Source organism: Nerophis ophidion, linkage group LG09 (assembly GCF_033978795.1).
Source record: "Nerophis ophidion isolate RoL-2023_Sa linkage group LG09, RoL_Noph_v1.0, whole genome shotgun sequence".
Lineage (NCBI taxonomy): Eukaryota > Metazoa > Chordata > Actinopteri > Syngnathiformes > Syngnathidae > Nerophis > Nerophis ophidion.
This window is the reverse complement of record NC_084619.1, coordinates 1471856-1616034: the sequence shown is the minus strand read 5'-3', so window position 1 is coordinate 1616034 and position 144179 is coordinate 1471856. Positions and strand designations below refer to the sequence as shown.

Genomic DNA, 144179 nt, shown 5'->3' with positions numbered 1-144179 from the left:
GCTAATTGTGTGACTGTTAATATGCAGGCCAGCCAAGGAAGATAAACTGCTAACTAAACAGCAGACATTTATCCATGAAAATATGGAGAAGCAGCTGAAAATAGATACCGCAGAAGTCCACTCTCCAAAGTAAGTACTTTACATTATTCCCAGCAGGCATAAGACATTAATACATACATGTTTTTATAGAAATGACTTTGAAACAACGTTGCAAATTAGTTGTATTTGTAACGTGGTTGAGAAATGACCAAATTTCAAAAGTCAAATCAACCTGACAGAGAATAAACGTTGCCGAAAAGTATGTTGTTTCAATGTTGTATTTTTGTTGTAGAATATTGGTCGGGAAATGACCAGGTTTCAATGTTCAAATCAACGCCAGAACCCAACATTGATTAAAGGTTCCAACTTTATGTTTGAGCTGCTAAACGTCAGGACTTCATTCAACAAGTTCTCAACGTTGTTTTCATGTCTGATGCCTGCTGGGACACCTTCGCTGTTTCACCTGTCTTCACTACCTGTACTCACTCTGTAAGACCAACAAATAAGTAAATAAATACTAAGTCATTTTAATCATTTGCTAAATGTGTTGTAGAGATGAAGTAGTCTTGGGATCTTTCCCACACATACTTATTGTGCTCTACCACGGTATCCACCACTATTCTCTGGATAATCCAATCAAGATGTATATATATATATATATATATATATATATATAAATGGAGAGTTTTGAAGTCTTTTTAGTTGTTTCATCCATCACAATAATATTCAATATTATGTTTCGAGCAAAGACAGTTTGAAAGAAAAAAAAACAGTTTTGTTTTATTAGTGAACGTTGCAACTTTTTCTAAATTACATTTAACTTTCAAGCTTTTTTTATTTCATTTTTCTTATGTTTTTGTTTATTTTAATAGTATTTTCAGAATGTGCGGTGGGCCTTCAAAAAAATGAGTTGTGGGCCACAAATGGCCTCCGGGCCACACTTTGAACACGCCTGCTATGGATCATAAAAGTTAAATCTGATGAGCGTGGCGACACGTGCACGTTTATCATAACTCTCTCGCTCTCTCCCTCACAAATGTTGCTGCGTGCACAATTTGTTTTGTTTTGAAGCCCTTCTTAACGTACATTGAAAATACACACAACTCTACCTTAAAGGGGAACATTATCACAATTTCAGAAGGGTTAAAACCAATAAAAATCAGTTCCCAGTGGCTTTTTTTTTTTCAAAGTTTTTTCCAAATTTTACCCATCATGGAATATCCCGAAAAAAGGCTTTAAAGTGGCTGATTTTCGTTATCTGTAAATCCAGCCGTCCATTTCCTGTGAGGTCACATAGTGACGCCAATACAAACAAACATGGTGTTTTGCAATCTGCTGCTCAGATCTTCACGTTTGTTTTGTCATTCTCAGTCTGACCCGTTTATTTCCTGTTTTTGTCCATCACTATGGTTACACATCAGCCCACCTGTTGGTCCCGCCCCGCACACCTGCTACTAATGTTCACCCTCTTATTTAAGCTCACCTTTTCTGTTTACTCATTCCCGGATCCTAATTTGCCGACGCGCATCAGTGACGACTCTCATCCTTCGTATGTATTTTCTCGCTAGCTCTTATGCTAAGCCACTTTATAATCCAGCTTTCATGCTGAATGTTTTTGTTTACTCTTTTGTGTCCTCGTACCAAGTTTTGGTTTTCCTTGTGTTTTATCCTAGCTTTCACGCTAGCGTCTTTTGTTTACTTTTCTCTTTACACCAGTGTTTTTGTTCATAGCCTTTTGTTATTAAATAAATACTTTATATCTTACCTTTGCTGTGTTCTGCTTCGACGCATCCACGGGAAAACTACACCGGCATTACCATGCCGAAGAAGAGTCTTCACATGGTGGATAGAACAGCAAGATATAGCGACATTAGCTCGGATTCAGACTCGGATTTCAGCGACCTAAGCAATTCAACAGATTACGCATGTATTGAAACAGACGGTTGGAGTATGGATGAAAGATAGCGAAAACAAAATTGAAGAAGAAACGGAAGCTATTCAGCCATATCACGATGGCCAAAGCCAACGAGGACGAATTCGGCGATCGCCTTCTAACCAACGATTGCATCTTTTGACCACTGGAGCAACTGAAATCCGTCGATTGGTAAGTGTTTGTTTGGCATCAAATGTGGGTGGAGGGAAAGGCTGGATGCAAATATAGCTACAAATGTACATACAGCTAGCCTAAATAGCATGTTAGCATCAATTAGCTGGCAGTCATGCCGTGACCAAATATGTCTGATTAGCACATAGGTCAATAACATCAACAAAACTCACCTTTGTGATTTATTGACATTATCATTGGAAATGCATCTGCTTTGAGTGTCGCAGGGTATCCACACATCTCTGTCGTAGCATCGCTATCGTCGGTAAAATGTGCAGAACAAACGAGGGACTTTCGCATCTTTTGACCCCTGGTGCAACTTGAATCCGTCGATTGGTATGTGTTTGTTTGGCATTACATGTGGGCAGTGGGAAAGGCTGGATGCAAATATAGCTACAAATGAGGCATAATGATGCAATATGTACATACAGCTACCCAAAATAGCATGTTAGCATCGATTAGCATGCCGTGCTAATCGATGCACACTCCACGTAAGTCAACTTGAATCCGTCCCTGATGGTGTTGTTACACCTCCGACAACACACCGACGAGGCATGATGTCTCCAAGGTACGGAAAACAGTGGAAAAAACGGAAAACACCAGAGCTGGTTTGACTTTGTGTGTGTAATGTGTTTGAGAAAATGGCGGATTACTTCCTGTTGTAACGTCACGGGTGAAAGGTCATCGCTCCGACAGCGAACAATTGAAAGGCGTTTAAATCACCAAATTCACCCATTTAGAGTTCGGAAATCGGTTAAAAAAACATATAGTCTTTTGTTCTGCATCATCAAGGTATTTATTGACGCTTACATAGGTCTGCTGATAATGTTCCCCTTTAAAATGTCGGACATTTGAGGCATTTAATAAACTCCACCCGGACAGCCCCGCGAAAGAGGACATGGATCAGGGGTCGGGAACCTTTTTGGCTGAGAGAGCCATGAAAGCCAAATGTTTCAAAATGTATTTCCGTAAGAGACATATAACATTTCTCAACATTGAATACAACTAAATTTGTGCATTTATAGAGTACAATAAGTCTCTTATTCTCTTTAACAACATTGTCATTCTAAAAGTTAACCAATTATAAATATAATACTTCTTACCATTAATGCGACATCTTGAACAGGTGTGGTAGAAAACGGATGGTTGGATTAAAATGCATGAGAATGTTTTATAATTTGAACATTATTTTTGAAACTGTGATTACCAGCGGAATTATTCATTACTTATCATGTTAAGCAATGTCAGCTAAGATTGATCTGAGAGCCAGATGCAGTCATCTGGCTCTAGAGCCATAGGTTCCCTACCCCTGGTTTAAGCATTAGACACCTTTTTACCTGCACTCTGCCTCCCGCTGTTTCCCACATCTACAAAGCAATTAGCTACCGACTGCCACCTACTGATATGGAATAGTATTACACGGTTACTCGGCATAACTCGGTTAGGAGAGTGGCCGTGCTAGCAACCTGAGGGTTCCAGGTTGGATTCCTGCTTCCGCCATCCTAGTCACTGCCGTTGTGTCCTTGGGCAAGACACTTTACCCACCTGCCCCCAGTGCCACCCACACTGCTTTAAATGTAACTTAGATATTGGGTGTCACTTTGTAAAGCGCTTTGAGTCACTAGAGAAAAGCGCTATATGAATATAATTCACAATTCACAAAGGCGTTTGAATCACCAAATTCACCCTTTTAGAGTTCGGAAATCGCTTAAAAAAACATATGGTCTTTTTTTCTGCACCATCAAGGTATATATTGACGCTTACATAGGTCTGCTGATAATGTTCCCCTTTTGAGGCATTTACGAAACTCCACCCGGACAGCCCCGCGAAAGAGGACATAGATGGTGAAAAGGAGGTCAATCAATCAATGTTTATTTTTGCCGTGTGTTGTGCCTCAGTGTGCATTGTTTACACAACGGGCGGTACGCTACTTAATAGGTCCGTGTGGAAACTCTTTTGGTACACCACCGAACCGAACCGAACCGAAACCCCCGTACTGAAACAGTTCAACACGCAAACTTCACTGGTTTTGCTGTTTTTTATTTTGCACGGCAGTTCGCTATATAAGTGAACAAAAACAAGCCAGCATTTTTGCAGGAAATTACTTAACCAGCCCCCCCCTCCCCCCTTTTTTTTTGTTACATTTAAAGTGCTCGGCCTCTCTACTTTTACCCTCTGCTCTGCTGCCTGTTGCCACCGTGTGAACAATAATATAACTAATATGTCTCAAGTGTGGCCTTTTGCTGAGATATTGCACCTCTCTCTCACACAAGAGGCCCGCCTCACTAATGATGACCACCCACTAAAGCGCTGGCTGCCCCCTTCGCCTCTTATACCTCTTAACACATTCACACACACACACACACACACACACACACACACCCTCCGTAAGGTCAAGTGTATACACAAGAGGGGTAGAGATGACAAAGGCCACAATGGCTGCATGGAACCCAACATGTGTTGCATGTGCAGACACAAAAGGTGTGTATATGTAACACACACAAAGGTGTGTATATGTAACACACACAAAGGTGTGTATATGTAACACACACAAAGGTGTGTATATGTAACACACACAAAGGTGTGTATATGTAACACACACAAAGGTGTGTATATGTAACACACACAAAGGTGTGTACATGTAACACACACAAAGGTGTGTATATGTAACACACACAAAGGTGTGTATATGTAACACACACAAAGGTGTGTATATGTAACACACACAAAGGTGTGTATATGTAACACACACAAAGGTGTGTATATGTAACACACACAAAGGTGTGTATATGTAACATACACAAAGGTGTGTACATGTAACACACACAAAGGTGTGTATATGTAACACACACAAAGGTGTGTATATGTAACACACACAAAGGTGTGTACATGTAACACACACAAAGGTGTGTATATGTAACACACACAAAGGTGTGTATATGTAACACACACAAAGGTGTGTATATGTAACACACACAAAGGTGTGTACATGTAACACACACAAAGGTGTGTATATGTAACACACACAAAGGTGTGTATATGTAACACACACAAAGGTGTGTATATGTAACACACACAAAGGTGTGTATATGTAACACACACAAAGGTGTGTATATGTAACACACACAAAGGTGTGTATATGTAACACACACAAAGGTGTGTACATGTAACACACACAAAGGTGTGTATATGTAACACACACAAAGGTGTGTATATGTAACACACACAAAGGTGTGTATATGTAACACACACAAAGGTGTGTACATGTAACACACACAAAGGTGTGTATATGTAACACACACAAAGGTGTGTATATGTAACACACACAAAGGTGTGTATATGTAACACACACAAAGGTGTGTATATGTAACACACACAAAGGTGTGTACATGTAACACACACAAAGGTGTGTATATGTAACACACACAAAGGTGTGTATATGTAACACACACAAAGGTGTGTATATGTAACACACACAAAGGTGTGTACATGTAACACACACAAAGGTGTGTATATGTAACACACACAAAGGTGTGTATATGTAACACACACAAAGGTGTGTATATGTAACACACACAAAAGGTGTTTTCTCTGCTGGGATAGATGGGAGGGGGGGGGGGGGGGGGGGGGGATCAAAAGAAAGTTGGCTTACCTTGGGTCCGGTCATCAAGAAATTATTCACTGACCTGGAAAAGGAGACAGATTATTCAGTGAAGGAAGCTCAGTGTCCATAACAAATTCCTGCGGCTAACGTCTCTCATTAGCAGCAACATGTGAGACGGTGACACTCGCACTGCAATAATGCCGCTTTTTTGGGGGTCAAAGTAAGGATTGTTGGGGTTTTTTCTGTGAAGTACAAATAGTAGGAATGATAAAAAGAAAAGTGTTCCAAAGTTGCTTTTTTTTCATACAGTCAAAATAAAAGCTTGTTCCCATAGGCAGCATAAACTGTTAATAATGTTTAGACTAAAGTGTGTATTATATATATAGTATTCATATAGGTGTGTGTGTGTGTATATGATGGACATATGTGTATTTTGGGTATATGCATTTGTGTATGTATGTATATGTATATATATATATATATGTATAAATTGTATGTATGTGTGTGTATGTAAGTGTGTGTGAATTTAAATGTATTATATATAGATAATAAATAGCATCTACGCAGCAACCACTGAACTGAATTCTATTGAATGAATGAATGGTTTATTTTGAGCCATGCAAACAAAACAAGAGAATGACATAAAATACAAAAGAAATATATAAATACATTATTTTTACACCTACATTGAAAACATTACATGTGACTAATCTTTTGTAGATGTCAAGATTGGCTCAAAAGGGAGTGGGAAGAAGTCAACTTATTAGGTCCCGCCCCTATACATATACTATATATATATATACAATATATAATACAATAATATATATAATATAATTCAGTTCAGTGGTTGCTGCGTGGATGCTATTTATTATCTATATATAATACATTTAAATTCACACACACTTACATATATACATATGTACACACACATATATACACACACATACATACAATTTATATATATATATATATATATATGTGTATATGTATATGTATATATACATATACATATATATATATATATATATACATACATAATCACATACATACACAAATGCATATACCCAAAATACACATATGTCCATCATACACACACACACACACTTATATAAATACTATATATATAATATACACTTTTGTCTAAACATTATTAACAGTTTATGCTGCCTATGGGAAGAAGCTTTCATGTTGACTGTGATATTAGTGGTTAAAAGTGGATCTGTGGCTGTGGAGCTACTGTCCCTGATCAACAGGACCTGAGGACCACTCTTGCTATGTGTCCTATGTGTCCTATGTGTCATATGTGTCCTATGTCCTATGTGTCCTATGTGTCCTATGTGCCCTATGTGCCCTATGTGTCCTATGTGTCCTATGTGTCCTATGTGTGCTATGTGTCCTATGTGTTGCTATGTGCCCTATGTGTCCTATGTGCCCTATGTGTCCTATGTGTCCTATGTGTCCTATGTGTCCTATGTGTCCTATGTGTCCTATGTGTCCTATGTGTGCTATGTGTCCTATGTGTTGCTATGTGCCCTATGTGTCCTATGTGCCCTATGTGTTGCTATGTGCCCTATGTGTCCTATGTGCCCTATGTGTCCTATGTGTCCTATGTGTCCTATGTGTCCTATGTGTTGCTATGTGCCCTATGTGTCCTATGTGCCCTATGTCCTATGTGTCCTATGTGTCCTATGTGTCCTATGTGTCCTATGTGTCCTATGTGCCCTATGTGCCCTATGTGTCCTATGTCCTATGTGTCCTATGTGTCCTATGTGTCCTATGTGTCCTATGTGTCCTATGTGTCCTATGTGCCCTATGTGCCCTATGTGCCCTACGTGCCCTATGTGTCCTATGTGTCCTATGTGTCCTATGTGTCCTATGTGTCCTATGTGTGCTATGTGTCCTATGTGTTGCTATGTGCCCTATGTGTCCTATGTGCCCTATGTGTCCTATGTGTCCTATGTGTCCTATGTGTCCTATGTGTCCTATGTGTCCTATGTGTCCTATGTGTCCTATGTGTGCTATGTGTCCTATGTGTTGCTATGTGCCCTATGTGTCCTATGTGCCCTATGTGTTGCTATGTGCCCTATGTGTCCTATGTGCCCTATGTGTCCTATGTGTCCTATGTGTCCTATGTGTCCTATGTGTTGCTATGTGCCCTATGTGTCCTATGTGCCCTATGTCCTATGTGTCCTATGTGTCCTATGTGTCCTATGTGTCCTATGTGTCCTATGTGCCCTATGTGCCCTATGTGTCCTATGTCCTATGTGTCCTATGTGTCCTATGTGTCCTATGTGTCCTATGTGTCCTATGTGTCCTATGTGCCCTATGTGCCCTATGTGCCCTACGTGCCCTATGTGCCCTATGTGCCCTATGTGTCCTATGTGTCCTATGTGCCCTATGTGTCCTATGTGTCCTATGTGCCCTATGTGCCCTATGTGCCCTATGTGCCCTATGTGCCCTATGTGCCCTATGTGCCCTATGTGTCCTATGTGTCCTATGTGTCCTATGTGTCCTATGTGTCCTATGTGCCCTATGTGCCCTATGTGCCCTATGTGTCCTATGTGTCCTATGTGTCCTATGTGCCCTATGTGCCCTATGTGCCCTATGTGCCCTATGTGCCCTATGTGCCCTATGTGCCCTATGTGCCCTATGTGCCCTATGTGTCCTATGTGTCCTATGTGCCCTATGTGCCCTATGTGTCCTATGTGTCCTATGTGTCCTATGTGTCCTATGTGTCCTATGTGTCCTATGTGTCCTATGTGTCCTATGTGCCCTATGTGCCCTATGTGTCCTATGTGTCCTATGTGTCCTATGTGTCCTGTGTGTCCTATGTGTCCTGTGTGTCCTATGTGTCCTATGTGTCCTATGTGTCCTATGTGTCCTATGTGCCCTATGTGCCCTATGTGCCCTATGTGTCCTATGTGTCCTATGTGTCCTATGTGCCCTATGTGCCCTATGTGCCCTATGTGCCCTATGTGCCCTATGTGCCCTATGTGCCCTATGTGCCCTATGTGCCCTATGTGCCCTATGTGTCCTATGTGTCCTATGTGCCCTATGTGCCCTATGTGTCCTATGTGTCCTATGTGTCCTATGTGTCCTATGTGTCCTATGTGTCCTATGTGTCCTATGTGTCCTATGTGCCCTATGTGCCCTATGTGTCCTATGTGTCCTATGTGTCCTATGCTGTGCATTAAAAGAGAGGAGGGGAGCCCCCTGCCAGAGGAGTTATCCACCAACATAAGACCCCCCACTGGCCTGCCCTGTACTCCAGATAGTCTACTTATTATGTGTCCTATGCTGGTCATATTATATATATTATTGTATTATATATTGTATATATATATATAGTATATGTATAGGGGCGGGACCTAATAAGTTGACTTCTTCCCACTCCCTTTTGAGCCAATCTTGACATCTACAAAAGATGTAATGTTTTCAATGTAGGTGTAAAAATAATGTATTTATATATTTCTTTTGTATTTTATGTCATTCTCTTGTTTTGTTTGCATGGCTCAAAATAAACCATTCATTCATTCATTATTTTGTATGCATGTGAAAACATCTTATATCAGGGGTCAGCAACCTTTTGGAAAGCAAGACCTACTTCTTGGGTGCTGATTCATGCCAAGGGCTACCAGTTTGATACACACTTCAATAAATTGCCAGAAATAGCCAATTTGCTCAATTTACCTTTAATATATATATATATATATATATATATATATATATATATATATATATATATATATATATATATATTTAAAAAATGGGTATTTCTGTCTGTCATTCAGCCATACATTTTTTTTTTCTTTGTACGGAAGGTTTTTTGTAGAGAATAAATGATGAAAATGCACTTATTTGAACAGTTTAAAGAAAACAGGAAAAAAATGACAATTGAAATTTGAAACATAGTTTATCTTCAATTTCGACTCTTTAAAATTCAAAATTCAACCGGAAAATATGACGCGAAAAACAACCTAATTTGAATCTTTTTGAAAAAATGTAAAATAGACTTTATGGAACATCATTAGTCATTTTTCCTGATTAAGATTATTTTTACAATTTTGATGACATGTTTGAAATAGGTTAAAATCCAATCTGCACTTTGTTAGAATATATAACAAATTGGACCAAGCTATATTTCTAACAAAGACAAATCATTATTTCTTCTAGATTTTCCAGAACAAACATTTTAAAAGAAATTCAAAAGACTTTGAAATAAGATTTTAATTTTATTCTACAGATTTTCTAGATTTGCCAGAATATTTTTTTTAATTTTAATCACAATAAATTTGAAGAAATGTATCACAAATATTCTTTGTCCCAAAAACAGAAGCTAAAATTAAGAATTTAATTAAAATGTATTTATTATTCTGTACAATAAAAAAAGATAAATTTACTTGAACATTGATTTAAATTGTCAGGAAAGAAGAGGAAGGAATTTAAAAGGTAAAAAGTTATGTGTTTAAAAATCCTAAAATCATTTTGAAGGTTGTATTTTTTTCTCAAAAAAGTGTCTTTCTAAAAGTTATAAGAAGCAAAGTAAAAAAGAAAAAAAATGAATTTATTTAAACAAGTGAAGACCAAGTCTTTAAAATATTTTCTTGGATTTTCAAATTCTATTTGAGTTTTGTCTCTCTTAGAATTAAAAATGTCCAGCAAAGCGAGACCAGCTTGCTAGTAAATAAATACAATTTAAAAAATAGAGGCAGCTCACTGGTAAGTGCTGCTATTTGAGCTATTTTTAGAACAGGCCAGCGGGCGACTCATCTGGTCCTTACGGGCGACCTGGTGTTGGTGACCCCTGCCTTACAGACATAAATGTGACAATAAAGTCAAAATATACATTTGTAATCAATTGGAAATAGATTATATAAAGTAAATGGTTTATACTTGTAGAGAACAAATAAAAGCAACCAAAAATGTCTCACAATAACAAGCAATAGTATATCATCCATCATTTGAAGCACATTTTGTATCGTAAAATGATATGATAATGCAAAAGAAAAGGTTTTAAAGGAGGGGAAAAAAGGGTATTCTTCATTGTTGGGGATTTATATTTTGTCCAATTTTTGATATGAACAAAAAAACAACAACCAAAACTAACCAAAAATGATCAAGCAATAGTATATAATCCATCATTTTGAGCACATTTTCTATTATAAAATGATAAATGTAAAATACATGTTAAAAGGAAGGAAAATAACTGGGTTAATCATTGTTGGGGATTTATATTTTGTCCAATTATTCATATGGACAAAAAAAAACAACTAAAACTAACAAAAAATGATCAAGCAATAGTATATACGGTAATCAATCATTTTAAGCACGTTTACTATTTTAAATTAATAAATGTAAAATATATGTTTTAAGAAAGAAAAAAAAACTGGGTTACTCACTGTTTGGGATTTATATTTTGTCCAATTTTCGATATGGACAAAAATCAACTAAAACCAAGCAAAACTGATCAAGCAAGAGTATATAATCCATCGTTTTAAGCAGGTGTTCAATTAGAAAATGATAGGATGAATGTCAAATAAAAGTTTTAAGGAAGAAACCAACTGTGTTTCTCAGTGTTGGGGATTTATATTATAAAGGACATCAAGTAAATGTTTTATACTTGTGTTGCACTTTTCTACCTTCAAAGTACTCGAAAAACTTTGAGACTATTTCCACTATTCACCCAATCACAGCATGCGAGGACCTAAGCGGCACCCATCAGGAGCAAGGGTGACATGTCTTGCTCAAGGACATAACGGACGTGACCAGCTTGGTAGAAGGCGGGGATCGAACCAGGAACCCTTAAGTTGCAAGCACGGCCACTCTCGCCACGCCGTCCAATTAAGTCATTAATTGGATTGTAAACAGAAGAAATATAACAGTTGTCCTTATTGTCCTGTTTTCTAATTTTATGTACAGACTTCAATGCTTATAAATGCAATAAATATTAATTAATATATCAGTTTGCCTTAGGAATATATCATAAAATAAGTGTAAAAGTTTACAAATATATCTGAAATATGCTGTCACGATTTGGTACTGTAAAGTTGAAATTTGAATGACAATAAAATCTATAGCTGACCCATTAAAAATTATTTTAAAAAATATCTATTTTGATTTCACACTATTATTTAGTTTGTAGTCAAACTACTTTGATGAACATTTTTAGAAAAATGTCATTTAAAATACTCAAAATTAAACATTTTTTCCAAAAATGTTATTCTTAAGTATATTCAATATATATTATTCACTTTTTTGTATGAATTTAAATGTAATTAATGCAGTATATGGACGTTATAGGTACAACAAACGTTCATATATTTTTGAATATATTTGTCAATATGTATTGCATTTGTAAGTATTTGATCTCATAACTTTATTTTGGATTAAATTAGGCACATTTTTAAAGACAAAATCATGAAAATTCTCATATCCGAGATATATTTGTAAACTTGACACTTGGATTATAATATTATATATAATTATAATTATAATATCCCAAAGGCGAACTCAAGACAGCAACATTTGAAATATTCGTTAATATTTATTGCATTTTTAAGCATTCAATTGAAAATTCATTGAATTTGATGTTAGACCTTTTGAAAATGTCCTTCAGAATCATTTAAAATATTCATCAGATTGGCATACTGTACCTTGAAAATACTTCCCATAATTTATTATTAATTACAATATTTTTTGGGGTTAAAAACATTAATTTAATAATCCAATTATTTCGTATTAAGAAAGCATGTGCATATTTCCAGTTTGAAATATTATTTAGATTTTTAGAATATATATGAATGTATATCAAAAATATTTTTTATTTGTATTTATTTATTTATTTATTTATTTTCTCATTTTAAAAAGTTCTATTTTATGTATATAAAAATTCTATATAAAATAAAAATTGTAAGTGAATTTGTTCATATTTATTGTATTTTTAATAATTTCTTGTATATTTCGTTCATTTTAATTTTAATTGAACTGTGAAACCTTTTTCACATTTCCTCAACATTAAGAAAGTAGACATGCATTTTTTTTTTCAATTTGAAATATCTATTAGATTTTTAGAATACTGCATAACAAAAATGTGTGTTTTATTAGTATTTATTATTTGTTTCTCAAAATATTATATTAATTTTTAAAAATTATAATAATATTAACTATAACATTATTGAAATAAAAAACTCTAGATGTGGTTTTATGGATATAAAAGTCTATGTTAAATCAAAAATCGTAAGTGAATCCACAAAAGTTAATATATATTTGTTTATATAACATTTTTGATAATTTAATTTATATTTCGTTGAATTTTTTTATTTGAATTTAACCATTGAACCTTATAAACATTTAAATAAAAGTAAATGTGCATGTTTCCAGTTTCAAATATTTAATAGATTTTTAGAATATTGCATTACAAACATATTAATTTTTTATGTGCATTTATTATTTGTTTCTCAAAATATTATAATATAAGCTGAAATAAAATAATAAATAAGTATTAAAACTTTATGGAAATAAAAAAACACTAATCTATTTATTTTAAGTTGTGGTTTAATATACAGGAAATTCCATATTAAAGAAAAATGTGTCATTTGTTTATATTTATTGTATTTTTTTTTCATTTTATTTATATTTCGTTTAAACTTTTTGATTTAATTGAACTGTTCAACCTTTTTAACAAAAATATTCTCGATATATACTCCAAATAAACAATCACTAAAACAATATTGAAATAAAAAACACAAATCTACTTTTTTTAAGTTGTGCTTTTATGTATAGGAAGTTTTAAGTTAAATTTAAAAAATAAGTGAATTCACAAAAGTTAATATATTCTTTTTATATGTATTGCATTTTTGATCATTTTATTTGTATTTTGTTTAAATGTTTTAATTTCAATTTATTTGTTCAACCTTTTTAAAATGAAATAAAAAGAGAACGTTCATTTTTCCATTTTGAAAAATTTATAACATTTTTAGAATACTGCATAACAAAATTATTTATTTTTCATTTGCATTCATTATTCCATCCATCCACTTTTTTGTACCACTTGTCCCTTTTCATTCGTTTCTCAAAATAATAATATATGAATTATAATAAAATAATGAAGAATAAAGAATAACTAAAAATTACTGAAATAAAAAACACACATTTATTTTTTTTAAGTTGTGGTTTTATGTAACCTGAGTGATAAATTACGCATTTTTTTTATTTAAAATAGAATTTCCTATACATAAACCTGATCTGGTTAGGTTTTATGTATAGGAAATTCTATATTAAATGTCCATCTATCCATGCATTTTCTACCGCTTGTCCCTTTCTGTGTCGCGGAGGTGTGCTGAAGCCAATCTCAGCTTCATTTGGGCGGAAGGCAGTGTACACCCTAGACAAGTTGCCACCTCATCGCAGGGCCAACACAGATAGACAGACAACAGTCATTAAATATATATATATAATAAATAAAAAATATTTATTTATATTTATTGCATTTTTTATCATTTGGTGTTCATTTCGTTCATTTGTTTTAATTTGAATTTCACTGTTTAACATATTCAAAATTTAAATAAAATTAAACGTGCATTATTACCAGTTTTAAATATTTATAATTTTTTATGCATTTTTATATCATTTTAAAAATCGCTAAATAATTCGATAATTAAATGATTCAGATATTTTCAGTTTATAATATTAATTGGCTTCTAAGCCATACTGTATATTACAATTATTGCATTTTTTAAAAATAATTTATTCGTTTCTATTTTGAGAAACGAATAAATTATTTAAAAAAATAAGAGATATAAATAAGAAGAAATAAAACATGGTAATTTATTTATATGCATTGCATTTTTTTTATCATTTGGTGTTTATTTCGTTAATTTGTTTTAATTTGAATTCAACTGTTCAAAATGTTTCAAATTTAAATAAAAGTTAACGTGCATTATTACCAGTTTTAAATATTTATACATTTTTATGTATTTTTATATTATATATAAAACATGTTTCGCTAAATAATTTGCTAATTAAATTATTTGGATATTTTCCGTTTATAATATATATTGGCTTTTACGTTAACAGTATATTGAAATTCTTGTATTTTTTAGATAATTTATTCGTTTCTCATAATAGAAACGAATAAATGAGACGTATAAATAAGAAGAAATAAAAAATTGTCATTTATTTATATTTATTGCATTTTTTATAATTTGGTGTTTATTTCGTTCATTTGTTTTAATTTTAATTGAACTGTTCAAAATGTTAAATAAAATTTAACGTGCATTATTACCAGTTTTAAATATTTATACTTTTGTATGTATTTTTATATTTATATAAAACATGTTTCGCTAAATAATTTGCTAATTAAATTATTCGGATATTTCCAGTTTAAATTGGCTTCTAAGGCACACAGTATATTAAAATTGTTGTATTTTTTCAATAATTTTTTCGTTTCTCATAATAGAAACGAATAAATAAGACGTATAAATAAGAAGAAATTAAAAATTGTCATTTATTTATATTTATTGCATTTTTTATAATTTGGTGTTTATTTCGTTCATTTGTTTTAATTTGAATTGAACTGTTCAAAATGTTAAATAAAAGTTAACATGCATTTTTACCAGTTTTAAATATTTATACATTTGTATGTATTTTTATATTATTTAAAAAAAATAGCTAAATAATTTGATAACTAAATTATTCGGATATTTTCGGTTTATAATATTAATTGGCTCCTAAGGCATACAGTACATTAGAATTATTGCATTTCTTTCATTTATTCGTTTCTCAAAATAGCAACAATTAATTTAAAAATAATTTCAATTAAATAACAGCAACATAATATTAGAAATAAAAAGTTGCTTTAACAACGAATTGAAGGAATTCATCCGGATCAAAAATGTCAATTTACAAATGAATTTACAGTGCTAAAAACATTCCAAAATATTCCACGTCACCGTAGTTTGCAGGGTCCTGATATCTCTGCAAAAGCGAGGAGAAGAAAAAAAGTGTGTGGGTGTGTGTGGGGGGGGGGGACTCACCAGCAGCAGTAGGACCTCATGTGCGCCAGGAGGATGAAGATATAGAAGCCCACCTCCCAATGCATGAACATCCTGACAGACAGGTGACAGACAGACAGGTGACAGACAGACAGGTGACGGACAGGTGAGCCGGCAGACACCGACGCGGAGGAGGCGAGTGGACACTGAGCGTGGAGAAGAACACGCATGCAAACTCCACCATGGAGGATTTGGGGGGGGGGGGGGGGGGCTTCTCTGAAATGGAGCTCCTCTCGTCCCCAACAAGAGATTATCTGCTTAATTAAAGACCCCCCCCCCCCCCCACCCCCTCCACCCCTTTTCTCTGCTGCCGACCAATCAGGATCCTCCCAGCGCCAGAGGATGAAAAAGGGGGGGGGGGGGGGGGCCTCCATGCTGACTCCCCATTCAGCATCCAGGGAAGATCCACTTAATCCTGGCAAGGAAGTTAGCACCGATCCTCCCGGGAGTTTATTCCAGTTATCAAATTGATTTGGGGGGATTAAAGTCCTACTAGCGACCACACAGTCTGATAGTTTATATATCAATGATGAAATATTAACATTGCAACACATGACAATACGGCCGCTTTAGTTTACTAAATTGCAATTTTACATTTCCCGCAAAGTATCCTGTTGAAAACTTGACGTGTGTGCGTGACGTCACCGGTGGTAGCGGACATGTTCTTCCAGCCCGATCCCAGCTATAAGTCGTCTCTTTTCATCGCATAACTACACAGTATTGTGGACATCTGTGTTGCTGAATCTTTTGCAATTTGTTCAATGAATAATGGAGACGTCAAAGAAGAAAGCTGTAGGTGGGAAGCGGTGTATTGCAGCTGACTTTAGCAACACAAACACTGCTGGTGTTTCCTTTTTTACATTCCCGAAGGTGAAACTTTACTATGGAACAGAGCGGTCAAGCGAACATGGTTCTCTACCAAATGTCAACCGGCAGGTTTTGGTGAGAAAATTGTGGTAATAAATCGGCTCTTACCGTAGACATGAGCGGAGCTTGCGTCCTCCTGCAGCTGCGGACTATTACCTCCTCCCACCGGGGGACACTGGCGGTCACCACACCCATGGCCACACCCCTCCAACTTTCAGGTACCATATAATCCCACTAAAACACTAATAGCACAATAAGCAGATAAGGAATTTCCCAGAATTATCCTAGTAAATGTGTCTAATAACATCTGAATCGCTCCCACTGCCCTCGGCTTTTTTCTTTATTTTTTCTAGTCCTTCACTCTCACTTTCCTCATCCACAAATCTTTCATTCTCGCTCAAATTAATGAGGAAATCATCGCTGCTGGTGGCCATGATTGTAAACAATGTTCAGATGTGAGGAGCTCCACAACCCGTGATGTCACGCACACATCATCTGCTACTTCCGGTACAGGCAAGGCTTTTTTATTAGCGACCAAAAGTTGCCAACTTTATCGTGGATGTTCTCTACTAAATCCTTTCAGCAAAAAAATGTCAATATTGTGAAATGATGAAGTATGACACATAGAATGGAGCTGCTATCCCCGCTTAAATAACAACATCTCATTTCAGTAGGCCTTTAAAGACAAAATCTTTGATATCAATCAGACAAGAAAAAGTCACACTTTCATTGCAAAGGACAAAAAAAAAGTGCACATGCAGAACTTGAACCCATCCATCCATTTTTTTCTACCGCTTGTCCCTTTTGAACCATGTTTGGATGTACATGATGATGTTTGCATCCTTAATCCAGGCGGGTCACTATACTATTATTATTATTATTATTATTATTATTATTATTATTATTATTCCCTCATCCACAGGTGTCCAACTCAAGGCCCCCGGGGCCAAATGTGGCCTGTGACATCATTTTATTTGGCCCGCAAACACCTGGAAATATCCATCCCTTCATCCATTCATACATTTTCTACCGCTTGTCCCTTTAGGAGTGGCGGCAGGGGGGTGTTAGAGCCTATCTCAGCTGCATTCGGGCGGTACACCCTGATAGATAGACAGATAGATAGATAGATAGATAGATAGATAGACAGACAGACAGACAGATAGATAGATAGATAGATAGATAGATAGATAGATAGATAGATAGATAGATAGATAGATAGATAGATAGATAGATAGATAGATAGATAGATAGATAGATAGACAGACAGACAGACAGACAGACAGACAGACAGACAGACAGACAGACAGACAGACAGACAGACAGACAGACAGACAGACAGACAGACAGACAGACAGACATGGATGGATGGATGGATGGATGGATGGATGGATGGATGGATGGATGGATGGATGGATGGATGGATGGACGGACGGACGGACGGACGGACGGACGGACGGACGGACGGACGGACGGACGGTCGGTCGGATGGATGGATAGATAGATAGATAGATAGATAGATAGATAGATAGATAGATAGATAGATAGATAGATAGATAGATAGATAGATAGATAGATAGACAGACAGACAGACAGACAGACAGACAGACAGATAGATAGATAGATAGATAGATAGATAGATAGACAGACAGACAGACAGACAGACAGACAGACAGACAGTTAGTTGGATGGATGGATGGATAGATAGATAGATAGATAGATAGATAGTTAGACAGATAGATAGATAGATAGATAGATAGATAGATAGATAGATAGACAGACAGACAGACAGACAGACAGTTAGATGGATGGATGGATAGATAGATAGATAGATAGATAGATAGATAGATAGATAGATAGATAGACGGACGGACGGACGGACGGACGGACGGACGGACGGACGGACGGACGGACGGTTGGATAGATAGATAGATAGATAGATAGATAGATAGATAGATAGATAGATAGACAGGCAGACAGACAGACAGACAGACGGTTGGTTGGATGGATGGATGGATGGATGGATGGATGGATGGATGGATGGATGGATGGATGGATGGATGGATGGATGGATAGATAGATAGATAGATAGATAGATAGATAGATAGATAGATAGATAGATAGATGGATAGACAGACAGACAGACAGACAGACAGACAGACAGATAGATAGATAGATAGATAGATAGATAGATAGATAGATAGATAGACAGACAGACAGACAGACAGACAGATAGATAGATAGATAGATAGAACTTTATTGATTCCTTCAGGAGTTTCCTCAGGAAAATCAAAATTATTTTTCCTGTAAATGGAAAGACGGTACATTTTTTTTTAGGGTGGAAAAATTGTCAGCTGAACTGCCAGAATAAAAAAAAAAAGAATTTGTACTATTTTTCCATGAACAATATAATGTTGTAAAAAAACAATTTAACACAACATTTTCCGCCCCTCAAAACAGTGGAACTGTGTTTTCATTTACTGTCAAATGTTGCAAAAAAGGGGGAAAAAACAGTATTTTACAGTAAAATGTTGTTAATGTAAACATTTGTACTGTAAAATCTACAGTGTACTACTATAAGTAATAATAAAATCCATGGATTATTCACAGTTCCAATTGGCCCTCTGGGGGCCCCCATAACTGCCATGTGGCCCTAGTATGACGTCACATGCAGGTCCCTCTCCTCTCCTGCTTGTGTGCTAATCGGGATTAAAGGGGGGGGGGGGATTAGGGAACATCTTTCAACTTTCCAGGGGATGTTTTTGGATGAAACCTTCAAAGGCGGGAAGGCAAGGAAGGAAAAAAAAAGGTGTTTTGTTTTTTTCCCCAATTGACGCATCGATGGCCACTCCATTAGGTACACCTGCACCATTCTAAGTGACAAACATGCCTAAAACTCTACTTAACTTACTTTTGGAGGCTACATTGTCTTGCTAATTCTAATCAATACAAATACCTTCCTTGTTGTGGTTTTACTTCTTGTTATATTTTGTCCAATTTTTGAAAAAAAATTAAACCAGCCACAAATTAATGACAAAATAAAGCAATAGTAAATAATCCATCATTTTAAGCACATTGTCTGTGATCAATTGTACCATAAATGTCAAATAAATGTTGTGAGGGGAAAAAACAATTACTTTCCTTGTTGGGGATTTATACAATAGAAAAGCACGATATAAATCTAATCCATTATTATTATTATCATTATTTATAGTTTGTCCTATTTTTGATATGAACAAAAGAACAACCAAAACCGACCGAAAATTAATGACAATAACAAGCAATAGTATATCATCCATATTTTAAACACATTTTCTATTGGGTTACATTCATTGTTGGGGATTAATATTTTGTCCAATTATTGATACGGACAAAAAACAACTAAAACCAACCAAAAAGGATCAAGTTATAGTATATAATCCATACTTTTAAGCAGATCTTCGATTATACAATGATAGGATAAATGTAAAATAAATGTTTGAAGGAAGACAAATAACTGGGTTACTCATTGTTGGGGATTTATATTTTGTCCAATTTTTGATATGGACAACAAAACAACTAAAACCAACAAAAAATTAACAAACAACAGTATAAAATCCATAATTTTAAGCACATTTTCTACTATAAAATGATAGGATAAATGTAAAAGAAATGTTTGCAGGAAGAAAAAAAAATGGGTTTCCTTAATTGTTGGGGATTTATCTTTTGTCCAATTTTTGAGAGGAACAAAAAAGAACTAAAATCAACCAAAAATTAACAAGCAATAGCATAAAATCCATTATTTTAAGCATGTTTTCAATTATAAAATTATATGATAAATGTAAAATAAATGTCTTAAGGAAGAAAAAAAAACTGTCTTATACCTTCATTATTGGGGATTTATATTTTGTCCAATTTTTGATACGGACAAAAAAACAACTAAAACCAACCAAAAATGATCAAGCAATAGTACATAATCCATCATTTTAAGCACATTTTCTATTATGAAATGATGAATGTAAAATAAATGTTTTAAAGAAGAAAAATTACTGGGTTACTCATTGTTGGGGATTTATATTTTGTCCAATTTTTGATATGAACAAAAATCAACTATAACCAACCAAAAATTATCAAGCAATAATATATAATCCATCATTTTAAGCGTATTTTCTATTAGAAAATTATAAATATAAAATAAATGCTTTAAGGAAGACAAATAACTGGGTTACTCATTGTTGGGGATTTATATTTTGTCCAATTATTGATATGAACAAAAATCAACTAAAACCAACCAGAAATGATCAAGCAATAGTATATAATTCATACTTTTAAGCACATTTTCTATTATAAAATTTGATAAATGCAAAATGAATGCTTTAAGGAAGAAAAATAACTGGGTTACTCATTGTTGGGGATTTATATTTTGTCCAAATATGAACAAAAAACCACTAAAACCAACCAAAAAAAATGATCAAGCAATAGTATATAATCCATCATTTTAAGCACATTTTCTATTATAAATGATGAATGTAAAATAAATATTTTGAAGGAAGAAAAAAAACTGACTTACCTTTTTTGTTGTGGATTTATATGTTGTCCATTTTGTGATAGGAAACAAGTAAAACGGACATAAAAACAACTGACAATAAACAACAGACAACAACAGTACTTGAACCTCTGCAGTAGTTGCAATAAAACCCCAGTTGTCCAGCAGAGGGCGCCAGTGCACGTCCTCCTAAGTTAGAACACATCCTTGTCTTTACCGCCATCATTAAAACATCACAACAACAACAACAAAAAACCAAAGTAGGGCAAAGTTGCTTCTTGTGTGCCAGGCAGTAAAGAAATACTCAGCAATGTGCAAACAAAATGTGCTCATGCTATCTGAAAAATGTGCAGAGTGAGAATGTTGTTCTGACACAACATTTGACATCACAATCAGACGTTTGTGGAGGAGAAATTAACAAGTTGGACAAAACACCAATAAATGTCTTGAGCTATTGTTGTTAGCATGTTAGCTAAATAATATTTGTGACTTACTCTAGTTTTAAATGTACTTCATTGGCTAAAATGCTAACAGTTAACATGATTGGAAGCTAACGCCAAGTAACAACATCCTCCATTTTTAAAGATTTAACATTACTAAATTTGCTACAATTCTTACTTGCTAAAAGTTAGCATGCTATCAGGACAGCTCCAAAGAAAAATTTCATGACGTAGTGTAGTTTTAAATGTACTGAATTGGCTGAAATGCTAACAGTTAACATGATTAAAAAAAAGCTAACGCCAAGTAACAATTTACACGACTTAGTTTAAAACCGACTAAATTGGCTGAAATTCTTACTTGCTAAAAGTTAGCATGCTATCAGGACAGCTCCAAAGAACAATATTCATGACTTAGTGTACTTTTAAATGTACTAAATTGGCTGAAATGCTAACAGTTAACATGATAGCAAGCTAACACCAAGTAACAATATCCATAGTCTTAATTTTAAAATGACTAAATTCGCTGAAATTCTTTCATGCTAACAGCTAGCATGCTGACAGGATAGCACCAGGTAACAATACACTAACCTTTATGTTAAACCTACAAAATGAGCTAACAGCTAACATGATTGGAAGCTAATGCCAAGTAACAATATCCACAACTTATAGTTTTAAACTTACTAGATTGGCTGAAATTGTTACTTGCTAAAAGTTAGCAGGCTATCCATGAATTGCTTACCAACAATATATGTGACTAATTGTAGTTTTAAATGTACTAAATTGGCTAAAATGCTAACAGTTAACATGATAGAAAGCTAACGCAAACCAACAATATCCTTGATTTTTATAGTTTTAAACTTACTAAATTGGCTACAATTCCTAATTGCTAAATGTTAGCATGCTATCAGGACAGCTCAAAAGTACAATATCTGACTTACTGTAGTTTTGAATGTACTAAATTGGCTGAAATGCTAACATCTAAGATGATAGGAAGCTAAAGACAATTAACAATATCCTTGACTTTTATAATTTTAAACTTACTAAATTGGCTACAATTCTTACTTGCTAAAAGTTAGCATGCTATCAGGACAGCTTCAAAGAACAATATTCATGACTTAGTGTACTTTTAAATGTACTAAATTGGCTGAAATGCTAACAGTTAGCATGATAGGAAGCTAACGCCAAGTAACAATATCCATGAGTCTTAATTTTAAAACGACTAAATTGACTGGTACAAGCGGCCCAAATGAGTTTCCTCCGCCGGGTGGCGGGTCTCTCCCTTAGAGATAGGGTGAGAAGCTCTGCCATCCGGGAGGAACTCAAAGTAAAGCCGCTGCTCCTCCACATGGAGAGGAGCCAGATGAGGTGGTTCGGGCATCTGGTCAGGATGCCACCTGAACGCCTCCCTAGGGAGGTGTTTAGGGCACGTCCAACCGGTAGGAGGCCACGGGGAAGACCCAGGACACGTTGGAAAGACTATGTCTCCCGGCTGGCCTGGGAACGCCTCGGGATCCCCCGGGAAGAGCTAGACGAAGTGGCTGGGGAGAGGGAAGTCTGGGTTTCCCTGCTTAGGCTGTTGCCCCCGCGACCCGACCTCGGATAAGCGGAAGATGATGGATGGATGGATGGATGGATAAATTGACTGAAATTCTTAAGATGTGACTTTAAGGTTTTACTACTTACGTATAAAATACTACACGGTCTAGCTCCATCCTATCTTGCCGATTGTATTGTACCATATGTCCCGGCAAGAAATCTGCCTTCAAAGGACTCCGGCTTATTAGTGATTCCTAAAGCCCAAAAAAGTCTGTGGGCTATAGAGCGTTTTCATTTCGGGCTCCAGTACTCTGGAATGCCCTCCCGGTAACAGTTGGAGATGCCACCTCAGTAGAAGCATTTAAGTCTCCCCTTAAAACTCATTTGTATACTCTAGCCTTTAAATAGACTCCCTTTTCAGACCAGTTGATCTGCCGCTTCTTTTCTTTCTGCTCTGCCCCCCTCTCCATTGTGGAGGGGGTGGGGGGGGGCCACAGGTCTGGTGGCCATGAATTAAGTGCTGGCTTTCCAGAGTCGGGACCCAGGGTGGACCACTCATCTTTGCATCGGTTGGGGACGTCTCTGTGCTGCTGACCCGTCTCCACTCAGGATGGTCTCCTGCTGGCTTCACTATAGACTGGACTCTCACTATTATGTTAGATCCACTATGGACTGGACTCTCACTATTATGTTAGATCCACTATGGACTGGACTCTCACTATTATGTTAGATCCACTATGGACTGGACTCTCACTATTATGTTAGATCCACTATGGACTGGACTCTCACTATTATGTTAGATCCACTATGGACTGGACTCTCACTATTATGTTAGATCCACTATGGACTGGACTCTCACTATTATGTTAGATCCACTATGGACTGGACTCTCACTATTATGTTGGATCTAATATGGACTGGACTCTCACTATTATGTTAGATCCACTATGGACTGGACTCTCACACTATTATGTTAGATCCACTATGGACTGGACTCTCACTATTATGTTAGATCCACTATGGACTGGACTCTCACTATTATGTTAGATCCACTATGGACTGGACTCTCACACTATTATGTTAGATCCACTATGGACTCACTATTATGTTAGATCCACTATGGACTTGACTCTCACTATTATGTTAGATCCACTATGGACTGGACTCTCACACTATTATGTTAGATCCACTATGGACTGGACTCTCACACTATTATGTTAGATCCACTATGGACTGGACTCTCACTATTATGTTAGATCCACTATGGACTGGACTCTCACACTATTATGTTAGATCCACTATGGACTGGACTCTCACACTATTATGTTAGATCCACTATGGACTGGACTCTCACTATTATGTTAGATCCACTATGGACTGGACTCTCACTATTATGTTAGATCCACTATGGACTGGACTCTCACTATTATGTTAGATCCACTATGGACTGGACTCTCACTATTATGTTAGATCCACTATGGACTGGACTCTCACTATTATGTTAGATCCACTATGGACTGGACTCTCACTATTATGTTAGATCCACTATGGACTGGACTCTCACTATTATGTTGGATCTAATATGGACTGGACTCTCACTATTATGTTAGATCCACTATGGACTGGACTCTCACACTATTATGTTAGATCCACTATGGACTGGACTCTCACTATTATGTTAGATCCACTATGGACTGGACTCTCACTATTATGTTAGATCCACTATGGACTGGACTCTCACTATTATGTTGGATCTAATATGGACTGGACTCTCACTATTATGTTAGATCCACTATGGACTGGACTCTCACACTATTATGTTAGATCCACTATGGACTGGACTCTCACTATTATGTTAGATCCACTATGGACTGGACTCTCACTATTATGTTAGATCCACTATGGACTGGACTCTCACACTATTATGTTAGATCCACTATGGACTGGACTCTCACACTATTATGTTAGATCCACTATGGACTGGACTCTCACTATTATGTTAGATCCACTATGGACTGGACTTACACAATATCAGGCTAGATCAACGCAACGTCCACTGCACCGGTCGTCCTAGAGGTGGTGGGGTGGGGGGGACTGATCACCCACATCTGCTTTCACATTGTAATCCCACTGGGTTGAGTTTTTCCTTGCCCTGATGTGGGTTCTGAACCGAGGATGTCGTCGTGGCTTGTGCAGCCCTTTGAGACACTTGTGATTTAGGGTTGATCCGTCATGTCATGCTGGGATGTACTTTGTGGACGCAGTCTTTGCTCCAGTCTTTGCTGTCGTCCAGCATTCTGTTTTTGTTTACTTTGTAGGCAGTTAAGTTTGTTTTTGTTCTGGATAGTCTTCCCTAAGCTTCAATGCCTTCTCTTAGGGGCGCTCACCTTTTCTTTTTGGTTGAAGCATTAGACACCTTTTACCTGCACGCTGCCTCCCGCTGTTTGACAACTACAGCTGCCACCTACTGATATGGAAGAGTATTACACGGTTAGTCTGCCCAGCTCTAGACAACACCGACACTCAGCAACACATCATTTGCAGACTAGAATTACTGCTTTGCAAAAAATATTTTTAACCCAAATAGGTGAAATCAAATCATCTCCCCGGGCACCGCAGCACAGTGGTTGAAAAACACCGCCTTACAAAACAGGCTTGATCTGCTTCCAACTTTCTGTGCCACTTAAGTACATACTTGCCAACACGCCGGGATTTTCCGCGAGACTCCCGAAATTCAGTGCCTCTCCCGAAAACCTCCCGGGACAAATTTTCTCCCGAAAATCTCGAAATTCAGGCGGAGTTGGAGGGGGCGTGGACCTGAGTGACGTGTCGACAACCTGTTTTAACGACCGCTTTCCAACAATATAAACAGCGAGCCTGCCCAATGACGTTATAACTGTAGAATGATCGAGGGCCAGTTCTTGGTTTCTTATGTGGGTTTATTGTCAGGCAGTTTCATTCACGTCCTCCCAGCGCGGTAACAACACACAACAACAGCAGTCACGTTTTTGTCTACAGTAAAGCAGTTCGTCTGCCGTAAACAGCAATGTTGTGACACTCTTAAACAGGACAATACTGCCATCTACTGTACATATGTGACAATAACATCTACGACTTTTAGAGAGTGCAGAACATCGAGGAAGATACAGCCATGGCGACGCCGACGATGAGTAAGATGAAGAAATACTCTTGTAAGTTCCAAGCCGCACCTGCAAATTGGACCTGGATAGCCTCCGGGAAGAAGTAGTGGACTAGCAGTTGCTTGGCAGTGAAGATCTTCCTCAGGAAGCAAAGATTGACCGGTTTTGGGCCATGCTAGGGAGAGATGGAGGATTCCAGACTCGTGCATTTGATGAAAGCACTTTTGTGTGTGACAGACAGCAATGCATCATCAGAGAGGATGTTCAGCATGGTTAGAAAAATAGTGACAGAGAATAGAACAAGGATGGACAATTCAACCCTTAATGAGTAGATGAGTATTTTGTGTGTGTGTGTATGTAAGTAAATGAACACTGAAATTCATGTATTTCTCATTATATATATATATATATGTATATATATATATATATATATATATATATATGTATATATATATATTTTATATATATATATATATCATCAACGTTGGACACGCGTTGGACTGAGGATGAACTCTTCACGTTCCACACGACCATCAGAACAAAATGCGGCCTTACTACTTGGGCCTGACAGCCTATATTCATCCTTTACCCCTTGGCAAGTCCTCTTACTCCCGCCTGTACTGAACCGGGTCCAATGTTTGTTTGCCAATATTCCTGGCCCTATTCCGAGTGGGTCCTAAGCTCCAGCCTGCGACGGAGATCAGTTACCACTTTGGACAGGATTCAAGTCCGTGCTTCAGGTTCAGCAGATGAACACAGGTTCAACCTTGGAGAATTGCAGATTGATCCTTCATGGCCCGACTCTCCTAAGTTGTGTTCCCTTAAGGTCCGACTCTCAGGAGTGAGCCGGCACCAAAGTGAGAAAGTAAGCCCACCACAGTTCAGTTGCTGGAGACCCTCCAGGTTAAGCCACTACCAATTTGTAGTGTGAATTGCTTAAAAATAATAAAAGATTCTTTTCACAGAGGTCAAGGACATGGTCAAGAACTCCCTCTGTCTGGCTTCCCCTTTTTTTAGAAGCCAGGCAGTACTTCAGACTTATAGCCAGGGTTTCACCTGTCCGTCACTCCCAACAGGTGCAGCCTGAGTCCACTTGTCAGCAGCCAGGTTCACACTGGTCAGGGTCCCGGGACAGGAATCCAGCAGCCAGGTTCACACTGGTCAGGGTCCTGTGACAGGAATCCAGCAGCCAGGTTCACACTGGTCAGGGTCCCGGGACAGGAATCCAGCAGCCAGGTTCACACTGGTCAGGGTCCTGTGACAGGAATCCAGCAGTCAGGTTCACACTGGTCAGGGTCCTGTGACAGGAATCCAGCAGTCAGGTTCACACTGGTCAGGGTCCCATGACAGGAATCCAGCAGCCAGGTTCACACTGATCAGGGTCCTGTGACAGGAATCCAGCAGCCAGGTTCACACTGGTCAGGGTCCCGTGACAGGAATCCAGCAGCCAGGTTCACACTGGTCAGGGTCCTGTGACAGGAATCCAGCAGCCAGGTTCACACTGGTCAGGGTCCTGTGACAGGAATCCAGCAGCCAGGTTCACACTGGTCAGGGTCCTGTGACAGGAATCCAGCAGCCAGGTTCACACTGGTCAGGGTCCCGGGACAGGAATCCAGCAGCCAGGTTCACACTGGTCAGGGTCCTGTGACAGGAATCCAGCAGCCAGGTTCACACTGGTCAGGGTCCCGGGACAGGAATCCAGCAGCCAGGTTCACACTGGTCAGGGTCCTGTGACAGGAATCCAGCAGCCAGGTTCACACTGGTCAGGGTCCCGGGACAGGAATCCAGCAGCCAGGTTCACACTGGTCAGGGTCCTGTGACAGGAATCCAGCAGTCAGGTTCACACTGGTCAGGGTCCTGTGACAGGAATCCAGCAGTCAGGTTCACACTGGTCAGGGTCCCATGACAGGAATCCAGCAGCCAGGTTCACACTGATCAGGGTCCTGTGACAGGAATCCAGCAGCCAGGTTCACACTGGTCAGGGTCCCGTGACAGGAATCCAGCAGCCAGGTTCACACTGGTCAGGGTCCTGTGACAGGAATCCAGCAGCCAGGTTCACACTGGTCAGGGTCCTGTGACAGGAATCCAGCAGCCAGGTTCACACTGGTCAGGGTCCTGTGACAGGAATCCAGCAGCCAGGTTCACACTGGTCAGGGTCCCGGGACAGGAATCCAGCAGCCAGGTTCACACTGGTCAGGGTCCTGTGACAGGAATCCAGCAGCCAGGTTCACACTGGTCAGGGTCCCGGGACAGGAATCCAGCAGCCAGGTTCACACTGGTCAGGGTCCTGTGACAGGAATCCAGCAGCCAGGTTCACACTGGTCAGGGTCCCGGGACAGGAATCCAGCAGCCAGGTTCACACTGGTCAGGGTCCTGTGACAGGAATCCAGCAGCCAGGTTCACACTGGTCAGGGTCCTGTGACAGGAATCCAGCAGTCAGGTTCACACTGGTCAGGGTCCTGTGACAGGAATCCAGCAGTCAGGTTCACACTGGTCAGGGTCCCATGACAGGAATCCAGCAGTCAGGTTCACACTGGTCAGGGTCCCATGACAGGAATCCAGCAGCCAGGTTCACACTGGTCAGGGTCCTGTGACAGGAATCCAGCAGCCAGGTTCACACTGGTCAGGGTCCTGTGACAGGAATCCAGCAGCCAGGTTCACACTGGTCAGGGTCCTGTGACAGGAATCCAGCAGCCAGGTTCACACTGGTCAGGGTCCCGGGACAGGAATCCAGCAGCCAGGTTCACACTGGTCAGGGTCCTGTGACAGGAATCCAGCAGCCAGGTTCACACTGGTCAGGGTCCCATGACAGGAATCCAGCAGCCAGGTTCACACTGGTCAGGGTCCTGTGACAGGAATCCAGCAGCCAGGTTCACACTGGTCAGGGTCCCGTGACAGGAATCCAGCAGCCAGGTTCACACTGGTCAGGGTCCTGTGACAGGAATCCAGCAGCCAGGTTCACACTGGTCAGGGTCCTGTGACAGGAATCCAGCAGCCAGGTTCACACTGGTCAGGGTCCCGGGACAGGAATCCAGCAGCCAGGTTCACACTGGTCAGGGTCCTGTGACAGGAATCCAGCAGCCAGGTTCACACTGGTCAGGGTCCTGTGACAGGAATCCAGCAGTCAGGTTCACACTGGTCAGGGTCCCATGACAGGAATCCAGCAGTCAGGTTCACACTGGTCAGGGTCCTGTGACAGGAATCCAGCAGCCAGGTTCACACTGGTCAGGGTCCTGTGACAGGAATCCAGCAGCCAGGTTCACACTGGTCAGGGTCCCGGGACAGGAATCCAGCAGCCAGGTTCACACTGGTCAGGGTCCTGTGACAGGAATCCAGCAGCCAGGTTCACACTGGTCAGGGTCCCATGACAGGAATCCAGCAGCCAGGTTCACACTGGTCAGGGTCCCGGGACAGGAATCCAGCAGCCAGGTTCACACTGGTCAGGGTCCCGGGACAGGAATCCAGCAGCCAGGTTCACACTGGTCAGGGTCCTGTGACAGGAATCCAGCAGCCAGGTTCACACTGGTCAGGGTCCCATGACAGGAATCCAGCAGCCAGGTTCACACTGGTCAGGGTCCTGTGACAGGAATCCAGCAGCCAGGTTCACACTGGTCAGGGTCCCGGGACAGGAATCCAGCAGCCAGGTTGACACTGGTCAGGGTCCCATGACAGGAATCCAGCAGCCAGGTTGACACTGGTCATGGTCCCATGACAGGAATCCAGCAGCCAGGTTCACACTGGTCATGGTCCCATGACAGGAATCCAGCAGCCAGGTTGACACTGGTCATGGTCCCATGACAGGAATCCCCTACCTATGTTGCTGTGTGCGTGTCTCCAGTCCGCCTCCCAGCGTATGCGTAACGCGGGTCTGTTGATTGCAGTCACGCCCGCTCCTACTAAGGACTCATAAGCAGACCCCCTCTTTGCGGTGGGCACACGCCGGTTTTGCCTGGCCGTCACCCTCTCACGTTTAACACGGGTCTGCCTGTTGGCAGTCGTGCCCGCACATGTTCGGGTCCGTAATGGGCATCACCACGTTCGCTGTGAACACTTTGTAAGTGGGGCTTACCTGCCCGACATCCACCGTATGCGTAACGCAGATCCACTAGGATAGTTGCACCCGCACCTACTAAGGACTGGTACCAGGGGTCACCCCACATGCGGTGGGCTCTGCCCGCCTCCCAACACGCGCACACTGTGCCCAACATGCACCCACCAGGGCTGGTAACAGAACAGGGTTTCCCAGGTTCCTTGGATATCTTTGTATCGTGCGTTAAATTGCCTGCTCATTAAGGGCAGTGTTGTTTCACTTGTGACGCCCTGGGGCCGGGGCCCCGCACGGGGCCTCCCACTTATTCTGCACCCTTCATGTCTCTTCACAGTTGCAGACTAGAGTCAAACTCAACAGGGTCTTCTTTCCCCGCTGATTCTGCCGAGCCTGTTCCCTTGGCTGTGGTTTCACTAGATAGTGGGTAAGGACAGTGGGGATCTCATTCATCCATTCATGCACGTCACTAATTACATGCACGTCACTAATTACATGCACGTCACTAATCACATGCACGTCACTAATTACATGCACGTCACTAATTACATGCACGTCACTAATTACATGCACGTCACTAATTACATGCACGTCACTAATTACATGCACGTCACTAATTACATGCACGTCACTAATTACATGCACGTCACTAATTACATGCACGTCACTAATTACATGCACGTCACTAATTACATGCACGTCACTAATTACATGCACGTCACTAATTACATGCACGTCACTAATTACATGCACGTCACTAATTACATGCACGTCACTAATTACATGCACGTCACTAATTACATGCACGTCACTAATTACATGCACGTCACTAATTACATGACCAGGCATTTGGCTACCTTAAGAGACTCTTAGTTACTCCCGACGTTTACCTGCGCTTCAATGAATTTCTTCACTTTGGCCATATATATATATATATATATATATATATATACATATATATATATACATACATATATATATATACATATATACATACATATATATATATATATATATATATATATATATATATATATATATATATATGTATATATATATATATATATCAGTGGTTCTTAACCTTGGGGTGAAAACACACCCGACTCATCGTGTAAATACAAACTTCTCCCTATCGACATATTACGGACACGGCAACAGCTGACTGACTTGCAGGTGTGTCATTTGTTGTAAGTTTATGCACTGTGTTGGTTTTGTTGTTAGAACAAGGTGATGTTCATGCACGGTTACTTTTGTGCCCCAGTAAAAAAACATGGTAACACTTTAGTATGGGGAGCATATTCACCATTAATTAGTTGCTTATTAAAATGCAAATCAGTAACATATTGGCTCTTAACAAGTCATTATTAAGTACTTATTAATGCCTTATTCGCCATGGCCTCATTATAACCCAAACCCTGACCCTAACCCAAAAACTCTAAATGAAGTCTTTATTACTTAGAATATGTTCCCCTGGTGTCCAAATAGCTCTAAATTAAGTATTTGTTACTTAGAATATGTTCCCAATACTAAAGTGTTACCAAAAACACATAACTTTGTCTTGAAATTGACATTTTTTTTTTTTAAATTCACTAAAGTTGGGTTCGGGGAATGCGTAAACGAAACTGGTGGGCTTCGGTACCTCCAACAAGGTTAAGAACCACTGATATGTATTTTTATATGAAATATTTGATTTGGTGAATTCTAGCTATAAAATCCTCCCCTCTTAACCCCGCCCCCCAAAATCAGAGGAGTCAAGGTTGGCAGTTAAGTAGGATTCTAAGAGTTTATTGTTGGCTGCAAACATGTAAAGCATTGAAAGGAATGAATGAGGTGGTGTTTATTATGATGCACACTGAAAGTTAGGCCATGTTAGCACAGTAAAATACACAACGAGGGGAAGTAGACACTTACTTACTTCCCCCAATAAACCCATGATGTACTAATATTACGCTTCACTAAGTGACCTTTTTGAGGCTATTTGGGTGGAGACTGACATTTGCAGGCTGCACCACAGCTCTCATGCTACACCACAGCTCTCATGCTGCTCTTATCTCAAAAGGTTGATTATTATCACCAAGAATTGCAAGCTTGTTTGTGCACAGCAAGACCGTTGTTAGCAGGAATGTTGCTCGTACTCGATTCCAAATAAAAGCTACAATCCTCTTCTTTTTTTCTTCCGCCGCGTGCAAAAAATGACACATTTCGATTCAATTCATTCGACGGATCGGAATTCCCAATAAGCTGGCTCCACCTCAAAGGAGAGTGGAACTGAAACGGGGAGTTGCAGGAAGTGGAATTAAAACATGCAATTCAGAGAGTACGAACCCCGTTTCCATATGAGTTGGGAAATGGTGTTAGATGTAAATATAAACAGAATACAATGATTTGCAAATCCTTTTCAAGCCATATTCAGTTGAATATGCTACAAAGACAACATATTTGATCTTCAAACTCATAAAACTTTTTTTTTTTGCAAATAATCATTAACTTTAGAATTTGATGCCAGCAACACATGACAAAAGAGTTGGGAAAGGTGGCAATGAATACTGATAAAGTTGAGGAATGCTCATCAAACATCTCCTATTTGTTTTTATAGGAGATGTTATTTTTAATTGTTGATAAAAATATTTTCTGTAATTAAACTGTGATATGTGTGGAATATACCCGCGGGCACCAGGTCGCCCGTAAGGACCAGATGAGTCGCCCGCTGGCCTGTTCTAAAAATAGCTCAAATAGCAGCACTTACCAGTGAGCTGCCTCTATTGTTTAAATTGTATTTATTTACTAGCAAGCTGGTCTCGCTTTGCTGGACATTTTTAATTCTAAGAGAGACAAAACTCAAATAGAATTTGAAAATCCAAGAAAATATTTGAAAGACTTGGTCTTCACTTGTTTAAATAAATTCATTCTTTTTTTTACTTTGCTTCTTATAACTTTCATTCATTCATTTTCTACCGCTTATTCCCTTTTTTGGGGTCACGGAGGCGCTGGCGCCTATCTCAGCTACAATCGGGCGGAAGGCGGTATACACCCTGGACAAGTTGCAGTCTTGTATTTTTCAGGAAGACAATTTTAGAGAAAAAAGACAACCTTAAAAATGATTTTAGGATTTTTAAACACATATACCTTTTTACCTTTTAAATGCATTCCTCTTCTTTCCTGACAATTTAAATCAATGTTCAAGTATTTTTTTTTTTATTGTAAAGAATAACAAATAAATTGTAATTTAATTCTTCATTTTAGCTTCTGTTTTTTCTACGAAGAATATTTGTAAAATATTTCTTCAAACTTCTTATGATTAAAATTCCCCCAAAATATTCTGGCATATCTAGAAAATCTTTAGAATCAAATTTAAATCTTATTTCAAATTATTTTGAATTTCCTTAAAAAAAATTAGTTCTGGAAAATCTAGAAGAAATAATGATTTGTCTTTGTTAGAAATATAGCTTGGTCCAATTTGTTATATATTTTAACAAAATGCAGATTGGATTTTAACCTATTTAAAACATGTCCAAAATTTTAAAATTAATTTTATTCAGGAAAAATGACTAATGATGTTCCATAATTTTTTTTGTTTTTTTTTTCAAAAAGACTCGAATTAGTTAGTTTTTCTCTTCTTTTTTTCGGTTGAATTTTAAAGAGTCGAAATTGACGATAAACTATGATTCAAAATTAAATTTTCTTTTTTTTCCTGTTTAAGTGTTTTTTTTTAATCATTTATTCTCTACAAAAAACCTTCCGTAAAAGGAAAGAAAATGTACGACGGAATGACAGACAGAAATACCCTTTTTTTTTTAATATATATATATATATATATATATATATAGATTTATTTATTAAAGGTAAATTGAGCAAATTGGCTATTTCTGGCAATTTCTTTAAGTGTGTATCAAACTGGTAGCCCTTGGCATTAATCAGTACCCATAAAGTAGCTCTTGGTTTTAAAAAGGTTGCTGACCCCTGGAATATTACAGTACTAGAAAGAAGGATTCCGAAATATGGCAAAATAAAAAAATTGGAATTTGAATTCAACTTGTACTCAATTCTAAAATGAGACTTGCTGTTCTGTTTGCAACTCAAATTCAAAGTTGTGGAATGGAAATCGGAATTTAGGACAGCGTCAGTTCGGGATGTTGGAAAACATGAAAAAAACCAGTCACCCTGAATGCACCAGTCAGATGTTATCAATGGAGAAGTGAAAAAAGGCTAACTGTATCTAATAGGAGACTGTGGGAGCACAGTGGTTCTAGCTGTTGGAAACGCGATTAAAGGCGAGCAGGACATAAATCAAGCCTGAATCCCACTTTCATCCTCCAATGTGTTTAATATTAAGGTGACAAGGCTACAGTGGCTGTGTCGTCTCATAACAATCAGAGGTGTGAGCGCCTCACCCTCCATCATCATCATCATCATCATCATCATCACACCTGGCCACGGTGCGCCTCAGCCACTCTTCACGCTGCCGTCGCCCGTCCGCTGCACCCTGGCGGCCACGAGCTCCTTGGACGCCACCCTGCGCTCGGAGGCCAGGCCCAGCAGGCACATGAGGTCCACGAAGGCGGTGGTGAGGTTGAACTTGACGCCGAACTCGCTGGTGGCGTAGTCGAAGGGGAAGGTGTGGTGGAAGTTGTGGAAGCCTTCGCCTGGAGGTGGCAGATCAAGGGCGATCAGTCATACAGCATTTGTGCAGAGAGCTCCAGTCAGGTTCAAACACTGATCACATCAATTAAACAAGACAGGAAGCAAAGAATTAAACACAGACAGAATTGAATTTGGCTCAATTGAGGAGAAACGTGTCGCCCTGTAACCTCTTACAGTGTCAGCCACGCTCCGTCCAAAGATTGGATGCCTCCCCCTTTTTTGGGACTTTTTCCGACCACATGTCAACAGCTGCTTCCAAAGGGACGGCGGGCTCGGAAACAGTTCACAGAAAAGGTCGTAAAAGAGTTCAAAAAGAGGTTCGTAAAAGAGTTCAAAGAGAGGTTGGCTAGAGTGGAGTCTGGTCCTGTTTCCTTTTTGCTTTTGTAGTTCTTTGGTCAGACAACATCTTTCTGTTGATTATAATACATGAAAGAAACGGGAAGAGCTTCATGTTGCTTCCCCCCCTACACCGTGGACTTTTACCAGCCTTACTCTTGCTAGCTTCAAAGACAGCTTTTGGTCTTCTTGCTGGGAACTCATTTCAACACAACCTTTTTGGGATAACTAACAAACAATTCTTCTATTAGCTCCCTCTGCAGGTATTAGGTGTAACTACACATTTCCAGTGCAATGTGCACAGATGCCCCTTCCCATCCATTTTCTACCGCTTATTCCCTTTCGGGGTCGCGGGGTGTGCACAGATGCATTTGTTGTTAATATTAAACAAAAAAACACACCAACTTAGGGGAAAAAAATGAAAAAGCTATCACACCATTTTAAAATAATTATGAGAATATTAGTCGATAGGTGAATTCTTGTTTGTCATGTGGTTCTTTTCTTTTTGCTGGTAATTACAAATTGAACCAAAAATATATAATTGGGCTTTGAAGTAAGCAGGTTCTGCTCATTTCCCAGCAAATTCCTTGGTATCTTTTTTATCATTAAAAAAATGTTCTATTATTTTTTATTTGATATAGACCGTTTTTATTGCTGCTATTTATCTTGACTTTAAGAAAAATAAAAGACATTTTGAAAAAAATACTTATAAACTGTTTTAGTAGTGCTATGTATCTTGAAGACTTTACAAAAATAGTTGTTTCCAAAAAATATAAGTACAATTTTGTTTATCAGGTGCTTATGTGTTTTATTTTTGCAGGTAATTACAAATTATAATTGGGCTTTGAAGTAAGCAGGAGACCCAAAATATTTTTCGCTGCTCATTTTCCAGCAAACTCCTTGGTATCTGTTTAATTATATAAAAAAAAAATGTTGTATTTATTTTATATAGACAGTTTTTAGTAGTGCTATTTATCTTAAGGAAGACTTAAAAATATATTATTGTTTCCAAATAATATAGGGGAATTCTTGTTTCAGGTGTTTATGTATTTTATTTTTTAAGGCAAATAAAAATATATAAAATTGGACTTTGAAGAAAGCAGGAAACCCAAAATATTTTCTGCTGATTTCCCAGCAAATTCCTTGGTATCTGTTTCATTATTTGATGTAAACTGTTATTAGTAGTCCTATTTGTCTTGACTTTGAGAAAAAGTATTGTTGTTTCCAAATAAAATGAAAAACTTTCGAAAAAAAATACCTATTGTCTCTTTTTAGTAGTGCTATTTATCTTGAGGAAGACTTTAAAAAATATTATTGTTGTTTCCAAATAATATTGGTGAATTCTTGTCTATCAGGCGCTTATGTATTTTATTTTTACAGGTAATTACAAAATATAATTGGGCTTTGAAGTAAGTAGGACACCCAAAATACTTTTTTGCTGCTCATTTTCCAGCAAATTCTTTGCTATCTATTTCAATATAAAAACTTTTTTTTGTATTATTATTTATTTCATACAGACCGTTTTTGGGCGCGGTTGTGCTTACCGGCGGCGCTGAGGGCGACGAACAAGTTCTCCCTGGGGTTGATGGTGTTGTCGTAAGGCCTGTTGCCCCACATGTGGGCGGCGCTGTTGACCAGCCAGGTGGCGTTGAGCACCACGGTGTACCTGAACAGTCCGGGCAGGAAGTATCCCACCAGGAGGGACTCGCCCCAGAAGTACCAGGGCACCAGCGTGGGCACCAGGAAGCAGAAGACCACCACCGAGAGCTGGTAGTGCCTTTTGTGGATGCATAGGATACATCATCAATTGTACATTAAACACACAGGAGGGAATACATTCATATGGCCCGGGGTGGCTTAATCATTTTGCAGTGCTGCTGAAAACGATGGAAAGCGCCACTCTACATGGGGTCAAAGTTGCACTTGCCACATAATACATTTTAAAGGCCTACTGAAAGCAGTCTGATAGTTTATATATCAATGATGAAATATTAACATTGCAACACATGCCAATACGCCCGCTTTACTTTACTAAATTGCAATTTTAAATTTCCCGCGAAGTATCCTGTTGAAAACGTCGCGGAATGATGACGCTTATAATACGCGTGCGTGGCGTCACCGGTTGTAGCAGACATGTTATTCCAGCAGCGCTCACGGCTAAAAGTCATCTCTTTTCATCGCATTACTACACAGTATTCTAGACATCTGTGTTGCTGAATCTTTTGCAATTTGTTCAATGAATAATGGAGACGTCAAAGAAGAAAGATGTAGGTGGGAAGCGGTGTATTGCAGCTGCCTTTAGCAACACAAACACAGCCGGTGTTTCCTTGTTTACGTTCCCGAAGGTGAAGCTTTACTATGGAACATGGTTCTCTACCACATGTCCACCGGCCGGCAGGTTTCGGTGACAAAATTGTGGTAATAAATGTGCTCTTACCGTAGACATGAGCGGGGCTTGCGTCCTCCTGCAGCTGCGGACTCTCTTACCTCCTCCCACCAGAGACACCGGCGGTCACCACACCCCTCCGATGTTCAGGTACCATATAATGTCACTAAAACACTAGTAACACAATAAGCAGATAAGGGATTTTCCAGAATGATCCTAGTGAATGTGTTTAATAACATTGAATTGCTCCCACCACCCTCGCCTTTTTTTTCTTCTTCTTGTCCTTCACTCTCACTATCCTCATCCACAAATCTTTCATCCTCGCTCCAATTAATGGGGAAATTGTCGCTTTCTCGGTCCGAATCGCTCTCGCTGCTGGTGGCCATGATTGTAAACAAAGTGAGGAGCTCCACAACCCGTGACGTCACGCGCACATTGTCTGCTACTACTTTTTATCATCACCAACAAAAGTTGCCAACTTTATCGTGGATGTTCTCTACTAAATCCTTTCAGCAAAAATATGGCAATATGGGGAAATGATGAAGTATGACACATAGAATGGAGCTGCTATCCCCGTTTAAATAAGAACATCTCATTTCAGTAGGCCTTTAAGATATTCAATTGTACACCCATCCTATTTTGTCACGTTTCATGTGTCAGGTAAATCCCGACAAATAGGGCCATGTGAATCCCCTTCCGATTGCCACGATGAAGGCTTTCCTCTCCTTACCGCCTCTGAAACATGACCATTTTGTCGGCCTTCAGGTCGGACATCTCCACTTTGCGGCCCTTGGAGATGACGTCCGGGTGCTTGCGGACCAGCAGCCAGCCGATGTGGGAGAAGAAGAAGCCCCTCTTTGCGTTGTGGGGGTCGGCGTCCGTCTCAGAGTACTTGTGATGGACCCGGTGGTCCCTAGCCCACTCGTAAATGTCGTTCTGCACATGTGCAGGAAGCCGTTATCAAATCAGGGACACGCATTAAAAAGAGCTTTGATGAAGGAGGCATCCAAACTACCTGAAAGGCCATGGAGTTGGCAAGAACGAGGAAGGCCTTGAGGGCGGGCGAGGCCTTGTAGGTTTTGTGGCTCCATAACCTGTGTGCGCCCGCTGTTATACCCAGGGCACTGATCACGAAGCACACGCCAGCTGTGGAGGGCGACATAACAACATCAAAGTGTCAATTTGGGACAAACAAGTACTGCACTTTTCAGACTATAAAGCGCACTTGAAATGCTTTCATCCATCCATCCATCTTCTTCTTCTGCTGCTTATCTGATGTCGGGTCGCGGGGGTAGCAGCCTAAGCAGGGAAGCCCAGACTTACTTTCCGCCAGCCACTTGGTCCAGTTCTTCCCGGGGGATCCCGAGGCGTTCCCAGGCCAGCCGGGAGACATAGTCTTCCCAACGTGTCCTGGGTCTTCCCCGTGGCCTCCTACCGGTTGGACGTGCCCTAAACACCTACCTAGGGTGGCATCCTGACCAGATGCCCGAACCACCTCATCTGGCTCCTCTCCATGTGGAGGAGCAGCGGCTTTACTTTGAGTTCCTCCCGGATGGCAGAGCTTCTCACCCTATCTCTAAGGGAGAGACCTGAAACTCATTTGGGCCGCTTGTACCCGTGATCTTATCCTTTCGGTCATGACCCAAAGCTCATGACCATAGGTGAGGATGGGAACGTAGATCGACCAGTAAAATGAGAGCTTTGCCTTCCGGCTCAGCTCCTTCTTCACCACAACAGATCGGTACAACGTCCGCATTACGTAAGACGCCGCACCGATCCGCCTGTCGATCTCAAGATCTACTCTTCCCTCACTCGTGAACAAGACTCCTAGGTACTTGAACTCCTCCACTTGGGGCAGGGTCTCCTCCCCAACGGCACTCGACCCATGGACTCGAACTTGGAGGTGCTGATTCTCATTCCGGTCGCTTCACACTCGGCTGCGAACCGATCCAGTGAGACCTGAAGATCCCGGTCAGATGAAGCCATCAGGACCACATCATCTGCAAAAAGCAGAGACCTAATCCTGCGGTCACTAAACCGGAACCCCTCAACGCCTTGACTGCGCCTAGAAATTCTGTCCATAAAAGGATCTATGTTGTCCGGGGGCTTTAAGCCCCCTTGTAGGGTCTCCCAAAGACAAACTGGTCCTAGGTGAGGGACCAGACAAAGAGGAGCTCAAAGACCTCTATGAAATCCTTTCATTTTCTGAAAAATCGACAATGCGCCTTATAAACCCATGCGCCCAATGTACGGAATAATTCTGGTTGTGCTTACCCACCTCAATGCAATTTTATTTGGTACATTGTGTAATGATAAGTGTGACCAGTAGATGGCAGTCACACATAAGAGAATTGTGTAGACGGCAATATGACGCCAGTAAACACCAAAACTTTAAATGTTCAATTGAAAATAAAAAAAATCTGTCAAAATGTTTTAGTATGACCTTTGAAGCCGCACCGCCTGATGGATTGTCGCCCATTACGGCTACCGTAGTCACAGATACCAAACTTGGGTACCAAACCAACCTTAAGAATGTCAGTGACTTGACTCTAAAAGTGGCTGACATTGTCATCACCAGGAAAGATGAGGTCACCTACCTAGCTTCCATTTTAGAGGCTAATCTTTCCGTTGATAAAATGGCAACCAAGGTCATCAAAAAGGTCAACCAACGAACAAGATTCCTCTACAAAATCTCCTCTCTGATCAACAAAAGCACCTTGAAGATTCTAGCAGGAACTCTCGTTCAACCCTTTTTCGATTACGCTTGCACCTCCTGGTACCCCAGCACCTCCAAAACCCTCAAATCTCGACTCCAAACATCCCAGAACAAGCTAGTCCGGTTACTTCTAGACCTACACCCCAGATCACACCTCACTCCAACCAGCTTCTCCAAAGTGGGCTGGCTCAGGGTGGAGGACAGAGTCAAACAACTTGCACTGAGCCTAGTCTATAAAATTTGATACATCTCCCTGATACCCAAGTACATGTAATACTACATCCAGAATGTAAATGGTGTATATAGTAGCGTTTTGGAAGAGTTAGTGCTGCACGGGTTTCTGGGTATTAGCTCCGTTGTGTTTATGTTGTGTTATGATGTTCTCCCGAAATGTGTTTGTCATTCTTGTTTGGTGTGGGTTCACGGTGTGGCGCATATTTGTAACAGCGTTAAAGTTGTTTATACGGCCACCCTCAGTGTGACCTGTATGGCTGTTGAACAAGTATGCATTGCATTCACTTGTGTGTGTGATAAGTCGTAGGTATTTTATGACTGGGGCGCCACACAAAGGCAGTGCCTTTAAGATATTTTGCCGCTCTGTACCTTTCCCTACGTCCGTGTACCACTCCAAACAGAGGCATTTTAAAAAGTCATACATTTTACTTTTTGAAACAGATACCGATAATATATGATATTACATTTTAAAGCATTTATCGGCCGACAATATCGTCAGCTTGATATTATCGGACATCTTTAGCTCCAACCTATATCTCGCTATGGAAGTGCTAAAAACTACCGGTGTAGTGGGTTTACATAATTCACCCAAGGAACTTTAGTTATTAGAATTCCGGTCAGACGTTTTTTCACGGGACACATTTCCCGCCATGTTGTTGCTCTAGTGAGCCACGGATGAGGAGATGCTGCTCCGTTATTGATTAAAGTAAAGTCTGAATGTCATTAAAACAGTTAGCTCCATCTTTTGAAACTTCTTCCACTCCCGTCCTTGCACGCTACACCGCTACAACAAAGATGACGGGGAGAAGAGGCTCTCGAAGGTGAGCCACGTAAATAAGACCGCCCACAAAACGTCGGATCCTGAAGCGACCGTCAGAAAGTGGCTTGAAGATGGTCTGTAAAACCTCATCTATGCAACATTTTGACCGTAGAACGATCATTACATGTTATGTAGACCACAAGGAAGTGTTTTATGTTTAGAAAAAAAATCATAATAGGACTCCTTTAAAGGGCCTTGTGGTCAAGAAAATGTGTTATGTGTAGACTTCATGTTGTTGTTGTGTTATGTGTAGACTTCATGTTGTTGTTGTGTTATGTGTAGACTTCATGTTGTTGTTGTGTTATGTGTAGACTTCATGTTGTTGTTGTGTTATGTGTAGACTTCATGTTGTTGTTGTGTTATGTGTAGACTTCATGTTGTTGTTGTGTTATGTGTAGACTTCATGTTGTTGTTGTGTTATGTGTAGACTTCATGTTGTTGTTGTGTTATGTGTAGACTTCATGTTGTTGTTGTGTTGTGTAGACTTCATGTTGTTGTTGTGTTATGTGTAGACTTCATGTTGTTGTTGTGTTATGTGTAGACTTCATGTTGTTGTTGTGTTATGTGTAGACTTCATGTTGTTGTTGTGTTATGTGTAGACTTCATGTTGTTGTTGTGTTGTGTAGACTTCATGTTGTTGTTGTGTTATGTGTAGACTTCATGTTGTTGTTGTGTTATGTGTAGACTTCATGTTGTTGTTGTGTTATGTGTAGACTTCATGTTGTTGTTGTGTTATGTGTAGACTTCATGTTGTTGTTGTGTTATGTGTAGACTTCATGTTGTTGTTGTGTTATGTGTAGACTTCATGTTGTTGTTGTGTTATGTGTAGACTTCATGTTGTTGTTGTGTGCACTCGAGCTCCTTCTGTGCAGGGCAAAGACCAATTGTGTTGTGGCACACAATGGAATGTCTGTTGGAGCGGGGATTGTGCTTTGTCTTCCACTGTGAAATAATAATATGCAGCTCGGCATTGCAGAGACGTAGAGGGGGGGGGGGTGGGGGGGGACAAAGTGGAGACTGTTGAGGAGAGCTTCATGCCTCAATTGTCTACAGCAGATTCTACGGATTTTATGTTCAAATGTGTTTCCATATTAAGAGTGCAAAGACACAAAAACAAAAATGGTAGCGGGTGGAGCGCCATTTTGGATGAGGGGATGTCCCAATCTGACATTGATATGGCAGCACTATCAGATGATGTAAAAAAAAGCTCCGATGCAAGCAGTCCTGCAGCAAGTTTACTTCTGCAAAGCTGGACCGCCACTAAACCTCTGAATGGCCTCCAATAAGCACACACAGTTGCTCTTTTCTTCTATTTTGTAAAGTCATTCACCAAAGTATCCTGGGGGTGCAGATCACTGACAATATAACCTGGTCCCGCTTGTAAAAAGAGCTCAGCAGCGCATGCACTTTTTGCGTGGGATGAAAAGAGCCCAGTTCCCTCCCCCCATTCTCAGCACATTCTCCAGAGGCACTATAGAGACCACCTGCTGACCAACAGCATCTCTGTCTGGACTGGAGCCTGCAATGCCTCGGACTGGAAGTCTCTCTAGAGAGTGCTGAGGACGGTGGAAAAGATGTTCAGGACTCCTCTTCCTCCTATACAGGAGATGGCAAAAAGCCGCTGCCTGACCAGGGCTCAGAAAATCTGCAAAGACTCCTCCCACCCTCACCAAGGACAGTTTTTACTGCTGGACTCTAGAACGAGGTTCCACAGCCTCCGAAGCAGAACCTCCAGGTTCTGTAACAGCTTCTTCCCTCAGGCCGTAAGACTCTTGAACGCATCATAATTAAATTATCCCCGCAACTCCCCACAACATGGATTAACTGGCTGGAATAAAAAAGACAATATAACATACATCCATAAACCTGGATGCATATGCAAAAGTGCAATAGATTTATCTGTACAGTCATCTATTTACTTATATCTGCACCTTTTGCTTTTTTTATCCTGCACTACCAAGAGCTAATGCAACAAAAAGTCTAAGTCTACTCTAAAAGGTAAACATAGTAGCTTCTATGCTACTAGGAGCTAGCAGATAAACAACGGCTAAGCACACAATAGCGCACAAGCTAAAGTGTCCTTAAATGAACAATGTTACAGTCTAATACACATTTGTCAATACAAACAAATATAAAACAATTACAGTTGCATATTATTCACTCAGCCGGAAAGTATCAAATGTGTCCGCATCATTCAACTTACTAGCTTATTACATCCATTTTCTACCGCTTGTCCCTTTTGGGGTCACAGGGGGGGCTGGAGCCTATCTCAGCTGCAAGGCAGCCCGGTGGGGGAGGGGTTAGTGCATGTGCCTCACAATACGAAGGTCCTGAGTAGTTCTGGGTTCAATCCCGGGCTCGGGATCTTTCTGTGTGGAGTTTGCATGTTCTCTCCGTGAATGCGTGGGTTCTCTCCGGGTACCCCGCCAACCTCCCACCTCCAAAGACATGCACCTGGGGATAGGCCCCTCCCACCTCCAAAGACATGCACCTGGGCATAGGCCCCTCCCACCTCCAAAGACATACACCTGGGGATAGGCCCCTCCCACCTCCAAAGACATACACCTGGGGATAGGTTGATTGGCAACACTAAATGGTCCCTAGTGTGTGAATGTTGTCTGTCTATCTGTGTTGGCCCTGTGATGAGGTGGCGACTTGTCCAGGGTGTACTGCGCCTTCCGCCCAAATGCAGCTGATATACTAGCTAATTAGTGAGCTTAATTTTTTTTTTTTTGATAACTTAGGCTATTTACAGCGCCAATCAACCTGAAGGTCCATTCCAGACGGTTAATAATAAATATCGTATTTTTTCGGACTATAAGGTGCACTTCAAATCCTTTCATTTTCTCAAAACTCGACAGTGCGCCTTATAACCCAGAGCGACTAATGTACGGAATAATGTTGGTTGTGCTTACCGACCTGGAAGTTATTTTATTTGGTACATGGTGAATTGGTAAGTGTGACCAGTAGATGGCAGTCACACATAACAGATACGTGTGGACTGCAAAGTAAACACCAACATTTTATGTGTTCCATTGGAAATATAGATATTATAGCATCAGAAAGTGGCTTGAATATGATCTGTAAATATAATCTATGCAACTTTTTGACCAAAGAACCACCATTACATGTTATGTAAACCACAAAGAAGTGTTTTACATTTAGAAAATAATAATAACATGATCCCTTCAATGTGCCCTATAATCCCACCTTTTGTATAAAAATAGACCTGACTAGACCTGGTCACATCGGCAGTGCGTTTTATAATCCGGGTAAATCAGGGTTTTTCATACCCAGTTGATCAAACCTTTTTCTAATATTCCTCACTAAAAAAGAATGTAAATACTATATGATTCCTGCTGATATCATCATATTTGTTACATATCGACCAGTACTCAATGCTCCAGTATTTGTATCATATCAGGACACATCTACTGCATGCAGAGCCGCAATATTGATTGCTGTATTATTATTTATGTGAATATTTCAAAAAAACACCACCCAATTGCCAACAGTTCCCGGACGGGTGTATGGTGTACAAATGTCAGTAACAATTGTGGCTGGAGGCAACCTCTTCATTCTTTTTTCTTATTCGCTCAACAAGAATTCAATGCAAGTATCATTCAATCTTTGAACTTGCAGTATTTTTATTTTTGTTCAATTCACTCATTCTCACTATTACAACATTGGTTCTGTTGCTGCCATTTGTCAATAATAAATGACTACGCGGTTAACTAGTAATTCTCATTTCCGCTTTCTCCTGCACTACAAATCATTAGGAAAGCTAAGTTTTCACATTTCAAAGTAACAGCATATCTGTAATTATCCCCCCATCCTCTCTACAGTCATAAATCTAAGTTGATGGTGTTCAACTCCAGTCCTGTAGATGGCGGTAAGGAGCTTTAAAAATGTTGAAAGAGCCCTATTGGAGCAAAAATACAAAAAAATGATCTGTCTGGAGCTCCTAAAAATGAAGCGCCTTATATAAGTGTTATCTTGAAAGCAACACATGTCAATGTTAGCAATATTAGCCTACTTCGTTGACAGAAATCCATCCATCCATTTTCTACAGCTTATTCCCTTTGGGGTCGCGGGGGCCGCTGGTGCCTAACTCAGCTACAATCAGGTGGAAGGCGGCGTACACCCTGGACAAGTCGCCACCTTATCGCAGGTTGACAGAAATATAGCATTTTACATTTTTTGGCATTTTTGCAACATTGGAAATCATTATTAAAATTGAGGTTTGTCACAGGATGAGATAACTTCTGGAAATGATTAGCTCGCAATGGCCAAAGGTATAGATGTGTGTGTCCAAGTTTGAAACTAAACAGCAGGTGCTCATAAGTGTACGTACCCTGGGATCATTTATGAATATGAATGATAACACAAAGACCTTTCTTAAATGACAAAAGAAAGTACCCAAATGTCCCTGATCAAAAGTTGACATACCCCAGTGACTTTGATCTGATAACATGCACAAAAGTTGACACAAAGAGGTTTGAATGTCTAATCAAGGTTCCAATCCTCACATGTGACATGTTTGTTTGTAATTAGTGTGTGTGTATAAAAGGTCAGTGAGTTTCTGGGCTTCTGACAGACCATCGCATCTTTCATCCAGTGTTGCACAGATGTTTCTGCATTCTGAGTCATGGGGAATGCAAAACAATTGTCAAAGGATCTGCGAGAAAAGGTTATTGAACTGCATAAAACAGCAAAGGGGAATAAAAAGATATCCAAGGAATTGAGAATGTCAATCAGCAGTGTTCAAACGCTGATTAAGAAGTGGAAAATGAGGGATTCAGGTACACCAGCAAAGATTTCAGCCACAACTGCCAGGAAATTGTTCGAGATACAAAGAAAAATCCACAAATAACTTTAGCAGAAATACAGGACTCTCTGAAAAATGGTGGTGTGGCTGTTTCAAGATGCACAATAAGGAGGCACTTGAAGAAAAATGGGCTGCATGGTCGAGTGGCCATAAAGTTCAATTTTGGTCTCATCACTCCAAATGACTTTGTTCCAGAAGTTTTAAAGGCTTGTCTCTGTGTCGTTTGGCGAAAAAGAAGCAGGATATTTTGTGACATTTGCGCAGAAATGGCTTTCTTCTGGCGACTCGGCCCAGAAATCATAAATTCTCCCAGAGTGTGTAAACTTATGAGCACAACGGTAACTTCGAATGGATTCATTACAATCTTTGCAAGCTGGGTAACGATTGCTGTGGTCTGGAACAACACGGAGAAATGCAGCCAATATTACACACAGATAATGTGTCATGAGACATGCACATATAAATTAAATACACAGAGGACATAGGTGAAGGAAATTAAATGAGCTCAAATATGCCTACAAACGAGGCGTAAAGATGCAATATGTACATATAGCTAGCCTAAATAGAAAGTTAGCATCGATTAGCTTGCTGTCATACACTGAACAAATACGCCTGATTAACACTAAAACGGTCCATAAAATCAACAAAGCTTATCTTTGTTCATTCACGCACAGCATAAAATGTTTGGTGGACAAAATGAAACAAAGGAGGAGTGGCATAAAACACGCTTTTTTGTGGCAGTATCGGAGAAAGTTGTACATGTAAACAAACAACGATGAGTTCAAGGATCGCTGAAATTAGTCAAACAAAACGGTGCTTGTCAAATACTCTCATCAGTGAAGCACGTTGAACATAAATAGTGGGATTTCTAACAAAGAGGGAGTTTTTGTCATGTTTGTTCTCATACAGGAAATATATTAAAACAAAAAATATGTTTTTTTCTTCATTTTTCTCAATTTTCACACATCTCTGAAAGAGGTCCAGGGACCTTGGAACAAAGTCTACAAACTTCCAGAAAAAATGCATGGACAGTTAATCTGCAACTTTCCATGGGAGTGGATTAGAAGGAATGGAGATGACCTTTACGTGTAGTTTTATTGCAACTTACAGTTGTGATCCAAATTATTCAACCCCCACACAATTTTGGTGTTTTAGCAAGTTGGACATTTATTCTGTATTTTGTTTATAGTCATATCAAATAAAGATGTGTCAAATAAACAAATGTAACTTCAATTGTAACACTGAATTTTACAAAATAGCAAAAAAAAGGACATTTTTCTTAATATGTCATTGAGAAAATGATTGAAGCCCCTAGTTGCATGCATCTTTAGTACTTAGTAGAACAGTAATGACATCCTTCAAAGTTCCATGCATCTTTAGTACTTAGTAGAACAGTAATGACATCCTTCAAAGTTCCATGCATCTTTAGTACTTAGTAGAACAGTAATGACATCCTTCAAAGTTCCATGCATCTTTAGTACTTAGTAGAACAGTAATGACATCCTTCAAAGTTGCATGCATCTTTAGTACTTAGTAGAACAGTAATGACATCCTTCAAAGTTCCATGCATCTTTAGTACTTAGTAGAACAGTACTGACATCCTTCAAAGTTCCATGCATCTTTAGTACTTAGTAGAACAGTAATGACATCCTTCAAAGTTCCATGCATCTTTAGTACTTAGTAGAACAGTAATGACATCCTTCAAAGGTGATACATCAGCTTCTTGCAAGCATCTCCAGTATTTTAGTCCATTCCTCTTGGACAAAGGCCTCCAGTTCATTCATATTCTTGGACTTGTGTGCTGCAACTGCCTTCTTCAAGTCCCACCACAGCTTTTCTACAGGATTTAGGTCTGGTGACTGTGAAGGCCACTCCAGAGTCTTCCAGCCCTTCTTCTGATGTTGATTTGGAGGTATGCTTGGGATCCTTGTCCTGTTGGAAGGTCCAACGTCTCCCAAGCCTCAGCTTCCTCACTGACTTCATGACATTTGCAGCTAATATATCCTGCTAGCAAATAGAATTCATAATGCCTTGAACGTGCTGGAGATTCCCGGTACCTGAGGCAGAGAAACAGCCCCAGAGCATGATTGACCCCCCCACCATGCTTAACAGTAGGCCAGGTGTTCTTCTCTTTGTAAGCTTCATTTTTTTCTCCTCCAGACATAACCTTGATTCATAGGCCCAAAGAGTTCCAGTTTTGTCTCCTCACTCCATAGAACAGTTTTCCAAAACCTTTGGAGTTTGTCCAGATGATTTTTGGCATAATGGAGTCTATTTTTCTTGTGCCTGGTAGTCAGAAGTGGGGTGCGCCTGGGAGTTCTGGCATGGAGGCCTTCATCTCGTAGTGCGCGCCTTATTGTCTGGGACGAAACCTGCGTTCCCCCCTCTGCAATGTCCTGTTGTAGTTCCTCAGCTGTTACCCGGGGGTTTTTCACACAGCATCCTCTTTCTACCACGCCCAGGTAGTGTTTCCACTGTGTCTTTAGCTTTAAACTTGCCAATGATGCTCCCAACTGTGTCTCTTGGAATGTGTAATGTCTTTGCTATTTTCTTATATCCATATCCTTTCTTATGAAGAGAGATTAGCTCCTCCCTTGACTTCTTTGACCACTCCCTGGACTTCACCATGTTGCAAATACACCATTGACCATCTACAAGAAGCTGAGCGTCACAGTCTTTTTCAAACAGTTTAATTGTTGCTCGTTATGGTTCTAATCACATCTACAGGTGTTTTCAACACCTGATTGAAAAGACTTTATTCAAATGTTGTTCTTAAGAGTTATGATCTTCAAAAAGTTGAATCATTTTGTCAATGAGATATTAAGAAAAATGTCCTTTTTTGGTATTTTGTAAAATCCAGTGTTACAATTGAAGTTGCATTTGTCTATTTGACACATCTTTATTTGATATGACTAGAAACTAAATACGGAATAAATGTCCAACTTGCTAAAACACCAAAATTGTGTGGGGGTTGAATCATTTGGATCACAACTGTACGTCTTACTTTTACCTGAGTATTTTTGTGAAGAAACGCAACTTTTACTCTGTTACACTTGAGTTTAATTTTGATCCCAAAATATATTCATACCATTATATTCATTCATAATCTATTGATTACCGCTTGCAAAGACGCATGAAGTTGGCTCGTTAGAGGGACTACATGACAAAGGGGCGGCATAGCTCGGTTGGTAGAGTGGCCGTGCCAGCAACTTGAGGGTTGCAGGTTCGATGCCCGCGTCCGCCATCCTAGTCGCTGCCGTTGTGTCCTTGAGCAAGACCCTTTACCCACCTGCTCCCAGTGCCACCCACACTGCTTTAAATGTAACTTTGATATTGGCTTTCACTATGTAAAGCGCTTTGAGTCATTAGAGAAAAAGCGCTATATAAATATAATTCACTTCACTAAGTGTTTCATGTCACCGATCAAACGGAGCCTGGTGGTCACATGACCACAGTCCAACTTCACACTGTAAAACGTCACTCAAGGGCAAACAAGGCCGCATGACTCTTCAGTGTTGACTCTGCAAACTATGAAAAACAACATTTCTATGTCAACTTGTGTCAGGATGAATGTTGCTTCCGACTAGAGGAAACGTGTTGTGCGTTAGGGACGCCCCTGCTTATTTCAGCAAGACAATGCCAAGCCACATTCTGCGCGTGTTACAACAGCGTGGCTTCGTAAAAAAGAGTGCGGGTACTTTCCTGGCCCGCCTGCAGTCCAGACCTGTCTCCCATGGAAAATGTGTGGCGCATTATGAAGCCTAAAATACGACAGCAGAGACCCCGGAACTTTTGAACAAGAATGGGAAAGAATTCCACTTTCAAAGCTTCAACAAATAGTTTCCTCAGTTCCCAAACGTTTATTGAGTGTGGTTAAAAGAAAAGGTGATGTAACACAGTGGTGAACATGCCCTTTCCCAACTACTTTGTCACGTGTTGCAGCCATGAAATTCTAACTTACTTATTTGCAAAAAAATAAAATAAAGTTAATGAGTTTGAAGATGAAATATGTTGTCTTTGTAGCATATTCAACTGAATATGGCTTGAAAAGGATTAGCAAATCATTGTATTCTGTTTATATTTACATCTAACACAATTTCCCAACTCATATGGAAACAGGGTTTGTACAACAAAACTTAGTCATTTGGAGTCATTTGATTAGTAACACATAAAGTTAGAAGGGGATAGATATTATTTCCTCATATGTGCACCCAGTAATTGTTTCATCATGCAGTCATGAGTACAACACAAAATGTACTGATTATCAAAATCATTTTTGGGGGGACAGACACGTTGCAAGTAACATTAAAAACAACAACTACTTCAACAGAAGGTTAAGAACATGTTGTGCAAACAGGAAATGTTGTCTCTATTCTTCTATCCCAACTTGGTGTTTTGCCCCAACTAGAAAAGATTAGGCCGACATTGAGTCTTTTGTTTCTTGAAGTTTCGGGAAGTGTACTTTGGGGTGGGTTCCTAAAATATGTGGAGGAGACTAATCTCCCGCCTCAGAAAATCAGAGATTGGAGATCACATTTCAAATTGAAGACAAAGTTGATTGATGAGCCTTTTGTTGACTTTTGTGTATTGCTGCTCAGTGCAGTTGTCTGCTTTTTTTTTAAAGGTGGGGGGGATAAAAATAACATTTAAATTGCATTGTACTGTATTTCTATTAATTTGTCAAAACAAATCCAATAAACAAATGTTTGAAAAAAAGTATTACTAAAGTGCATGATTAATCTAAGTGTGTACTTGATTAATGAGATAACTTTTTGTGATCAATTTGTGTTGTTCTGAAGTAGTGGACTGGGCGGTGCTGCTGGGGGACATGACTACTTGTCAGTATCACGCTTCTTTATTTTTGTTTTGTAGGTCAAAGTGTTTTATTATACTTTATTATGCTCCTAAGTCAATGTTGTTAAAAAAAATAATAAAACAACACTAATTGTTTTATTGCTTTCTGTTTTTTTAGGTCAAAGTGTTTTTTATACTTTATTGTGCCCCTGAGTTAATGTTGCAGACCAATTTCATTTTATTCTTATTTATTTACTTTATTTAAATGTTATACAAAGGTGTACTTCTAACAATTTTATAGACAAATTATACTATTTATAGTCGTGGTGGAGAGTATGGGTCAGGAAACATTTTCTTTCTAAGGTGTGCGTAACAAAAAATAATTTCCAAGCACTGAACCTAATCAAATAAGTAAACTCCTTCATTTTGACAGCTCTATAATTTATACATTGTTATTTACAGATGAAAATGGAAGGTAAGGACTCACCTGACCCTCATGAATTCATTATTTACTGAGCCGAATTAACTTTCATTATTTTAGTTTTTAAATCATATTATTTTGTATTTCATTGTTATGTATTTTATGTTCTGACACTTAAGTACGGGGGTCACCAAACTTTTGGACTTGGGGGCCGCATTGGGTTAAAATATTTACGCTTGGGGCCGGGCTCTGTATAATATATAGACATACACACATACATATATGTATATATGTATATAAATATATATATGTATATATGTATATATATATATATATATATATATATATATATATATATATATATATATATATATATATGTATATATGTATATATATATATATATATATATATATATATATATATATATATATATATATATATATATATATATATATATATATATACTGTATATATATATATATATACATATATATATATATATATATATTTATGGGCAGTTAGTGCGTCTGCCTCACAATACGAAGTTCCTGCAGTCCTGGGTTCAATCCCAGGCTCGGGATCTTTCTGTGTGGAGTTTGCATGTTCTCCCCGTGAATGCGTGGGTTCCCTCCGGGTACTCCGGCTTCTTCCCACTTCCAAAGACATGCACCTGGGGATAGGCCCCTCCCACCTCCAAAGACATGCACCTGGGGATAGGTTGATTGGCAACACTAAATGGTCCCTAGTGTGTGAATGTTGTCTGTCTATCTGTGTTGGCCCTGTGATGAGGTGGCGACTTGTCCAGGGTGTACCCTGCCTTCCGCCCGATTGTAGCTGAAATAGGCACCAGCGACCCCAAAAGGGAATAAGCGGTAGAAAATGGATGGGCCCCCTGCGACCCGAAAAAGGGAATATGCGGTAGAAATGGATGGATGGATATATATTTATGTGTATATATATATATATATATATATATATATATAAAAAATCATTGTGCACAAATTGACTGAAAGAGCGCGCACTTTGCAGATGATATCAAGGTATTGATAGGAAAATGCATTTTGAGACAATATGTTTTGCCTGAGCGACTAGGGGACACCAAAAGTAACAAGCAGTAGAAAATGGATTAGAAAGGACAGATTTTTAAAATAAATTATACATATACATATATATGTATATACATATATATATGTATACATACATATATACACATACATGTATATACACATACATATATACATATACATAAACACACACACACATATATATATATATATAATGTGACATGATAATATTTGATGTATATTTACATGGTTGCAATTTAAAACCAGAGAACTACGCCATCAGCCTGATTTGTATTAACTATGTCAGCGGTTCTCAAATGGGGGTACGCGTACCCCTGGGGGTACTTGAAGGTATGCCAAGGGGTACCTGAGATTTTCTTTAAATATTCTAAAAATAGCAACAATTCAAAAATCCTTTATAAATATATTTATTGAATAATACTTCAACAAAATATGAATGTAAGTTCATAAACTGTAAAAAAAAAAAAAAAAAAAAATATGTCAGTGTTGACAGATTTTTTGTGGACATGTTCCATAAATATTGATGTTAAAGATTTATGAAGAAATGTTTAGAAGTAAGTTGATGAATCCAGATGGATCTCTATTACAATCCCCAAAGAGGGCTCTTTAAGTTGATGATTACTTCTATGTGGAGAAATCTGCATTCATAATTGAATCACTTGTTTATTTCTCAACAAGTTTTTAGTTATTTTTATATCTTCCTAATAGTTGAAGAAAGACCACCACAAATGAGCAATATTTTGCACTGTTATACAATTTAATAAATCAGAAACTGATGACATAGTGCTGTATTTCACTTCTTTATCTCTTTTTCCAACTAAAATGCTTTGATGTGATTAGGGGGTACTTGAATGAAAACAAATGTTCAAGGGGTATCACAGACTGAAGTATAGTGGGGTGCAGGGTATAGTTCAGGGGTCACCAACGCGGTGCCCGTAAGGACCAGATGAGTCGCCCGCTGGCCTGTTCTAAAAATAGCTCAAATAGCAGCACTTACCAGTGAGCTGCCTCTATTTTTTAAATTGTATTTATTTACTAGCAAGCTGGTCTCGCTTTGCTCAACATTTTCGATTCAAAGAGAGACAAAACTCAAAGAGAAATTGAAAATCCAAGAAAATATTTTAAAGACTTGGTCTTCACTTGTTTAAATAAATTTATTAATTTTTTACTTTGCTTCTTATAACTTTCAGAAAGACAATTTCAGAGAAAAAATACAACCTTAAAAATGATTTTAGGATTTTTAAACACATATACCTTTTTACCTTTTAAATTCCTTCCTCTTCTTTCCTGACAATTTAAATCAATCTTCAAGTCAATTTATTGTAAAGAATAACAAATACATTTTAATTTAATTGGGGGGCGGTATAGCTCGGTTGGTAGAGCGGCCGTGCCAGCAACTTGAGGGTTGCAGGTGCGATTCCCGTTTCCGCCATCCTAGTCACTGCCGTTGTGTCCTTGGGCAAGACACTTTACCCACCTGCTCCCAGTGCCACCCACACTGCTTTAAATGTAACTTAGATATTGGGTTTCACTATGTAAAGCGCTTTGAGTCACTAGAGAAAAGCGCTATATAAATATAATTCACTTCACTATCTCTTCATTTTAGCTTCTGTTTTTTCGATGAAGAATATTTGTGAAATATTTACTCAAACTTATTATAATTAAAATTCAAAAAAAATATTCCGGCAAATCTAGAAAATCTTTAGAATAAAATTTAAATCTTTAGAATTTTTTTTTTTTATTTTCTTCTGGAAAATCTAGAAGAAATAATGAATTGTCTTTGTTAGAAATATAGCTTGGTCCAATTTGTTATATATTCTAACAACGTGCAGATTGGATTTTAACCTATTTAAAACATGTCATCAAAATTAGAAAATTAATCTTAATCAGGAAAAATGACTAATGATGTTCCATAAATAATTTTTTTAATTTTTCAAAAAGATTCAAATTAGCTAGTTTTTCTCTTCATTTTTTTCGGTTGAATAAATTGAAGAGAAACTATGTTTCAAAATTTAATTTTCTTTTTTTTTCCTCTTTTCTCCTCTTTTAAACCGTTCAATTAAGTGTTTTTCCATCATTTATTCTCTACAAAAAACCTTTTGTAAAAGGGAAAAAAATGTAAGACGGAATGACAGACAGAAATACCCTTTTTTTTTAAAATATATATAGATTTATTTATTAAAGGTAAATTGAGCAAATTGGCTATTTCTGGCAAGTTATTGAAGTGTGTATCAAACTGGGAGCCCTTGGCATGAATCAGTACCCAAGAAGTAGCTCTTGCTTTCCAAAAGGTTGCCGACCCCTGGTCTGATTCTATACTCTGCACCACAGGAACTAAAGTTCCTAAACTTTTGGTGCATGCAGGGGGCGTGGCCTCAACGACCCTTAAATTCGCTGATTTAGCCATTTCTACATTCTACAATAGTCTACAGCAGTGGTTCTCAAGCTTTTTTCAGTGATGTACCCCCTGTCAACATTTTTTAATTCAAGTACCCCCTAATCAGAGCAAAGCATTTTTGGTTGAAAAAAAGAGATAAAGAAGTAAAATACAGCACTATGTCATCACTTTCTGATTTATTAAATTGTATAACAGTGCAAAATATTGCTCATTTGTAGTGGTCTTTCTTCAACTTTTTGGAAAAAAGGATATAAAAAAAACCTAAAAACTTGTTGAAAAATAAACAAGTGATTTAATTATGAATAAAGATTTCTCCACATAGAAGTAATCATCAACTTAAAGAGCCCTCTTTGGGGATTGTAATAGAGATCCATCAACTTACTTCTAAACATTTCTTCACAAAAAAATAAATCTTTAACATCAATATTTATGGAACATGTCCACAAAAAATCTAGCTGTCAACACTGAATATTGCATTGTTGTATTTCTTTTCACACTTTATGAACTTACATTCATATTTTGTTGAAGTATTATTCAATAAATATATTTATAAAGGATTTTTAGAATATTTGTAAACCATCTGAGTACCCCTTGGCATACCTTCAAGTACCCCATTTGACAACCACTGCTCTACATTTTGCATCTTTCCAGTTTGGCAAAGCTCCTCATGTGCATGTTTTGTGTGGAGGGGGGGTTGCAATACTCACTCCAGGCCAGGGTGAGGGTGCCCGCCGCCGGGATGAGTGTGGCCCCGTAGAGGGCTCCGGAGTGCAGCAGGATCATGAGGATGATGTTCCTCCACACCAGCCGCATCGGAGGTTTGGGACCTACTTTCTCCGCGTAGGTGTCGTCGAAAACATCCTCCGCCGTCCGCGACTCCTCCGCGGCGGCCCCTGCGTCCTGCTGCTGGCCGGGCCCATGTGCGCTCTTCTCGGGCATTTGGCTGCAGAAGTGCGTGGGGGTGAGAAACACGTCAAGTCATGTCAGACGCTTTGCCAGAAAAAAGAAGTTCTATGCACAGGCATGCGTGTTATTGCATTGTATTCATTGAAACCACGCGCTATTTTGAGTCACTTTGCGTGTTCTCACCGTGCAGAGATCCAGTCGTGGTCCTGTGTGGAAATAAAGACGTGCCTGTGGGTGGACTCCCTGTCAATGAAGTCCTCCTTATGCAGTCTATTTGTTTGTCCAAAAAGGGGACATTCATGCGTGTGCACGGCTCCAAATATCCCATTGGCTCTTTGCTTATCAGATGTTGTGTGGCTGTTTTAGAGTCAGGGGTCAGAGCTTCACAACTGTGAAACTTGTCCCCCCTAAAGTAATAAAAGCTTTGCAATCAGTGACACTTGCAGCACTGCATACTAGATTAGTTCAGCAGGAGTTAGAGCAGGATCGTCCAAAGTGTAAGCCAAGGGCCATTCGTGGCCCGCTGATAACTTTTTAATTTTAATAATAACATTAGTAAAAAGTTGAAAAAAAAATGGTGTATTGTAAGGAAAACATAATGCAATATTGACACTAGTGTTGTCTCCATACCAATATTTACCAGTACCGGTACTTTTCTAAATCAAAGGGACCACAAAAAAATTGCATTATTGGTTTATTTCAACAACAAAAGTGGTACTTATGTTTCTTATTGCAAGTGAACATACTAGACAACTTGTCTTTTATTAGGAAGTAAGAAAACAAAGACTGCTGGCATATGCAGTAACATATTGTGTCATTTTCCATTCTATTATCTTCTCCATCCATCCATCATCTTCCGCTTATCCGAGGTCGGGTCGCGGGGACAGCAGCCTAAGCAGGGAAACCCAGACTTCCCTCTCCCCAGCCACTTCGTCTAGCTCTTCCCGGGGGATGCCGAGGCGTTCCCAGGCCAGCCAGGAGACACAGTCTTCCCAACGTGTCCTGGGTCTTCCCCGTGGCCTCCTACCGGTTGGACGTGCCCTAAACACCTCCCTAGGGAGGGGTTCGGGTGGCATCCTGACCAGATGCACGAACCACCTCACCTTATCTTCTCAACATTATTAAATAGAAATGGTAGAAAGTGAATTATTAATCCCCTTAGTTTCTCTTTTAAAGGCCTACTGAAATGAGATGTTCTTATTTAAACGGGGATAGCAGCTCCATTCTATGTGTCATACTTCATCATTTTGCCATATTGCCATACTTTTGCTGAAAAGATTTAGTAGAAAACAACCACGATAAAGTTGGCAACTTTTGGTCGCTAATACAAAAGCCTTGCCTGTACCGGAAGTAGCAGACGATGTGCGCGTGACATCACAGGTTGTGGGGCTCCTCACATCTGAACATTGTTTACAATCATAACCACCAGCAGTAGCAAGAGCTATTCGGACCGAGAAAGCGACAATTTCCCCATTAATTTGAGCGAGGATGGAAGATTCGTGGATGAGGAAATTTAGAGTGAAGGACCAGAAGAAAAAAAAGTTGAAAATAAAGGCGATTGCAGTGGGAGCGATTCAGATGTTTGGATAATTCTGGAAAATCCCTTATCTGCCTAATGTGTTGCTAGTGTTTTAGTGAAATTAAATAGTACCTGAAAGTCAGAGGAGTGCGGCCACGAGTCTCTGAGGGAAGTCACGGCAGCTGCAGCAGGACGGAAGCTCCGCTGATGTCTCCGGTAAGAGGCGAAAACTGCCAGTTGACCGCTCTGATCCATAGTAAAGCTTCATCTTTGGGAATTTTAAACAAGGAAACACCGGCGGTGTTTTTGTGGCTAAAGGCTAAAAGCTTCCCACCTCCATCTTTCTACTTTGACTTCTCCATTATTAATTGGACAAATTGCAAAAGATTCAGCAACACAGATGTCCAGAATACTGTGTAATTATGCGATTAAAGCAGATGACTTATAGCTTAAATCGAAATTGGGCTGGAAAATAATGTCTGCTACAACCGGTGACATCATCATACCGCAAAGTTTTCAACAGGACACTTTGCGGGAAATTTGGAATTGCAATTTAGTAAACTAAAGCGGCCGTATTGTCATGTGTTGTTAATATTTCATCATTGATATATAAACTATCAGACTGCGTGGTCGCTAGTAGTGGCTTTCAGTATCAATCAATCAATGTTTACTTATATAGCCCTAAATCACTAGTGTCTCAAAGGGCTGCACAAACCTTTAACATATTCTATCCACACCTCTGTTAAATTGTAATATTCACTTATTCTTCTGTTGTTTGTTACTTGGGATGATACCACAAATTCAGGCATCAATCCTATAGCAAGTCATTACAGAATCATACATTGGTCATATTCAAAGTCCTCATGTGTGCAGGGACATATTTCCTAAGTTTATAAACATGACATAAATAAAAATTAAAAAAACGAAATATGTTGTTGTGATGCCCAAAAATATCGATGTAATCATAGTATCGACTAGATACGCTACTGTACTTGGTATCATTACAGTGTACCGTATTTCCTTGAATTGCCGCCGGGGCGCTAATTAATTTAAAACCTCTTCTCACTCCTGCGCTTACCAAAGGCATGCGGTAAAAGTAAGCATGCGCTAATTATTTCAAAACCTCTTCTCACTCTGGCACTTACCAAAGGCATGCAGTAAAAAAATTGAGTGTGATGTAAGCTTGGACCTTAAATCCTTCTGAATAGCTCTTAATCTTCTTCCCTTTATGCAATTTCAAATTACCGGTATTGAAATCAGCCTCCTTCATTTTGAAAATGATGACAGGGGAAGTGTCACTCGTGACCAGGCGGTAATACTAAGCATGCGCTAATTATTTTGCGAAGTGAGTTTGACCCGGCAGTAATTCAAGGCAGGAACAATACTTTATGCCCTGCTGCAATTCAAGGAAATACGGTGTGTTAGGTGTAGATCTACCAATGGCGTTGGTTTACATTGTGACGCCGGTGAGCTACGGTGTGTAGTGAAGCATGTTTAGCTTCTCCTCGTCCTGCAAGGATAATACTTGTAAGAAACTTACTTTATTTCTGGCTATGGAGGCGATGATTAGTGATTTAGAAGTAGCTAAAACACTGACAACTGGGGCTTGCTAGCCATGTCTTAAAGCACCGCTTCCTGAGGGTGTTTCAGTGTTATAACTTCACCTTTATCGGTACTTTTTAAGACAAAATGCGTCCGTTCTCCTTTTTCTGTCTACACACTGTGTCTGATTGTAAATACCCTGATTTTGCGCTGCCGAACATGCTCCTCTGCTTGTAATACCAGCAATGACACGAGGTGACGACAACGGGGTCGCGGGGTGCCGGACCGGTACTTTTCAGAGGTGGTATAGTACCGAATATGATTGATTAGTATACCGTACAACCCTCATTGACACTAATAACACAAAGCTGCAATATAGGCAGTTTTTTTGGTTTTACTTTAAAACTATCACTGCCCCCCCAAAAAATAAAAAAGCATAAATGATGGATAGCTCTGAAGGTACAGATTTAAGCGTTGAAAGTAAAAATAAACATGACAAATGAGACATGAGAAGTACATGTAGAGAAGATATGGGCATCAATAGGATTTTCCTGAGTAGCTCTATATAGTATACGTTAGAGTTGTACAGTATACCGGTATTAGTATAGTACCGCGATACTAATGAATCATATTCAGTAAAGTACCGGTCCCCCGCACGACGTGTCTTTGCTGGTTTACAAGCAGAGGAGCATGTTCGGCAGCGTGTAATCACAGAGTACTTACAAACAGACAGTGTGTGTAGACAGAAAAGAGAAAACAGACGCATTTTGGCTTAAAAACTAACAAACGAGGTGAAGCTATAACACTGAAACACTCTCAGGAAAAGGTGCTCTAAGACATGGCTAGCTAGCAGCTAAAGTCCATCGGCAGTGTTTTAGCTACTTCTAAATCACTAATGGCGACAAATAAAGTAAGTTTCGTACAAGTATCATCCCTGCAGGACGAGGAATAGCTAAACATGCTTCACTACACACCGTAGCTCACCGGCGTCACAATGTAAACAAACACCATTGGTGGATCTAACCCAGACATCCACGGTACAGGAGCGTATCTAGATAGATAGCAGTGTACATCATTGAGATCAAAAGTAAAAAGTAAATAATGGGGGTATAAATGGGAATAAAATAAAAAGTATAACAATAAGAATACAAATAAAAAGCAACAATAAGAATAAAAATATAACAGTAAAAATAAGAATATCCATCCATCCATCCATTTTCTACATCTTATTCCCTTAGGGGTCGCGGGGGGCGCCGGTGCCAATCTCAGCTACAATCGGGCGGAAGGCGGCGTACACCCTGGACAAGTCGCCACCTCATCGCAGGGCAAAAATAAGAATATAACAAGAGAAACTAGGCAGTAGTGACCATGTTATGAAAATGTATTGCACTGTTCTAATCTAATCTAATCTAATCTAGTCGATACTACTATAATTAGGTCCATTTTTTTGGCATCACAACATCTTTTTCTTTCGTTTTTTTTAAAATGCATAAAATGTTTATTAACTCTGGAAATCTGTCCCTGGACACATGAGGACTTTGAATATGACCAATGTATGGTCCTGTAACCACTTGGTATCGGGTCGATACCCACATTTGTGGTATCATCCAAAGCTAATGTCAAGTATCCAAACAACAGAAGAATAAATGATTATAAGATTTGAAACAGAAGTGTAGACAGAACATGTTGAAAGAGAAATTAAGCAGATATTAACACTAAACGAACAAGTGGATTAATAATGCATTTTCTACCACTTGTCCTCAATAATTAGACAAAATAATAGAATGGAAAATGACACAATATGTTAGTGCATATGTCAGCAGACCAATTAGGAGTCTTTGTTTGCTTACTTACTACTAAAGGACAAGTTGTCTAGAATGTTCAACATTTTATTGAAGGACAACATTGCAATAAAAAATATATGGTTAATGTACCATGAGATTTTTTTGTTAAAATAGAGCTAATAGTGCAATTGTTTGGTATCGGGACAACACTAGTGCACAGTAGTGTACAATATACAATATGACTTCTTTTGTTTTGCAACAGTTCTATAAGTGGGGGCCTTTTGGATTTTGTTTGAAACTGCCTTTTTTTAGTCAGGAAAAAATATTACAAATGTGTTAAAGAGGTGGTTGAAAACTAATTTGTCCAAATTAAAAGATGCTTTGATGTAAATAGATGATTCCTGACTACTAGTACAAAGAAATGCATGATTTTTTTGCAGTAGTAGGAAAAGTGTGGATGGCTCATTACATGTCAAAGGAGTTGAGATTCAAAGAACACAAAAGGGTGAAGTTTTGGGGTGTTAGGATTGATCAATCAATCAATCAATGTTTACTTATATAGCCCTAAATCACTAGTGTCTCAAAGGGCTGCACAAACCACTACGACATCCTCGGTAGGCCCACATAAGGGCAAGGAAAACTCACACCCAGTGGGACATCGGTGACAATAATGACTATGAGAACATGATACTGTGATACTGATGATACTGATGACTATGAGAACATATGAGAACATGATACTGTGAAAGATCAATCCATAATGGATCCAACACAGTCGCGAGAGTCCAGTCCAAAGCGGATCCAACACAGCAGCGAGAGTCCCGTTCACAGCGGAGCCAGTAGGAAACCATCCCAAGCGGAGGCTGATCAGCAGCGCAGAGATGTCCCCAGCCGATACACAGGCGAGCAGTACATGGCCACCGGATCGGACCGGACTCCCTCCACAAAAGAGAGTGGGACATAGAAGAAAAAGAAGAGAAACGGCAGATCAACTGGTCTAAAAAGGGAGACTATTTAAAGGCTAGAGTATACAAATGAGTTTTAAGGTGAGACTTAAATGCTTCTACTGAGGTAGCATCTCGAACTGTTACCGGGAGGGCATTCCAGAGTACTGGAGCCCGAACGGAAAACGCTCTATAGCCCGCAGACTTTTTTTGGGCTTTAGGAATCACTAATAAGCCGGAGTCCTTTGAAGGCAGATTTCTTGCCGGGACATATGGTACAATACAATCGGCAAGATAGGATGGAGCTAGACCGTGTAGTATTTTATACGTAAGTAGTAAAACCTTAAAGTCACATCTTAAGTGCACAGGAAGCCAGTGCAGGTGAGCCAGTATAGGTATATATGTATGTATATATGTATATAAAGGTATATACAGTACAGGTATATATGTATGTATATATGTATATAAAGGTATATACAGTATAGGTATATATGTATGTATATATGTATATAAAGGTATATACAGTACAGGCGTAATGTGATCAAACTTTCTTGTTCTTGTCAAAAGTCTAGCAGCCGCATTTTGTACCAACTGTAATCTTTTAACGCTAGACATGGGGAGACCCCAAAATAATACATTTGTCATGGAAATCACATATAAATGATACAAAGGCTAAAGTATCTGAAACTATTGCTATTTTACACAAAGTGAAGGATTTGCTGAGTTAAAAAGCATTGTATATTTTGTACAACTCATTGATTGTTTCATATCTAACACACTGTGTTAGGGTAGTGCTTGTAAAACCTATTTAAATCCAATCTTTCAATCTTACTTCTGCAGAAGAGAGCTGTAAGGAAATGCATGCAGGGAAACCTGCACAACACCAATATTCAAACTGTTCAATCTGTTAAAATGTCATGAAGTGGCAGAGCATAATATCCCCAAAATCCTCACATGCAGCTATTCTACCAAACATTCCAAACAGATTTGTAAAAAGAGAAATGAATTATAATCTGAAAGGAACTGAGATCAATGGAAATAAGTATTTCAATCAGAGGTGATAGTTTACGGAACAAACTTGACAGTGGAATAAAACAAAATGATCATGTTTCTGTATTAAAACATGTAGCAATCATGATGATGAAAAGATATGATTTAGTACAATTATTTCAAATGATTGGTTTAATTGTTGTAAACTGAAAATACGGCTTCCACGTCGCCGATGTTTAAAGTCAATTATTTGTGTCAGTATTTGTGAAAATAGAGGGGAGGTTTTAAGTTTTTAACTTCTTTCTGCTCCTTTTTGGTCATCATTTACTTTAATGTTATGTTGATTGTTTTACTTGATTACTTTGTGTGATTTTTCTTATTAATGAAATACAAACAGGCTCCAGGGCAATCACTGTGACCCTGAAAGGGATAAGCGGTAGGAAATGGATTGATGGATGGATGGATAAATGAACTGAATTTAATTAAAAAAATAATCAAAAGCAATGTCGTTGCATTATTTACCTATTTAATACTCAATTTACTTGACATCAAATATTCCACTTTGACACTTTGTGGGGGAAAATATTGCATAATTTGTGTTTTTCCTATTAAAAGCAAATGTTTTTGACAAAAAGGGCTTAAAACATAAATAAAGCTGTGTCAACAGGTATATCTGAAGTAGATCTATGGATATTCAAGTGTTGAAAGTCAAATCAATTATTTAACACTTCAATGACTGAGACCCTTCTGGGTCCCTGAGACCTTTATCATTCACCAACATTGAGGGAAACCCTTAATGGTTACAATATAGATGTATCAAAGTGGGCCCCCACATGCTTTTATTTTTCTGTGGGAAACATTTGGAAACCATTGAGTTAAAGTCATCATTTTCTAATTGCCAATTACTATCCTTTAATGTTTAATATGTTGCTGTTAGTGCTCTAAACTGATAGAAAACATTGATAGGTTAAGAAACATAGCAAACAAAGTGGAACCTCTAAACCAGGGGTCGGGAACCTTTTTGGCCGAGAGAGCCATGAAAGCCAAATATTTTAAAATGCATTTCCGTGAGAACCATATCATATTTTTTAACACTGAATACAATTAAATGCGTGCATTTTTAGAGAATAATAAGTCTCATATTCTTTTTAATAACGTTGTTATTGGAGTAGTACATCTCGGATGTTAGAGTGGCCGTGCCAGCAACTTGAGGGTTCCAGGTTCAACCCCCGCTTCCGCCATCCTAGTCACTGCCGTTGTGTCCTTGGGCAAGACACTTTACCCACCTGCTCCCAGTGCCACCCACACTGGTTCAAATGTAACGTAGATATTGGGTTTCACTATGTAAAGCGCTTTGAGTCACTAGAGAAAAAGCGCTATATAATTATAATTCACTTCACAATATAATTCACTTCTTGTAAAGCTAACCAATAATAAACATAATACTTCTTACCATTAATGCGACTTCTTGAACTGGTGAGATAGAAAATGGATGGTTGGATTAAAATGCATGAGAATGTTTTATCTTTTGAACGTTCTTTTAAACACTGATTATCAGCAGAATTATTCATTACTTATCATGTTACGCAATGGCAGCTAAGATTGATCTGAGAGCCAGATGCAGTCATCAAAAGAGCCACATCTGACTCTAGAGCCTATCATAGGTTCCCTACCCCTGCTCTAAACCAAGGATAGTCAACTAAATTGTTGTAGGGGCCACAATTTCAGAACGCGTTCTTCTCCCTTCACTATTATTATTTTCTATATTCCAGAGAACCAGCGTCCTGTCCTCTACAATAGATATTGGAATTTGGTCTATTTTGTCAGAGTTACAGGAGCGCTGCGCGGATTTTAAGGACCTTCTGCCAAAAAGTGCGTAAAAGATCATCTCTATGACAGCACTCCGGGTTTTCGCTGGAAAAAATGTCCAAATTAAGAAAAATAGGATGTAAACTGGACCCTTGAGGAACACTGCTAGTATAACTAAAGACCTTCAATAACTACTGACCTCATCTGATGTCAACAAGCTACAGCAGTGCTTCTCAAATCCTGAGGAAGAGTGGCCAGGTGGGGGATGTGGGACCCCGGAAACATGCTTTTATCAATGTCATGCAGTACCATGCTTCAAAACCCACTTTGAAAAATGTACAGTACATAACGTGCTCATTGGATAGCCTTTAATCTAGACTTACTACTTTCTATTTATAAATAAAACTCCAACATAAATTCTCTTTTTTGTTTTGTTTCAAGTGTTTTGTACATGGTTTTCCTAAATTAATGTTGCAGATCAATTTCAATGCATTAATATTAATAAATTAAAATTTTCGGTGTCAAATGGTTAAAGTCCATCAACATTTTTTTACAATTTATGTAAAAATATATATTTTTTTTCAGGTAAACTGATGCACTTTGAATACTTTGTTACAGACTATCGATCCATCTATTTTCTACCGCTTATTCCCTTTAGGTGTCGCGGGGGGCGCTGGCGCCTATCTCAGCTTCAATCGGGCGGAAGGCGGGGTACACCCTGGACAAGTCGCCACTTCATCGCAGGGCCAATACAGATAGACAACATTCACACTCACATTCACACACTAGGGACCATTTAGGGTTCCCAATCAACCTATCCCCAGGTGCACACATAATGTGTGTGTGTGTGTGTGTGTGTGTGTATATATATATATATTTATGTCGTCATCGGACTCAATGGACAACCATAAGCAAAGTAAGCATATATATATATATATATATATATATATATATATATATAAATCTGTATATATATATACACATATATATACACACATGTATATATATATATATATATATATATACACACACACATATATATACACAATATATATAGATATACACATATATATGCACACACATATATACATATACACATATATATATACATATATATACACATATATACATATAAATATCACATACATATATACATACACACATTTATATATACATATATACACACACATATATACACGTATACACACTCATATATACACATATATACACAAACATTATATATATATACACATATATATACATACACATATATACATATATATATATATATATATACATATATATACATATATATATATATATATATATATTTATAGAATAAAAACAATTTTAAAAGCAAATTAATAAAGTTATTCTTTGTTGTAAGTTGATCTACATTTTATTTATTTTCTTTAATGTTACTAAGGACACAACGTTCTGCAGAGGTGTACTTATAACAATTTTATAGACAAATTATACTTTTTTTTTAATTTGGTTAGTGCGCAAAATGTTTGGGAAATGGGGATGTTACTGAGAAGCACTAAGCTACAGCAACATTTTAGTTACATATATGACATCACAGGGGGAAAAATGTCAGTGCAGCAACATTTTTAAAATAAATAAATAAATGGGTTGTACTTGTATAGCGCTTTTCTACCTTCAAGGTACTCAAAGCGCTTTGACACTACTTCCACATTTACCCATTCACACACACATTCACACACTGATGGAGGGAGCTGCCATGCAAGGCGCCAACCAGCACCCATCAGGAGCAAGGGTGAAGTGTCTTGCTCAGGACACAACGGACGTGACGAGGTTGGTACTAGGTGGGAATTGAACCAGGGACGCTCGGGTTGCGCACGGCCACTCTCCCCACTGCGCCACGCCGTCCCTACGCCGTTCATTTTTGGTTACATATATGACATTTCAGGGGGAAAATGTAACTGCCAAAAAGGAGAGGACTTGAATTGGTGCCTTGAGGAACGCCTTAGTGATAAATCCCAAGTTTGGACCCCAGTGTTCACTGTTTGCAACCTTTAAATGTCCATGCAAGGATCTGCCAATGTGTTTGCAGTGGTTCAAATTGGTGTATACAACAGGACCCCTCTATATATTTGTCTAATTCGGAGTAGGCCCCCAGGTGAACGGCCCTTGTTTGAAATTAATTTTACCACAGGAAGCAATGTAAATTGAAATAGTCTGTTCCAGTGTCAAGCGGACCTCATCAAATGTTTATTAAATGATTAACTATACAGACTTCTAAGTAACAGTTCAACATCATTAACTGTACTGGCAAAAAGTAAAACATAAAGCAATACATGTGGTGTACTCACCCTCAACTTGAAAAGCCGCAGTGGGGAAGGAAGTATGGAAGGTGAGCAAGATCTCTGCTTTGGAAGGGACGATGCTGTCCAAAAAGCGAACGCCACAAAGCTGACAACAGGTTGCACTACGCAGCTTTCAGCAGAAATGTGACAGCTGACTTCCAAGACTCTTTCATGCTCCCAACATGGCCATCGGGCTCTTTCATGTCCAAAATCTCCACCACAGGCGCCCCGCGCTTTCATGTCAAAATAAAAGCATGCATGAAAAAAGCACATTATAAAACGAAGGTCGGAACAATGGACGAGTGTCTTCACATTGACTCAGCTCATTTTCTGGGGTAGCGTCTGTTCTTTCACTGGTATTGTCGACTCCGTATTGCACTGAATAGCCAGGACAGAAATGCATCTTTAATCTTTTGCGTGTCGAGCTTCACCAGACCGTATACGTCTAAAATGAAATTGAATGTTGATAACTTCACTTTATCTCCAAAATATCTCAATTATTAAATATTGCCAGCGGCTGCAAACAAAAGTAACCCCATGATGTCATACATGACTGGCGATAGTCGTCCGACTCACTGGGGCCAGGACCAGTATTCTGTAACTGTGCCCTTTAGTCTACTGGCCTGTCACTCTTTTACATAACCAAAAGAAGAAGTGCGTCAGGTTAACAACCCTTGTGGTTGTGTAATATCAAATTCATTTTAAAATGAACTCCTTCATGTAAGATAAGAAAAGCAAATAATCCCCATTATTAACCAAAGTTTACAAAAACAACACTGCCACCAAGGCATTTAGTGAGTTGAAATGAATGGCTTACATGAAAAAGGCCGCTGGTTAAATGCTGCTGTCCAGTGGACAAAAGTGGTTACAGCAGCTCTAAAGTGAACCATTCATCTTACAAAAAAGATATATTGTTCACATTTATATTATTTCCAAAACAGTTTGGGGAAGGTCCGTTTCTAGTAATAATAATAGATTTTCTTTGTAAAAAGCACTTTACATTGAATAAACAACCTCAAAGTGCTACAGTGTATTCAAAATAATACAAATAAAAAGCTCATGAAAATAAAAACTAGAACAGCCTAATAGATAGAACTAGTATGTATATAACTAAAAAAAAAAAAAAAAAAAAAAAGGCTATTTTAAAAAGAAGGGTTTTTAAGTTTTTTCAACGCATCCACAGTCTGCGGTGCCCTGAGGTGGCCAGGGAGAGCGTTCCACAGACTGGGAGCGTTTCTGTTCCCACTCTAAGGCATGGTCCTTTGATGACAAAAAAAAAATGCAACTGGCTACCTCTCAAAAAGAATCACCAGCTCACAGTGCTCTGTATGTGGAAACATGTCTACAGGCACCGCCACACTCGGGGCAAAAGCCTCCCCAGTGAGTTTCCTCTTTGGGTCAGGCGTGCAGCAAAGCTCCCTGAAGTTCCTCATTGCCTCGCCGTCTGGTTTACAAGACACGTAGACCAGACGGCGGATTGCAGAATGGTTTCGCAAGGCCCTGATCACTCTGTAATGCAGGCCGGCGCGGGACGGGTTCACCACGGCGGTGAGACGCCCCCCCTCCACGGAGCTCAGGCGGGGCACGAGGCCGGGGAGGACGACTTCTGCCTTACCGGGGATGAACTCACACTTGTCGAGGTTATTGATGGCCGCGTTGTGTCTGGCGTCTTCCACGGCCTGCTCTATGAGCTCCACGCCGACCAGTCGCTCCACTTTGGGGGACGCCGTGATGCCCATGGCGCCTGTGCCGCAGCACACGTCAAGGAGCGTCCCTCCTCTGTCCTCAGAACCGGGGACACACAGGTGTCTCACCGTGCTGTAGAGCACATGAGCGGCGGCCTGGTTCACCTGGAAGAAGGCGTCCGGCGAGATGCGGAAGCGAAAGCCCAGCACCTGGCAGCGGTCAAGAAAGGAATTGGTCAATTGATTGATTGATTGATTGATTGATACACTTTGTTCTGAGAGTGAAGTGAAGTGAATTATATTTATATAGCGCTTTTCTCTAGTGACTCAAAGCGCTTTACATAGTGAAAGCCAATATCTAAGTTACATTCAAAGCAGTGTGGGTGGCACTGGGCCAGGTGGGTCAAGTGTCTTGCCCAAGGACACAACGGCAGTGACTAGGATGGCGGAAGCGGGAATCGAACCTGCAACCCTCAAGTTGCTGACACGGCCACTCTACCAACCGAGCTATGCCGCTCACAGGAAATGACCCACATTCATGCAAGTCCTTATTCTGCATCATTGTGTTGATGTTTAGTTTAGTTTAGTTTAGTTTATTAAGGATCCCCATTAGTCTACACCAGTGGTTCTCAAATAGGGGTACGCGTACCCATGGGGGTACTTAAAAGTATGCCAAGGGGTACGTGAGATTTGTTTTTAAATATTCTAAAAACAGCAACAATTCAAAAATCCTTTGTAAATAAATTTACTGAATAATACTTCAACAAAATATGAATGTAAGTTCATAAAGTGTGAAAAGAAATGCAAAAATACAATATTCAGTGTTGACAGCTAGATTTTTTATGGACATGTTCCATAAATATTGATGTTAAAGATTTCTTTTTTTGTGAAGAAATGTTTATAAGTAAGTTGATGAATCCAGATGGATCTCTATTACAATCCCCAAAGAGGACTCTTTAAGTTGATGATTACTTCTATGTGGAGAAATCTGCATTTTTTATCATTTCAATAGTTCAAGAAAGACCACTACAAATGAGCAATATTTTGCACCGTTACACAATTTCATAAATCAGAAACTGATGACATAGTGCTGTATTTCACTTCTTTATCTCTTTTTTTCAACCAAAAATGCTTTGCTGTGATTAGGGGGTACTTGAATTAAAAAACATTTCACAGGGGGTACATCACTGACAAAAGGTTGACAACCACTGCCCTAAACAAGTCGCCACCTCATCCATCCATCCATTTTCTACCGCTTATTCCCTTTGGGGTTGCTGGAGCCTATATCAGCTGCATTCAGGTAGAAGGCGGGGTACACCCTGGACAAGTTGCCACCTCATCACAGGGCCAAAACAGATAGACAGACAACATTCACACTCACATTCACACACTGGGGCCAATTTAGTGTTGCCAATCAATCTATCCCCAGGTGCATGTCTTTGGAGGTGGGAGGGGCCTATCCCCAGGTGCATGTCTTTGGAGGTGGGAGGGGCCTATCCCCAGGTGCATGTCTTTGGAGATGGGAGGGGCCTATCCCCAGGTGCATGTCTTTGGAGGTGGGAGGAAGCCGGAGTACCCGGAGGGAACCCACGCATTCACGGGGAGAACATGCAAACTCCACACAGAAAGATCCCGAGCCCGGGATTGAACCCAGGACTACTCAGGACCTTCGTATTGTGAGGCAGATGCACTAACCCCTCTACCACCGTGCTGCCCCAGTTCAGAACATTAAGAAACATATTTTCTCAATGTAGTATTAAAAAAAATGGTCTTATGATAAACGGAATGTTGTCACACAGCCCCCCCCCCCCCCCCCACACACACACACACACACACACACACACACACTTGGTATGTTTACATGCATTGAAAAACTTATAAATGCATGTTTTTTTTTGGTTGAAACCTGCTTTTTAAAAACGTGTAAAAAAAAAACAAACTTAAATTAGGTGTTTAACTTTTTAAAGATGGGGAATAATAACCTACTCAGTGGCCTAGTGGTTAGAGTGTCCGCCTTGAGATCGGTAGGTTGTGAGTTCAAACCCTGGCCAAGTCATACCAAAGACTATACAAATGGGAGCCATTACCTACCTGCTTGGCACTCAGCATCAAGGGTTGGAATTGGGGGATAAAACATCAAAAATGATTCCCGGGCGCAGCCACCGCTGCTGCTCACTGCTCCCCTCAACTCCCAGGGGGTGATCAAGGGTGATGGGTCAAATGCAGAGAATAATTTTGCCACGTCTAGTGTGTGTGTGATAATCATTGGTACTTTAACTTTAACTTAATTCTGCGTAATTGTGTTGAAGTAGGAGTTCAGAACATTAAGAAAGATATTCTCTCAATGTAGTATTAAAAAAAAATGGTTTTATGATAAACGGAATGTTGTCACACAGGCAGTGGCGTATTGCACCCAAATCTGGGCCCCCACACACACACCTGGTATGTTTACATGCACTGAAAAACTAATAAATGCATGTTTTTTTTGGTTGAAACCTTCTTTTTAAAAACATGTGTAAAAAAACTTAATTAGGTGTTTAACTTTTTAAAAATGGGGAGTAATAACCTACCTAAATACGACTCTTTTCATAACATTGCCAAAATGTTAAGCTTTTCTTGTAAAATTGTGACTGTTCTTGAGTACAGTTCCAACTTTTATCATAATATTGCACAAATGTTCAGTTTTTCTTGCAAAATGTTGACTTGCATTGAGTAAATTAAGGACTTTTATTATAATACTGCCAAAATTCTAAGTTTTTCTTGTGAAATTCTGACTTTTTTCTTGTGAATTTCCAACTCATTTTTCACAACAACCTTTATTTATATTTGCATAGTATGTATATGTTATTAATGTTGTAAATACTCATCTTTATATATCTAGAAAGGGTGGTCCCAAACCGGTAGGCATTTTTCGGAGGTCTCAAGAAGGTGTGTGTGTGTGTGTGTGTGTGTGTGTGTGTGTGTGTGTGTGTGTGTGTGTGTGTGTGTGCGTGCGTGCGTGCGCGCGTGCGTGCGTGCGTGCGTGCGTGCGTGAGCTTATTTTTCCACTCTGACAATTGAAAAAAACGGGGCTTCACAGTGGCAGAGGGGTTAGTGGGTCTGCGAAAGTCCTGAGTAGTCCTGGGTTCAATCCCAGGCTCGGGATCTTTCTGTGTGGACTTTGCATGTTCTCCCCGTGAATGCGTGGGTTCCCTCCGGGTAATCCGGCTTCCTCCCACCTCTAAAGACATGCACCTGGGGATAGGCCCCTCCCACCTCCAAAGACATGCACCTGGGGATAGGTTGATTGGCAACACTAAATTGGCCCGAGTGTGTGAATGTTGTCTGTCTATCTGTGTTGGCCCTGCGATTAGGTGGCGACTTGTCCAGGGTGTACCCCGCCTTCCGCCCGATTGTAGCTGAGATAAGCACCAGCGCCCCCCGCGGCCCCAAAGGGAATAAGCGGTAGAAAATGGATGGATGGATGGGATCCATTACCTCCCTGTTTGAAACTCAGCATAAAGAGTTGGAATTGGGGGTTGAATCACCAAAAATGATTCCCGGGCACAGCCAACGCTGCTGCTCACTGCTCCCCTCACCTTCCAGGGGGTGATCATGGGTGATGGATCAAATGCAGGGAATAATTTCACCAGGTCTAGTGTGTGTGAGACAATCTTTTAACTTTTTAACTTAAATATATCTAGAACAAGGGTGTCAAAGTCTGCGATGAGGTGGCGACTTGTCCAGGGTGTACCCCGCTCCCCTCACCTCCCAGGGGGTGATCAAGGGTGATGGGTCAAATGCAGAGAATCATTTTGCCACTTCTAGTGTGTGTGTGTGTCAATCATTGGTACTTTAACTTTTCATACAGGGATGGCGAGGAACAGTGGGAGAGTGGCCGTGCGCAACCCGAGGGTCCCTGGTTCAATCCCCACCGGGTACAAAACCTTGTCATGTCCGTTGTGTCCTGAGCAAGACACTTCACCCTTGCTCCTGATGGGTGCTGGTTAGTGTGTGAATGGGTAAATGTGGAAGTAGTGTCAAAGCGCTTTGAGTACCTTGAAGGTAGAAAAGCGCTACAACCCATTTATCATTTAAATTTTTAACTTGAATATATCTAGAAGAGGGGTGTCAAAGTCTTCGATGAGGTGGCGACTTGTCCAGGGTGTACCCCGCTCCCCTCACCTCCCAGGGGGTGATCAAGGGTAATGGGTCAAATGCCATCCATCCATCCATCCATTTTCTACCGCTTATTCCCTTTCGGGGTTGCGGGGGGCGCTGGCAATGCAGAGAATAATTTTGCCACGTCTAGTTTGTGTGTGTGACAATCATTGATACTTTAACTTTTTAACTTGAATATATCAAAAACAGGAGTGTCAGAGTCTGTGATGAGGTTGCGACTTGTCCAGGGTGGACACCGCCTTACGCCCGATTGCAGTTGAGATAGGCACCAGCACCCCCCGCCACTCCAAAGGGAATAAGCGGTAGGAAATGGATGGATGGATGGGTGTCAAACTCGTTTTAGCTCAGGGTCCGCACGGAGGACTCCCGGACTTGCAGCAGTTACCTCTTCGTGGATGTGCGTCGGACCGTACAGGAGCTGGTAAGGCGAGTCCTCGTGCGTGCACCGGGTCATGGCACTCTCTTGGAAGAAAAGCGAGTCCAGCCGACAGACGGCACCCTCGCCTCTCGTGAAGAATTCCACCAACTCGGCCTTGTGGAGCGCGACTTGCTCCGGCGTGAGCGCCTGCGGGTGGAAGTAGACGACGGCCATGGCGTGGCCCGCCGCGTTGGTCCTCACCGTGACCTCCCGCCAGTGACCCCCCGCGTGGAAGAGGAGGCAGGGCTCCAAGGGGGACCGTCGGATGAACTCCTGGTAACATCTGGCGACCTGCTTGTGCTTTTCGGGCATGTTGAGCAGGTGGTCTCCATTGACGCAGACGATGTTCCCATCCCTGGCTCTGCCGACATAAAATCCAACCGTCTTTGGATTTCCATCCACCCCGTTGTTGACAGAGAAGGTTGACTTGTTGCGGTACCCGTCCCGAACTGGAGATGGCAGTATAGGCAGGACGGGGAAGGTGAGCTCACCGGAAGTAGTTTGGGAATGAAGATATTTAGAAAGTTCTGCCAGTATCTTCTCTTGCTGTTGTTGCTTGAGTTCAAGCTGCTCGTCATAACTTAGCTTCCATAATGGGGTGACCACAGAGGCAACCTTTTCCTCCCAGGATAGATTATCATCCACGGGCGGCTTCTTGTGTCTTCTCCTCTTGTGTTTGTTCAGCGGTGTTGTTGCTTGGACAGCAGGGGTCGGGCTTTTTGAGGAAAAATACCGTTTAGGCCACGCAACAATCCGTCTAAGGAACATGAATGACCTAATGTAAGCCCGTTTGGCTTCCGAGGACCGCAAAAATAAAAATAGTAATGATTATTCGTCAAACTTGCCGCCACAGGGATACGAAGACGAAAGGTCTCTCAAGACAGGAAGTGGTCGCACTGTTATGACGCAACGCCTGCCAAGTAGATGCAGCGTCGAGCGCTACTGGGTGACGAGACGCGGGGCCGCCATCTTGGAGTGGTGATCTGCTCCACTCAGTGCAATTCATTTCGCCGGAGAAATAATAATAATAATCCATCCATCCATTTCCTACCGTTTATTCCCGTTTGAGGTGGCGGGGGGCGCTGGCACCTATCTCAGCGTCAATCGGGCGGATGGCGGGTTACACCCTGGACAAGTCGCCACCAAATCAACAGATAATCAGACAACATTCACAATCACATTCACACTTTAGGGCCAATTTAATTTTGCCAATCAACCTATCCCCAGGTGCATGTCTTTGGAGGTGGGAGGAAGCCGGAGTACCCGGAGGGAACCCACGCATTCACGGGGAGAACATGCAAACTCCACACAGAAAGATCCCGAGCCTGGGATTGAACCCAGGACTACTCAGCACCTTCGTATTGTGAGGCAGACGCACTAACCCCTCTTCCACCGTGAAGCCCCCAGGAGAAATAATAATAATTTCTGAGCACTCAAGGCCACCGTAAAAAATCAAAACAATAAAATCAAATTGGATAAAAACAACAATAATAACAACAACAAAGCTAGATAAGATAAGATGATTACAAAGAATAAGTAGAAATGAAATGACGTATTTCCTTGAATTTCCGCCGGGGCGCCAATTCATTTAAAACCTCTTCTCACTCCTACGCTTACCAAAGGCATGCGATAAAAGTAAGCATGCGCTAATTATTTTAAAACCTCTTCTCACTCCGGCACTTACCAAAGGCATGCAGTAAAAATTTAAGTGTGATGTAAGCTTGGACCTTAAATCCTACTGAATAGCTCTTAATCTTCTTCCCTTTATGCGATTTAAAATTACCAGTATTGAAATCCGCCTCCTCCCTTTTGAAAATGATGACAGGGGAAGTGTCACTCGTGACGTCACAAGTTTGACCAGGCGGTAATACTAAGCATGCGCTAATTATTTTGCGAAGCGAGTTTGACCCGGCAGTAATTCAAGGCAGGCGCAATTCAAGGAAATACGGTAAGCGGAAATTAACTGTCAGCGCATTTAATTCATTTTACCTCACAGAATACCTCTGATTTTCACGCAGTATTTTGTCATACGTGTAGCTATCATAAAGGACACATGTTTTGGCGTGTTTTATTATTTTTAGTTTGCTTAACCTTAATAGAATATTCTTATATGCATCACCTTTTTTCAGTGATGTACCCCATGTGAACATTTTTTTAATTCAAAGACCCCCTAATCAGAGCAAAGCATTATGCGTTGAAAAAAAGGGATAGAAAAGTAAAATACAGCACTATTACAGCTCGGTTGGTAGAGCGGCTGTGCCAGCAACTTGAGGGTTGCAGGTGCGATTCCCGTTTCCGCCATCCTAGTCACTGCTGTTGTGTCCTTGGGCAAGACACTTTACCCACCTGCTCCCAGTGCCACCCACACTGCTTTAAATGTAACTTAGATATTGGCTTTCACTATGTAAAGCGCTTTGAGTCACTAGAGAAAAGCACTATATAAATATAATTCACTTCACTTCACTATGTCGTCAGTTTCTGAGATATGAAATTGCATAACAGTGCAAAATATTGCTCATTTGTAGTGGTCTTTCTTGAACTATTTTGGAAAAAAAAGATATAAAAATAACTAAAAACTTGTTGAAAAATAAACAAGTGATTCAATTATGAATAAAGGTTTCTCCACATAGAAGTAATCATCAACTTAAAGAGCCCTCTCTGGGGATTGTAATAGAGATCCATCTGGATTCATCAACTTCATTCTAAACATTTCTTCACCAAAAAAGAAATTTTAAACATCAATATTTATAGAACATGTCCAGAAATAATCTAGCTGTCAACAGCATTGTTGCATTTCTTATCACAGTTTATGAATTTACATTCATATTTTGTTGGAGTATTATTCAATAAAAATAATTATAAAGGATTTTTAAAATATTAAAAAAAATATATCACGTACCCCTTGGCATACCTTCAAGTACCCCCAGGGGTACACGTACCCACATTTGAGAACCACTGCTATATGTGACCAGACGTCTGAGATCAAAACTGGGAATATAATCCCAGAGAAGGGGGGAAAACAGTCAGCTATTTTTAAATTGAAGAAACAATATGATTACGTGATATATACATGTGTATATCCTACATAAACAATGTATGAATACATTAGATATATATATATATATATATATATAATAATAAAATAAATGTATCTATATATATATATATATATATATATATATATATATATATATAATAAAATAAATGTATCTATATATAAATATATATAAATATATATATAGCTAGAATTCACTGAAAGTCAAGTATTTCTTATATATGGGACGGCGTGGCGCAGTGGGAGGGTGGCCGTGCACAACTCGAGGGTCCCTGGTTCAATCCCCACCTAGTACCAACCTCGTCACGTCCGTTGTGTCCTGAGCAAGACACTTCACCCTTGCTCCTGATGGGTGCTGGTTAGCGCCTTGCATGGCAGCTCCCTCCATCAGTGTGTGAATGTGTGTGTGAATGTGGAAGTAGTGTCAAAGCGCTTTGAGTACCTTCAAGGTAGAAAAGCGCTATACAAGTACAACCCATTTATCATTTATTTATATATATATATGTATATATGTATGTATGTATGTATGTGTGTGTGTGTTTGTGAAATATTTGACTCTTAACCACGCCCCGACCCCAAACACGCCCCCACCCCCCGAAATTGGCGGTCTCAAGGTTGGCAAGTATGGATAAGCGGAAGAAAATGGATGGATGGATGAATATATATGTATATATATATATATATATATATATATATATATATATATATATATATATATATATATACATATATACATATATATGTATATATATATATATATATATATATATATATACATATATATATATATATATATATATATATGTATATATATACGTATTTATATATGTAAGGTTGACAAGACTCTGCAGCATCGCGTGGACATCGGGGGTGGTACCTCTGGATTGGCAGACCGGGGTGGTGGTCCCTCTCTTTAAGAAGGGGGACCGGAGGGTGTGTTCCAACTATCGTGGAACACGATCCTATCCTCAGCCTTCCCGGTAAGGTTTATTCAGGTGTACTGCAGAGGAGGCTACGCCGGATAGTCCAACCTCGGATTCAGGAGGAACAGTGTGGTTTTCGTCCTGGTGGTGGAACTGTGGACCAACTCTATACTCTGGGCAGGGTTCTTGAGGGTGCATGGGAGTTTGCCCAACCAGTCTACATGTGCTTTGTGGACTTGGAGAAGGCATTGGACCGTGTCCCTCGGGAAGTCCTGTGGGGAGTGCTCAGAGAGTATGGGGTACCGGACTGTCTTATTGTGGCGGTCCGCTCCCTGTACGATCAGTGTCAGAACATAGTCCACTCCCTGTATGATCAGTGTCAGAACATAGTCCACTCCCTGTATGATCAGTGTCAGAACATAGTCCACTCCCTGTATGATCAGTGTCAGAACATAGTCCGCTCCCTGTATGATCAGTGTCAGAACATAGTCCGCTCCCTGTATGATCAGTGTCAGAACATAGTCCGCTCCCTGTATGATCAGTGTCAGAACATAGTCCACTCCCTGTATGATCAGTGTCAGAACATAGTCCGCTCCCTGTATGATCAGTGTCAGAACATAGTCCACTCCCTGTATGATCAGTGTCAGAACATAGTCCGCTCCCTGTATGATCAGTGTCAGAACATAGTCCACTCCCTGTATGATCAGTGTCAGAACATAGTCCACTCCCTGTATGATCAGTGTCAGAACATAGTCCACTCCCTGTATGATCAGTGCCAGAGCTTGGTCCGCATTGCCGGCAGTAAGTCGGACACATTTCCAGTGAGGGTTGGACTCCGCCAAGGCTGTCCTTTGTCACCCATTCTGTTCATAACTTTTATGGACAGGATTTCTAGGAGCAGTCAAGGCGTTGAGGGGTTCCGGTTTGGTGACCGCAGGATTAGGTCTCTGCTTTTTGCAGATGATGTGGTCCTGATGGCTTCATCTGACCGGGATCTTCAGCTCTCACTGGATCGGTTTGCAGCCGAGTGTGAAGCGACTGGAATGAGAATCAGCACCTCCAAGTCCGAGTCCATGGTTCTTGCCCGGAAAAGGGTGGAGTGCCATCTCCGGGTTGGGGAGGAGACCCTGCCCCAAGTGGAGGAGTTCAAGTACCTAGGAGTCTTGTTCACGAGTGAGGGAAGAGTGGATGGTGAGATCGACAGGCGGATCGGTGCGGCGTCTTCAGTAATGCGGACGTTGTACCGATCCGTTGTGGTGAAGAAGGAGCTGAGCCGGAAGGCAAAGCTCTCAATTTACCGGTCGATCTACGTTCCCATCCTCACCTATGGTCATGAGCTTTGGGTCATGACCGAAAGGATAAGATCACGGGTACAAGCGGCCCAAATGAGTTTCCAGGTCTCTCCCTTAGAGATAGGGTGAGAAGCTCTGCCATCCGGGAGGAACTCAAAGTAAAGCCGCTGCTCCTCCAAATGGAGAGGAGCCAGATCAATCAATCAATCAATCAATGTTTACTTATATAGCCCTAAATCACTAGTATCTCAAATGGCTGCACAGACCACCACGAGGTGGTTCGGGCATCTGGTCAGGATTCCACCCGAACGCCTCCCCAGGGAGGTGTTTAGGGCACGTCCAACCGGTAGGAGGCCACGGGGAAGACCCAGGACACGTTGGGAAGACGCCTCGGGATCCCCCGGGAAGAGCTAGACGAATTGGCTGGGGAAAGGGAAGTCTGGGTATCTCTGCTTAGGCTGTTGCCCCCGCGACCCGACCTCGGATAAGCGGAAGAAGATGGATATATATATATATATATATATATATATATATACACACATATATATATATATACACATATATATATATATATATATATTCTTTTTCAGCTGCCTTATTGAGTTTACAACCCCTGGGGCTGTTTTGTACTGTGTATGTACTTGTTTTGATTATTATTATTTCTTTGAATGTATGTGAATATTGAACTTTTCCAGGGTGTACACCGCTTTCCATCCAAATGCAGTTGAGATAGGCTCCAGCATCCCCCGCGACCCCAAAAAGGGACAAGCGGTAGGAAAATAGATGGATGGAATATTATAAATAAAGGTTTTGATAATAAATAAAAAATAAGAAAAAATGAAAGGCAGTGGTCGCACTGTTGTGACGCAGCGCATGCGTTCCGTTCCCCTTTTCCCGACGTCATCAGCGGGCGCCCGGTGTGGGGGCAAGTAAACACTTCCGCCCTGCAGCAATGGATTCCAACAAGGACGAAGCGGAGCGCTGCATTAAAATAGCCCTCAACGCCGTCAGCAGCAACCAACCAGACAAGGCCAGGAAGTTTCTAGAAAAAGCCCAGCGATTGTTTCCGACGGACCAGGCCAAACGTGAGTCCTTTTTTTGGTTGCTTTTCCCTAGTCGCCAAACTCCAGCTAGCACTTGTAATGCTAGTAAGAGTTAGCGCGTGAATAGTGATAATTAGCCCACCTTTTTTTTATTTGACAGATTTACTTGAGAGGTTGTCACGAAACGGGAAGCCTCCGGACGAGGATGGCGGAACCGCTAACGGAGACGGACCTTCCATGAGACACCGTCAGCACGCCGGAGAGGCGGCAACGTCCGCGCAGGGCCGCGCAGATTCATCTAAACCTTACACCGCCGAACAGATGGAGGCCGTCAAGAAGTCAGTGTGTTGCTTTTCAAATCATCTTCTTCTTAAAGGCCTACTGAAAGTCTCGCTCCTTTTTCCTCTCCTGCTCGCTTCTTTGCTTTGTCTTAACTTTCATGTTGCCTCTTTTTGCACTGCTCTCTAAAAGCTGTATTTTAAAGGCCTACTGAAATGAGATGTTCTTATTTAAACGGGGATAGCAGGTCCAGTCTATGTTTCATACTTGATCATTTCGCGATTTTGCCATATTTTTGCTGAAAGGATTTAGTAGAGAACATTGACGATAAAGTTCGCAACTTTGGTCGCTAATAAAAAAGCCTTGCCTGTACCGGAAGTAGCAGAATATGTGCGCGTGACGTCACGGGTTGTAGGGCTCCTCACATTGTTTACAATCATGACCACCAGCAGCGAGAGCGATTCGGACAGAGAAAGCGACAATTTCACCATTAATTTGAGCCAGGATGAAATATTCGTGGATCAGGAAAGTTAGAGTGAAGCACTAATAAAAAAAAAGGAAAAGCTACAGGCAGCAGCAGTGGGACCATTTCAGATGTAATTAGACACATTTACTAGGATCATTCTGGAAAATCCCTTATCTGCTTATTGTTTTAATAGTGTTTTAGTGAGACTGTAAAGACATACCTGAAAGTCGGAGGGCTGCGGTGAACGGCAGTGTCTCTCAGAGGAGCCAAGATCACAGCTGCCTTTTTGAGCTGCAGGAGGAAGTCCCATAATCCACTGAAGTCTCCGGTAAGAGACGACTTAATATCACATTTTTCCCTTCCAAAAACTTGCTGGTAAAGAAACATGTTCGCTTGACCGCTCTGTGTTAAAGTTTCACAACAAACAAAAAAACACAGGCTGTGTCTGGGTTGCTAAAGGCGGCAGCAATCCACCGCTTTCCACCAACAGCATTATTCTTTTATAGTCTACATTATTAATTGATCACATTGCAAAAGATTCAGCAACACAGATGTCCAAAATACTGTGTAATTATGCAATGAAAAGAGACGACTTTTAGCTGGAGTGGTGCTGGGCTGAAAGGACCGCTCCAACCAATAACGTCACAAGCACGCGTCAACATAAGCGTCATCATTCCGCGACGTTTTCAACAGGATACCTCAGGGAAAATTTAAAATTGCAATTTAGTCAACTAAACCGGCCGTGGCCTCCTACCGGTTGGACGTGCCCTAAACACCTCCCTAGGGAGGCGTTCGGGTGGCATCCTGACCAGATGCCCGAACCACCTCATCTGGCTCCTCTCCATGTGGAGGAGCAGCGGCTTCACTTTGAGCTCATCCAATATATGCAGTGTAAAGTCCAGGCTGCACGTTGATAATAATGCCCAGTTGGCGGGTATTCATTACACTTGCTGGTATTTTTGCCATGGGCCCCAAGACTGCACATTAAAAGCCTAGTGAAATGAGATTTTCCTATTTAAACGGGGATAGTAGATCCATTCTATGTGTCATACTTGATCATTTTGCGATATTGCCATAATTTTGCTGAAAGGATTTAGTAGAGAACATCCACGATAAAGTTTGCCACTTTTGGTCGCTAATAAAAAAGCCTTGTCTGTACCGGAAGTAGCAGACAATGTGCGCGTGACGTCACGGGTTGTAGGGCTCCTCACATCTGAACATTGTTTACAATCATGGCCACCAGCAGCGAGAGCGGTTCGGACCGAGAAAGCGACAATTTCCCCATTAATTTGAGCGAGGATGAAAGATTTGTGGATAAGGAAAGTTAGAGTGAGGCACAAAAAAAAAAAAGCTACGTCACCAGGCAGTGGCAGTGGGACTGTTTCAGATGTAATTAGACACATTTACTAGGATAAAATCCCTTATCTACTTATTTTAATAGTGTTTTAGTAAGATTGTAAAGACATACCTGAAAGTCGGATGGCTGCGGTGAACGCCAGTGTCTCTCAGAGAAGCTGAGGAGCCAAGATCACAGCTGCCTTTTTGAGCTGCAGGAGGAAGTCCCATAATCCACTGAAGTCTCCGGCAAGAGCCTTCTAAATAAGACAATTTTCCCATCCAAAAACTTGGTGGTTGACGTAGAAAACATGTTCGCTTGACCGCTCTGTGTTAAAGCTTCACCACAAACAAAGAAATACAGGCTGTGTCTCGGTTGCCAAAGGCAGCTGCAATACACCACTTTCCACCAACAGCATTATTCTTCATAGTCTCCATTATTAATTGAACACATTGCAAAAGGTTCAGCAACACAGATGTCCAAATTACTTTGTAATTATGCAATGAAAAGAGACGACTCTTAGCCGTAAGTGGTGCTGGGCTAATATGTCCCCTCCAACCTGAGGCGTCACGCGCACGCCTCATCATACGCGCCATCATTCCGTGACGCTTTCAACAAGAAACTCCGCGGGAAATTTAAAATTGCAATTTAGTAAACTAAAGCGGCCGTATTGGCATGTGTTGCAATGTTAATATTTCATCATTGATGTATAAACCATCAGTCGGTAGTAGTGGCTTTCAGTAGGCCTTTAAACGGGGATAGCAGGTCCATTCTATGTGTCATACTTGATCATTTTGCGATATTGCCATATTTTTGCTCAAAGGATTTAGTAGAGAACATCAACAATAAAGTTTGCAACTTTTGGTCGCTAATAAAAAAGCCTTGCCTTTATTCGAAAGTAGCAGACAATGTGCGCGTGACGTCACTGGTTGTAGAGTTCCTCAGATCCCCACATTGTTTACAATCATGGCCACCAGCAGTAAGAGCGATTCGGACCGAGAAAGCGACAATTTCCCCATTAATTTGAGCGAGGATGAAAGATTTGTGGATGAGGATAGTGAGAGTGAAGGACTAGAAGAAGAAAAAAAAGGCGAGGGCAGTGGGAGCGATTCAGATGTTATTAGACACATTTACTAGGATAATTCTGGAAAATACTTATCTGCTTATTGGGTTACTAGTGTTTTAGTGAGAGTATATAGTCATACCTGAAAGTCGGAGGGGTGTGGTGACCGGCAGTGTCTCTGAGGGAAGCCATGGAGGAGCCAAGAAAGTCGCAGGAGGAACGACACAAGCTCTGCTCATGTTTGCGGTAAGAGCCGACTTATTACCACAATTTTCTCACCGAAACGTGCCGGTTGACATGCGGTAGAGAACCATGTGCACTTGACCGCTCTGTTCCATATTAAAGCTTCACAACAAACAAAGAAACACCAGCTGTGTTTGTGTTGCCACAGCCGGCTGCAATGCACCGCTTTCCACCAACATCTTTCTTCTTTGTAGTCTCCATTGTTAATTGAACAAATTGCAAAAGATTCAGCAACACAGTTGTCCAGAATACTGTGTAATTATGCGATAAAAACAGACTACTTTTAGCCGTGATCAGTGCTGGGAGAACATGTCCGCTACCACCGGTGACGTCACGCGCGCGCAACGTTTTCAACAGGATACTTCGCGGGAAATTTAAAATTGCAATTTAGTAAACTAACCCGGCCATATCGGCATGTGTTGCAATGTTGATATTTCATCATTGATATACAAACTATCAGACTGCGTGGTCGCTAGTCGTGGCTTTCAGTAGGCCTTTAAAATTATCTTCTTTTTAAACGACACCTGCAGGATCAGGGTACTTATTTTTGTGTTCGAGTGCACAAACTCAATCTCTTTACATCATATATCCACCTATCTTCTTCCGCTTATCTGAGGTCGGGTCGCGGGGGCAGCAGCCTAAGTAAGGAGGCATTCAGGTGGCATCCTGACCAGATGCCCGAACCACCTCATCTGGCTCCTCTCCATGTGGAGGAGCAGCGGCTTTACTTTGAGCTCATCCAATAAATGAAGCGTAAAGTCCAGGCTGCACGTTGATAATAATACTCAGTTGGCAGGTATTCGTTACACTTGCTAGTATTTTTGCCATGGGGCCCAAGACTGCACATTAGAAGCACACAGTCGTGGTCAAAAGTTTACAGACACTTGAAGACTCTCACCACTAAATTGGATCCACTATGGACTGGACTCTCACGGTTATGTTGGATCCATTATGGATTGGGCTCTCACAATATCATGTTAGACCCACTCGACATCCGTTGCTTTCGGGGGAAGGAGTTGCCCACATATATTGTCCTCTCCAAGGTGTCTCATAGTCATTGTCACCGACATCCCACTGGGGTGAGTTTTTCCTTGCCCTTATGTGGGCTCTGTACTGCGGATGTTGTCTTTGCTTGTGCAACCCTTTGAGACACTTGTGATGTAGGGCTATATAAATAAAAATTGATTGATTGACTGATTGAAAGAACATTAATCAATCAATGTTTACTTATATAGCCCTAAATCGCGAGTGTCTCAAAGGGCTGCACAAGCCACAACGACATCCTCGGCTCAGATCCCACATTAGGGCTAAAAAAACCTCAACCAAATGGGATAACACTGAGGAGCCTTGGAGGGGACCTCAGATGTTTAAGTCATTCACACAATCAATTCACACATTATTATATCAACTATCAGAGACAGAAACTCTTCATTAAACCAAATGTTGTTTTTTGCTGCTTCAACATAGCTCAATCAACACAGAAAAAAGTTAAGTGAAATAACTTAGTTTTTAACTGCAAATCAATATTGCTTGTCCTTCAGACAGACAGAACTTTGCTGTCCGTAACACACGCATGCAAGCACACCCAACCGCACAGTGGTCTAACTTTACGCTAATAGCTATTTAGCCTTTGATTGATTGATACTTTTATTAGTAGATTGCACAGTACAGTACATATTCCGTACAATTGACCACTAAATGGTAACACCCGAATACGTTTTTCAACTTGTTTAAGTCGGGGTCCACGTTAATCAATTCATGGACTGCAAGCGAGCTGAGCCGCCGCTTGTTTCTAGAATGTCAACGGGCTCATAGTGATCTTACTAGTCTGTTATCATTTGGGGAGAGTCCACTGCCTTAAATGCTAAACACTTTTCTGCTCGCTCCACATTACATGCGCTCAGAATACGCACTGCTAATTGGCTGCTACCGCTCTGCGTCCAACCAATCAGATGGTTCTGTGGTTGGGACAATGTTGGGTGCTGGAGAGACATACTGGCAGACGCAGAACTAAGCAGAGCAGCTTTTTTAAGACTTTTTTTTTTTTTTTTTTTTTTAAGACTGGTTTAGGCGGTGGCTCTTTGTTGCTAAGGCAGCCACTTTAACAAAAAAATGCTGCGGGAAACCCTGCAGTCCTTAGTGGATCTAACATAATAGTGAGAGTCCAGTCCATATTAGATCCAACATAATAGTGAGAGTCCAGTCCATAGTGGATCCAACATAATAGTGAGAGTCCAGTCCATATTAGATCCAACATAATAGTGAGAGTCCAGTCCATAGTGGATCCAACATAATAGTGAGAGTCCAGTCCATATTAGATCCAACATAATAGTGAGAGTCCAGTCCATATTAGATCCAACATGATAGTGAGAGTCCAGGTCATAGTGGATCTAACATAATAGTGAGAGTCCAGTCCATATTAGATCCAACATAATAGTGAGAGTCCAGTCCATAGTGGATCCAACATAATAGTGACAGCCCAGTCCATAGTGGATCTAACATAATAGTGAGAGTCCAGTCCATATTAGATCCAACATGATAGTGAGAGTCCAGGTCATAGTGGATCTAACATAATAGTGAGAGTCCAGTCCATATTAGATCCAACATAATAGTGAGAGTCCAGTCCATAGTGGATCCAACATAATAGTGACAGCCCAGTCCATAGTGGATCTAACATAATAGTGAGAGTCCAGTCCATATTAGATCCAACATAATAGTGAGAGTCCAGTCCATAGTGGATCTAACATAATAGTGAGAGTCCAGTCCATATTAGATCCAACATGATAGTGAGAGTCCAGGTCATAGTGGATCTAACATAATAGTGAGAGCCCAGCCCATAGTGGATCCAACATAATAGTGAGAGTCCAGTCCATAGTGGATCCAACATAATAGTGAGAGCCCAGTCCATAGTGGATCCAACATAATAGTGAGAGCCCAGTCCATAGTGGATCTAACATAATAGTGAGAGTCCAGTCCATATTAGATCCAACATGATAGTGAGAGTCCAGTCCATATTAGATCCAACATAATAGTGAGAGTCCAGTCCATATTAGATCCAACATAATAGTGAGAGTCCAGTCCATAGTGGATCCAACATAATAGTGAGAGTCCAGTCCATATTAGATCCAACATAATAGTGAGAGTCCAGTCCATATTAGATCCAACATGATAGTGAGAGTCCAGGTCATAGTGGATCTAACATAATAGTGAGAGTCCAGTCCATATTAGATCCAACATAATAGTGAGAGTCCAGTCCATATTAGATCCAACATAATAGTGAGAGTCCAGTCCATAGTGGATCCAACATAATAGTGACAGCCCAGTCCATAGTGGATCTAACATAATAGTGAGAGTCCAGTCTATATTAGATCCAACATGATAGTGAGAGTCCAGTCCATAGTGGATCTAACATAATAGTGAGAGTCCAGTCCATATTAGATCCAACATAATAGTGAGAGTCCAGTCCATAGTGGATCCAACATAATAGTGACAGCCCAGTCCATAGTGGATCTAACATAATAGTGAGAGTCCAGTCCATATTAGATTCAACATAATAGTGAGAGTCCAGTCCATAGTGGATCTAACATAATAGTGAGAGTCCAGTCCATATTAGATCCAACATGATAGTGAGAGTCCAGGTCATAGTGGATCTAACATAATAGTGAGAGCCCAGTCCATAGTGGATCCAACATAATAGTGAGAGTCCAGTCCATAGTGGATCTAACATAATAGTGAGAGCCCAGTCCATAGTGGATCTAACATAATAGTGAGAGTCCAGTCCATAGTGGGGCCAGCAGGAGATCATCTTGAGTGGAAACAGGTCAGCAGTGCAGAGACGTCCCCAACCGATGCAAAGATGAGTGGTCCACCCTGGGTCCCGACTTTGGACAGATAGCGCCTCATCTGTGGTCACCGAATCTGTCGCCCTCCTTCACAAAGGAGGGGGGCGACAGATTGTACACCTTGGACAAGTTGCCATCTCATAAACCGTCAACCAGAAAATATGTGGATGTTTATATAGTCACATTAAAGACATCAGCTGTAAGTTCCTTTTTAAATATTTGCTTGAAACAGTAGATGATCCTGCACAATTTATTTGCTCTTTAAAATACATGTTTGTAATAATGAATATAATGAAAACATAATTCCACACATTGTGGCATCTTTTTTGAGGAGGAGACATATAATTTGCAATAATACCGTGATAAAATCGTACCGTGAGACTTTGATGCCGTTACATCCCAAGTAAAATATGATCCGCATAAAAAACGAGGTAATTTATTTGGAAAATATAAACAGGATCATGTATTTTGCTTGTGCAGGGCTTCCTGTCCCACACAAGCAGATTTTACCCAAATTGTACAGATTAGTTGTAGCGACCGGCAAACATAGAAGCTCTGTGTATGTGCAATAGATAAAGATTTTGACCAAAATGTTGTCAGCAAATGTTGGTTATTTTTATATTATGCCATATGCACAAGCTCAGATTTAACGAAAAGCTCCTAAAATATACTTCTAATTGACCCTTCTTCATGTATTTTGCTGTAATTTTACTGCTAGTCCATATATTACTGTGTCCGAAGAGCAGTCAAGTTTAATCAAGTGAAATAAATCGCACCAGAATTCACTTGCCAGTGGACAGATTTTTTTGGTGGATGCCAACATGGTCGTCTTTTTCCGTAAAATTTCAGCAGCTCATCCAATTTTGTAGTGGCCGGAATGTTGTAGACAAAGAACACGGAAGTATTTATTTGATAAACCTAAAGCAGGCAGGATGATCTAAAACAAGAATGATTATATGGAAGCTTGCTCAGCAGAGGGGAGGGGGCTTGCCGACACAGTTTGTCCAGAATGTTCACATGTGTACGTCCGTCAATCTTTTCATGTCACAAATAGCCCCCTGTTTGTTATTAAAAAATAAAAAATACTCCAACTCCCAGCGGTCAGAAGCTTCCAAAACTCTGCAAGCTCACAACAAAAATACATGAACCTTATGATTTTGTTTTACACTTTGCCATTGTTTAACCCGAGTATCCAATATTGTAACCACATTTACACGTCAGAGAAGACCAAAATAATCAAGGTGCCCTTTCATGTGTTTTCTTACGTTGTTCATTGTTGTAAGTCATTTCATCTTCTATTTTGGCTTGTGTAATTGCAAATTTTTTCGCCTTTTGCCGTTTTGTTTTTTAAGTTGTAAGTTAGTTATTAGTCTTATTTAGATTTCTGCGTTTGTAATTGTTTTTTAATTAAATATAAAAGTGTTCTGCACTTTTATGAACACCATACTATTGTGTTTGTTCACATTTGAATATAAAACATGTATACACACACTATATTGTTTTGAGGCAGAACTCTGTGGCTGTATATATATCTCATAATATTCTTAATTGGCTACATAGGAGTAAGAATGTCATAGAAATGTCTCTCGGAATGATGTGGTGCTGTTTTACACCGCCATAATCTCAAATTAGACGAGTAAGCATAATCAGTTAATAAAGATTCTTATGATTATATTTTCTCAGGAAGACTTTAACAAAGCTTTTGTTGATTAAACGGTACACACAAAAAAATAAAGTGTGAGTGTGAATGTTGTCCGTCTATCTGTGTTGGCCCTGCGATGAGGTGGCGACTTGTCCAGGGTGAACCGCACCTACAGCCTAATTGTAGCTGAGATAGCCACCAGCGCCCCCCGTGACCCCAAAATGGACAAGCGGTAGAAAATGGATGGATATCTTGGAAAGATAACATGATTTGATGCACGAGCAATCGTCCCTCATTTGTCTTTTTGCTTTATTGTTGTAATCTAAAACATATACATTGCTTGTATTTCAAGTGATATTTAAATATTAAATGCATTTAATGTAGTATATGCTTTGTTATCTTATGGAGCATTTACTCTATAATCCAGTACAGAAAAGAAGAATATTTTGATTATTAGTGCATATCCTGCTAACTATGTTTGGTCTTCCTTGCAGGATTAAGGGCTGTAAAGATTACTACCAAATCCTCGGCGTTGAAAAGACTGCATCTGATGAGGATCTAAAAAAAGCCTACAGGAAGCTGGCGCTAAAGTTTCACCCTGACAAAAACCACGCGCCCGGAGCCACAGAGGCATTTAAAGGTAAATGAGTGACAATCCAGCTCCAGAGGAGATAAACACATCTACAGTGCACTTGTTGAACTTGCTGGCCATGTTTATCTGTTGCAGCTATCGGTAACGCGTACGCAGTGCTGAGCAATGTTGAGAAGCGGCGGCAGTACGACCAGTACGGGGAGGAGAAGACGCACCCGAGCAGACAAAGGCAGCACCGTGACTTTGAAGCAGATATTTCACCCGAGGACCTTTTTAACATGTTCTTTGGTGGAGGCTTCCCATCAAGTTAGTACTAAATATCCCGCAATTTCCCTGCTTTGTTTTACAAGAACAGTATTTCAACAGTCATCTCATGACATGTTTTAAAGTTACAATACTAAAGAAATAATACACCTGAGTAGTCACTGAACAGCTTTAATATCTCAAAAAATTAACACAACAATGTTATTTCCCAAACAGCTGTGATGTGAGCAGAACGTGAGCACACTTGACAGGGAACATGTCCAAATGATATCTGAAGCGTAAATATTTAGTGTAAGCACAATTTTTCCCCCCGTCATAATCCTCTTTGGGCATTGAATTTACCAGAACTGCACAAGCTGATAATGGAAAAGACCAGTGATTGTTATTTTGAATACTAAATACAGTTAATTTACTCCAATTACTGCAGAAGGTTTGTAAGACTCAATCACGGGAAGTACAGGCTTTGCTTTTGTAGTACCAAGGCTCTGGATAACAGTTAAAGAAAGAACAACGAACCCTTTGGCAGTGTTTACAGTCGAGCTATTGGCAATCACAGCAGCACTACAGTGGGTAGAAGAATCCCAGCTAAAAACGGTGGTGGTGCTCTGCAACGACTCAAGGTCAGCGTTAATCCCTATTCAATGTTTTAGGTTGCAGGAAAAATATTGTTAATTATAGTAAATATAGCTAATATATATGTATGTATGTATGTGTGTGTGTGTAAGCTTATGTATATTTATATACATAAAGTGAGCTTTACATGTTTATTTTGTGTGCGTGCGTCTATATATACACATTTATATCCGTGTGTGTGTGTGTGTGTGTGTGTGTGTGTGTGTGTGTGTATATATATATATATATATATATATATATATATATATACACACGTTATTTATATATATATACGGTAGAAAATGGATGGATATATATATATGTGTGTGTGTGTGTATATATATGTATATATATATATATATGTGTATATATATGTATATATATATATATATGTGTATATATATATATATATATGTATATATATATATATATATATATATATATATATATATATATATATATATATATATATATATATATATATATATATATATATATATATATATATATATATATATATATATATATATAATATACACGTGTGTGTACACACAGCCTGGCCCAATTGTTTTAACCCAATGAGGCCCCGACTCAAACGTTTGGGGACTCCTGATTTAGACTGTTGTACGTTGACTTATTTTCAGCTGTTCACTGACTACTCCAAACTATATCCAAGTTTGCATTCTATAGTATTGTCTTGATAAGATATAATGCCATAATCACTGAAATGTGAAGCATGTATTCTCTTTAGTCAGATACCGTATGTTTACATATATCATTACTATTTGCTGAAAAAGCAGCATGTGTTTGACTCCTTTTACCTCCATTTTTTGTAGATAATGTACATGTTTACCGAAATGGAAGAATGCATTTTGCGCACCATAATAGGCAAGAAAGAAGAGAGCAACAGAGAGATGTAAGCGCCTCCTTCCCTTTCTTTAACCTTGCTGTCATTATCCGAAAACGTCTGAATCTAATTATATGCAGTATTGCTTGTAGTCTAAAAGCAATCTAATGGTTTGTCCTTCTCTGAACAGGGAGGTCTTGCTCTGTTTGTCCAGCTGATGCCCATCCTTTTTCTCATTCTCGTGTCCGCTCTGAGCCAACTAATGGTCACGCAGCCTCCCTACAGCCTTAGCTACCGCCCGTGAGTGCATCGCCTCCTGCCTTGAAATCGAACGCATCAACATTCTTCTTACAATGCCGCCTGTTCCACCAGGTCAGCCGGGTACATTCACAAAAGGCACACGTCCCACCTGAAGGTGCCTTTCTATGTCAGCGACAGCTTCAATGAAAAATTCACCGGAAACAACCTGGAAAACGTGGAGAGGTCAGTTGAAGAAGACTACATCTCCAACCTTAGAAACAACTGTTGGAAGGAGAAGCAGCAGAGTAAGTGTAAAACATGCAACAGTTCATTGGAATATTGGAATCTTACCCTTTTCTTTGATTTCAGAGGAAGGCCTCATGTATCGCGCTCGTTATTTCGGCGACTCTGAGCTGTACAAAAGGGCGCAAAAGATGGGAACTCCCAGTTGCAACCGGTTATCTGAGATTCAGCTCATACTGGACGGATAGAGGACAAAAGCACGTAGATGGGTATGTTTTTCTATGTCATCAAGCCCTGCCAGTGTTTTCTTGCAAGTTTATGTGAGTGGCTGATAGCATTTAGCCAGTTATTTGTGCTCGTAGGAACTTGCAAACGTTGCTGTTTGATAGTCCACACTAGGAATGGGCCGGATATCGGTTTTAAGGTACCGTATTTTCCGCACTATAAGGCACACCTAAAAACCTCCAATTTTCTCAAAAGCTGACAGTGCGCCTTATAATCCGATGCGCCTTATATATGGAGCAATATTGAGCCACAACAGGTCTCACAACTACGGTAAGCAGCCGTCGACTTCATTTTCCCCCGTAGAAGAAGCAGAGTACGGTGCATGCTGGGATATATGACTGCGCAAGGCGTGCCGTTTCATTTCCATTTGTGTGTTTATGTAAAGACCCAAAAATGGCTCCTATTAAGAGACACGCCTCTGACGCAGAATTTAATTCAACTCAAGGCGATCAGTCACGCAGTAGAACACGGGAATAGAGCAGCAGTTTAATTCGGGCACTGAAATAAAATAATTTGAGGGATTCGTGGATGAGGAATAACTTAATAAAATGAGCTCTACATGTTTCTTTTGTGTGTTGTGTTGTGTGACATTAATGTTTGAGCAACATTGAGTTATTGATATATTATTGCTTTCCACTATTTCGAGTGCTACTATATTGTGATTGCACTAACGTTTGATTAACCGTAACAGTATCAGACTGTTTTTTTATTTGTTGTTTATTGAATCGGGTAAAAGTACCCCTCCACTATGTGATATAATTATTGCACTACATGTTATACTTTGCTGTTGTTAAAAGATAAACAAAATACCACGTCACTGACTTTACCTCGGGGAAAATAAAAAAAAACAGCTGTTTATTCGTTTTGGGAGTGATCAGAGTTGCCAGAATGCTGGTTTGTCATCTATTAATAAAGTTAGACTGGCCTATCTGACTTTTTTGTTGACATTCCCTTTAGCGCAGCTCCATCTAATGGATGCATAACGTAACCCCAGCCTCTACTGTAGCGTCTATTCAATGCGCCTTATAATGCGGTGCGTCTTATATATCAACACAGTTTTAAAATAGGCCATTCATTGAAGCTGTGCCTTATAATCCGGTGCGCCTTATAGTGAAAAATTGACAGTTTGAAAAACACAAAAATGTTCCATACGTGACAGAAAGTGGAAGTTAGATATCTTTATATCCACTATAGCCACTGAGTAGGTAAGATATCTAGATATCTTGCCTACTCAGTGGCCTAGTGGTTAGAGCAGGGGTCACCAACCTTTTTGAAACCAAGAGCTACTTCTTGGGTACTGATTAATGCGAAGGGCTACCAGTTTGATACACACTTAAATAAATTGCCAGAAATAGCCAATTTGCTCAATTTACCTTTAACTCTATGTTATTATTAATAATTCATGATATTTATCTTTGTGGAAACACTGATCATTTTAATGATTTCTCACAATAAATATCTATAGAAACATATAAATATCAATATGCAACATTTTATTTTTATATTTTCTCGAAGTGCACATTTTTCAAATTGAACATTTTCAAATGATCACTTCTAAGACACTCTTTTGAAATCACAATATCCCATTTTAACTAGCTAGCCACTAACATTTTTTAATAAATCATGAATTACTTTGCACCATGTTTGTACAAATAATAGCTCATGTAAAATACAAAAGTCAACCCTCAAATTTTTAAATAAATCATGTCACACTTTGAACTGGACACCAAATCTGTTATCTATTTCTTTGTCAGTTAGTGGGAAGCCTGGAATTGCATGCTGTTAACTAGTGTGTTGTACTCTGGTGTGTAACTTAACACTGCAACTCTGAGTGAGTCTTTCAGATGTGCATAAGTGAGGCGTGTTCTGTCTTTGTTCTTGATGAAGTTCATGTCAGAAAAGGCTGATTCACAAAGATAAGTTGAACCAAACAGGCTTGCAACCTTCATAGCTGCTGCGCATACACCAGCAGGCCTGGTGGGCTTTACATTTTAAATTGTCAGGAAAGAAGAGGAAGGAATTTAAAAGATATATGTGTTTAAAAACCCTAAAATCATTTTTAAGGTTGTATTTTTTTCTCTAAAATTGTCTTTTGTTACGAGCTCAGGTTTTTGCATGAATGTTTTTGGTGGGGGTTTTCGATTCCATTTTTATGATTGTAAGAAGCCAAAATCGAAATTGAAATCAGAATTCTATTAATTGTCCAAATTTCCCTCCCCCGGCACACAGCTCTGCATGCTCTGTGATGAATGAAGGCGATAAGCACCTTAAACATTTCCATCAGTCCACTGGATGCAGAGTCGGGGTGAGGCTGGACCACAAGAAAAGATTTCTTTAAACATTTTTGCATACTCCTCAGTATTTCTAGTTGTATAATGACGTTTCAAATTGTATCCCTTGTGCACCGCAACTTTCTCTGTGCAAATAAGACACATCGAGGTGCCCCTGTGCTCAACAAAGAAATACTGCATCTCCCACTTTCCCTTGAATTGTCTTTGGTCATCACAAACCTTTCTCTTCACTGCAGGCTTTGAAAAAGACATGTTTGGGGTTGTGGTATAAATTTGTATTTAGCCGACGCATGGAGAATTTCCGCAATGTGTGTCGTTCTGCTTTTCCTCCCTACAGCAACACGGCGGTTGGCGGATAATAGGTGACTGCTCCCGGAGGGTTATCCAGCATCATATAGAAATATATGTAGTGTTCATCGTGTGAGGCAATGCAAATTAAACAAGGAAAAAAACAAATAACGTTTTGAATTGGTCCAGGTTATAGGGGACTGACGGACAGGTGTCGCCGTGAGACTGCAGCCAGGCACGTAAGAAAACCCTCGTCTCCATGGCAACGTCTCTGCCGCTTTCACTCATTTGCCGCTTTCCCACCAACGCAGGGGTAGGCAACCCAGAACGTTGAAAGAACCATTTTGGACCTCAATAACACAACGCTGTCAAGCGCCATTCATATAAAACTCACAGGCCGCACTAACATTAAACTTTCAATATAAGGTGGGGGCCGCAGAATAACGTCTCTGAGACCCCTGGTCTAAAATGACTAAATTGGCCGCGTCGGAATGCTGTAAGAATATGACCGTTAATACGGTCTTGTCATGAACTAGCTACCCTTTGCATCTGCCATTAAGTCTGGAATATACTCTCGCGGCACGTAGCTTGCGTCCCCTCTGGCGGCGTTTCGGTTCATTAATAGCTTTTTGCGGGGGCTGGCGCGTGACTTGCAATTGTCTTCCAAAACCCTAAGGGGCAGTGTTTTTCTGCGTGAACAACCACAATTCCTGTTGACTATCTTCCCGAGAGAGAGCTTCCTGTGTGTAGTAGTTGTAGTAAGCAGGGGATCGTCTTGAGTGGAGACAAGTCAGCAGCGCAGAGACGTTCCCAACTGAGGCACATATGAGTGGTCCACCCCGATGTTGTTATTAATAGCGCTAACGCAGACAAGCTATTTTTTTGCGGCGGATTGATAACACACAGCTAGATAGCCCTCTGCTGCTTTTACTGTAAGCAGGTAGCGATGTCCTGCTGCTTCCCCCCTGAGTGACCCTGAGTAATGGACGTTAAGTGGATCTAGTTCATGTTATGGGAGTCAAGTCCGTAGTGGGGACAGCAGGGGGACTCTACAGCTTCAACTGACTGCTGCTGGAGTCTGCACGCCTTAGTTTTATTATTAGTTTATTATTTCTTCGGTCAGTGGTCAACAAAGTAAAGAAACAGTTTTACATAAACAAAGAGTTGAAAATGTTGCAGACCGAAAGGGTTTAGGCCTTCAGTACTGTATCTTTGTATTTCTTTACACATCACATCAGGGGCTAATCCATTAAGACGCTTATAAATAGCTTCTAAAAATGAGAAATTTATAAAATGATCAAAACTCATGTTATATTTTTGGGTAATATGGAAGTGGGGTCAGGGTTACAAAAAAATCACTGATTGCAAATACCTACTACCTGTGGTTAGGTTTTCCGCCCTGAGATGGGTAGGTTGGGAGTTCAAACCCCGGCCGAGTCATACCAAAGACTATAAATAAATGGGAGCCATTGCCTCCCTGCTTGGCACTCAGCCTCAAGGGTTGGAATTGGGGGTTAAATCACAATAAATGATTCCTGGGCGTGGCACCGCTGCTGCTCACTGCTCCCCTCACTTCCCAGGGGGTGATCAAGAGGATGGGTCAAATGCAGAGGACAAATTTCACCACACCTAGTGTGTGTGTGACAATCATTGGTACTTTAACTTTAAGGTGGCGACTTGTCCAGAGTGTAGCCTGTCTTCCAACCGATTGTAGCTGAGATAGGCACCAGCGCCCCCCGCGACTCCAAAGGGAATAAGCGGTAGAAAATGGATGGATGGATGTAGTTTGTGGTTTGTGCAGCCCTTTGAGGCATTTGTGATTAAGGGCTATATAAATAAACTTTGGATTGATTGAAGCCTTAAAACAGGGGTCTCAGACCCACGGCCCCCGCGAGACGTTATTCTACGGCCCCCACCTTAATATGAAAGTTTAATGTTAGTACGGACCGCGAGTTTTATTTGAATGGTGCTTGACAGCGTTGTTATTTGGGTCCAAAATGGTTCTTTCAACGTTCTGGGTTGCCTACCCCTGCGTTGGTGGAAAAGCGGCAAATGAGTGAAAGCGACAGAGACGTTGCCATGGAGACGAGGGTTTTCTTACGTGCCTGGCTGCAGTCACACCGCGACACCTGTCCGTCAGTAATAACAGTCCCCGATAACCTGTACCAATTCAAACTGTTATTTGTTTTTTTATTGTTTAATTTGCATTGCCTCACACGATGAACACTACATATATTTCTATATGATGCCGGGTAACCCTCCAGAAACCGTCACATTTTTGTGCTCACTATCCAGGTACTTTCCCGACTATTATCCGCCGACCGCCCTGTTGCTGTAGGGAGGAAAAGCGGAACGACACACATTGCGGAAATAACATTATTCTCCGTGTGTCGGCTAAATACAAATATATTCCACAACCCTAAATATGTCTTTTTCAAAGCCTGCAGTGAAGAGAAAAGTTTGTGATGAGCAAAGACAATTCCAGGAAAAGTGGGAGATGCAATATTTCTTTGTTGAGCACAGGGGCACCCAGACGTGTCTTATTTGCACAGAGAAAGTTGTGTTTCACCAGGGATACAATTTGAAACCTCGTCATACAACTAGACATGCTAAGGAGTATGCAACTTTTTTTTGAAGACATTTTTTCTTGCGGCCCAGCCTCACCCAGACTCTGCATCCAGAGTCTGGGTGAGGCTGGTCAATTGAGTTCAAGACCCTTGGTTTAGACGTTCACTATTGTATCTTTGTATTTCTTTACACATCACATCAGGGGCTAATCCATTAAGACACTTCAAAATAGCTTTTAAAAATGAGAAATTTAAAAAATGATCAAAACTCATGTTATATTTTTGGGTAATATGGCAGTGGAGTTAGGGTTGCAAAAAAAAATGATTGCAAAAGTAGTTTGTGGCTTGTGCAGCACTTTGAGGCATTTGTAAATGATAAATGGGTTGTACTTGTATCGCACTTTTCTACCTTCAAGGTACTCAAAGCGCTTTGACACTACTTCCACATTCACACACACATTCACACACTGATGGAGGGAGCTGCCATGCAAGGTGCTAACCAGCACCCATCAGGAGCAAGGGTGAAGTGTCTTGCTCATGACACAACGGACGTGACGAGGTTGGTACTAGGTGGGGATTGAACCAGGGACCCTCGGGTTGCGCACGGCCACTCTTCCACTGCGCCACGCCGTGATTAAGGGCTATATAAATAAACTTTGGATTAATTGAAGCCTTAAAACATCGCAACTTTTTAAAATTCTCCGGCAAAATCGGGCATTTAAGTCCTGAGCAAGAAGACATCAAATGTTAGCAAGAGCAAAATAGAAAACTTTTATGGACATTTTTTGTTCAAATTATAAATTCCTGATGGCCCCACTATGGACTGGACTCTCTCACTATTATGTTAGATCCACTATGGAGTGGACTCACACTATTATGTTAGATCCACTATGGACTGGACTCTCACACTATTATGTTGGATCCACTATGGACTGGACTCTCACTATTATGTTAGATCCACTATGGACTGGACTCTCACTATTATGTTAGATCCACTATGGACTGGACTATCACTATTATGTTAGATCCACTATGGACTGGACTCTCACACTATTATGTTGGATCCACTATGGACTGGACTCACACTATTATGTTAGATCCACTATGGACTGGACTCTCACACTATTATGTTGGATCCACTATGGACTGGACTCTCACTATTATGTTAGATCCACTATGGACTGGACTCTCACTATTATGTTAGATCCACTATGGACTGGACTCTCACTATTATGTTAGATCCACTATGGACTGGACTCTCACACTATTATGTTAGATCCACTATGGACTGGACTCTCACTATTATGTTAGATCCACTATGGACTGGACTCTCACTATTATGTTAGATCCACTATGGACTGGACTCTCACACTATTATGTTAGATCCACTATGGACTGGACTCTCACTATTATGTTAGATCCACTATGGACTGGACTCTCACTATCATGTTGGATCTAATATGGACTGGACTCTCACTATTATGTTAGATCCACTATGGACTGGACTCTCACTATTATGTTAGATCCACTATGGACTGGACTCTCACACTATTATGTTAGATCCACTATGGACTCACTATTATGTTAGATCCACTATGGACTTGACTCTCACTATTATGTTAGATCCACTATGGACTGGACTCTCACACTATTATGTTAGATCCACTATGGACTCTCACTATTATGTTAGATCCACTATGGACTGGACTCTTATTATTATGTTAGATCCACTATGGACTGGACTCTCACACTATTATGTTAGATCCACTATGGACTCACTATTATGTTAGATCCACTATGGACTGGACTCTGACTATTGTGTTAGATCCACTATGGACTGGACTCTCACTATTATGTTCGATCCACTATGGACTGGACTCTCACACTATTATGTTAGATCCACTATGGACTGGACTCTTATTATTATGTTAGATCCACTATGGACTGGACTCTCACAATATTATGTTAGATCCACTATGGACTGGACTCTGACTAATATGTTAGATCCACTATGGACTGGACTCTCACAATATTATGTTGGATCCACTATGGACTGGACTCTGACTAATATGTTAGATCCACTATGGACTGGACTCTCACAATATTATGTTGGATCCACTATGGACTGGACTCTCACAATATTATGTTAGACCCACTATGGACTGGACTCTCACTATTATGTTAGATCCACTATGGACTGGACTCTCACAATATTATGTTAGATCCACTATGGACTGGACTCTCACAATATTATGTTAGATCCACTATGGACTGGACTCTCACTATTATGTTAGATCCACTATGGACTGGACTCTCACAATATTATGTTAGATCCACTATGGACTGGACTCTCACAATATTATGTTAGACCCACTATGGACTGGACTCTCACTATTATGTTAGATCCACTATGGACTGGACTCTCACTATTATGTTAGATCCACTATGGACTGGACTCTCACACTATTATGTTAGATCCACTATGGACTGGACTCTCACAATATTATGTTAGACCCACTATGGACTGGACTCTCACTATTATGTTAGATCCACTATGGACTGGACTCTGACTAATATGTTAGATCCACTATGGACTGGACTCTCACAATATTATGTTAGATCCACTATGGACTGGACTCTCACTATTATGTTAGATCCACTATGGACTGGACTCTCACTATTATGTTAGATCCACTATGGACTGGACTCTGACTAATATGTTAGATCCACTATGGACTGGACTCTCACAATATTATGTTAGACCCACTCGACATCCATTGCACCGGTCGCCAGTGGGGTGGGGGGTCCCCCACATCTGCGGTCCCCTCCAAGGTTTCTCATTGTCCCATTGGGTTGAGTTTTTCCTTGCCCTGATGTGGGATCTAAGCCAAGAATGTCGTGGTGGTTTGTGCAGCCCTTTGAGACACTCGTGATTTAGGGCTATATAAATAAACATTGATTGATTGATTGATTACATTTGTGGATTAAACTGTACAGTTCCTGAAATTGTGTTGTTTTTGCATCTCAAATTTAGCCTTAAAATATAAAATCACGTAGTTAATTTTCAAGGCGTGACGCTCACACAGCAGCAAGGGTCTAATTTTAATTTTAAATATTTAAGAACACTTTTTACCCGAGAGCAATAGTGTCGCTGAACACAAGACAATAATGTCTGTGCACGTGAGCTGTGTGCTTGGTATTTTTATTTTGATGTAAAGGGAGTCTATTTAAAGGCTAGAGTATACAAATGAGTTTTAAGGTGAGACTTAAATGCTTCTACTGAGGTGGCATCTCGAACTGTTACCGGGAGGGCATTCCAGAGTACTGGAGCCCGAAATGAAAACGCTCTATAGCCCGCAGACTTTTTTTGGGCTCTAGGAATCACTAATAAGCCGGAGTCTTTTGAACGCAGATTTCTTGCCGGGACATATGGTACAATACAATCGGCAAGATAGGATGGAGCTAGACCGTGTAGTATTTTATACGTAAGTAGTAAAACCTTAAAGTCACATCTTAAGTGTACAGGAAGCCAGTGCAGGTGAGCCAGTACAGGTATATATGTATGTATATATGTATATAAAGGTATATACAGTATAGGTATATATGTATGTATATATGTATATAAAGGTATATACAGTGCAGGTATATATGTATGTATATATGTATATAAAGGTATATACAGTATAGGTATATATGTATATAAAGGTATATACAGTACAGGTATATATGTATGTAATATAAAGGTATATACAGTATAGGTATATATGTATGTATTTATGTATATAAAGGTATATACAGTATAGGTATATATGTATATAAAGGTATATACAGTATAGGTATATGTGTATGTATATATGTATATAAAGGTATATACAGTATAGGTATATATGTATATAAAGGTATATACAGTATAGGTATATATGTATGTATATATGTATATAAAGGTATATACAGTATAGGTATATATGTATGTATATATGTATATAAAGGTATATACAGTATAGGTATATATGTATATAAAGGTATATACAGTATAGGTATATATGTATGTATATATGTATATAAAGGTATATACAGTATAGGTATATATGTATGTATATATGTATATAAAGGTATATACAGTACAGGTATATATGTATGTAATATAAAGGTATATACAGTATAGGTATATATGTATGTATTTATGTATATAAAGGTATATACAGTATAGGTATGTATGTATGTATTTATGTATATAAAGGTATATGCAGTATAGGTATATGTGTATGTATATATGTATATAAAGGTATATACAGTATAGGTATATATGTATATAAAGGTATATACAGTATAGATATATGTGTATGTATATATGTATATAAAGGTATATACAGTATAGGTATATATGTATGTATATATGTATATAAAGGTATATACAGTACAGGCGTAATGTGATCAAACTTTCTTGTTCTTGTCAAAAGTCTAGCAGCCGCATTTTGTACCAACTGTAATCTTTTAATGCTAGACATGGGGAGACCCCAAAATAATACGTTACAGTAATGGAGACGAGACGTAACAAACGCATGGATAATGATCTCAGCGTCTTTAGTGGACAGAATGGAGCGAATTTTAGTGATATTACGGAGATGAAAGAAGGCCGTTTTAATAATTTTAGTAGTTTTGTCCCACTCTCCCTTTGTGGAGGGGGTCCGGTCCAATCCGGTGGCCATGTACTGCTTGCCTGTGTATCGGCTGGGGACATCTCTGCGCTGCTGATCCGCCTCCGCTTGGGATGGTTTCCTGCTGGCTCTGGTGTGGACGGGACTCTCGCGACTGTGTTGGATCCATTATGGATTGAACTTTCACAGTATCATGTTAGATCCGCTCGACATCCATTGCTTTCCTCCTCTCCAAGGTTCTCATAGTCATCATTGTCACCGACGTCCCACTGGGTGTGAGTTTTCCTTGCCCTTATGTGGGCCCTACCGAGGATGTCGTGGTGGTTTGTGCAGCCCTTTGAGACACTAGTGATTTAGGGCTATGTAAGTAAACATTGATTGATTGATTGATCTATTTATATTTCTATGTGTTATTATGAATTTTGCACTAAATTAGTTTTTGCTTACAATTTTGTTGTACAATGACGATCAAATATATATTCTATTCTATTCCAAATACATTTTAACAAAATTTTTCACATTTTTAACTTTTTTTTTTTTTCCCCTGTTTTAGGTTCTTTGATACTTGAATTCTTTTGGAGGACCTTGTTTGGAGCCCACCCACAATTTGGAGTGTATTGCACAGCAATCCAAGAGAAGGAAACAGGCCTTCCACGTACTGTGGGCTGCAGACGTCATCCACTCTGCAGCTTCTTGTCCGTGCAAACAAACAAACAAACAAGCGCTGGCTGACATTTTCTTCCTTCTCCACGACGGCGAGGTTCTACCGTTCGAACGAAGCCGCGAAGATTTCGCTTTTCTTTTGTTTGCAGAAACCTCCCGGCCTTCTCACACGTCTGAGCCACTCACCAGGAAAGTACGTTTGGTTTTTTTAGTTCTTTCTAGTGTAAATATTGATTATAGACTTTTTAACAGTGCAGAATTTATTGAAGGTGATATCGCGTATTATTATAATATAAAGTTGTTTAGTAGCCCGTCGGATCAAGATTAATGAAAATGATTGCACATCTTATTTATTAAATTAACAGCTTAAAAAGTTGTGTAACGGCTTTCTTTTCAAATAAATTGTGTTCGGAACAATGACCATTTTTACTTTGTGTTTGCCAGAGATCAGACAAGTTATGTATATAAAATAATTTATTGTTTCCAGTACAAAAAAGCTCATCAAATACTGCCGTGCTCCATCAAGAGCGAGTTCACCCGCAGGTGAGCAGCTGCCTTCTTCACAAAGTGGTTCCAGGGATTGTGCGCCGAGTGCTGTTAGTTTGCTCCAAGTCCTGAGTCCTCAGCAGCACTCTTCAATCAGAAGCTCCCCCGAACAATACAACTTCCTCTTCATGGCCCTGAAACTGGGGCTCAGTCTCAAAGAGCGGCAGGCAGGCGTCCCGTACGTCTCGCCGCCTTTGAAGAACCCCCGCACTTTGGGCCACAGTCCTCCAGACTCGGCTCTCAGCACCAGGGTGACGTGGAAAGTGGGGACCAGGCCGGCGTCCACCGCGATCTGATCCACGGTGCACGGCTCCCCCGGATCTCCCCTGGCCACGCACACGTCTATTAGCGCCCCCTTCAGGCCGCAGGGCTCGCTGACCGCCAGGCGGACCAGCTCCTGACCCAAGAGGTCCAGCAAAGAGTCTGGGATGATGAGTGCGGAGCAGCCCAGGAGGTGTGACGCCTGCTGGAGGGATTGTGCGATGGTGGCCACCACGTCTGCAGACAGGGTCTCCTCCGGGGGGGAACAGAAGAAGCTGCTTTCAGATCCTGACAGCGACATGTCCAATACAGAACCTAAAAAAAACAAAAAGAACTCATTAAAAATGCAGTAAAATGATAAAACGGTTTCATGCTTGTATAAGAGTCTGTTGAATATGAAATCAGACTTCATACAGTGGGGCAAAAAGTATTTAGTCAGCCAGCGATTGTGCAAGTTCTCCCACTTCAAAGGATGACAGAGGTCTGTCATTTTCATCATAGGTACACTTCAACTGTGACAGACAGAATCCAGGAGTTCACATTGTAGAAATTTTAAAGAGTTTATTTGTAAATGATGGTGGAAAATAAGTATTTGGTCAACCATTCAAATATCCCATAGATGGAAGGAGGTTTTGGCTCCAAATCTCAGGATACATGGCCCCATTCATTCTTTCCTTAACACGGATCAATCGTCCTGTCCCCTTAGCAGAAAAACAGCCCCAAAGCATGATGTTTCTACCCCCATGCTTCACAGTAGGTATGGTGTTCTTGGGATGCAACTCAGTATTCTTCTTCCTCCAAACACCAGCAGTTGAGTTTATACCAAAATGGATACATGGATGATACAGCTGAGGATTGGGAGAATGTCATGTGGTCAGATGAAACCAAAATAGAACTTTTTGCTCCTCGTGTTTGGAGGAAGAAGAATACTGAGTTGCATCCCAAGAACACCATACCTACTGTGAAGCATGGGGGTGGAAACATCATGCTTTGGGGCTGTTTTTCTGCTAAGGGGACAGGACTATTGACCCGTGTTAAGGAAAGAATGAATGGGGCCATGTATCCTGAGATTTGGAGCCAAAACCTCCTTCCATCAGTGAGAGCTTTGAATGCTTGACTTATTTTCCACCATCATTTACACATTTACAAAAAAAGATTACTTCCTGTGTATGTGTATATATACATATATACATATATGTATATATTTATTTTATTTAGGGACGGCGTGGCGCAGTGGGAGAGTGGCTGTGCGCAACTCGAGGGTCCCTGGTTCAAATCCCACCTAGTACCAACCTAGTCACGTCCGTTGTGTCCTGAGCAAGACACTTCACCCTTGCTCCTGATGGGTGCTGGTTGGCGCCTTGCATGGCAGCTCCCTCCATCAGTGTGTGAATGTGTGTGTGAATGTGGAAGTAGTGTCAAAGCGCTTTGAGTACCTTGAAGGTAGAAAAGCGCTATACAAGTACAACCCATTTATCATTTATTTATCATTTATTTTATTTCTGTTTATTGTTGTTATCAATGTATTATTTTTTGCTTATTTAATTGATGTATTTGTAGGTACTACTTAGATTTTGTTTTTCTCTGTTTCTTTTTCTTTTTTGTGGGGTGGGTGGTATGATGCAGTGGTTCTCAAATGGGGGTACTTGAAGGTATGCCAAGGGGTACATGAGATTTTTTTTTAAATATTCTAAAAATAGCAACAATTCAAACATCCTTTATAAATATATTTATTGAATAATACTTCAACAAAATATGAATGTAAGTTCATAAAGTGTGAAAAGAAATACAACAATGCAATATTCAGTGTTGACAGCTAGATTTTTTTGTGGACATGTTCCATAAATATTGATGTTAAATATTACTTTTTTTGTGAAGAAATGTTTAGAAGTAAGTTGATGAATCCAGATGGATCTCTATTACAATCCCCAAAGAGGGCTCTTTAAGTTGATGATTACTTCTATGTGGAGAAATCTGCATTTAGAATTGAATCACTTGTTTGTTGTTTCTCAACAAGTTTTTAGTTATTTTTATATCTTTTTATCCAAGTAGTTGAAGAAAGACCACTACAAATGAGCAATATTTTGCACTGTTATACAATTTAATAAATCAGAAACTGATGACATAGTGCTGTATTTTACTTCTTTATCTCTTTTTTTCAACCAAAAATGCTTTGCTCTGATTAGAACAGGGGTAGGGAACCTATGGCTCTAGAGCCAGATGTGGTTCTTTTGATGACTGCATTTGGCTCTCAGATAAATCTTAGCTGACATTGCTTAACACGATAATTATGACTAATTTCGCTGGTAATCACAGTGTTAAAAATAACGTGCAAAATATAAAACATTCTCATGCATTTAAATCCATCCATCCTTTTTCTACCGCACCTGTTCAAGAAGTCGCATTAATGGTAAGAAGTATTTTATGTCACGATGGGGGGGTTGCAGCTTGCTGTGGGGTCGTTCTCCCAGGAAGACAGACAGACTACTCGGGACATGGCATTTAGGTAAAGACATGATTTAATTTTAACGAAAAAAAGATACAAACAAAAATCGCTCACAGTGGAGGCACAACTTGGGCTAAAAAACAAAGCTAACGCATAAACAGACTAAGAACATAAATCAAACAAAACTTACTTGGCATGGCATGAAGCACGAAACTATGGCAAGGCATGAAACAAGTCAGCACAGGGCGACTGACTGGCAAAGACGTGCTTAAATACTGCCTCTGATTAGTGCTCGGGAAGCAGGTGAGCGGGCATTTTGTCCACCAGAGACAGGTGGACAAAATGAGTAACCAAGGAAACCAGACAAGGGAGTGGAAAAAAACAGGAACTTAAAGAGTCCAAAGGACAAACAGCACATGGCCAAACAAAAACATGATCAACAGACATGACATTTGATTTATTATTGGTTAGCTTCAGAATAACAATGTTATTAAAAAGAATAAGAGACTTATTATACTCTAAAAATGTTGGTCTTACTTAAAAATGCACGCATTTAGTTGTATTCAGTTTTAAAAAATATGATATGGCTCTCACAGAAATACATTTTGAAATATTTGGCTTTCATGGCTCTCTCAGCCAAAAAGGTTCCCGCCCCCTGGATTAGGGGGTACTTGAATTGAAACAAATGTTCACGGGGGTACATCTCTGAAAAAAGGTTGAGAAGCACTGGTATGATGGGCATATAAACAAAACATTGACATTTAGGGCAGACAACAGCGATATGATTTATGTGAATATGATTTAATGGATAAAATGTCTGATGCTGGATGTCCATAAAAAATCAAATGAAAAAATAATTCATAAAAATGCAGGGAAAAAAAAGTTGTAAGTCTGCAGCCAACACAAAGATCTGATGTCCTTTGTGTTGTGTGTGCACATTGTAGTTTGTGTTGTGTGTGCACGTTGTAGTTTGTGTTGTGTGTGCACATTGTAGTTTGTGTTGTGTGTGCACGTTGTAGTTTGTGTTGTGTGTGCACATTGTAGTTTGTGTCGTGTGTGCACATTGTAGTTTGTGTTGTGTGTGCACATTGTAGTTTGTGTCGTGTGTGCACATTGTAGTTTGTGTCGTGTGTGCACATTGTAGTTTGTGTTGTGTGTGCACATTGTAGTTTGTGTTGTGTGTGCACATTGTAGTTTGTGTTGTGTGTGCACATTGTAGTTTGTGTTGTGTGTGCACATTGTAGTTTGTGTTGTGTGTGCACATTGTAGTTTGTGTCGTGTGTGCACATTGTAGTTTGTGTCGTGTGTGCACATTGTAGTTTGTGTTGTGTGTGCACATTGTAGTTTGTGTTGTGTGTGCACATTGTAGTTTGTGTTGTGTGTGCACATTGTAGTTTGTGTTGTGTGTGCACATTGTAGTTTGTGTTGTGTGTGCACATTGTAGTTTGTGTTGTGTGTGCACATTGTAGTTTGTGTTGTGTGTGCACATTGTAGTTTGTGTTGTGTGTGCACATTGTAGTTTGTGTTGTGTGTGCACATTGTAGTTTGTGTTGTGTGTGCACATTGTAGTTTGTGTTGTGTGTGCACATTGTAGTTTGTGTCGTGTGTGCACATTGTAGTTGTGTGTGCACATTGTAGTTGTGTGTGCACATTGTGTTGTGTTGTGTGTGCACATTGTAGTTTGTGTTGTGTGTGCACATTGTAGTTTGTGTTGTGTGTGCACATTGTAGTTGTGTGTGCACATTGTAGTTTGTGTTGTGTGTGCACATTGTAGTTTGTGTTGTGTGTGCACATTGTAGTTTGTGTTGTGTGTGCACATTGTAGTTTGTGTTGTGTGTGCACATTGTAGTTTGTGTTGTGTGTGCACATTGTAGTTTTTGTTGTGTGTGCACATTGTAGTTTGTGTTGTGTGTGCACATTGTAGTTTGTGTTGTGTGTGCACATTGTAGTTTGTGTTGTGTGTGCACATTGTAGTTTGTGTTGTGTGTGCACATTGTAGTTTGTGTTGTGTGTGCACATTGTAGTTTGTTGTGTGTGCACATTGTAGTTTGTGTTGTGTGTGCACATTGTAGTTTGTGTTGTGTGTGCACATTGTAGTTTGTGTTGTGTGTGCACATTGTAGTTTGTGTTGTGTGTGCACATTGTAGTTTGTGTTGTGTGTGCACATTGTAGTTTGTGTTGTGTGTGCACATTGTAGTTTGTGTTGTGTGTGCACATTGTAGTTTGTGTCGTGTGTGCACATTGTAGTTGTGTGTGCACATTGTAGTTGTGTGTGCACATTGTGTTGTGTTGTGTGTGCACATTGTAGTTTGTGTTGTGTGTGCACATTGTAGTTTGTGTTGTGTGTGCACATTGTAGTTGTGTGTGCACATTGTAGTTTGTGTTGTGTGTGCACATTGTAGTTTGTGTTGTGTGTGCACATTGTAGTTTGTGTTGTGTGTGCACATTGTAGTTTGTGTTGTGTGTGCACATTGTAGTTTGTGTTGTGTGTGCACATTGTAGTTTTTGTTGTGTGTGCACATTGTAGTTTGTGTTGTGTGTGCACATTGTAGTTTGTGTTGTGTGTGCACATTGTAGTTTGTGTTGTGTGTGCACATTGTAGTTTGTGTTGTGTGTGCACATTGTAGTTTGTGTTGTGTGTGCACATTGTAGTTTGTGTTGTGTGTGCACATTGTAGTTTGTTGTGTGTGCACATTGTAGTTTGTGTTGTGTGTGCACATTGTAGTTTGTGTTGTGTGTGCACATTGTAGTTTGTGTTGTGTGTGCACATTGTAGTTTGTGTTGTGTGTGCACATTGTAGTTTGTGTTGTGTGTGCACATTGTAGTTTGTGTTGTGTGTGCACATTGTAGTTTGTGTTGTGTGTGCACATTGTAGTTTGTGTTGTGTGTGCACATTGTAGTTTGTGTCGTGTGTGCACATTGTAGTTGTGTGTGCACATTGTAGTTGTGTGTGCACATTGTGTTGTGTTGTGTGTGCACATTGTAGTTTGTGTTGTGTGTGCACATTGTAGTTTGTGTTGTGTGTGCACATTGTAGTTGTGTGTGCACATTGTAGTTTGTGTTGTGTGTGCACATTGTAGTTTGTGTTGTGTGTGCACATTGTAGTTTGTGTTGTGTGTGCACATTGTAGTTTGTGTTGTGTGTGCACATTGTAGTTTGTGTTGTGTGTGCACATTGTAGTTTTTGTTGTGTGTGCACATTGTAGTTTGTGTTGTGTGTGCACATTGTAGTTTGTGTTGTGTGTGCACATTGTAGTTTGTGTTGTGTGTGCACATTGTAGTTTGTGTTGTGTGTGCACATTGTAGTTTGTGTTGTGTGTGCACATTGTAGTTTGTGTTGTGTGTGCACATTGTAGTTTGTTGTGTGTGCACATTGTAGTTTGTGTTGTGTGTGCACATTGTAGTTTGTGTTGTGTGTGCACATTGTAGTTTGTGTTGTGTGTGCACATTGTAGTTTGTGTTGTGTGTGCACATTGTAGTTTGTGTTGTGTGTGCACATTGTAGTTGACAAGAGCACTCACCACTTTCACTGTTGCACCGTCCCTGCTTGGAAGACTTGAGCTGTGTCAGCCTGTGCAGCAAAGTACTGCAGGACCGCCGCTTGGAGACCCTGTCCTCGCTCGGGGAGGACGGGAAGCTGCCATCCAAGGAATGCTCGCCACAAAACCACATTTGTTCATGTCCTGTAGCTATTCTAACTCAAATGTCCTTCAACTACCTCCTCTGTGAGTGTCAAAGAAAGACAGCACAAGCAGCAACAATGGAACAAAGCTTTAAGTAGGCAAGCCACAAGGCCCCGCCCACTGGATTTATCCACCAATCAGACGACACCTCACGTCCTCCGCGTCCTACCCTGCCTGGCAACAGTTCAGATCCCGTCCAGGCGGACAAAGACCTCCCCGGACGCCCACCGTGAAACATGACTTGATAGAAACAATACGTCTGTCATCTATGAGGCAAGCGCACAATTCATCCAGAAAGTGACTTCTTTTTTTCCCCGCCGTTGAGAAAATTGCACAATAAAAATGATGACAGCGGAGTTTCATCCCGCGTGTCACGTGACGTAGGCTGCAGTCCTGCATTCTTGCACCGCAATGACATGACGAATAAAACATCATTAACTAATAACTAATAAAACATCATTAACTCCGAATGTGTGAACAACCTCGTTGATTTTTAAACAATGTGAACTTTGGTCATGTGTAAAAAAGAAATTAAAAAAAGTTATTGTATTTCCAACGTATTGCTTTTTTTTTTTTTTACAAATATCCATCTATCCCATCCATTTTCTACCGCTTATTCCCTTTTGGGGTCGCCGGGGGGGCACTGGCGCCTATCTCAGCTACAATCGGGCGGAAGGCGGGGTACACCCTGGACAAGTGGCCACCTCATCACAGGCCAACACAGATAGACAACATTTACACACTTTCTCAAAGTGTGGGGCGGGAATAGAGACATGACAGGTGGGGAACAGAGACATGACAGGTGGGGAACAGAGACATGACAGGTGGGGAACAGAGACATGACAGGTGGGGAATAGAGACATGACAGGTGGGGAACAGAGACATGACAGGTGGGGAATAGAGACATGACAGGTGGGGAATAGAGACATGACAGGTGGGGAATAGAGACATGACAGGTGGGGAATAGAGACATGACAGGTGGGGAATAGAGACATGACAGGTGGGGAACAGAGACATGACAGGTGGGGAACAGAGACATGACAGGTGGGGAACAGAGACATGACAGGTGGGGAATAGAGACATGACAGGTGGGGAACAGAGACATGACAGGTGGGGAACAGAGACATGACAGGTGGGGAACAGAGACATGACAGGTGGGGAATAGAGACATGACAGGTGGGGAATAGAGACATGACAGGTGGGGAGTAGAGACATGACAGGTGGGGAATAGAGACATGACAGGTGGGGAACAGAGACATGACAGGTGGGGAATAGAGACATGACAGGTGGGGAACAGAGACATGACAGGTGGGGAACAGAGACATGACAGGTGGGGAACAGAGACATGACAGGTGGGGAATAGAGACATGACAGGTGGGGAATAGAGACATGACAGGTGGGGAACAGAGACATGACAGGTGGGGAATAGAGACATGACAGGTGGGGAATAGAGACATGACAGGTGGGGAACAGAGACATGACAGGTGGGGAATAGAGACATGACAGGTGGGGAATAGAGACATGACAGGTGGGGAATAGAGACATGACAGGTGGGGAATAGAGACATGACAGGTGGGGAACAGAGACATGACAGGTGGGGAATAGAGACATGACAGGTGGGGAATAGAGACATGACAGGTGGGGAACAGAGACATGACAGGTGGGGAATAGAGACATGACAGGTGGGGAACAGAGACATGACAGGTGGGGAATAGAGACATGACAGGTGGGGAATAGAGACATGACAGGTGGGGAATAGAGACATGACAGGTGGGGAACAGAGACATGACAGGTGGGGAATAGAGACATGACAGGTGGGGAATAGAGACATGACAGGTGGGGAATAGAGACATGACAGGTGGGGAACAGAGACATGACAGGTGGGGAATAGAGACATGACAGGTGGGGAATAGAGACATGACAGGTGGGGAATAGAGACATGACAGGTGGGGAACAGAGACATGACAGGTGGGGAACAGAGACATGACAGGTGGGGAATAGAGACATGACAGGTGGGGAATAGAGACATGACAGGTGGGGAACAGAGACATGACAGGTGGGGAATAGAGACATGACAGGTGGGGAATAGAGACATGACAGGTGGGGAATAGAGACATGACAGGTGGGGAATAGAGACATGACAGGTGGGGAATAGAGACATGACAGGTGGGGAACAGAGACATGACAGGTGGGGAATAGAGACATGACAGGTGGGGAATAGAGACATGACAGGTGGGGAATAGAGACATGACAGGTGGGGAACAGAGACATGACAGGTGGGGAATAGAGACATGACAGGTGGGGAATAGAGACATGACAGGTGGGGAATAGAGACATGACAGGTGGGGAACAGAGACATGACAGGTGGGGAACAGAGACATGACAGGTGGGGAATAGAGACATGACAGGTGGGGAATAGAGACATGACAGGTGGGGAACAGAGACATGACAGGTGGGGAATAGAGACATGACAGGTGGGGAATAGAGACATGACAGGTGGGGAATAGAGACATGACAGGTGGGGAACAGAGACATGACAGGTGGGGAATAGAGACATGACAGGTGGGGAATAGAGACATGACAGGTGGGGAATAGAGACATGACAGGTGGGGAATAGAGACATGACAGGTGGGGAATAGAGACATGACAGGTGGGGAATAGAGACATGACAGGTGGGGAACAGAGACATGACAGGTGGGGAATAGAGACATGACAGGTGGGGAATAGAGACATGACAGGTGGGGAACAGAGACATGACAGGTGGGGAATAGAGACATGACAGGTGGGGAACAGAGACATGACAGGTGGGGAATAGAGACATGACAGGTGGGGAATAGAGACATGACAGGTGGGGAATAGAGACATGACAGGTGGGGAACAGAGACATGACAGGTGGGGAATAGAGACATGACAGGTGGGGAATAGAGACATGACAGGTGGGGAATAGAGACATGACAGGTGGGGAATAGAGACATGACAGGTGGGGAATAGAGACATGACAGGTGGGGAACAGAGACATGACAGGTGGGGAATAGAGACATGACAGGTGGGGAATAGAGACATGACAGGTGGGGAATAGAGACATGACAGGTGGGGAACAGAGACATGACAGGTGGGGAATAGAGACATGACAGGTGGGGAATAGAGACATGACAGGTGGGGAATAGAGACATGACAGGTGGGGAATAGAGACATGACAGGTGGGGAACAGAGACATGACAGGTGGGGAATAGAGACATGACAGGTGGGGAATAGAGACATGACAGGTGGGGAATAGAGACATGACAGGTGGGGAACAGAGACATGACAGGTGGGGAATAGAGACATGACAGGTGGGGAATAGAGACATGACAGGTGGGGAATAGAGACATGACAGGTGGGGAACAGAGACATGACAGGTGGGGAATAGAGACATGACAGGTGGGGAATAGAGACATGACAGGTGGGGAATAGAGACATGACCGGTGGGGAATAGAGACATGACAGGTGGGGAACAGAGATATGACAGGTGGGGAATAGAGACATGACAGGTGGGGAATAGAGACATGACAGGTGGGGAACAGAGACATGACAGGTGGGGAATAGAGACATGACAGGTGGGGAACAGAGACATGACAGGTGGGGAATAGAGACATGACAGGTGGGGAATAGAGACATGACAGGTGGGGAATAGAGACATGACAGGTGGGGAACAGAGACATGACAGGTGGGGAATAGAGACATGACAGGTGGGGAATAGAGACATGACAGGTGGGGAATAGAGACATGACAGGTGGGGAACAGAGACATGACAGGTGGGGAATAGAGACATGACAGGTGGGGAACAGAGACATGACAGGTGGGGAGTAGAGACATGACAGGTGGGGAACAGAGACATGACAGGTGGGGAACAGAGACATGACAGGTGGGGAATAGAGACATGACAGGTGGGGAATAGAGACATGACAGGTGGGGAACAGAGACATGACAGGTGGGGAATAGAGACATGACAGGTGGGGAATAGAGACATGACAGGTGGGGAATAGAGACATGACAGGTGGGGAACAGAGACATGACAGGTGGGGAATAGAGACATGACAGGTGGGGAATAGAGACATGACAGGTGGGGAATAGAGACATGACAGGTGGGGAATAGAGACATGACAGGTGGGGAATAGAGACATGACAGGTGGGGAACAGAGACATGACAGGTGGGGAATAGAGACATGACAGGTGGGGAATAGAGACATGACAGGTGGGGAATAGAGACATGACAGGTGGGGAATAGAGACATGACAGGTGGGGAACAGAGACATGACAGGTGGGGAATAGAGACATGACAGGTGGGGAACAGAGACATGACAGGTGGGGAATAGAGACATGACAGGTGGGGAATAGAGACATGACAGGTGGGGAATAGAGACATGACAGGTGGGGAATAGAGACATGACAGGTGGGGAACAGAGACATGGCAGGTGGGGAATAGAGACATGACAGGTGGGGAATAGAGACATGACAGGTGGGGAATAGAGACATGACAGGTGGGGAATAGAGACATGACAGGTGGGGAATAGAGACATGACAGGTGGGGAATAGAGACATGACAGGTGGGGAACAGAGACATGACAGGTGGGGAATAGAGACATGACAGGTGGGGAATAGAGACATGACAGGTGGGGAATAGAGACATGACAGGTGGGGAATAGAGACATGACAGGTGGGGAACAGAGACATGACAGGTGGGGAATAGAGACATGACAGGTGGGGAATAGAGACATGACAGGTGGGGAACAGAGACATGACAGGTGGGGAATAGAGACATGACAGGTGGGGAACAGAGACATGACAGGTGGGGAATAGAGACATGACAGGTGGGGAATAGAGACATGACAGGTGGGGAATAGAGACATGACAGGTGGGGAATAGAGACATGACAGGTGGGGAACAGAGACATGGCAGGTGGGGAACAGAGACATGACAGGTGGGGAATAGAGACATGACAGGTGGGGAATAGAGACATGACAGGTGGGGAATAGAGACATGACAGGTGGGGAATAGAGACATGACAGGTGGGGAACAGAGACATGACAGGTGGGGAATAGAGACATGACAGGTGGGGAATAGAGACATGACAGGTGGGGAATAGAGACATGACAGGTGGGGAATAGAGACATGACAGGTGGGGAACAGAGACATGACAGGTGGGGAACAGAGACATGACAGGTGGGGAATAGAGACATGACAGGTGGGGAATAGAGACATGACAGGTGGGGAATAGAGACATGACAGGTGGGGAATAGAGACATGACAGGTGGGGAATAGAGACATGACAGGTGGGGAATAGAGACATGACAGGTGGGGAACAGAGACATGACAGGTGGGGAATAGAGACATGACAGGTGGGGAATAGAGACATGACAGGTGGGGAATAGAGACATGACAGGTGGGGAATAGAGACATGACAGGTGGGGAACAGAGACATGACAGGTGGGGAACAGAGACATGACAGGTGGGGAATAGAGACATGACAGGTGGGGAATAGAGACATGACAGGTGGGGAATAGAGACATGACAGGTGGGGAATAGAGACATGACAGGTGGGGAATAGAGACATGACAGGTGGGGCGCGAGGAACGGGAGGGAATTTCACTTAAAAAAATGTTTATTATTCCATTGTTGCGGTGACAATGACCAAGAAGAAGGCGGAGTTGGAATATAATTACAACACTTTATGTTCATATTTATATCATATTTACATATTTATATAATATGTAACTACAATCTCCATTCACAGACAGAGTCCTGTTGCTTTTATGAGCACTCAAGCCAGTCAAAAGCTACATTTTTTTTTTTTTTTAATTTGTGGCGGCCGTAATTCTTCCATGGCGAGCCGCCACAAATAAAGAATGTGTGGGAAACCCTGACTTGAATCTTACTTGATGTTCAATACATTTGAAAATGTTCAGCTTGGCATTAGTGTTGTGTTGTGTTGTGTTGTGTTGTGTTGTGTTGTGTTGTGTTGTGTTGTGTTGTGTTGTGTTGTGTTGTGTTGTGGCCATGGGGGCAGGTGGGCCTTGAAAACTTGATGGGGGCAGGTGGGGCTTGAAAACTTGATGGGGGCAGGTGGGGCTTGAAAACTTGATGGGGGCAGGTGGGGCTTGAAAACTTGATGGGGGCAGGTGGGGCTTGAAAACTTGATGGGGGCAGGTGGGGCTTGAACACTTGATGGGGGCAGGTGGGGCTTGAACACTTGATGGGGGCAGGTGGGGCTTGAAAACTTGATGGGGGCAGGTGGGCCTTGAAAACTTGATGGGGGCAGGTGGGGCTTGAACACTTGATGGGGGCAGGTGGGGCTTGAAAACTTGATGGGGGCAGGTGGGCCTTGAAAACTTGATGGGGGAAGGTGGGGCTTGAACACTTGATGGGGGCAGGTGGGGCTTGAACACTTGATGGGGGCAGGTGGGGCTTGAACACTTGATGGGGGCAGGTGGGGCTTGAAAACTTGATGGGGGCAGGTGGGGCTTGAACACTTGATGGGGGCAGGTGGGGCTTGAACACTTGATGGGGGCAGGTGGGGCTTGAACACTTGATGGGGGCAGGTGGGGCTTGAACACTTGATGGGGGCAGGTGGGGCTTGAAAACTTGATGGGGGCAGGTGGGCCTTGAAAACTTGATGGGGGCAGGTGGGGCTTGAACACTTGATGGGGGCAGGTGGGGCTTGAAAACTTGATGGGGGCAGGTGGGCCTTGAAAACTTGATGGGGGCAGGTGGGGCTTGAACACTTGATGGGGGCAGGTGGGGCTTGAAAACTTGATGGGGGCAGGTGGGCCTTGAAAACTTGATGGGGGCAGGTGGGGCTTGAAAACTTGATGGGGGCAGGTGGGGCTTGAACACTTGATGGGGGCAGGTGGGGCTTGAAAACTTGATGGGGGCAGGTGGGCCTTGAAAACTTGATGGGGGCAGGTGGGGCTTGAACACTTGATGGGGGCAGGTGGGGCTTGAAAACTTGATGGGGGCAGGTGGGGCTTGAAAACTTGATGGGGGCAGGTGGGCCTTGAACACTTGATGGGGGCAGGTGGGCCTTGAAAACTTGATGGGGGCAGGTGGGGCTTGAACACTTGATGGGGGCAGGTGGGGCTTGAAAACTTGATGGGGGCAGGTGGGCCTTGAACACTTGATGGGGGCAGGTGGGCCTTGAAAACTTGATGGGGGCAGGTGGGGCTTGAAAACTTGATGGGGGCAGGTGGGGCTTGAAAACTTGATGGGGGCAGGTGGGCCTTGAACACTTGATGGGGGCAGGTGGGCCTTGAAAACTTGATGGGGGCAGGTGGGGCTTGAACACTTGATGGGGGCAGGTGGGGCTTGAAAACTTGATGGGGGCGGGTGGGGCTTGAAAACTTGATGGGGGCAGGTGGGCCTTGAACACTTGATGGGGGCAGGTGGGCCTTGAAAACTTGATGGGGGCAGGTGGGGCTTGAACACTTGATGGGGGCAGGTGGGGCTTGAAAACTTGATGGGGGCAGGTGGGCCTTGAACACTTGATGGGGGCAGGTGGGCCTTGAAAACTTGATGGGGGCAGGTGGGCCTTGAAAACTTGATGGGGGCAGGTGGGCCTTGAAAACTTGATGGGGGCAGGTGGGGCTTGAACACTTGATGGGGGCAGGTGGGGCTTGAAAACTTGATGGGGGCAGGTGGGCCTTGAAAACTTGATGGGGGCAGGTGGGGCTTGAACACTTGATGGGGGCAGGTGGGGCTTGAAAACTTGATGGGGGCAGGTGGGCCTTGAAAACTTGATGGGGGCAGGTGGGGCTTGAAAACTTGATGGGGGCAGGTGGGGCTTGAACACTTGATGGGGGCAGGTGGGCCTTGAACACTTGATGGGGGCAGGTGGGCCTTGAAAACTTGATGGGGGCAGGTGGGGCTTGAACACTTGATGGGGGCAGGTGGGGCTTGAAAACTTGATGGGGGCAGGTGGGGCTTGAAAACTTGATGGGGGCAGGTGGGCCTTGAACACTTGATGGGGGCAGGTGGGCCTTGAAAACTTGATGGGGGCAGGTGGGGCTTGAACACTTGATGGGGGCAGGTGGGGCTTGAAAACTTGATGGGGGCAGGTGGGCCTTGAACACTTGATGGGGGCAGGTGGGCCTTGAAAACTTGATGGGGGCAGGTGGGGCTTGAAAACTTGATGGGGGCAGGTGGGGCTTGAAAACTTGATGGGGGCAGGTGGGCCTTGAACACTTGATGGGGGCAGGTGGGGCTTGAACACTTGATGGGGGCAGGTGGGGCTTGAAAACTTGATGGGGGCAGGTGGGCCTTGAAAACTTGATGGGGGCAGGTGGGGCTTGAACACTTGATGGGGGCAGGTGGGGCTTGAAAACTTGATGGGGGCAGGTGGGGCTTGAAAACTTGATGGGGGCAGGTGGGGCTTGAACACTTGATGGGGGCAGGTGGGGCTTGAACACTTGATGGGGGCAGGTGGGGCTTGAAAACTTGATGGGGGCAGGTGGGCCTTGAAAACTTGATGGGGGCAGGTGGGGCTTGAACACTTGATGGGGGCAGGTGGGGCTTGAAAACTTGATGGGGGCAGGTGGGCCTTGAAAACTTGATGGGGGAAGGTGGGGCTTGAACACTTGATGGGGGCAGGTGGGGCTTGAACACTTGATGGGGGCAGGTGGGGCTTGAACACTTGATGGGGGCAGGTGGGGCTTGAAAACTTGATGGGGGCAGGTGGGGCTTGAACACTTGATGGGGGCAGGTGGGGCTTGAACACTTGATGGGGGCAGGTGGGGCTTGAACACTTGATGGGGGCAGGTGGGGCTTGAACACTTGATGGGGGCAGGTGGGGCTTGAAAACTTGATGGGGGCAGGTGGGCCTTGAAAACTTGATGGGGGCAGGTGGGGCTTGAACACTTGATGGGGGCAGGTGGGGCTTGAAAACTTGATGGGGGCAGGTGGGCCTTGAAAACTTGATGGGGGCAGGTGGGGCTTGAACACTTGATGGGGGCAGGTGGGGCTTGAAAACTTGATGGGGGCAGGTGGGCCTTGAAAACTTGATGGGGGCAGGTGGGGCTTGAAAACTTGATGGGGGCAGGTGGGGCTTGAACACTTGATGGGGGCAGGTGGGGCTTGAAAACTTGATGGGGGCAGGTGGGCCTTGAAAACTTGATGGGGGCAGGTGGGGCTTGAACACTTGATGGGGGCAGGTGGGGCTTGAAAACTTGATGGGGGCAGGTGGGGCTTGAAAACTTGATGGGGGCAGGTGGGCCTTGAACACTTGATGGGGGCAGGTGGGCCTTGAAAACTTGATGGGGGCAGGTGGGGCTTGAACACTTGATGGGGGCAGGTGGGGCTTGAAAACTTGATGGGGGCAGGTGGGCCTTGAACACTTGATGGGGGCAGGTGGGCCTTGAAAACTTGATGGGGGCAGGTGGGGCTTGAAAACTTGATGGGGGCAGGTGGGGCTTGAAAACTTGATGGGGGCAGGTGGGCCTTGAACACTTGATGGGGGCAGGTGGGCCTTGAAAACTTGATGGGGGCAGGTGGGGCTTGAACACTTGATGGGGGCAGGTGGGGCTTGAAAACTTGATGGGGGCGGGTGGGGCTTGAAAACTTGATGGGGGCAGGTGGGCCTTGAACACTTGATGGGGGCAGGTGGGCCTTGAAAACTTGATGGGGGCAGGTGGGGCTTGAACACTTGATGGGGGCAGGTGGGGCTTGAAAACTTGATGGGGGCAGGTGGGCCTTGAACACTTGATGGGGGCAGGTGGGCCTTGAAAACTTGATGGGGGCAGGTGGGCCTTGAAAACTTGATGGGGGCAGGTGGGCCTTGAAAACTTGATGGGGGCAGGTGGGGCTTGAACACTTGATGGGGGCAGGTGGGGCTTGAAAACTTGATGGGGGCAGGTGGGCCTTGAAAACTTGATGGGGGCAGGTGGGGCTTGAACACTTGATGGGGGCAGGTGGGGCTTGAAAACTTGATGGGGGCAGGTGGGCCTTGAAAACTTGATGGGGGCAGGTGGGGCTTGAAAACTTGATGGGGGCAGGTGGGGCTTGAACACTTGATGGGGGCAGGTGGGCCTTGAACACTTGATGGGGGCAGGTGGGCCTTGAAAACTTGATGGGGGCAGGTGGGGCTTGAACACTTGATGGGGGCAGGTGGGGCTTGAAAACTTGATGGGGGCAGGTGGGGCTTGAAAACTTGATGGGGGCAGGTGGGCCTTGAACACTTGATGGGGGCAGGTGGGCCTTGAAAACTTGATGGGGGCAGGTGGGGCTTGAACACTTGATGGGGGCAGGTGGGGCTTGAAAACTTGATGGGGGCAGGTGGGCCTTGAACACTTGATGGGGGCAGGTGGGCCTTGAAAACTTGATGGGGGCAGGTGGGGCTTGAAAACTTGATGGGGGCAGGTGGGGCTTGAAAACTTGATGGGGGCAGGTGGGCCTTGAACACTTGATGGGGGCAGGTGGGCCTTGAAAACTTGATGGGGGCAGGTGGGGCTTGAACACTTGATGGGGGCAGGTGGGGCTTGAAAACTTGATGGGGGCAGGTGGGGCTTGAAAACTTGATGGGGGCAGGTGGGCCTTGAACACTTGATGGGGGCAGGTGGGCCTTGAAAACTTGATGGGGGCAGGTGGGGCTTGAACACTTGATGGGGGCAGGTGGGGCTTGAAAACTTGATGGGGGCAGGTGGGCCTTGAACACTTGATGGGGGCAGGTGGGCCTTGAAAACTTGATGGGGGCAGGTGGGCCTTGAAAACTTGATGGGGGCAGGTGGGGCTTGAAAACTTGATGGGGGCAGGTGGGCCTTGAACACTTGATGGGGGCAGGTGGGCCTTGAACACTTGATGGGGGCAGGTGGGCCTTGAAAACTTGATGGGGGCAGGTGGGGCTTGAAAACTTGATGGGGGCAGGTGGGGCTTGAAAACTTGATGGGGGCAGGTGGGGCTTGAAAACTTGATGGGGGCAGGTGGGCCTTGAACACTTGATGGGGGCAGGTGGGCCTTGAACACTTGATGGGGGCAGGTGGGGCTTGAAAACTTGATGGGGGCAGGTGGGGCTTGAAAACTTGATGGGGGCAGGTGGGCCTTGAACACTTGATGGGGGCAGGTGGGCCTTGAAAACTTGATGGGGGCAGGTGGGGCTTGAAAACTTGATGGGGGCAGGTGGGCCTTGAACACTTGATGGGGGCAGGTGGGCCTTGAAAACTTGATGGGGGCAGGTGGGGCTTGAAAACTTGATGGGGGAAGGTGGGCCTTGAACACTTGATGGGGGCAGGTGGGCCTTGAAAACTTGATGGGGGCAGGTGGGGCTTGAACACTTGATGGGGGCAGGTGGGGCTTGAAAACTTGATGGGGGCAGGTGGGCCTTGAAAACTTGATGGGGGCAGGTGGGGCTTGAACACTTGATGGGGGCAGGTGGGGCTTGAAAACTTGATGGGGGCAGGTGGGCCTTGAAAACTTGATGGGGGCAGGTGGGGCTTGAAAACTTGATGGGGGCAGGTGGGGCTTGAACACTTGATGGGGGCAGGTGGGCCTTGAACACTTGATGGGGGCAGGTGGGCCTTGAAAACTTGATGGGGGCAGGTGGGGCTTGAACACTTGATGGGGGCAGGTGGGGCTTGAAAACTTGATGGGGGCAGGTGGGGCTTGAAAACTTGATGGGGGCAGGTGGGCCTTGAACACTTGATGGGGGCAGGTGGGCCTTGAAAACTTGATGGGGGCAGGTGGGGCTTGAACACTTGATGGGGGCAGGTGGGGCTTGAAAACTTGATGGGGGCAGGTGGGCCTTGAACACTTGATGGGGGCAGGTGGGCCTTGAAAACTTGATGGGGGCAGGTGGGGCTTGAAAACTTGATGGGGGCAGGTGGGGCTTGAAAACTTGATGGGGGCAGGTGGGCCTTGAACACTTGATGGGGGCAGGTGGGCCTTGAAAACTTGATGGGGGCAGGTGGGGCTTGAACACTTGATGGGGGCAGGTGGGGCTTGAAAACTTGATGGGGGCAGGTGGGCCTTGAACACTTGATGGGGGCAGGTGGGCCTTGAAAACTTGATGGGGGCAGGTGGGCCTTGAAAACTTGATGGGGGCAGGTGGGGCTTGAAAACTTGATGGGGGCAGGTGGGCCTTGAACACTTGATGGGGGCAGGTGGGCCTTGAACACTTGATGGGGGCAGGTGGGCCTTGAAAACTTGATGGGGGCAGGTGGGGCTTGAAAACTTGATGGGGGCAGGTGGGGCTTGAAAACTTGATGGGGGCAGGTGGGGCTTGAAAACTTGATGGGGGCAGGTGGGCCTTGAACACTTGATGGGGGCAGGTGGGCCTTGAACACTTGATGGGGGCAGGTGGGGCTTGAAAACTTGATGGGGGCAGGTGGGGCTTGAAAACTTGATGGGGGCAGGTGGGCCTTGAACACTTGATGGGGGCAGGTGGGCCTTGAAAACTTGATGGGGGCAGGTGGGGCTTGAAAACTTGATGGGGGCAGGTGGGCCTTGAACACTTGATGGGGGCAGGTGGGCCTTGAAAACTTGATGGGGGCAGGTGGGGCTTGAAAACTTGATGGGGGCAGGTGGGCCTTGAAAACTTGATGGGGGCAGGTGGGGCTTGAAAACTTGATGGGGGCAGGTGGGGCTTGAAAACTTGATGGGGGCAGGTGGGCCTTGAACACTTGATGGGGGCAGGTGGGCCTTGAACACTTGATGGGGGCAGGTGGGCCTTGAAAACTTGATGGGGGCAGGTGGGGCTTGAAAACTTGATGGGGGCAGGTGGGCCTTGAACACTTGATGGGGGCAGGTGGGCCTTGAAAACTTGATGGGGGCAGGTGGGGCTTGAAAACTTGATGGGGGCAGGTGGGCCTTGAAAGCTTGATGGGGGCAGGTGGGCCTTGAAAGCTCCCCCTTGTCCAAAGTGGGGGAAGACAAAATAAGTTGGAGAAGTACTGAACCAGGACTAATTTTGTGTTATATTGGAGGAATTTTACAGTCCAAATCCCAGCTGCCAATCATACTTTGCTCACTCGGACCTTTCACACATTTCACACCTTTCACACCTTTCACACCTTTCACACCTTTCACAACTTTCACACATGCACACGTCCACTCATCCACACTTCAGGAGAGAAGTGCTTTAACAACTCAAGATTTACAGTAAAGGTCAGGGGTCACCAACACCAGGTCGCCCGTAAGGACCAGATGAGTCGCCCGCTGGCCTGTTCTAAAAATAGCTCAAATAGCAGCACTTACCAGTGAGCTGCCTCTATTTTTTAAATTGTATTTATTTACTAGCAAGCTGGTCTGACATTTTTAATTCTAAGAGAGACAAAACTCAAATAGAATTTGAAAATCCAAGAAAATATTTGAAAGACTTGGTCTTCACTTGTTTAAATAAATGTATTTATTTTTTTACTTTGCTTCTTATAACTTTTAGAAAGACAATTTTAGAGAAAAAATACAACCTTCAAAATGAATCGCAAATCGGGGCAAGAAAAAACCCGTTGATTGATTGATTAAAACTTTCATTAGTAGATTGCAAAGTACAGTAATATTCTGTACAAAATGGTAACACCTGAATCATTGTTTTAACTTCTTTAAGTCGAGGTCCACGTACATCAATTCATGGTAGACAACTTAATTATGTAGCAAAACGTATTATTTGATGTATAATTTCATACTTGGTGAAGATAAATAAATACAATGCATACATTTAATAATAATAATAATAATAATAATAATAATAATAATAATAATAATAATAATAACAATGATACATTATAAATAAATAAATAAATACATGGGTTGTACTTGTATAGTGCTTTTCTACCTTCAAGGTACTCAAAGCGCTTAATTTTACTTGGTATAGCACTTTTCAGAATACTCAAAGACGCTTAACAGCCTGGCTGTCAAACTCTGGCCCGCCGTGTCATTTAATTTGGCCCTTGAGCCAACATCAATTTAGCATTAGAGCTGGCCCGCTGTGTCATTTAATTTGGCCCTTGAGATAATATCAACTTAGCATTAGAGCTGGCCCGCCTGTGTTATTTAATTTGGCCCTTGAGATAATATCAATGTAGCATTAGAGCTGGCCCGCTGTGTCATTTAATTTGGCCCTTGAGATAATATCAACTTAGCATTAGAGCTGGCCCGCCTGTGTTATTTAATTTGGCCCTTGAGATAATATCAATGTAGCATTAGAGCTGGCCCGCTGTGTCATTTAATTTGGCCCTTGAGATAATATCAATTTAGCATTAGAGCTGGCCCGCTGTGTCATTTAATTTGGCCCTTGAGATAATATCAATGTAGCATTAGAGCTGGCCCGCCGTGTCATTTAATTTGGCCCTTGAGATAATATCAACTTAGCATTAGAGCTGGCCCGCCTGTGTTATACAGCGTATGTGTCGCTGTAACACCTCAGTCACCGCTAATACTCATACTTGCCAACCCTCCTCATTTTCTCGGTAGACTCCCGAAGTTCAGTGCCCCTCCTGAAAATCTCCCGGGGCAACCATTCTCCCCAATTTCTACCAATTTCCACCTGGACAACTATATTGGGGGCGTGCCTTGAAGGCACTGCCTTTAGCGTTCTCTACAACCTGTCATCACGTCCACTTTTCCTCCATACTAACAGTGTGTCACATAATATTTGTGGCTTTTACACACACACACACACACACACACACACTCACACACACACACACACACACACACACACACACACACACACACACACACACACACACACACACACACACACACACACACACGCACGCACAAGTGAATGCAAAGCATACTTGGTCAACAGCCATACAGGTCACACTGAGGGTGGCCGTATAAACGACATTAGGACTGTTACAAATATGCGACACAATGATGAACCCACACCAAACAAGAATGACAAACACATTTCAGGTGAACATCCGCATCGTAACACAACAGAACAAATACCCAGAATCCCTTGCAGCACTAACTCTTCCGGGAAACTTCCAGCAAACTGAGCAATAATTTACGTTTTATTCATGCATTTTCTCTTGTTACTTCAAGGCTTGAATGTTTGGTTCATTCATTATTGTTATTTTATTTTCAAATTTATTATTAGCCCGTGGAAAAAAACTGATATTTACCTCAGAAGATTGCAAATAGAAAAAAAGGCATACAATTTTTATTAAAATGTTATTTGATATGCCATTGATATATTTTAATTATTGTTATTATTATTTGAAACTGGATTTTGCATGTCACTAAAGTTATATAAGCCTTGCTTGTTCAATATTTAATGCAAAACTTGTTTGGGTTCCTATTAAAAGGTTCATTTGTTCAAGCTTGTTCAATTTAAAATTTTGTCCCACTCTGTATTTGAGTTTGAGTGCCCTGCTTTACAGGATTAAAAACAATTAATTATGAAACAGTTGAAAGTAATAATATCAAATACAGGAAATATAAAAGCAGTACATAGTAAAATACATACATAAATATGAGTTCATATTGTACACATAATGTGATTAAAAAAGGTATTTCCTTGGGTTACTTCATGCAAGTTTATGTTAACTTTATTTTTGGAAGCAATTGAAAGGGGAACATATTTTTTGTTCCCATTGTTGGGTGGGGGACAATTAATATGTGACGGAATTCCGGAAACAGCTTGAGACGACAGGTGTTTGATGTGATGAGGAGGTGTGATTCTTTCTGAGAGGAGGTATGATTCTTTCTGAGAGGAGGTATGATTCTTTCTGAGAGGAGGTATGATTCTTTCTGAGAGGAGGTATGATTCTTTCTGAGAGGAGGTGTGATTCTTTCTGAGAGGAGGTATGATTCTTTCTGAGAGGAGGTATGATTCTTTCTGAGAGGAGGTATGATTCTTTCTGAGAGGAGGTATGATTCTTTCTGAGAGGAGGTATGATTCTTTCTGAGAGGAGGTATGATTCTTTCTGAAAGGAGGTATGATTCTTTCTGAGAGGAGGTATGATTCTTTCTGAGAGGAGGTATGATTCTTTCTGAGAGGAGGTATGATTCTTTCTGAGAGGAGGTGTGATTCTTTCTGAGAGGAGGTATGATTCTTTCTGAGAGGAGGTATGATTCTTTCTGAGAGGAGGTATGATTCTTTCTGAGAGGAGGTATGATTCTTTCTGAGAGGAGGTATGATTCTTTCTGAGAGGAGGTATGATTCTTTCTGAGAGGAGGTATGATTCTTTCTGAGAGGAGGTGTGATTCTTTCTGAGAGGAGGTATGATTCTTTCTGAGAGGAGGTATGATTCTTTCTGAGAGGAGGTATGATTCTTTCTGAGAGGAGGTGTGATTCTTTCTGAGAGGAGGTATGATTCTTTCTGAGAGGAGGTATGATTCTTTCTGAGAGGAGGTATGATTCTTTCTGAGAGGAGGTATGATTCTTTCTGAGAGGAGGTATGATTCTTTCTGAGAGGAGGTATGATTCTTTCTGAGAGGAGGTATGATTCTTTCTGAGAGGAGGTATGATTCTTTCTGAGAGGAGGTATGATTCTTTCTGAGAGGAGGTATGATTCTTTCTGAGAGGAGGTATGATTCTTTCTCAGAACTCAAATAAACGTCTGTTCTTTTTTGATTGGATGTCAGACTCATTTTAAGTTCTGTTTGCTTATTTGATTACTTCTGACGCGTTACATTTGACTTCGTTGGCAACGCAAAGACGACGTGGCTGAAGTTGAGCCTCAAATAATTATCAATATTTTTAAAGCTGGGGCAGAAATCATCTGTTTCTGACCTTTTAAAATATGTTTTTTTTAAATTATGAAAGCCCTTTAGACACGCAATAACACCTTATAGTCACTTTTACACTCTTTTAATCCAATATATAAACGCTGATGAAGCTCAGCCAATCAGTGGAGACGATACTGAACAGTGTGCTCCAATTGTGTGGGTTTGCTTTAATGCTCAGTACTACTATGCTACTATAGTATTGGGATTGGTTTTCATTTTAATTAGCTGTTTTATGCTTGAAAATACTATATATATATGTATGTAAATATATATATATATGTATATATATATATATATATATTTATGTGTATGTATATATATAATAATATATGGATGTATGTATGTATGAATGTGTTTATATTTATGTATGAATGTGTACATATGTATATACATATGTATATATATATATATATATATATATATATATATATATATATATGTGTATATGTATATACAAACCCCGTTTCCATATGAGTTGGGAAATGGTGTTAGATGTAAATATAAACAGAATACAATGATTTGCTAATCCTTTTCAAGCCATATTCAGTTGAATATGCTACAAAGACAACATATTTGATGTTCAAACTCATAAACTATATATACATTTTTTGCAAGTAATGATTAACTTGGAATTTTATGGCTGCAACAGGTGCCAAAGTAGTTGGGAAAGGGCATGTTCACCACTGTGTTACATCACCTTTTCTTTTAACAACACTCAATAAACGTTTGGGAACTGAGGAAACTAATTGTTGAAGCTTTGAAAGTGGAATTCTTTCCCATTCTTGTTTTATGTAGAGCTTCAGTCCTTCAACAGTCCGGGGTCTCCACTGTCCTATTTTACGCTTCATAATGCGCCACACATTTTTGATGGTAAACAGGTCTGGACTGCAGGCGGGCCAGGAAAGTACCTGCACTAGTTTACTATGAAGCCACGCTGTTGTAACACATGCTGAATGTGGCTTGGCATTGTCTTGCTGAAAAAGACGGCGCTTAGATGGCAGCATATGTTGTTCCAAAACCTGTATGTACCTTTCAGCATTAATGGTGCCATCACACATGTGTAAGTTACCCATGTCTTGGGCACTAATACACCCCCATACCATCACACATGTGTAAGTTACCCATGTCTTGTTCACTAATACACCCCCATACCATCACACATGTGTAAGTTACCCATGTCTTGTTCACTAATACACCCCCATACCATCACACATGTGTAAGTTACCCATGTCTTGTTCACTAATACACCCCCATACCATCACACATGTGTAAGTTACCCATGTCTTGTTCACTAATACACCCCCATACCATCACACATGTGTAAGTTACCCATGTCTTGTTCACTAATACACCCCCATACCATCACACATGTGTAAGTTAGTCATGTCTTGTTCACTAATACACCCCCATACCATCACACATGTGTAAGTTACCCATGTCTTGTTCACTAATACACCCCCATACCATCACACATGTGTAAGTTAGTCATGTCTTGTTCACTAATACACCCCCATACCATCACACATGTGTAAGTTACCCATGTCTTGTTCACTAATACACCCCCATACCATCACACATGTGTAAGTTACCCATGTCTTGTTCACTAATACACCCCCATACCATCACACATGTGTAAGTTACCCATGTCTTGTTCACTAATACACCCCCATACCATCACACATGTGTAAGTTACCCATGTCTTGTTCACTAATACACCCCCATACCATCACACATGTGTAAGTTACCCATGTCTTGTTCACTAATACACCCCCATACCATCACACATGTGTAAGTTACCCATGTCTTGTTCACTAATACACCCCCATACCATCACACATGTGTAAGTTAGTCATGTCTTGTTCACTAATACACCCCCATACCATCACACATGTGTAAGTTACCCATGTCTTGGGCACTAATACACCCCCATACCATCACACATGTGTAAGTTACCCATGTCTTGTTCACTAATACACCCCCATACCATCACACATGTGTAAGTTACCCATGTCTTGTTCACTAATACACCCCCATACCATCACACATGTGTAAGTTACCCATGTCTTGTTCACTAATACACCCCCATACCATCACACATGTGTAAGTTAGTCATGTCTTGTTCACTAATACACCCCCATACCATCACACATGTGTAAGTTAGTCATGTCTTGTTCACTAATACACCCCCATACCATCACACATGTGTAAGTTACCCATGTCTTGTTCACTAATACACCCCCATACCATCACACATGTGTAAGTTACCCATGTCTTGTTCACTAATACACCCCCATACCATCACACATGTGTAAGTTACCCATGTCTTGTTCACTAATACACCCCCATACCATCACACATGTGTAAGTTAGTCATGTCTTGTTCACTAATACACCCCCATACCATCACACATGTGTAAGTTACCCATGTCTTGTTCACTAATACACCCCCATACCATCACACATGTGTAAGTTAGTCATGTCTTGTTCACTAATACACCCCCATACCATCACACATGTGTAAGTTAGTCATGTCTTGTTCACTAATACACCCCCATACCATCACACATGCTGGCTTTTACACTTTGTGTTGATAACAGTCTGGATGGTTCGCTTCCCTTTTTGGTCAGGATGACACGAAGTCGAATATTTCCAAAACAATTTGAAATGTGGACTCGTCAGACCACTGAACACTTTCCCACTTTGCATCAGTCCATCTTAGATGATCTCGGGCCCAAAAAAGCCGGCAGCTTTTTGGATGTTGTTGATAAATTACTTTCGCTTTGCATAGTAGAGCTTTAGCTTGCACTTACAGATGTAGCGACAAACTGTATTTAGTGACAGTGGTTTTATGAAGTGTTCCTGAGCCCATGTGGTGATATCCTTTAGAGATTGATGTCGGTTTTTGATACAGTGCTGTCTGAGGGATTGAAGGTTACGTGGAGTGATTTCTCAAGATTCTCTGAACCTTTGGATGGAGCGTAGATGGTAAAATCCCTAAATTTCTTGCAATTGCACTTTGAGAAAGGTTGTTCTTAAACTGTTTGACTATTTGCTCACGCAGTTGTGGACAAAGGGGTGTACCTCGCCCCATCCTTTCTTGTGAAAGACTGAGCATTTTTTGGGAAGCTGCTTTTATAGCCAATCATGGCACCCACCTGTTCCCAATTAGCCTGCACACCTGTGGGATGTTCCAAATAAGCGTTTGATGAGCATTCCTCAACTTTATCAGTATTTATTGCCACCTTTCCCAACTTCTTTGTCACGTGTTGCTGGCATCAAATTCTAAAGTTAATGATTATGTGCAAAAAAATAAAGTTTATGAGTTTGAAGATCAAATATGTTGTCTTTGTAGCATATTCAACTGAATATGGCTTGAAAAGGATTTGCAAATCATTGTATTCTGTTTATATTTACATCTAACACCATTTCCCAACTTATATATATGTGTATATATACATGTACATATGTATATTTATGTGTATATATATATGTATTTATATATGTATATATATATATATATATATATATATATATATATATATATATATATATATATATATATATATATACTTCGTATTATTATTATTATTATATACATATCTTTTTTTAACCCAATGTAAAAAGTTTGGGGACCCCTGCTCTAACCCAATATATTTTTTGAGCTGTAAAAAACTGTATATTACATATTCCAACTGTTATCGCTCAAACCGAATTCTAAATGAATTGTTCTGTTATTGTCTTCTTCTCTCCTGGCCCATGTGGCTGCGTGACAAGGCAATACTTGACATGTCCATAAGATGGCGACATTCCAGCACAAAGACGCGCCTGCTGCCTTTGTTGCTTCACCTGCAGCAACTAAACAGGACTGCAAACATCAGTGACCTCAATTCCCAGTAAGGTAGAATATTTCAAATATTGGCAGCCATTGTATTTATATATTTGGAAGGCATGGTGCCGTGACAAATGTGTTAGAATAAAACCAAGAACATTCATGTGTGTAAAAGCCTCCCCAAGCCTCAGTTTGCTAGTAAATGTAGAATACATGAAGTGACGAACCCGAGGCGGCGCCATTTAACACTAAAACACACAGTCTGTCATGCTCTACTTCCTCTTTTCCAACCTACTTCCAACACCAATAATGTCCTCCCGGCTCTACGTCTTCATGCCAAATATCAATTGAGGCAGAGCTAGAAGAGTCCCCGGTTGTGGTTTCCATGCTGTCGCTATAGCAACCACATGCCCATCCGAGCATGAGGCAGAATAATCCCGGATGTCTTTATCGCTCCACGATGTTGGATGTTCAAATGTCATGCGGGTGTACACAATATTGCCAGAAGTATTTGGCCACCCACCCAAATGATGAGAATCAGGTTGTCTTAATCCCTTGGTGTAGAAAACCAAGCACTTAGGCACTTAGAGACTCTTTCTACTGTCATGTCTTTGTGATCATGTTTTGTTTTTTGGACACTCAGTTCCTGTTTTTGCACTTCCTGGTTTGTTTTATTACCATGACTCCCCATTAGTTTTCACCCGTCTTACGTTTTGCACCGCACACCTGTTTTCACTTATCATGTCACTGCTATTTAAGCCTGCCTGTTTCCGTTGTTTGTCTTGGCAACATCACCTCCTTCTCACCGTCTACCACCTTCTATGCCTACCATGCCAAGGATCCACGCCCCTTGTCTTTTTCCAAGTATGTTTTTTGTTATTCATGCCATTGTGCAAGTGTTTTGATTTATGTTCATAGTTTTGTTTCATAGCCAAGTTTTTTTTTATCACCTTTGTCCGCGCCTTTTGTTTGTTCCTGTTATTAGTTACAGTATTAAAAAAAAAAGTACTTACTTTCACGCCTTGCTCGCACCAACTTTCCTTTGCCCTCTGGGAAAACAAACCCCATCTGTCAAGAATATGGACTATTGAAAGTTGGTGCGAGCAAGGCGTGAAAGTAAGTACTTTTTTTTTTCTTTAACACTGTAACTAAAAACAGGAACAAACAAAAGGCGCGCACAATGGCGGTACAAAAACTTGGCTATGAAACAAAACTATAAACATAAATCAAAACACTTGCACAATGGCATGAATAACAAAAAACATACTTGGAAAAAGACAATTCCTATAAACACACTCCGCAACCTTGTGGACTTAGAGCAGGGGTCGGCAACCTAAAATGTTGAAAGAGCCATATTGGACCAAAAATACATAAACAAATATGTCTGGAGCCGCAAAAAAATAAAAGCCATATTACATATAGATAGTGTGTCATGAGATTGAATTAAGAGGACTTTCCCAACTTCTTTGTCACGTGTTGCTGGCATCAAATTGTAAAGTTAATGATTATTTGCAAAAAAAAATTTTTTTTATGAGTTTGAAGATCAAATATGTTGTCTTTGTAGCATATTCAACTGAATATGGCTTGAAAAGGATTTGCAAATCATTGTATTCTGTTTATATTTACATCTAAATGTCACCACCACCACCTTCACATGTGTCACCACCACCACCTTCACATGTGTCACCACCACCACCACCTTCACATGTGTCACCACCACCACCTTCACATGTGTCACCACCACCACCACCACCACCACCTTCACATGTGTCACCACCACCACCTTCACATGTGTCACCACCACCACCACCTTCACATGTGTCACCACCACCACCACCACCACCTTCACATGTGTCACCACCACCACCACCACCACCACCTTCACATGTGTCACCACCACCACCTTCACATGTGTCACCACCACCACCACCTTCACATGTGTCACCACCACCACCACCTTCACATGTGTCACCACCACCACCACCTTCACATGTGTCACCACCACCACCTTCACATGTGTCACCACCACCACCACCACCACCACCTTCACATGTGTCACCACCACCACCTTCACATGTGTCACCACCACCACCACCTTCACATGTGTCACCACCACCACCACCACCACCTTCACATGTGTCACCACCACCACCACCACCACCACCTTCACATGTGTCACCACCACCACCTTCACATGTGTCACCACCACCACCACCTTCACATGTGTCACCACCACCACCACCTTCACATGTGTCACCACCACCACCACCTTCACATGTGTCACCACCACCACCACCTTCACATGTGTCACCACCACCACCACCTTCACATGTGTCACCACCACCACCACCTTCACATGTGTCACCACCACCACCACCTTCACATGTGTCACCACCACCACCACCACCACCACCACCACCACCACTGCCACACCGCTGATTTATTGGCGTAGGAAGCAGAAATGGAGTCGCTCCCTTTCTTTCCTCAGCTGCCTGTTTGTTTGCAGGTGCACTTGTCCTTCGTTGAGGTGTGAAGTGTGTCAGGTGACCAGTGTGTTTGCTTGCAGGTGCACTTGTCCTTCGTTGAGGTGTGAAGTGTGTCAGGTGACCAGCGTGTTTGTTTGTTTGCAGGTGCACTTGTCCTTCGTTGAGGTGTGAAGTGTGTCAGGTGACCAGCGTGTTTGTTTGTAGGTGCACCTGTCCTTCGTTGAGGTGTGAAGTGTGTCAGGTGACCAGCGTGTTTGTTTGTTTGCAGGTGCACTTGTCCTTCGTTGAGGTGTAAAGTGTGTCAGGTGACCAGCGTGTTTGTTTGTTTGCAGGTGTACTCGTCCTTCGTTGAGGTGTAAAGTGTGTCAGGTGACCAGCGTGTTTGTTTGTTTGCAGGTGCACTTGTCCTTCGTTGCAGTGTGAAGTGTGTCAGGTGACCAGCGTGTTTGTTTGTTTGCAGGTGCACTTGTCCTTCGTTGCAGTGTAAAGTGTGTCAGGTGACCAGCGTGTTTGTTTGTTTGCAGGTGCACTTGTCCTTCGTTGAGGTGTGAAGTGTGTCAGGTGACCAGCGTGTTTGTTTGTTTGCAGGTGCACTTGTCCTTCGTTGCAGTGTAAAGTGTGTCAGGTGACCAGCGTGTTTGTTTGTTTGCAGGTGCACTTGTCCTTCGTTGCAGTGTAAAGTGTGTCAGGTGACCAGCGTGTTTGTTTGTTTGCAGGTGTACTCGTCCTTCGTTGAGGTGTAAAGTGTGTCAGGTGACCAGCGTGTTTGTTTGTTTGCAGGTGTACTCGTCCTTCGTTGAGGTGTAAAGTGTGTCAGGTGACCAGCGTGTTTGTTTGTTTGCAGGTGTACTCGTCCTTCGTTGAGGTGTAAAGTGTGTCAGGTGACCAGCGTGTTTGTTTGTTTGCAGGTGCACTTGTCCTTCGTTGTGGTGTGAAGTGTGTCAGGTGACCAGCGTGTTTGTTTGTTTGCAGGTGCACTTGTCCTTCGTTGAGGTGTAAAGTGTGTCAGGTGACCAGCGTGTTTGTTTGTTTGCAGGTGCACTTGTCCTTCGTTGAGGTGTGAAGTGTGTCAGGTGACCAGTGTGTTTGTTTGCAGGTGCACTTGTCCTTCGTTGAGGTGTGAAGTGTGTCAGGTGACCAGCGTGTTTGTTTGTTTGCAGGTGCACTTGTCCTTCGTTGCAGTGTAAAGTGTGTCAGGTGACCAGCGTGTTTGTTTGTTTGCAGGTGTACTCGTCCTTCGTTGAGGTGTAAAGTGTGTCAGGTGACCAGCGTGTTTGTTTGTTTGCAGGTGCACTTGTCCTTCGTTGCAGTGTGAAGTGTGTCAGGTGACCAGCGTGTTTGTTTGTTTGCAGGTGCACTTGTCCTTCGTTGCAGTGTAAAGTGTGTCAGGTGACCAGCGTGTTTGTTTGTTTGCAGGTGTACTCGTCCTTCGTTGAGGTGTAAAGTGTGTCAGGTGACCAGCGTGTTTGTTTGTTTGCAGGTGTACTCGTCCTTCGTTGAGGTGTAAAGTGTGTCAGGTGACCAGCGTGTTTGTTTGTTTGCAGGTGTACTCGTCCTTCGTTGAGGTGTAAAGTGTGTCAGGTGACCAGCGTGTTTGTTTGTTTGCAGGTGCACTTGTCCTTCGTTGTGGTGTGAAGTGTGTCAGGTGACCAGCGTGTTTGTTTGTTTGCAGGTGCACTTGTCCTTCGTTGAGGTGTAAAGTGTGTCAGGTGACCAGCGTGTTTGTTTGTTTGCAGGTGCACTTGTCCTTCGTTGAGGTGTGAAGTGTGTCAGGTGACCAGCGTGTTTGTTTGTTTGCAGGTGCACTTGTCCTTCGTTGCAGTGTAAAGTGTGTCAGGTGACCAGCGTGTTTGTTTGTTTGCAGGTGTACTCGTCCTTCGTTGAGGTGTAAAGTGTGTCAGGTGACCAGCGTGTTTGTTTGTTTGCAGGTGCACTTGTCCTTCGTTGCAGTGTGAAGTGTGTCAGGTGACCAGCGTGTTTGTTTGTTTGCAGGTGCACTTGTCCTTCGTTGCAGTGTAAAGTGTGTCAGGTGACCAGCGTGTTTGTTTGTTTGCAGGTGCACTTGTCCTTCGTTGTGGTGTGAAGTGTGTCAGGTGACCAGCGTGTTTGTTTGTTTGCAGGTGCACTTGTCCTTCGTTGAGGTGTAAAGTGTGTCAGGTGACCAGCGTGTTTGTTTGTTTGCAGGTGCACTTGTCCTTCGTTGAGGTGTAAAGTGTGTCAGGTGACCAGCGTGTTTGTTTGTTTGCAGGTGCACTTGTCCTTCGTTGAGGTGTGAAGTGTGTCAGGTGACCAGCGTGTTTGTTTGTTTGCAGGTGCACTTGTCCTTCGTTGCAGTGTAAAGTGTGTCAGGTGACCAGCGTGTTTATTCTATTCTTGCGATTGTTGAGCAGGTGAAAGAACCTCCGAGCCTCAGTGAGAGTCGCTGGCTTGCAGGAATGAGAAATATTGCCAGCATTGATTGGATGTTGGATGTTGTCACCTGTTGGTCACATGTTGTCACCTGTTGGTCACATGTTGTCACCTGTTGGTCACTTGTTGTCACCTGTTGGTCACTTGTTGTCACCTGTTGGTCACTTGTTGTCACCTGTTGGTCACTTGTTGTCACCTGTTGGTCACTTGTTGTCACCTGTTGGTCACATGTTGTCACCTGTTGGTCAGGAGGGACACGTGCAGTCGATAACGACACGATGGAGTGAGACATCACCAGCACCAAGAGAAAAGGGTGATGGGGATCATCATCCTGGTTATTGATCATCATCCTGGTTATTGATCATCATCCTGGTTATTGATCATCATCCTGGTTATTGATCATCATCCTGGTTATTGATCATCATCCTGGTTATTGATCATCATCCTGGTTATTGATCATCATCCTGGTTATTGATCATCATCCTGGTTATTGATCATCATCCTGGTTATTGATCATCATCCTGGTTATTGATCATCATCCTGGTTATTGATCATCATCCCGGTTATTGATCATCATCCTGGTTATTGATCATCATCCTGGTTATTGATCATCATCCTGGTTATTGATCATCATCCTGGTTATTGATCATCATCCTCGTTATTGATCATCATCCTGGTTATTGATCATCATCCTGGTTATTGATCATCATTCTGGTTATTGATCATCATCCTGGTTATTGATCATCATCCTGGTTATTGATCATCATCCTGGTTATTGATCAGTCGCTTCGCCGTGGTTTGTGTGTGAGAGAAGATGATGCTGCTGAATGATTCATCACTTAAGCAATAGCCATGGTAACCAGAATATGTAGGACAACCAAACACAATTAAAATAGACTTTTTAATGATTTGTGTTCTCCACAGATCTTGGGGGATTTGTTGTTTTTTTTCTCTTTGACTTTGTACATCTCTGTTTTTATTTTATCTTACGACATTTTGTACAAAAGAAACATATGAATCATGAAATGTAAACTATTTTGGGCTATTATAGGCCTACTTGCCAACCTTGAGACCTCAGAATTAGGGAAATATTCAAAAGGCCCGCTGGGGGCCATATATATATATATATATATATATATATATATATATATATATGTATGTATATATATATATATATATATATATGTATGTATATATATATATATATATATATATATATATATATATATATATATATATATATATATATATATGTATGTGTGTGTATATATATATATATATATATATGTATGTATGTGTATATATATATATATATATATATATATATATATATGTATGTATGTATGTATATATATGTGTATGTATGTATATAAATGATAATGATAAATGGGTTGTACTTGTATAGCGCTTTTCTACCTTCAAGGTACTCAAAGCGCTTTGACACTACTTCCACATCTACCCATTCACACACACATTCACACACTGATGGAGGGAGCTGCCATGCAAGGCGCCAACCAGCACCCATCAGGAGCAAGGGTGAAGTGTCTTGCTCAGGACACAACGGACGTGACGAGGTTGGTACTAGGTGGGATTTGAACCAGGGACCCTCGGGTTGCGCACGGCAACTCTCCCGCTGCGCCACGCCGTGTGTATGTGTGTATATGTATATATGTGTATGTATAGATGTGTATATATATATATATATATATATATATATATATTTCTATATATATGTGTATATATATATAATATACCGTATTTCCTTGAATTGCCGCAGGGCATATAATTACTGCCGGGTCAAACTCGCTTCGCAAAATAATTAGCGCATGCTTAGTATTACCGCCTGGTCAAAAATCGGTGACATCACGAGTGACACTTCCCCTGTCATCATTTTCAAAATGGAGGAGGCTTATTTCAATACCGGTAATTTGAAATCGCATAAAGGGAAAAAGATTAAGAGCTATTCAGTAGGATTTAAGGTCCAAGCTTACATCACACTCCAATTTTTACTGCATACCTTTGGTAAGTGCAGGAGTGAGAAGAGGTTTTAAATTAATTAGCGCCACGTCGGCAATTCAAGGAAATACGGTGTGTGTGTGTGTGTGTGTATATATATATATATATATATATATGTATATATATGTATGTATATATATATATATATATATATATATATATATATATATGTATATATATGTATGTATATGTATATATGTATGTATATGCATCTGAGGTCCTCTCCAAGGTTTCTCATAGTCAGCATTGTCACTGGCGTCCCACTGGGTGTGAATTCTCCCTGCCCACTGGGTGTGAGTTTTCCTTGCCCTTTTGTGGGTTCTTCCCAGGATGTTGTAGTCGTAATGATTTGTGCAGTCCTTTGAGACATTTGTGATTTGGGGCTATATAAATAAACATTGATTGATTGATGATTGATATATATATGTATATATTTACATATGTGTTTGTATATATATATGTATGTATATGTATGTATATGCATGTGTATATATGTGTATTTGTGTACATGTATATATATGTATGCCTGCATGTGTGGTCCTCTCCAAGGTTTCTCATAGTCATCATTGTCACTGTCAACGACGTCCCACTGGGGTGAGTTTTTCCTTGCCCTTATGTGGGCTCTACAGAGGATGTGGTTGTGGATTGTGCAGCCCTTTGAGACACTTGTGATTTAGGGCCCAAAAAAAGAAAAATTGATTGATTGATTTAGCGTTGGACAATCTCGCTATATCGGCAAAAAAATACATTATTGGACATCACTAAAAATGAGTTTTGTTGACGTTTTTTTTTTTTTTTTTTTTTCCGTTTCCGCTTCTGCGCACATCAAAAAATGTAAATAGGATTTTGGAGTACTTGGTTGAGGATTTCCATTCCTAGGCTGGAATATCGGCTACAACCCCCTTGCAGGAGGAGACGGACACGAGCATCCTGGATGATAATCACCTTTTTTTTTTTCTTCTCTCTCCTCATTCCCGCCTCCCGCGCCTTCATCGCCCTCATCTTCCTCCGCCAAGAGGACGGCGTGTGTTGTCCTTCCATCCTCCAGCCCGCCTCACCTGCTCCACATGGCGGATATAGTGCACCTGTCCGCCGCGCTGCTGCTGACCCTGCTGGCGCAGCTGGGCTCCAGCCTGCAGGCCGACGTCAGGAGCGTCAAGGAGGCGGAGAAGACGGACAATTTCCTGGAGGACGAGCAGTGGCTGTCCACCATTTCCCAGTACAGCCGCAAGATCAAGCACTGGAACCGCTTCAGAGACGTAAGTTGCGCTAATGCAGCAAAAAAACAAACAAAAGATGCACACGTGATTAATGAACTTGACCAACTTGTTTACCTGCAAAAACATGGCGTGCAATAAGGACGTCAAAAACAAGCCCCATCTAATACAAGCACATTCAAGGTGTAGCTATTCACAAATTCAATTGCTTCTTTATTGTTGATTTCATCAAATGTTATTTATGGGGAGTGAATTTTTATTTTTCATTTTTATTCTTTACCTGTTTTTCTACATCGCCAATTAACGCAGCCCCGTTTAGAGCGTTTCCATCTAACATCGGCTAACTGCGGACGTGAAAAAGCCAACAAGGGATTTAAGCTGAGGGGTGGAGATGGATGGATGTGCGTATTCAACCACCATCACCCCCTTAGGCTCCAAAAAACAGGAACTGCGGGGATTGATCAACAACACCCGCAGGGCTCTGTTTTCTGTCGATGCGTTGATTAGGGGTAAAAAAAAAATAATGATGAGAAACGACCCCTCTCCCTGGCCTCCGGAATAGGATTTAGACGGTAGCACCGGTTGGATTAGGTTCCGTATGAGTCCAGTTGATTGTGTTTTAATTGATCCCGGGGCGGGTCCTGCATGTCGGTATCATTATAAGACTGGAAATGTGAGCTTGACGCTTTACGTAACTACAAACATATACCTCAAGGCTGCACAGGAACTGGTTACGTTTCCGTTTTGGGGTGTTGATGCAGAGATGGCAGACCAAAGTGCAGTTAAAATGTATTTAGTAACAAAAGAGTGCAGCGGGGAAATGCACGGAAAGGCTGAACAGTTATGGGAAGGATGGTGAAAGCTATGCTGCATGGAGGTACAAATCACAGATATAGAGCTTCTGTTTTGCCAACCAGGGACAGGTGTGCATACTTGCCAACCTTGAGACCCCTGAATTCGGGAGATGTGGGGGTGGGTAGCAGGGAGTGTATATATTTCCAAGTATTTCATATATATATATATATATGTATGTATGTACATATACGTATGTACATGTATGTACATATACGTATGTATGTATGTATGTATGTATGTATGTATGTATGTATGTACATATACGTATGTATGTATGTATGTATGTATGTATGTACATATACGTATGTACATGTATGTACATATACGTATGTATGTATGTATGTATGTATGTACATATACGTATGTATGTATGTATGTATGTACATATACGTATGTATGTATGTATGTACATATACGTATGTACATGTATGTACATATACGTATGTATGTATGTATGTATGTACATATACGTATGTATGTATGTATGTATGTATGTATGTACATATACGTATGTATGTATGTATGTACATATACGTATGTACATGTGTGTACATATACGTATTTATGTACATATACGTATGTATGTATATAATGTGTGTGTGTGTATGTATATATATATATATTCATATATATATATATATATATATATATATATATATATGTTAATATATATATATATATTATATATATATATATGTGAAGTGAATTTATATAGCGCTTTTTCTGTAGTGACTCAAAGCACTTTACATAGTGAAAGCCAATATCTAAGTGACCTTTAAAGCAGTGTGGGTGGCACTGGGAGCAGGTGGGTAAAGTGTCTTGCCCAAGGACACAACGGCAGTGACTAGGATGGCGGAAGTGGGGATCGAACCATGAACCCTCAAGTTGCTTGCACAGTCACTCTACCAACCGAGCTAGACGGCCCCACATATATCAATATCTATCTCACTCTGCTGGTGTATGAGTCTGAGGTCCAACATTTTTTAGGCAGCATACTCCTTTCCCTTCGAGCTGTCCTGGATGAACTGAAACTATTATTTTTGCAATCATTTTTGTACTTGCAAGCGTACTTCTTCTTTTTACTCGTCATCGCCATGTCTCTTTTTCGTTCGTCTGCTTCGTCTCTGTTATGTTTTTGGACATTACTACTTGCCGTAGTTTTGAAGCAATGCATGATGGGAATCCGGATGTGGTGTGTGAATGGATTAACGTGCCGGCTGGAATGAACACACGCTGAGAAATAGCTCCGTGCCTGCCTACTTTATGGCTTATAGATCAACCTATGGAAAACCGTAAGGGTTGACAAGTATGCAGGTGTGTCCTGATTGCTAATCGGGGACAGACAAGCATAGTGACGGCAAAAAGGTAATCTCTGATCTAATCCATTATTAATATTTGTGCAGAAATACAAACAGAAGCGCTGGACAGGAAATCAAACAAAAGACCAGAAACTACTAATAGTTTTGGTTTGATTGGTGTCCCTCAAGGGTAAGGAGCACATCCATATTGACAGATCCCTTTGACTGGGATGACTGTGGAAATAAGAAATGATTTTAGGATTTTAACTTGCTGTAGTAAACTTTGAACTGAAATATTTGAATGGAAGCCTCTTTGGGAATTATTCACTTCTGCAACCATCCCTCCAAAGTACTGTGGGTCCACAAAAACACAAGATTCTAGTATTTTTGAACAGTTTTGAAGAAGCCTGAGTGTAGCAGTGTTTTGTCTGAGATCTAGCCTTGATTAGACAGTTTAACAGTGCTTTTAAGCTATACTAGGAACACACTCCTTGTTGTGGTAGCCCAGTGGTTAAGACTGTGGACTTGGAATGAAAGGTACTGGGTTTGAACTCCACTCTAGCTGACAGTATTTTGTGCCACCTCCGTCATACATATGGAATAACCCAACATTGAGTAAGTGATGGAGATAGATATCCACATATATCCATATTTAAGAGTTATTTCTTTTCTATAGTCATATTTGAAATAGCTAGTGTTCCATCGTGTACTCTTTTGATCTTTTCTCCATCTGATGACGGATGGTAGACTGTGGACTACCTTGAGCTTGGAATGCAGGAGTAGCAATACTCCTTTTTCCTACCTCTTCCTGTCTCCAGCTGAGGAGAACAATAGACATGTATATTCGTTCTGAAGGGTGGGGGCTGTTGGCATATTAAAAAAGACAACACTTCCGTAAAGTTTTCAATCCAATCCAATCCACTTTATTTATATAGCACATTTAAACAACAATAACTTTTCCAAAGTACTGCACAGCCATGTTAAAAACTATTGTAAAAAAATAAATAAATAAATAAATTAAATTAAATTTAAAAAAAGTATATATATATATATATATATATATATTATGCTCCACCAATGACTGAATAAAAACAAAAACAAAAAAATATAAAACCAATAAAAACAATATAAAAACAAATATGATTAAAAACTATTTTAAAGGGTAACATCAATTAAAACAGTAAAATAGAAATCAAAGTGTATAAAAAACACAGAGGACAACAGAGAACAGAGGACCACACAACTCACATAGTGTTAAAAGCCAAAGAATAAAAGTGGGTCTTAAGACGAGACTTAAAACACTCCAGATCAACTTTTCAGATCAACTAGGCGACGCAATTTGAATGTGTTTTTAGGTTGGGCTCTCCAAAGCTTTGGAATAATATGCCAAATACCTATTCTGTTCTGGGTGATCATTTAAACTCATTTTATGTGTCATCAAAAGAATTTGGGATTGACCAGCAACTTAAATTCCCTTGGAGGAACATCTGGTCCAAACACAACATAAGCATGACTTAACTTTGGTGTTAAATAAATTAAACCCCATAGTTGGGTTATGAATAAACCAACATTGAGTTAGCATAACTCCATTTTTGGGTTTAATAATTCAACCCAATAGTTTGTTTGGGAATAATCCAACATTGTTATCATAACTCAACGTGTTGGTTAACCCTTCAAGCCAAAAGTTGGGTTGAAAAAATAAACTCAAAGTGTTCATTTAAAATGACCCAAATCATCCTATTCTAAACCAGCAGTTGGGTTAAAATTGGGTTATTTTTTAACGTAACATTTTTTTGATTGATTGATTGAGACTTTTATTAGTAGATTGCACAGTACATATTTCATACAATTGACCATTAAATACGTTTTTCAACTTGGTTAAGTCGGGATCCACGTTAATCAATTCATGGTAGTGTGTAGAGGTGGAGTAAATACTGGATTTTACATGTATCGCAATCCGGACACGGACGATAACAAAACGGATTAGTACGGTCAATAAATGAGAGAAAGAATCTGGTAACAAATGAAGGAAGACTAATTAACTCCCAAGAAAAACAGCACAGGGTCCATTTTCTGGCGGTGGTTTGGCTTCAGGCGGGAAGATGTTGAACAGACAATGCCAAGTATGTGGAAAAAGCGTTGGTACAAAAAGTAGCTTTACTGCTAATTTGTAGCATCATTTGAAAAGTCACCCGCTAGAAAATGAGGAGTGTTTGAAACTCTGCATATCAACATCTCCAGCAGGTGCCACACCAACAAAATGCCCAAACAACCATTTTCAGATCAACATCCTATGAAAAAAATGGTCAACAACAGAAGGAGATAATGTCCGCAGGAAGCTACCACATAGTGAAGGACATCCACTATTTGATTTCCTATTATGCAGCTCATTTTTATTTGACACTTATTGAAATATCTTGTGTGACATCATGCACAAAAGTGCACTTTGTTTTAAACTATTGTAGTGGCGGTCTGTAGAAAAAGTGCACTTTAATTGATGTTGTTTTGATATGTCATCTGAGTGATATCATGCACAAAAGTGCACTTTGTTTTAAACTATTGCAGTGGTGTTCTGTAGAAAAAGTGCACTTTAATTTAGTGTTGTTTTGATATGTCATCTTAGTGACATCATGCACAAAAGTGCACTAATTGCTTGTTTTAAAATGTCTGACAATCTTGCACTTTCTGTTTTGGAAATGACATGAATGTTTGTGCCACTGCTTAATAACTGTTTAGTAAAAGCAGTTTTGTTCAATTGACTTAGATGTGATTTCCCTCTCTGCATGAAAGTGTAAAAGTAGCATATATGAAGAAGAAGAATGTTTGAATGTAGACACATAGAATCATCATACTGCTGTCATTATATGCATCAAGTGTTCATTCAAGGCTAAGGCAAAATATCATAATATATATGGTGTATCGTGATATGGCCTAAAAATATTGAAATATTTAAAAAAGGCCATATCGCCCAGCCCTGACCCATCAGGAGCAAGGGTGACGTGTCTTGCCCATGGACACAACAGATGTGACTTTGATGGTGGAAGATTATGTTAAAGTTAAAGTTGTTTATTATTTTTACAAAATTAATTCTGTTGCGCGAAGCTACGAGAAGAGGACAGATTCATTTAAACGTGTTTATGAAGCCGGATTCAAAGCTGCTTACTTTTCTGACTTCATTGGATAAATGTGAAATAAAGGAAGCAACACACGAGTGGGAGGAATGTAAATAACATCAAATAGGAACTATTTACTTTAGTACATGTTGTAAAAGTAGTCAGTGATGCTCTATTTGTGTAGTTATTAGCCTGAAGCCTAGTGAACAGAATGCTAATGCTAACAAGCTAACACAAAAGCCAATGTATTCGTGGGATAAACACTTTATCATTTATATATTATTTACAGATACACACTGACATTTATCATTTACATATTGTTATTTACAAATAAATACTGACATTTATCGTTTATATATTGTTATTCACAGATAAACACTGACATTTTATCATTTATATATTGTTATTTACAGAAACACTGGCATTTATCATTTACATATTGTTATTTACAGATAAATACTGATATTTATAGTTTATATATTGTTATTTACAGATAAACACTGACATTTATCATTTGCATATTATTTACAGATAAATACTGACATTTATGGTTTATATATTGTTATTTACAGAAATGCTGGCATTTATCATTTACATATTGTTATTTACAGATAAATACTGACATTTATAGTTTATATATTGTTATTTACAGATAAACACTGACATTTTATCATTTATATATTGTTATTTACAGAAACACTGGCATTTATCATTAACATATTGTTATTAACAGATAAATACCGACATTTATAGTTTATATATTGTTATTTACAGATAAACACTGACATTTATCATTTATATATTATTTACAGAAACGCTGGCATTTAACATTTACATATTTACAGATAAATACTGACATTTATCGTTTATATATTCTTTACAGAAATGCTGGCATTTATCAATTAAATGTTGTTTACAGATAAATACTGACATTTATTGTTTATATATTATTTACAGATAAACATTGACATTTATATGTTGTTATTTACGGATAAACGCTGGCAATTATCATATGCATATTATTTACCGATAAATACTGACATTTATCGTTTATATATTATTTACCGAAACACTGGCATTTATCAATTACATATTGTTATTTACAGATAAATACTGACATTTATCATTTATATATTGTTATTTACAGATAAATACTGACATTTATCATTTATATATTGTTATTTACAGATAAATACTGACATTTATCATTTATATATTGTTATTTACAGATAAACACTGACATTTATCATTTATATATTATTTACGAATAAACGCTGGCATTTATTATTTACATATTATTTACAGATAAACACTGACATTTATTATTTACATATTATTTACAGATAAACACTGACATTTATCGTTCATATATTGTTATTTACAGAAACGCTGGCATTTATCATTTACATATTGTTATTTACTGATAAATACTGACATTTATTGTGATGGTCTCATGCCGTCGTGCGGGTTCCATGGACCATCAAGGAAGGACATGC

At 41.1% G+C, this 144179-nt stretch overlaps 6 protein-coding genes across 7 annotated transcripts in view; 2 read left to right on the top strand and 4 right to left on the bottom strand.

The window, feature by feature from the left end:
• wnt8b (wingless-type MMTV integration site family, member 8b) overlaps positions 1 to 15852 on the bottom strand; it is a 28862-nt gene extending 13010 nt beyond the window's left edge. Inside the window, exons 1-2 of the mRNA XM_061909899.1 lie at positions 15782 to 15852; positions 5796 to 5829 (exon numbers count right to left, since the gene is read on the bottom strand). Of these exons, the coding sequence (XP_061765883.1) occupies positions 5796 to 5829; positions 15782 to 15852 (105 nt within the window). The remainder of the gene's footprint in view (positions 1 to 5795; positions 5830 to 15781) is intronic.
• Positions 15853 to 34653: 18801 nt separating this feature from the next.
• scdb (stearoyl-CoA desaturase b) lies at positions 34654 to 67453 on the bottom strand. Of its 2 annotated transcripts, none has more exons than XM_061910028.1 (6): positions 66837 to 67453; positions 55717 to 55952; positions 38728 to 38858; positions 38443 to 38648; positions 36871 to 37103; positions 34654 to 34992 (listed from the first exon to the last, which is right to left on the bottom strand). In XM_061910028.1, the coding sequence occupies exons 2-6, from the start codon at positions 55946 to 55948 to the stop codon at positions 34793 to 34795; spliced, it is 1002 nt and encodes a 333-aa protein (XP_061766012.1). In that variant the 5' UTR covers positions 55949 to 55952; positions 66837 to 67453; the 3' UTR covers positions 34654 to 34792. The 2 variants fall into 2 exon arrangements, with proteins under 2 accessions (XP_061766012.1, XP_061766013.1); XM_061910029.1 differs by lacking the exon at positions 66837 to 67453 and adding an exon at positions 56099 to 56264.
• A 138-nt stretch (positions 67454 to 67591) lies between these two features.
• trmt2b (tRNA methyltransferase 2 homolog B) lies at positions 67592 to 73995 on the bottom strand. Its single transcript, XM_061910027.1, has 2 exons — positions 73062 to 73995; positions 67592 to 68725 (listed from the first exon to the last, which is right to left on the bottom strand). The coding sequence occupies exons 1-2, from the start codon at positions 73860 to 73862 to the stop codon at positions 68120 to 68122; spliced, it is 1407 nt and encodes a 468-aa protein (XP_061766011.1). The 5' UTR covers positions 73863 to 73995; the 3' UTR covers positions 67592 to 68119.
• A 5268-nt stretch (positions 73996 to 79263) lies between these two features.
• On the top strand, positions 79264 to 102248 carry dnajb12a (DnaJ heat shock protein family (Hsp40) member B12a). Its single transcript, XM_061910025.1, has 9 exons — positions 79264 to 79449; positions 79568 to 79745; positions 88773 to 88918; positions 89006 to 89176; positions 90583 to 90662; positions 90784 to 90893; positions 90966 to 91138; positions 91203 to 91345; positions 101719 to 102248. Exons 1-8 carry the CDS (start codon positions 79317 to 79319, stop codon positions 91322 to 91324), a joined length of 1113 nt encoding a protein of 370 aa, XP_061766009.1. The 5' UTR covers positions 79264 to 79316; the 3' UTR covers positions 91325 to 91345; positions 101719 to 102248.
• A 36-nt stretch (positions 102249 to 102284) lies between these two features.
• Positions 102285 to 108849, bottom strand: LOC133558889 (DNA damage-inducible transcript 4 protein-like). The gene is made up of 2 exons (XM_061910026.1): positions 108602 to 108849; positions 102285 to 102950 (listed from the first exon to the last, which is right to left on the bottom strand). The coding sequence occupies exons 1-2, from the start codon at positions 108750 to 108752 to the stop codon at positions 102451 to 102453; spliced, it is 651 nt and encodes a 216-aa protein (XP_061766010.1). The 5' UTR covers positions 108753 to 108849; the 3' UTR covers positions 102285 to 102450.
• A 28181-nt stretch (positions 108850 to 137030) lies between these two features.
• Positions 137031 to 144179, top strand: part of spock2 (SPARC (osteonectin), cwcv and kazal like domains proteoglycan 2) — a 96708-nt gene continuing 89559 nt past the window's right edge. The window contains exon 1 of the mRNA XM_061910020.1: positions 137031 to 137459. Within this exon, the coding sequence (XP_061766004.1) occupies positions 137268 to 137459 (192 nt within the window). The 5' untranslated portion in view covers positions 137031 to 137267. The remainder of the gene's footprint in view (positions 137460 to 144179) is intronic.

What these genes read in the sequence shown, in the direction of transcription:
- scdb (XM_061910028.1), bottom strand. Translation starts at nt 55,948, where the DNA reads ATGCCCGAGAAGAGCGCACATGGGCCCGGCCAGCAGCAGGACGCAGGG. An exon ending in CACCCTCACCCTGGCCTGGA is followed by an intron (nt 38,859 to 55,716) that starts GTGAGTATTGCA and finishes CGCCCTCCACAG; the next exon opens with CTGGCGTGTGCTTCGTGATC. An exon ending in CCAACTCCATGGCCTTTCAG is followed by an intron (nt 38,649 to 38,727) that starts GTAGTTTGGATG and finishes GCACATGTGCAG; the next exon opens with AACGACATTTACGAGTGGGC.
- trmt2b (XM_061910027.1), bottom strand. Translation starts at nt 73,862, where the DNA reads ATGTTCCTTAGACGGATTGTTGCGTGGCCTAAACGGTATTTTTCCTCA. An exon ending in CGACGCACATCCACGAAGAG is followed by an intron (nt 68,726 to 73,061) that starts GTAACTGCTGCA and finishes GACCGCTGCCAG; the next exon opens with GTGCTGGGCTTTCGCTTCCG.
- dnajb12a (XM_061910025.1), top strand. Translation starts at nt 79,317, where the DNA reads ATGGATTCCAACAAGGACGAAGCGGAGCGCTGCATTAAAATAGCCCTC. An exon ending in TGGTGGAGGCTTCCCATCAA is followed by an intron (nt 89,177 to 90,582) that starts GTTAGTACTAAA and finishes CATTTTTTGTAG; the next exon opens with ATAATGTACATGTTTACCGA. An exon ending in TACAGCCTTAGCTACCGCCC is followed by an intron (nt 90,894 to 90,965) that starts GTGAGTGCATCG and finishes CTGTTCCACCAG; the next exon opens with GTCAGCCGGGTACATTCACA.
- LOC133558889 (XM_061910026.1), bottom strand. Translation starts at nt 108,752, where the DNA reads ATGTGGTTTTGTGGCGAGCATTCCTTGGATGGCAGCTTCCCGTCCTCC. An exon ending in ACGGTGCAACAGTGAAAGTG is followed by an intron (nt 102,951 to 108,601) that starts GTGAGTGCTCTT and finishes TGTTTTTTTTAG; the next exon opens with GTTCTGTATTGGACATGTCG.